This window comes from Pinus tabuliformis, chromosome 6, assembly GCF_031772625.1.
Source record: "Pinus tabuliformis cultivar Carrire ecotype Pingquan chromosome 6, CPIR1, whole genome shotgun sequence".
In the NCBI taxonomy this organism is placed as follows: domain Eukaryota; kingdom Viridiplantae; phylum Streptophyta; class Pinopsida; order Pinales; family Pinaceae; genus Pinus; species Pinus tabuliformis.
The window spans coordinates 1,911,550,541-1,911,694,719 of NC_142292.1; the positions used below are offsets into that span (position 1 = coordinate 1,911,550,541).

At 39.1% G+C, this 144,179-nt stretch overlaps 1 protein-coding gene across 2 annotated transcripts; it reads right to left on the bottom strand.

Moving 5' to 3' along the window:
• Positions 1-10,186: 10,186 nt before the first annotated feature.
• On the bottom strand, positions 10,187-113,503 carry LOC149266824 (Acyl transferase/acyl hydrolase/lysophospholipase superfamily protein). Of its 2 annotated transcripts, XM_089431044.1 has the most exons (7): positions 112,814-113,498; positions 111,472-111,615; positions 109,447-109,519; positions 106,362-106,467; positions 106,106-106,202; positions 11,075-11,170; positions 10,187-10,941 (listed from the first exon to the last, which is right to left on the bottom strand). In XM_089431044.1, exons 1-7 carry the CDS (start codon positions 113,333-113,335, stop codon positions 10,798-10,800), a joined length of 1,182 nt encoding a protein of 393 aa, XP_089287170.1. In that variant the 5' UTR covers positions 113,336-113,498; the 3' UTR covers positions 10,187-10,797. The 2 variants fall into 2 exon arrangements, with proteins under 2 accessions (XP_089287170.1, XP_089287176.1); XM_089431050.1 differs by lacking the exon at positions 10,187-10,941 and having other exon boundaries at positions 11,092-11,694; positions 112,814-113,503.
• Positions 113,504-144,179: the final 30,676 nt, after the last annotated feature.

Sequence of the window (144,179 nt, forward strand, 5' to 3'; positions counted from 1 at the left end):
ATGATAAGGCTGAATTGAGAAGCTAGAGAGAATGTGACACTTGTATGTTCGGATTAATCCCTCGAGCAATCACAAACCTTCCCATAACACGCTCAGAAATTTGACCTAGCCTGCACAGATCTGAATTAGTATCCATGCTTTTGATCGCATCTTGTTGAGAAGACAGCATCATGGGCTTAATCCTTAATCAAGGCAACATAGTAGACTCAAATTAGGGTCGAAGTTATGTGCTATATATGTGCAAGTATGACCTCCAAATCATCCTAACAATGACGCAAACATGCCATGCTTAAGGTTGCAGGTATATGCAAGGATAGCCACAGATATGGTCTTCAAAAGAGCCACATATATAATTCAAATAGCCATAAGTATGTTTAGAAGGGAGAGCCGCAAATATTCCCTTGAGATTCTCCTTAAATTCCACTACAATCTCGGGCTCTGAGACAAGAAATTGCACAAGGATGATCTCAGAAAAAACACCCCAAGTATGTTATCAAATTTGCACAATGTTTGCACAAGATAGGTTTTAGATCACGTCTAAATTTCTGCATCAAGTGCATTGTGTTACACGAAACCCTAAACCAAAATATGTAACCATAATTCCCAAAAACCTTCTAGATAGTCGACCTCACAAGTAGATTTTTGGGACTCCTCTTGGCCACAATGATATCAAAGATATTTTTTCACAAGATTAGTGTCCAAATACTTGCCTTTTAGAGGAGGAGCCTCCTTTTATAGTGTCTAGAGAGGCTTCTAGGAGGGGCTGACTAATTTGCCTTGGAGGGAAATTTGAATTTTGAAAATTCAAATTTTGGAGCCCAAAACCCTTTCTTCAATTTACACCGACTTGCATTTAGATTTTAATTTAAATTTCGATCCCTTCCACAATTTGCCAAAATAATATTTGATTTAATTTTTAACAGAAGTCCCTCTTGGCTTCATAATTTGTTGGCTAATGATAAATTGCTACATCATCTCCTTTTGGGGACATTGACCACAACAAGGTGGCTTTGACCTTTCGAAAGACATATCTTTCAAACCGCGAGGAGCTACGAGGCGTGCCATATATTGTTAGAATTAGCATGACAAGAACCATCCAATAAAGGTGATCTTAACCTTAGAAATCATAATTTTCCATGTCATCTTAGTCAACAAAAGCGGGTCTTCTTCTGACATTGTTTGGGTTGACATTAATTGCAACCACATTTCAACAATAATAACCATTTTCAATGGCTTTCAAATATGCAGATGTAGCAAAACAAAGCCAACACCCGTGTTATATGACAATCAAGGGGTGATGAAACTTGTCAAAAACCAATATTTCACAAGCATACCAAACATGTTGATGTACATTGCCACTTCCTCAGACAACTTGTAGAAGATGGATCTATTTAGTTGCAATACCATCCCACATCAGATCAAACTATAGGCCTTCTCACCAAGCCTTTGGGTCTTGAAAAATATGTAAAATTCAAAGATAAATTTGGTGTAGTTAGTAGATTGATCGTTAAGGAAGGGTGTTAAAGTAAATATTAGCTTAATAATGGTCAATTAGTTACTAGACCTAGCAATTAATAAAGTCAATTGGACTTTAATTTATTTTATGTTGTTTATATCTTATTTCACTTTAATGTGTATTTCAAGCAATCCCACATTCATAAAGTGGATTGACTCAACTCCATTGTAACCTATATAAGAAAGCTTTCGCTTTCTCACTATACACTAAAATACAAAGAACTCTTTCAAGTTTGTTTGGTTCCTTTATTTGCTCAGTTTACATAATATTTTATTCATCCAATTTGACACTTGGGTATGTCTTACCAATGTATTTAGGTCATGTTACTACTTAATGTCATCCTAAGTGTAGAATTTGAAAGCATCCAAATGATATATTGGCGTCACTAGGGGGTTAGTCATTGTCGCCTTACCAAACTCCTCTCTATTTAGGTCAGTTCTCCTTCGGCTTGAGGGAGGCTTCCCTTATTAGGATCGTTGGAATTCTAGAGCAATGGGGTGCAAAAGTTGTTTAGAAAATAAGTTCCATTGAAACAGGTTATAAAGATTGCAAAAAATAAAGTGGATGATAAGACTAGAGATTAGCGCCCAATCTATTTAGCAATTGTGGTCATAACAGGGCTCAAATGGCGGTTGTTATGAAGGTGTCAAGAGTTATGTTAATATGCATCATCCATGAATAGAGAAGTATAATCATATAAAACCAAAAAAAAAATTAATAATAAATAAATAAATCATTGATAACCTTGCATGAAAATGGAAGGAGTATACCAAGTTCTTACTCCTTAAGCACATATCGAAATCCATTCCAACAAACATGAAACAACTATAAAAATGCAAAAGAAAACCTCACCCACAAGATATCAACAAAGCCTCCAAACACATCCAAGGGACATGCCATTAAGCTCCAAACGAGATAATCTCCCAAATCCAACCTACAAATATTTGATTGATATAGTTGGAGCAATACCAAGGATCATATGCACAACCCTCCTGCAATATAGGTGGTAATAAGTCCATTCATTCTATTCTTTTGTTTGTCAGTATTTATTTCTTTGAAACACTAATTTGAAACTTGATGTAATTCTTTTTAATTTTGAAATTATATTTCTTTAAAAAAAGCCATCAATGAATAATATAATCATAAATGCAATGTTTTGTATATTTACTTATAAGGGCAACAATTCTATTATTATGCATCACCATAATACATACATGGTCTCTTGAACCCTTATTTTTATGTGCATGTTTTCAAATTTCAAATTGTTTTCTAATAAAACTTATTAAATAAGGTTTTCCTTTTCTCACAACATATTGGAAAATAAAATTGCAAACATTAAAGGAATGATGTAGGATAAAATAATGATTTATAATAATAAAACAACAATAATAATAATCTAATTTTAAGATCACTGACAAACCAAACACCAAATTGGTGTATGAGACCCCCTTGCTTGTAAGACAAGAGACCCCCCTCCACATAACAATTTGATTGTTAAAATCTATAGTGTACATACTCTACCCCCTTTCGATTTGAACTTGCGACCTATTAAAAAGAAACACATGTTCTTAATCATTGGGCTCACTAGAGAAAGAAAGGCATATCAAAATGTAGGCATGATAAAATTATCAGAAAGATTTAAAAATAACATTCAAATATTAAAAAAGAAACACTAAGAACAAGAAAACTATTTACATCAATGAAAATTGGGCCACAAAGATGTATTGTCAATAAAATAATAATAATAATAATAATGATGTAATTTAATTCTAAGGTCATAGCGAAGCCAAACACTAAATTAATGCATGAGATCCCCCATCAAGTTGATGCATGAGACTCCCTTATTTGTGGGGCAATGGACAATTTGACTGTTAAAATCTACATAGTTGTATACACTATACCTCTTTGGAATTGAGCCTATGACTTTTTGCGAGGTAACACGTGTTCTTAACCATTAGGCCCCACTCATCTTGTGCACATACTAACAACACATAGATATGAAGAAAAAAAAGAAAAAAAGCCAACAACATTTTTCACTAAAATGCCATGTCATGTAAACAAAATGATAATCTAATATAAATATAAACCAATAATAATAAAATTGAAAGGTTATAACAAAGATTAGTGATGAGAAATTATTTTCGAAAATAATGCAATTTGGTAACCTAACAATATTAGTATGTTTAAGTCGTCATAAAATGAAATGAAAATGAACAGTAAGGAGAATATATATATATGACGACATAACAATTAAAAACATAAAAACATGTATTTAGAAAATTTTGTCAATACCAACTAGAGCATTTCAAACTGTAAATCAAACAAATGTACCCTAACAAATTAGCGAGAGATCTAACATTTCGAATATTCTAAATAGAATCGTGATGTGCATTTGTAATTCCTTTAAAAAGGTATTGTCTTTGTGAAGACCATTCATATAATTGTGTTTATTTATTTATATATTTTTTGGAACTTGTTTTATTTGATCACGACTTTCAACTTAGAAGCTACGAATGTAGGTATCGATATTGTCAAAGTCCTTTTAATATTCACACCCAACATCGTATATCTATATTGTCAAAGTCCTTTTAATATTCACATCCAACCTCCATAGTTGTATGTTGCAACATGCATCCACAAACAAAAGCATTTCACTTGGTAGACTTGAACTTGGTGCAACTTTATTAACTATATTACCTATTGCTTTCACCAATTCAATTTTGACATTATCTAATTCATAGTTTTAAAACAAGGCCGGTCTGACTTGGATTTGGCCTGGTTGACCAAGCCAAACCCTTGCCCGAGCCGGCTCGGCCAATTAATGAAGTGTAAAAATTTCTGGATAACAGAAATATATATAGAAATATTTTATTAATAAATAAATAGACAGATGATGTCTTTTACAATGGGGTTTCCTGGCTGAAACACTGCCACGGGCACCCTTTGGGGAAAGGGCATGATCTTATGATCGTGCTCTTTCATCTAATTAAACCTAGAATTAAACAATAACTTAAAATAAACTAATTTTTTACATAACATTGCCTTCCTCTCGAAAGAATGCTTTGTCCTCAAAGCATGCGCAACGACGGATGTTGTTGACAAAATGCTTCATTCTTCCAAGAAACGTCTTCTTTGGGAAGTCCTTCCACTTGAGCAGATATTCCAAGATAATCAATGTCACACACTGTAAAAGGTTTTGGATTAATCTCTCAATTTCCGCTTTTGGAGATGTGGATATCGATATGGCTTGATGTTGACAAGGTCTGACTTTGTTTTAACATCTGTTCTACGCTCAATTTCCGTATTAGGCGGCATCTTCATAGGTAGGTCTTGAATCTCTAGTGATTCTTCTCTGGTCATATTTGCAGATAACATTTCTAATTGGTGACATTGTACTACATAAGTAGGTGCTCTTCTTCGACTCAGCTTCATCATCTGAAATGATGATACAACATGATTTTCTGGTGCTTGGAATCCATGTAGTTTGTACTTCTGACCTCCCCATTTGAATTTTATAAATTGTACTTGATGGTTGGCGGCATAAGTACCTAAAGTTCGTAGCCATTGGATACCTAAGACTACATCTACTCCTCCTAACGGTACTGTGAAAAACAGAGACTCTAAACTGAAGTCTTGAATCTGCAATTTAACCTTATGGCATTTTCCCACCTTTTCAAATTTTTTACCGTTAGCTATCATCACTTTCATGTTTGGTAAGGGAAATGAAAATATATTGAGTCTCTTTGCCACAGTTGTATCTAAAAAATTGTGTGTGCTTCCAGAGTCGACGAGAACCACTACGTTGTTCTTCTTTATGTGTCCTTTTAACTTTAAAGTCTGAGGTTGTGATATACCTGTCATAGCTGATAATGATACTTGTGGAATACTTCCATCATCTAGTTCTGGTGAAAATTCTGGAGCGTCTTCTGTGTCTTCTACGTCATAATCTTCACTGTTTGAATCATTGGTTGCTTCACAATTATATAGGTTCTTTGGTTCTTTTCCTTTAGCACATCTATGTTTGGGGTCCCACTTCTCACCACAGCGTTTACATTTACCCTCTTTTATCCTTTGCATTTCCACATTAGATTTTTCATCTTCACGACGATGTGGTGGAACATATCTTGTATTATTTGAGTCCACATACTGGGGTATCCTTCGTCTTGCATAAGCTTTTTCCACTGTTGACCAAAATATTGGTTCGGATTTCTTTTCCGCTGTTTTTGCTTTTCGTCTTGCTTCTTCTATAGATGTAATATCATGCATCTCAAGTTCTGCTTGTAAATGGGTTTTGAGTCCCGAGATGTATGACTGAATTAGACGAGATTCGGATAACCCAGGTACTCGTGTTACTAAGGTCTCCCATTCTTGAGTGTATTCATCGACACTTCCTTTTTGTCGTAGTTTGATGAGTTTTGAAAAGAACTCTTCTTCCTTTACAACTTGGAATCTTTTGAAAAATGCATCTTTAAATTTCCTCCAACTAATGACATGTGTTGTCTTTTTCCACCACATATACCAGTTATATGCTTCTCCCTCCATTTTCATGGATGCATGTCTGAGCTTTTCGTCATCGTCAGTGATGTCATATATCTCAAAGTATTCTTCTGCTTTATTTATCCATGCAACATTGTTTTTTTCGTTTCCATCGAATTTAGGCATCTCGACCTTTGCCCTTCGCTGGTATGTTGCTACTGGTTGAGCGAAAAAAGGGTGTTGATTGGTAAAGTTATCCCAGAGTTGCTTGTTTGTAAAGACTGTGTTACTTGCTTCTTGGTGGGGTGTCGCTGATTTTTTTGGGGATTCAACCTTGTCATGAGAGTCTGTGCACTTAGTTGAATCTGACGAGACGTGTTCTTGATTCTCTTCACCTTCTTTCAGTAGTTGTTCGGGCGTACAATTTGACCTTTTACACAGAACTTTTAGCATTGTTAAGACCTCTTTGAAGTTTACTTCTGTTTGGACATGTTGACTTTCCATTTTTATCTCTAATCGATTTGTCGTATCTTCAAGATTTTTGATTTTGTCCGCTTGCTCTCCCAGCGTGCTCTCGACTTCATTTAATCTTTTATTGACCTCGTCGTGGTTGTTATTTATCTTTTGCTCTACATCCAACAACCTTTTTTGGAAATCCGCCATTGTCATTGTCGACATTGAGCGGGTTTGCGGAGGCGTGTATTTATTTGCCATCTAAAATATTTTTCTTCCCCCTTTTTTGTTTATTAGCTAAAATAATTTTTATACATATAAATTTTTAATTAATTAAATTAATATATATATATAACTTTTAATTAATTAAAATAAATTTAATTAATTAAATTAACTTTTATATATATATATATAATTTTTAATTAATTAAAATAAATTTAATTAATTAAATTATTTGTATTGTATATAATATATAATATAACTATATATATATTATAAATATATATAACCACGGTTCACTAACTATATGTATATAAAATTATATATAATATATAATTTTTAATATAATATAGTTATATATATTATATAATATATAATTTTTAATATAATTTAATTATATATATTATGCATATATATAATAAAACTCCTATCGACTTTAACTTGGAGCGACACGACGGTTTTAACTTGGAGCTACACGACGGTTTGAAACAGACGTGGGCAGTAATAAAGAAACAGAGCGATGATGAATAGCGGACAGTGGCGGCTGTAACAATTTCGGAAGGCAGAAGCGTGTGGCAGACGACTTGCAGGGACCGGATTGCAGTGGACGGGGATATAACCGCACAGAATAATACCGCAGATAAAAAAAAGGGACGCCGGAACTTCAACGTTATCACCTCAAACAAAATACAGGGCTTTCTGAACCGTATCCCCTTATTGATTGATGGTTATACTATTAATAATTAAATTTCGTTAATACAAACCCTGACGTGTCACTAATCGTTGCACCGTATTGATGGTATCAGTTATTACGTCGTCACCTGGTCACAGCGTATCGGTCCTTCTTAGCGTGCGATCTTCGGTGTGCAGTAAAGACTCCGGTGGGATGGTTTCGAAAACGGTGCAGTCACAGTTTCATGCAGTGGAAGGACTGAGGCACGTCGGGTAATGGTTGTGCAGCACCGGGCAGCGGCAGTGGCGGAACGGTAATGACTATGTGGGATTTGCGAAACAAGCAGAGCGGAGGTCTGGGTTCGGCTGACGGCCAACAGGGCTATGGTAACAGCGAGAGATGAGGTCGATGATTGTTGGCGTCAATGAGAACCTGTGTTTTGAAGGCAGAGAATCGACCAGCTCCAATACCAGATGAAGTGTAAAAACTTCTGGATAACAGAAATATATATAGAAATATTTTATTAATAAATGAATAGACAGATGATGTCTTTTACAATGGGGTTTCCTGGCTTAAATACTGCCACGGGCACCCTTTGGGGAAAGGGCATGATCTTATGATCGTGCCCTTTCATCTAATTAAACCTAGAATTAAACAATAACTTAAAATAAACTAATTTTTTACATAACAATTAACTAGTCTGACACTCGGTCTGTTACCAAACCAGCCAAGTTGGTCACCGAATCAGCCTGTTCGGTAACAAACCAGCCGGCTCCGCTGAGCCCAACTTAAACCGGTCAGCTTAGGCTAAGGTAAAAGCGGCAAGGCAAACTTCAAACTCGTTTTTTTTCCTTAACGCCTCTACCCCTCTCCCAAGCCTATAAAAGTGACCCAACCCCCTCATATTTCCTCACAACTATCTCATTGCATTTGTATGAGTATTTGTGAGGAGTCAGAGTTAGTTTTTGGCGCAGTAGTGAGGAGGTTCTTGGGCAATCATTGGAGCAGCAATGAGGAAGTTCTTTGGCAATCATTGGAGCACCATTGAGGAGTTGGTGTTTAGAGCAGCATTTTCCATTGAGAAGTTGGTTTTTGGAGCAGCATTGAGGAGGCTACAAGAAATTTTTTTCACTTCACTTCTTATGATTCATATGTTGTCTTCTCTCTATTATTCTAAAGCTTTGAGTTTGGAAACATGAAAGAAAAATCTTTTAAAATATGTTTTTCAAAAAAAAAAAATGTATTTTTCACAAAGACAACATTCCATATGTTTTGGAAACATTGAAATCAACTAGGCCGAGTCGACACCAAGTCGAAGTCCGAGTCTGAGTCAAGCCTCGGCTGGTTCCGAGTCTTTGTCCGAGTTTTAAAACTATGATCTAATTGTATGTGATGTTACGATAAGTTTATAGAAAACTGTTGAGGAATTTCAAGCCTCGATATTCATTATTTTTCAAAACTCAACACGGAGGAAGATGCAAAACAACACCGAAGATCAATAGAGGGGTAACCCTGTGTGCAAGCTTACATGGCTTTTGTGCCAAAAAGGGTAACTTAATCTGGTAGAAAACAGATCCTCTTTTCAACAACGAATTTAGAAATTTCAGGTGTGAGCAGAGTTCTACCAGGATCCAAGGCACATGTATGGTGGGACAATGCCCACAAAGATTTTGTCGGATTCTGAATCAACCCAATTTGATCAATTTGGGACCAATGAGAACTCGGATTTTCTGTGTCATGAGATTCCAACCACTAGAGGTAGGCTTGCTACACATTAGACAGTTCCAAGTCACTACTTAAACGATTTGACTTTTTTACAAAATTGCTAGAGCAACTCAAACAACCTAAAGAAATCAATTCCATTACAACCACTTTCAATTAGCTTGATGATTTGATTTAATCAATCATCACTTGCAACTTCAAAAGACAACATCGAAGCTAAAATTACATTTTGCAGTACTAAGTCTACTGTAAGATCTAATTCTAAACATTTGTTATGAGAAATTTCCAAGTTAGCTGTATAGGCAAAGGCATCATATTCCAATCAATTATACTGGTTGACAACTCCTTATGCTTGACCTTTATGACCAGCCACAGAAATTACTTGTCAAAGTCTAAACAATACAATATAGATCTTGAGAATAATTCCATTGGAATTCTGACTGAACCTGCCTTAACAAAGGACATCTCTGACTGCTATAGACCAAAATTATGCTTAGAGACATCAAACTTTTATGTCAAATAGAAGTAAAACTAGGATCCATTAAAAATATCACATACTAGAAGGATAAAAGAAATTGTAAAGCTTGTGTTCTGACAAAAGCAATCAAACCCCATATTTGTGAAGGATAGCCGACTTACGTAAATTAGATGTAAAACTGGGATTCATTGAAAACAACAAACACTTGAAGTGGAAAGTAATTTGTAGGGTTTGAGTCTTGACAAAAGCCAATAGGGGTACAATGAGTGGCGATCAATAGGTGTACAATCATTTCTATGGGAATGTATATTCAACTTCCGCTGGAAAAGGAATTCATGATGGCTTAAGAGTCAAGATATATATTTGTAATGCTGTCAAACTTCATTTATATACAATGAGAGAGCCTTTATTTCTCATCCTTGCTCCACTGTGTTGAAGCGGACTTGGAAATAGAATTGTTATTTGGTTCCAACCAGCTTAACGCAAACCTCTTTTCTTTACATTCAAATTGGTTGTACATAGAATGAATGACTTTCTAAAGATTGCCATCTAGAAAGAACAAAAAAGGAATTAAATATTGCCACCTGCTGAGCGAGCATGAAAGGTCTTTCCCCCAACTTATTGAACTGAAATGAAATTCATACCACCATGAGATTTCAAAAGAAATTAAATAAAAATCTGTAAATAATGCTTCATAAAAGTGAGCGTTGACGTGAGGAAGATTTCAGTTTCAATTAGTTCAACCACCTCAGTTTGACCTAGCTCCTTGAATAATTGAAACCAAGATCAATGCATTCTAGAAATACAAGCCTCCAGACATCCTCGTGCCTGTACGTTGTAAAATAATTTCCCTATCTTGAATATTATACATATTGACAGTGTTATTACTCTACACTTATCAAGCCTCTGTACAAACAAGGCATCATTGTAATGGCTTATTAGGTTGTGTGTCGCGTATAAATCCTACCTGAAAATCATTTGTTTTAATTCCAGGTTTTGCACCTTTCTGGAATCTTACGATTTTGGCTTTCCAAATATCACTTGATTTTAAATCTCTTAATTTTTTTTGCCTGTCCAACTTGATATCCAAGGTGCAATGCTGCAAGTTGTAATGTTAGAGGCCTTGAATGAAATAAGCAAAGTTATTAGAAGCAACCTCTTGGAAACATGAGGGACGCCAAAAGCACATTAGAGGAAATCATTACATTCATATCCATGTACTGATGCTTGACGTCAATCTGTATCCAGCAAGCTGTTATGTTAAAGTACTTCAACCACCATATTTGGTTTCACTATATCTTCAACAGGATTTTGCTCAGTCCAAACACTTGCATCACGGTATCCCACATCAAAAAGTTCATCTAGAATATCATCATCAGCTGGTTCCAATGCCCAATTCAAAAGCTGCAACAATCTAATAGTTTCAGTACTTCACAGAGAACCTAGAAATATGTTATTTTTAAAAACTACAAACATTGTTTTTTGATTGGATTATCTAAAACAACCATTTCAAGCAAATTGGTAGAGTCTATCATACCTGCCTTGCTGATGCTCTATTCTCAGGATTGCAATCGGGGCTGATTCCAATGCCTTGCAATCCCAAACGGCTAAGGGAAAAAGCACAAACCCTGATCTGCACCTCACCAGTAGTAATTCTCAATAAATTGAACAGTGAGAAAAATAAGCTAGTTCAAAAAGAGCACATCATTCAGAAAACATGTGCTATATGTAATCAAAGTTTGTCCACATTTGAAGCACTCAAGGGACAATCCAGACAACCCTAACAATATCATATATTATCGTAATGAATGCTAGCCATGATTAAAAAAAAAATATATCCAGCAACATGTGTACGAAGATTCAATCCTTTTAGCAGATTGGCTTTTCAACAGACTTATTCTCTCTCTGAAAAATTTTGATTCTTAGAATACTAGCTTCTCTCCTCCAAAATCTATTGAAGAAACTCCTAGAGCTTGTTCCTTAAACAGAAATCTTGGATCTGAGCTCCCCAAGGATATTATCAGATTCGATGATCTTTTTAGGTAAATCTTCAACAAAAGTAGATAAATTATGGCCCTTCCCTGCTGCTTTTGACAAAGATAAAATCTTCAAAGTCCTCTTCCAGTCCTTACATTCTTGTGTCAGGTAACAGACGTCCTACAAAATCCCCAAGGGAGAAACCTCGTGATTGTGTATTTTGATTCTATGTTTACAATCTTGAGAAATTCTTCGTGCATTTCTTTCATAGAGTACTATGTTATTTTTCATTTTGATTATAACCCAGTTATTTCCATTTGTCAAAACTTAAAACTACTTGCAAAAGTTTCAATTCACATATTCCCCCCAGTCCAGAAAAGCTAAGTGAGTGCTTTCTTGGCCATGCTTTCTTTATCCATAATGTTACATTTTTTTCTAGTGTATTTATGTATCACAATCATAAGTGTCAGAAGTGTGGGACTGAGATAGTGCTTTTCATAAAACTCACCTTCTCTACTCAGCTCACAAGAAAAATGAGTCACTTGGGCAAAAAACTTGAAAAGGCTCAAACATGGTCAGACTAGGCATGGGTCTGTTTTGATGCTACAAAGGCCATTTTGATGCAGTTAGATACCATCTTAACCCAACTTTTCTCTGCAATACGCATCCCTGGCACCTTGGGACACATTTCTTTAAGGACACTGTACCAGGAATGGTAGGTACATCTCAGTTGTACCTGGTACTCAGTGTACAACTGCAGACACCATTTGGGGATATTCCCAACATCCTAAAATTGTATATCCCCAACAAAAGGGGACATACAAAGTACTCCGCCAATCAATGTAGCATCATTCTTAAGTTATAAAAGAAAAAAAACTCTGAAATTTTACATTTTTCCCACTCACAATTAGTGGGTCCTGTTGCCTCAAAATCTAGCAGGTCTTGGATGGTAGCTCACAAGACAAGAGCTAGACCAAGGGACAACAATATGAGGTGTGACCCACTATCACCACAGCCACTACTTCCTGCTCTTTTGTGAACTTTCACCACTAGGGAGGCTTCCCTATATCAAGGTCACCTAAAGGATTTATTCATTACAAGGAATAAAGGTGACAAGACAGACCTAGGAGGGCTGATCCTCTTAAGAACAAGGCTTAGCTTGAACAACAAGGCAATTTGCATCCTCCAAAGGCCTAATTAGAGCACACTAAGACAAGGGCTTGAGAATAAGGAGAGTAGGACAACCTGGGATCACAAGGCCAAGAAAAGACTTCCAACATATGTATACCTTCAATTTATGGATAAAGAAGCCTTCAACCAGCCCCATGTTGAAGCCTAGGGCAAACTAGGGCTTTTCTAGGGCAAAATCTACAGAGGACAAGTGACGTTTGCCCTATAGAGAAATTAGCCATAAGAATGACTTGATTTTGAGGCAAATACCTCACCCCCACGTGTTGAATCCTTCTACCAAGGAACGTTTCAAACCCTAGTTGAAAAAACTTCGCTAGCCATAGCTTGTGGCTTACCTTAAGAGGCTGAAATTCTAGGTTTAACGTAGAAGAAAGTGAATTTATGAAGTTTTCAAGGTGATCAACCATGTAACCAAGGCCAGTGCCTTGACCTTGGGTGATGGAGACTAAGGGATGGTTAAAAATGACTAAACCTTGGCAGAAGTGTAGGGGAATATGAAACCCTAGGTTTCAAACCCTAAGCATCACTATTGTGAGGCAACCAAATCAAAGGGGAGAGCTAGTTGAAAGATTCACCCATGGGATTGTCATTCACATTCTATAGGTTGATAATGCATGCAATACTATTATCAAGAGTCCATAGAATAATTCTCACATAAATTTGCACATAGAAACCCTAGATAGTCAACCATTTCATACAATAGTCACAAAATATAAAGTTTTATCAAATATATGGTACACTTACTGTTAAAATTGGCAACTAGGGCCAAACTCCACGTGGGTTATCTTATTAATGGCAGCGGATATTTTTTATGGATCCCTCTCATCGAGATGTGTAGGATTGATCTAAAGATCATCCGATTCCGATAAGTATTCATGGAGATATGAATTTATTTGTATTATGGAACAATTCGTCAAGGTCAGCCAGCAACCAAATAAACTCCTCTTGTGCTCAACGTTTTAGTATAAATAGAGGTGCCTTGAAAGTCATTTGTACACACATCCTCTTGGTGATCTCGTCCTCTCCACTTGTCTTTGGGTTTTGCTGGGAGGAGAAATCTAAAGAGGATACACTGCCCTACAGGATGCCCTAGATCCCAATGCTATCATGGAGGAGATTCTAACGCAGTGAAGAAAGGGTTCTACGCAGCTAGTCAAGATGCCTTCTACGCAGCCGTAAAGGACGAGCCTTGGAGGAGCCGTAGCCGCGGGTATACATGCCCTAGCCGCAGTCAAAGGGAGCTCCAATTCACAGCCAAAAGGAGCCCTAATCCACTGTCTAAAGGAGGCCTAAAACACAGTCTAGATAGACCTAATCTAAGGTCATCTATCCGCCGTCAAGAGGCCCTATTCGCTGTATAAAAGGAGACCATAATTCCGTAGCAAGGAAAGGCCACATCTGCCGCAAGAGGAAAGGTAGAAGAAGCCCTTAACTGCAGCTAAAGCAAGCCCTAGCTGCAGCAAGAAGTCTGGACAACGAGGTCATTTGAGGGCTATTTCAGGGGTCCGTTTAGAGGACAGAGTGACTGTTCTTGGAGGCAGAGGCAAGGAGGGTTTGTTGGAGGGTGCAACAACTATTTTAGGGCGACAAGTCCATACGTTGGGCTTGGAACTGCCCTCAAGGAGCAGTGTGGAGGGCAGCATCGTATTGAAGGACAGCCGCAGCAAGAGGAAGCAATTCTGAGTTAGCTTGCGGGTTGTTAAGGACTGTGGTTGGTTGCCCTAACCAGTCCAGAATTGCAACAGCTTAATTACCGTAGAACAGTGAGCTAGTGCACACATCTTGAAATGAATCTTGTATGTGTTGAGTCAGTTTGATGGCTGTAAAGTGCAGCGATAATCCGCAGCGAAGGGAGGGCTGATCAGCAATGGAATATAAGCTTTATATACAGTTTGAAGGCAGCCCCAATCTGTTGTTAAGAGATGTCCATTATGAGTCTTGTAAAGACTCTTATTCACTGCCCAAAGAAACCTAGTTGCAATCACTTTAACTGCTGTCATAATACCACATTGCTGTAGGTGACAACATGGCCTAATTGTAGACTCTATAACTCAGTGTTGTTGGACATATTATGGGACAGCAGCATAGTACATGGGACAACTGCAATTACACTAGGGCAGCTGCAAGCATGAAGAATCATGGACAGCAACAGCATGGTAAAGGATGGACAGCAACAATGACACTAGGACAGCTGCAACATGGGACAGCTGCAAGCATGAAGAATCATGGACAGCAGCAGCATGGTAAAGCATGGACAACAGCAAGTAAAGTGCAGCAAGTACAGTGGGACAGCAGCAGCATGAGGTCCAACATTGTGATGATGGGTGCAGCATGGTGCAACACGGTGAGGTGCAGCGTGATGACAAGATGCAGCACTATGATAGGTGAAAGAGTCACCTTGGAGAATAAGTTGAAGCAACATGTCTTCAACTGATCTCATGTATCATCATCCTAGGAGATGATCTATGCTCTTATCTAGATAAGTCAAAGTGTTGATTTTTGTTGTAAATGTACTATCTCTCTTTTTGTTGAACTATTGAAGAACATATAAGAAGAATTGGTCAATGGTTTCCCCACATTGGGGTTTGTCCCTGGTTAGCGCCACATCTTGTGTCCTCGTCTTGGCTTGTCTTCTGCGATTTATATTTATGCTCTATCCGCAGTTTATTTTAACGCTGATGTGATTGCTAATCTAGAAAACATATTGAGCTAACTGTGAAAATTGAAATAAATTGCTCTAACATAGAACATACCTAGTATTAACATGGTATCAGAGCTGAGGTGAAGACAATGCCCAAGCACGAGTGAAAGAGCAACCACCAAAGACAGTTGGGAAAGGACAAAAGGATCAATGGATTCCTCATCCCTCTTCAAATTCACCTAGGGTGAAATCAAAGCAAGAACATTATCAAAATAGCGTAGCGGAAGCTTATGATGGCCTACCTAATGATCACTTCATTGGGAAGCCCAGATCTAAGGGTGGAAAGAAAGGCAGATTACTTGTTTGGCCATTATGCGAAGGAGTGTCCGAATGGCAGGGACACATCACTTGATGATGATAACAATCATTCCAAGGACATCTTCAATGATCAGAGGAATTACAAGTAATGCAGGTCATCAAGGAAATGGCCAACTCTTCAAAGAAAGCAAGGAACCCTAGGTATGGAGAATCAAATGTTGTTTCTGATAAGATAAAGTTATCTTGTATTAGCTCTCTCCTTCAGATTCCCACAGAATCTGGCTTATTGATTATAATGCTTCAAGACACTTCATTGGATAGAAGGGTGCTCGCTCGATTTTGTAAGAGATGGAAACAATTGTGGGATTATACTTGGAGTCGATGCCACCTATCCCGAAAAGGGTGTAGGAAATGTTACCCCTCAACTGAATGAGGGTAACTCGATTCATTTACAAAATCTCTTTTATGTACCTAATCGCAAGAAAAACCAAGTGTCCATTTCGGCAATGGAAGTCAAAGGATTCAGGGTGGCATTCATCGATGGAAAGGTACGTATTTGAAAAAATAATTTTGAAAGATGTTTTTTGAGTTCAGGGGTGGTGTTTGTATCAAGTTGCAGGAAGGTCCATTGGGGACCATGTCAGTTGTCACATCTCATCTATAGCACCGGAGGTCTACTTATTATGGGGCGCTACCCGATGTGAGTTAGATGGTGACAGGGATGCTTGAATTCAAAAGGAGCATGAAGGTACATGTCTGAGATGTAACGAAGGAAAATCTTACAAGGGGACCATTCCCCTCATATAGCAAGTCCACAGGTTTGGAACAACCCGAGGGGTTTGAGATTCATGATCGGAAATCTCATGTATGCAGGTGGAAGAAAGCCCTTTATGGCTTGAAACAAAACACCCCGAGCATAGTATGAGAGGATTGATAGCTATCTGATGAAGCTAAGATTCACTACGAGTAAAGCCAATCCAAACCTTTGCTTGAAGGTTGTGGATGATAGACCTCTCATACCGGCACCTTCTAAGGACGACCTCTTTCTGACAGGTGCAGACCCTCTCATTTGCAGAAGTAAGAGGGAGTTGGGTTCCAGATTTGGAATGGTAAACTGCAAGCCCATGACTACCTCGAGGATCTTAAAATTTAGAAGTTATATGGTGATGATGCCGGACCAGATTTGGGAAATGCCTCTGAGTTTCATAAACTCATTCGAAATTGATGTTCTTAGTGAACTTCCGTTCGGACATATGTTTTGCAGTTAGCATGATGAGCTCATATATGGTTGAGCCTCACTGGATTGGTGCCAAGAATCTTCTAAGGTATCTTCGGGGCACAATCTCTCATGAATTGAGATACACTGCCAAAAATGTGAAGCTGCATGATTATTCGAATGATGACTAGGCAGGCAATGTGGAGAGTGGAGGATCGCAAGAGCACTTCTCAGTGTTGGTTCTCTTTGGGTTCTGCTTCGATATCATGGATGAGCAGGAAGCAGATGTCGGTTTCATAAACTCATTCGCATTGATGTTCTTAGTGAACTTCCGTTCGGACATATGTTTTGCAGTTAGCATGATGAGCTCATTTATGGTTGAGCCTCACTGGATTGGTGCCAAGAATCTTCTGAGGTATCTTCGGGGCACAATCTCTCATGAATTGACATACACTGCCAAAAATGTGAAGCTGCATGATTATTCGAATGATGACTAGGCAGGCAGTGTGGAGAGTGGAGGATCGCAAGAGCACTTCTCAGTGCTGGTTCTCTTTGGGTTCTGCTTCGATATCATGGATGAGCAGGAAGCAGATGTCGGTTACTATAAGCACCACCAAGACCGAATACATAGCTACGAGTATGATCTCATATGAAGCTACCTAGTTGTGGAAGCTCTTCAGTGAGCTGTTTGTACATATGATGAATACCATCGTGATCCTCTGTGACAATCAGGGGGGATTCGATTGTTGAGGAATCTCGTATTCGATGACTGCTCCAGTAGATAGACATCAGATATTACCTTATCTGGGATATGGTAAGTCGATGAGCGAGGAGGCTCCATCGCATTGAGACTAATGTACAGGTCGCAGACATTTTGTCAAAGCCCCGGGGAAAGGTCAACTTCTTGACTTTCCGAGAACGACTTGGTGTCGTTCAGAGACCTTCTTATGAGGATCATGTATGATGCACACATTGAGCTCTGGGAGCTCCAAGGGGGCGCAGGGTACTTCTTGGAGCGACATACGACCATAGGGCGAGTCACCCTCCCCTAGTAGTGCGCTATGTACAAAGTGGCAGGTTCAACCTTCCCTTGTGATACCCTGTGGCGACTGTGGAACAGGATGATTAGTTCTCCTATGGGCCAGGATGATTAGTTCTCCTGTGGGTCGAGATGATTAGTTCTCTTGTGGAGAAGATGATTAGTTCTCCTGTCAAGGCATCCTACCCATGCAGTTTGGGACTCATGGGAAGTACCAGGGAAATGGGGTTAGGGACCATAGTAGTATCGATGGACGCATCGTTGTATCTACCACAGTCCCTATGCTAGAATGACCTCCATTGATCTAGGATCAGTATGAGTGGTTTGAGACACTCTTGTGATATTGATCTGGGATCAATAAATTGACTTCGGGTCAATAAGAGTGGTATGACACACTCTCCTCATATGAAACTGACTTTGGATCAATAAAGAATGGTATGAGACATTCTCAATCAATTCTTTTTCTTCATGGTTCAGCAGAGCAAAGCAAAGTAGTGCAGGGCACTAATGGCAGAGATAGTACAGTCGGACAAATGGATCAGCGGATGGAGTTCTCCCTAGTTGAGAGGGAGTGTTAAAATTGGCAACTAGGGCCAAATTCCATGTGGGTCATCTTATCAATGGCAACCGATATTTTTTTTGGATCCCTCTCATCGAGAGGTGTAGGATTGATCTAAAGATCATCCGATTCTGATAAGTATTCATGGAGATATAAATTTATTTGTGTTATGGAACAATTCGTCAAGGTCAGCGAGCAACCAAATAAACCCCTCTTGTGCTCAACATTTTAGTATAAATAGAGGTGCCTTCAAAGTCATTTGTACACACATCCTCTTCGTGATCTCTTCCTCTCCACTTGTCTTTGGGTTTTGGTGGGAGGAAAAATCTAAAGAGGATACACTACCCTAGAGGATGCCCTAGATCCCAATGCTATCATGGAGGAGATTTTAATGCAGTGAAGAAAGGGTTCTACACAGCGAATCAAGATGCCTTCTACACAGACCTAAAGGAGGAGTCTTGGAGGAGCCCTAGCCACAGCCAAAAGGAGCTCCAATTCGCAGCCAAAAGGAGCTCCAATTCGCAGCCAAAAGGAGCCCTATTCCGTTGTCTAAAGGAGGCCTAAAACGCAGTCTAGAGAGACCTAATGTAAGGTCATCTATCCGCTATCAAGAGGCCCTATTCGCTGTCAAAAAGGAGGCCATAATTCCATAGCAAGGAAAGGCCACATCTGCCGCAAGAGGAAAGGTAGAAGAAGCCCTTAACTGCAACTAAATCAAGCCCTAGTCGCAGCAAGAAGAAGTCTGGACAACGAGGTCATTTAAGGGCTATTTAAGGGGTTCGTTTAGAAAACAGAGTCACTGTTCTTGGAGGCCAAGGCAAGGAGGTTTTGTTGGAGGGTGCAACAACTATTTTAGACGACAAGTCCATACGTTGGGCTTGGAACTGCCCTCAAGGAGTAGCGTGGAGGGAAACATCCTATTTAAGGACAGCTGCAGCAAGAGGAAGCAATTCTGGGTTAGCTTGCGGGTTGTTAAGGACTGTGGTTGGTTGCCCTAACCAGTCCAGAATTGCAGCAACCTAATTACCCTAGAACAGTGAGCTAGTGCACACATCTTGGAATGAATCTTGTATGTGTTGAGTCATTTTGATGGCTATAAAGTGCAGCCATAATCCGCAGCAAAGGGAGGGCTGATCAGCAGTGGAATATAAGCTTTATATACAATTTGAAGGCAACCCCAATCCGCTGTTAAGAGATGTCCATTATCAGTCTTGTAAAGACTCTTATTCACTGCCCAAAGAAACCTAGTTGCAGTCACTTTAACTGTTGTCATAATACCACATTGTTGTAGGTAACAACATGGCCTAATTGTAGACTATTTGGGCATGGTGGTGTAGACTCTATAACTCAGTGTTGGTGGACATATTATGGGACAGCAACATAGTACATGGGGCAGCTATAATGACATTAGGACAACTGCAACATGGGATAGTTGTAAGCATGAAGAATCATGTACAACAATAGCATGGTAAAGCATGGACAGCGACAAGTACATTGGGACAACAGTAAGCATGGTGCAGCAGTGGCACTATGTACAGTAGTGCTAAACACTGGGAGAACAACAACATGAGGTCCAGCATTGTGATGATGGGTGCAACATGGTGCAGCACGGTGAGGTGCAACATGATGACAAGATGCAGCACTATGATAGGTGAAGGAGTCACCCTGGAGAATTAGTGGAAGCAGCATGTCTTCCACTGATCTCATGTATCATCATTCTAGGAGATGATCTATGCTCTTATCTAGATAAGTCAAAGTGTTGACTTCTGTTGTAAATGTACTATCTCTCTCTCTGTTGAACTATTGAAGAACATATAAGAAGAATTGATCAAGGGTTTCCCCACATTGGGGTTTGTCCTTGGCTAGTGCCACATCTTGTGTCCTCTTGTCTGGCTTGTCTTCTGCGATTTATATTTATGTTCTATCTGCAGTTTATTTTAATGCTGATCTGATTGCTAATCTAGAAAAGGTATTGAGCTAACTATGAAAATTGAAATAAATTGCTCTATCATAGAACATACCTAAAATTAACACTTACAAAATAGAATGCATGAACAAGTCCTTTCTTACTCCAAAATGACATCTCCAAAGCTAAAGAATAGCTCCATTAGCAAAAATCCACCATATATCACATCTCCACAAGATACAAGTCACAATTCAGCAAGGGTGCATTCTCTAAAAGGGCCAAATTAGTCACAAGTGATGATAAGAAATGAAATCAGCCTATCCTCTATTTATATGAGGATTAGGACTCCTAATTGTGTCTGCAAAGCCCCTAAAAACAAGTTTGATTGTAAATGTACTTGGGTTACAAGCCAACCCATTAGCTAACAACAAATTATGTCTAATTTGCCCACATGTGTGAGTCATAGCCTCTAAATTAGTGACGTCATCCATCATAAATGCTCCAAATGCCATGCCCAAGGGTGAAGAGGTGTTAAAGAATGTTTAAATGCCTAAATCATCCAAGATTTGAGGGTTGGCCCAAAAATCCACCTCAACATCTCATGTGGGGTCCCAAGTGTTGAGAAATCAAATGTGAATAGATAATGATGATTTCTCTTAAATTGATAATTACTTGTGAATGTTTGTTGGCTTCTTATTAAATATTATGTTCTCTTCATCAAGCAATTATGAAAAACATAAAGATCACAAACAAACAAAGAACACCAGAAATTAGGCTCCCAGCCAAGGCAAAACCCCACAAAGGGGAAAACCCAAAAAACTTATTCTTATAAAATCGGATCAAAGTGAGATATCCAAGACCCAAGACCAAGACTGTCACAAGTTGAGAAATCAATGCAAGTAGATTATGGCTTGATTCCTCTTTCTTGATAATTACTTGTGAGTTATGTTGGCTTCGTTTACTTCTTTATTATCTTATCTTTCATATAAAGCAATTACCATATTAAATGTGTATGAAGATCACAAAACAAGAGACACAAGATGTAGGCACTATACCAGGGAAAACCCCCCTCAAGGGTAAAACCCAGTCAAAAATTCTCTTCTTTCAATAGTATTCTTTGGGACTCTTCAACCAAGACAAAGACCAAACCTTCCCTCCACGCCAAGTCAACCTTCCAGAACTTCGACCCCTTTACAGCAGCACTTCCTTCCCAGCAACTTCGACTATGCAGCAACCCACGACATCAAGCAGCAACTGGCAGCAACAATACTTGGAAGACTTCAATCTCCCAAACTACGGCACAAAACAGAGAGAGAGTAGCTCCAAAACTTCGATTTTCTTCTTCTCCTTAGACTTGACCCAACTCGCACTTCCTTTAGGCTTCTTCTTCCCACTTCGCACTTCCTTAGCTTCCTTAGAGATATTGAACTAGCTTGAGATGAGATGCTCCAAATGAATTCAACTTCCTTCTATTTATAGGCTCCAAGTGAGGTCGAATTGGTGTCTTTACGCTGACTTTATCTCTTCTAGACTGACTTGGTGTGGAGGTTACATGAATTATTTTTACTCAATACTAAATGTTTTTACATGATTCAAAAGCCTAAGAAGGGTCTATTTAAATGTACAATGACTCTATAGACTCAATATTAATCCTAGGAGTCCACAAAGGGGACTCTAACTAATATAATGGTGACCCAAGCATGAAACCCATGCTTTAATAAGTCATTGATACAATAATAAAAATTATTTTCTTTATTCTTTTGACAAGTACATTACATGATGATTAATGAAAACCGAACCTAGTTACATTTTCCAACACTCCCTCTTAACTAGGGAGGTATTCATAATATACAAAGGCAATGGAAGGTATCAAACTATATGAACACTAAACAGTGAAGAGTTTAGGCACCACAATGCCATGGACTAGATTCATGACCATGGCACAATGTTGCACGAAGCGGAGATGAAACGGGGACATTTTTTGGAAGCGGGGACGCGGAAGCGTCATTTTCCAAAAATCTAGGAAGCGAAGCGTCTGCTATATATATTTTTGCATTTATACTCAAAACAAACATCCCAAATACCAAATTAGTTGTAGAAGACATGAAAACATGCATATTTTTGCATAAATCAAGATAGATATAGCATCCATTATACACTAATGATTAATTAATCGAACATACCCCATCTAGAATCTAGATTCTTCTCCTATTGTCTAGCCTTTGCCTCGACCTCGATTGTCTAGGGATATTAGTCAACATTGCGCAATTTTGATCAAACTACTTAATTCAAGACTTTAAAATATGGTATAAAAATCTTAACATGCTTGATCGATGATTGACTTGATTGAAAGGTAATTTTTTGCTAAGGGCGTGACAAAGGAGTTCAACAATTAACGCCACCAACACTAGGGTACATAAAGGGCTTGGTGCTCTTGATTAAATGCTAATCGCATACCTTCATACTTGATATAATCTAATGAAATGCCACAATCCCATTGATCCTGAATTCCTGAAAACTGGTAAGTCTGCTGAATTTTGAATAGGATATGAAATTCTATTTTCTCCATATGAAGTCCAATGAGGCTGGAACCACTCTCAAACATCTTGAGTCATTTCATGGTAATGTTAAAAATTTAAGTAAAAGGATGAAAATGAAAAATAAAGGAGAATGTCACTTTTACTTTAAGAATTTAACATTACCATGAGGGAGCATCTGCTATATTTATATTTTTTATATTTTTTTTGCCTTCATTCCTCGCCCTAACCCAAGGTGGACCCACCCCCAATATGCAAACTCACCTAAAATTTAATAAACAACAAATAAAATATATAAACAAAAGAGAAATAATAATAATAATAATAATAAATAAATAAATAAAATTTGATATTCTAAACAACGCGGCGCACTTTCCGGAAGCGTGTACGGAACCGTACGATTCGCCCTCTAAAGCACTGCGCTTCGTACGGCTGAAACGTCGTACAAAACACGCTTCGAAGATTCTGAAATGCGTTTCGAAATTTTGGAACCACACTTCCGGGGACGCTTCCTGGACGCATCTGTACCGTACATTCGGGCATTAGATCCTGGGCGGGACGTTTCCTGCAACATTGCCATGGCAATCTATCCATTGGTCTCTCAACAATTTAGGCACCGTAATGCCACAGACTAGATTCCTGACCAAGGCAATCTATCCAAGTGGGAATAAGGTGGACTCAAGCTTTCAATCTTTCTAGCTACCGTCAGGCTTACTTGCTAACCACCAACCCAGGGACCTAGGTGTGTATCTGTGGTCAGAGCTCTACGACCCACACCACCCTCCCTACTTTAGGACCTAGACATCAACACAAAGTGCCAGCCCAATGTCCTCCCAGGCAATGCTTCACTTGCAAAACCTCAACAAATCTCTTCCAATCTCTTATCACCAATACAATCAGCAATATTTTATAAGCCAAGCATGCTTCTCAAATACTCAAACTTCTTATTAGGAAGAGCGTTTGTTAGTATGTCTGCTACCTATTCATCTGTCGATACATACTCCAACTTTATGATCCCACCTACACAAGGTTCCTAATAAAGTGGAACTTATTGTTGATATGCTTCGTTCTAGCATGAAACACGGGATCTCCAAACATCTTGATACAACTTTGATTGTCACAATTAATCACAGTAGGTACCAAAGACTTCTCAAACAAATTTGTCAAAAGCTTCCTCAACCAAACAACCTCCTTTCCTACTTCACATGCAACCACATATTCTGCCTCAGCACTACATAAAGCAACAGGATCTTGCTTCCTACATCCATGAAATCATAGCAGCCCCTAGACTGAAACATCCTCTGGTAGTGCTCCTTCCATCAATCTCACTGCCACCCCAATCAGAATCTGTATAACCAATCAGCTTATCTTCCTTACTATCATACTTTAGGCAGTGATATATAGTGCAACGAAGATACCTCAATATGTGTTTGGCAGCTATCCAGTGATCATGACGAGGTTCCAACTAAAACTGACTAAGAATGTTTACTACGAAACATATATTTGGCCTAGTATTTACCAGGTACATTAGGGAGCCCACCAACTGACGATAGGAGGTAGGATCCACGAGACTAAAGTTAGAGCCCCTCAACTTCTTGAGATTGGTGATCATTGGAGTAGTCATCGGCTTAGAATCCATCATCCTGAATTTTTGCAGCAACTTGATAATGTACTTTCCTTGCCCCAAATATATATCCCTAGGTTTCTGCCCTACTTCTAGACCCAGGTAATAGTGCATCAGTCATAGATCCTTCATTTCAAATTCAATTGTCAACGTCTTCTTGCATTCTTAAATTCTTCGCTCCACACCTGTAATGAATAGATCATCCACATATAGTAGAATAATGACGGGCTCATTATTCACGACCTTGATGTAGAGATTTGGATCAGCGGAACTCTTTACAAACCCAATTCTAAGTAGATATGCATCCATCCTTGCATACCATGCCCTAGGTGCTTGCTTCAAACCATATAGGGCCTTCTTAAGTTTGCAAACATGAGAGTCCCTGTTATTAACTTCAAAGCCTTCTGGTCGTTTCATATACACTTCTTCATCAATGGTCCCATTCAGAAACATATTCTTCACATCCATTTGATGGATATTCCAACCCATTGTAGCAGCCAATGAAACCATAGATCTAATGGTAGTGTACCTTGTTGTGGGTGCAAAGGTTTCTTCATAAGTAACACCTTCCTTTTGAGAGAAACCGCTTGCAACGAATCTAGATTTATACTTGTCTATACTTCCATCAACAACATGTTTGATCTTATAGATCCATTTGGAGGTGACAACTGATTTGTGATTAGGTCTAGGAACGATTTCCCAAACCCCATTCTTCATAATGGATTGATATTCTTCTTGCATCACCTTCTTCCAAACTTCTTGATGAGCAGCTTCCTTGAATGTAGATGGTTCGGCTTCAATCAACTTCGTCATATATGCAACATAACCAGAGTATCTTTTCGGTCTCTTACTTTCCCTGAAGGTTCCTTTCGCAGCTTCATGTCCTTCAGCATCTTCTAATGTAGCTTTTAACCAATTTGGCCTTATCCTAGTGGTTGGGATGACCACAGATTGAATAGGCTCACTTGGTCCTTCTTCTTCTTGATTTGTAGTAGGGTTTTCATGATGATCTTCTTCTTCTTCAAATATTGGAACTTCTTCGTCATCAGAATCAATAGGAATATCCTTTGATTTCTTGTAGGCTTGATTTTCATCGAATATGACATCCCTGCTTACTTCGACATGCCTTCCTTCCTTGATGTAGATTCTATATGCTTTTGAGGAGAGACTATATCCAATTTATATTCCTTTGATACTTGTAGAACCCAACTTCCTTTGCTTGTCCTTTGGAATATGGATGTCTATTAGACTTCCAAAGATTCGAAGGTGATCCACACTTGGCTTCTTTCCAGTGAATACTTCTTCGGGTGTTGTATTATTAAGACTTCTATGAGGACCTCTATTTTGAATGTATATGGCTGTCATTGTTGCTTCTCCCCTTAAGAATTTTGGTAGGTCTTGATCAAGAAGCCTTGCTCGAATGCCCTCTTCAATTGACCTATTCTTCCTTTCGTCCACTCCATTTTGTTTAGGGTAATAGGGAACAATGAGCTCCCTCTTAATTCCTACTTCCTTACAATATGCAATCAATTCCTTAGAAGTGTATTCCACACCATTGTCAGACCTTAGAGTTTTTATCTTTCTTTCGGTTAGGGTTTCCACTTTGGACCTAAACTCCTTGAACTTTTCAAAAACTTCATCTTTTGTTTTGAGAAGGTAGAGCCATGACTTTCTAGAATGGTCATCAATGAATGTTACATGGTAGAGATGACCTCCAAGTGATTTGTCAAACCTAGGCCCACACACATCAGAATGAATGAGGTCTAGTAGCTGTTTAGACCTAGTTTCACTATTCGGAAATGGCTTTCTTGTATGCTTTCCCAAAGAGCATTCCTTGCACACACCTTCATGATCTAACTTCATATTGGGGATGCCATGAACCGACTAAGAGAAGGGATGACCTTATAATGTAGGTGACCATATCTCCAATGCCATAATTCAATGGGATTGATTTCCATGTGAACCAACGCTTGAGGAGGTGGTGTAATAACTCTATAAAGGCTTCCCTCACGAACACCAATAACCCTAGCTTCATCAATGCTAGAATCTTTTCCCCAAACCAATACTTTTTTATCAACAAAAGCAACTCTTTCCCTTTTATCTTCTAAATAAGAAATATAAAGCATATTCTTTTTCAAACCTGGAACATATAGAATGTTGTTGAGGTGCAACTTCGATCCATTTTCCAACTTCAACGATGTTGATCCCAGGCCTCTAACAACATAGCTTTTGTTGTCACCCAATTCCACTGCATGAGAAGATGGCTCCTTTGATAGTGTATGGAGTTGTTTACTTTCTCCTGTCATGTGTCTTGATGCTCCACTATCAATGATCCATGCATTGTCATCATTAAGAGACCATGTAAGAGTAGCCAAGAATCCTTGACTTTTGACCTTGTTGAATAAGTAGTGGATGACCTTCTTGATCCAGATTCCAGCAATGTTGATACCCATCTTCATGTAGTTTATCAAAGAGGGAGAATCCATGCCAACAAAGTGATCTTCAACTTTTCTTGACCTTAGCTCTGATACCATGTTGAGAAATCAATGCAAGTAGATTAGGGTTTGATTTCTCTTTCTTGATAATTACTTGTGATTTATGTTGGCTTCATTTACTTCTTTATTATCTTATCTTTCATCAAGCAATAACCATATTATGTGTGCATGAAGATCACAAAACAAGAGACACAAGATGTGGCACTATGCTAGGGCAAAACCCCCCTCGAGGGGAAAACCCAGTCAAAAAATTATCTTCCTTCAATAGTATTCTTTGAGACTCTTCAACCAAGACAAAGACCAGACCTTCCCTCCACACCAAGTCAGCTTTCCAGAACTTCGACCCCATTGCAGTAGCACTTCCTTCCCAGCAGCTTCGATTATGGAGCTACGGCATCAGGCAGCAACTAGCAACAGCAATACTTGGAAGACTTCGATCTCCCAAACTAGGGCATGAAACAGAGAGAGAGTAGCTCCAAAACTTCGATTTTCTTCTTCTCCTTAGACTTGACCCAACTTGCACTTCCTTTAGGCTTCTTCTTCCCACTTCACACTTCTCCAACTTCCTTAGAGATATCGAACTAGCTTGAGATGAGATGCTCCAAATGAAGTAGACTTCCTTCTATTTATAGGCTCCAAGTGAGGTCGAATTGGTGTCTTTAGGCCGACTTGATATGGAGGTTACATAAATTATTTTTGAATCAATACTAAACCTTTTTACATTATTCAAAAGCCCAAGAAGGGTCTCTTTAAATGTACAATGACTCTATATACTCAATATTAATCTTGGGAGTCCACAATGGGGACTTTGACTAAATATAATGATGACCCAAGCATGAAACCCATGTTTATTAAGTCATTGATGCAATAATAAAAATTCTTTTCTTTATTCTTTTAACAAGTACATTACATGATGATTAATGAAGACCGAACCTAGTTACATTTTCCAGCATCACAGAGATCCAAGTTAGCCCTCCTCCAAATCTCCTCCAACCAAGTCAAAGTCAACGAAAGTCAACACTAGTCAAACCTTGTCCAATCCAATCAAATCTCATAATTTCGGACCTACAATTTGGACTTGTAATTTCCATAGAGTAACCCCAAAACCTTCGCACATGTGAGCAGAAATAAGCTAGAAACACCTAAATTTCTCTCTACTTTGACTTCGCTCCTTTTTCTTGTCTTTTTGCACAGAAACCGATGTGATGAGTGAGTGAATGAGGTCGAACTACCTTGTATTTATAGTTGTCCAAGAGGGTCGAATGGTTGCCACAAAAACTAACTTGTCCAAGGAGGGGTCAACTTGGTCTTGTGTTAACTTTTTGACTCTTTTACTCAATTCAAAAAAAAAATTCCTTTTTCTTACAGAAAGTCCAAATGGGACTTTGTCTCAATTACATTTCTTTGACTCATATAAAGTCCCTTTTGACTCAATTGACCCTATAAGCATGAAGAACATGCTTTGACTAGAAATAAAATAATAACGATGAATATAATAAATAAATATAGTCAATGATATATCTGTGTTACATTATGAAAACGACACTTGTTACATTTACAACACTCCCTCTTAACTAGGCAGGTATTCATAATGACACAATAGGATATTCTCAAATTGAAATATTTATATAAGAATGGTTCAGTTGATAAGCATCATCATAACTAGCATTGTCAAAAATAGCAAGGCCTTGACTAACAAGCTCTATCTCTCCACTATATCAAACCACAATGTTGGGAGGCATAAATTTGTTCGCCACCACCTCTCTAGGCACATACCCCATCCGGATGTTCACCATGTATGTCCTCACAAGACTATTTTTATCTTGGATACACATCCTCAAAGAATATCAATCCTCGAGACTATTCTTATCTTGGATACAAATCCTCAAAGAATATTGGTCCTAGATGCTAATCCAACTCACCATTCTCCTTCGTGCCTTTACTAGGTTTATGGTTGTTAGTCCTGGCCATAGTACATGACATCAAGAGAATATGGTGTCCACCCTCACTCCCTCTCAAACAGGGAGGAGATATCCACAAGCCCAATCTAGTCTCTCAAATACTCAAGCTTCTTGTTGCGGAGAGACTTTGTCAATATATCTGCTACCTGTTAGTCAGTGGAGATGTTTGTAGCTTCATGACCCCAACCTAGACTAAGCTTCGAATGTAACCATACTTGATATTAATGTGCTTTGTCCTTGCATGGAAAATTGAGTCTTCTGTCAACCTTATGCAGTTCTGGTTGTCACAGCATATGATGGTAGAATCCAAAGGTCCTTCAAATAAATCTGCAAGCAACTTCCAGATCCAAATTGCTTCACGACCAACTTCACCAACTGCTATTTATTCAGCTTTAGCACTACTTAATGAAACTGAGTCTTGTTTTCAGCTCATCCATTAAACCATAGAGGATCCCAAACAAAAACAACCACTTGTAGTACTTTTTCCATATGCATCACTGACTGCCCAATCTAAATTTGTGTAGCCCAATATAGTCCCACGAAGATATCTCAAAATATGGTTAGTTGCTATCTAATGATCATGCTTTGGCTCCATCTGAAATTGGCTAAGAGTGTTCACTGCAAGACATATATCTAGTCGGGTGTTCACAAGGTACATTTAGGAACAATCAATTGTCAATAGGATGTTGGATCAACAAAACTTGAGTATGAACTCTTTAACTTCTTCAAACTAGTGATCATAAGAGTTGTCATCGGTTTACATACCAAAATTCTGTAAAATCTTGATCACATATTTTCCTTGGCCAAGATAAATATTGCCAAGTTTCTGCCACAATTCGAGTCCCAAGTAATAGTGCATTAGTCCAAGATCTTTCATATCAAATTCAGCTGCTAGTTCCTTCTTGCATTCACGAAAACGATGTTCCACACCTGTTATTAGTAAGTCATCCACATAAAGTAATATGACCATGGGTTCATTCTTTACCACCTTGATGTAAATAGATGGATCTGCGGTACTTTTGACGAAACCAAGTCTTAATAGATAAGCATCCATTTTGGCATACCATGGTCTAGGAGCTTGTTTCAAGCCATATAGAGCCTTCTTTAACCTGCAAACATGTGTTTCCTTGCCATGTACTTTGAATCCTTGAGGTTGTTCAATGTAGACTTCTTCATCAATTGTCCCATTCAAAAGGTTTGTCTTTACGTCCATTTGATGAACGTTCCATCCCATAGTAGCTGCAATAGAAATGAGGGATCTAATGATTGTGTATCTGGTTGTTGGAGCAAAAGTTTCTTCAAAATCAATTCCTTCTTGTTGAGAGTATCCTCTTGCCACAAATCTTGCCTTGTATTTGACAATACTCCCATCAACTACATGCTTGATTTTGTACACCCACTTGCAAGTCACCACTGATTTGTCTTTTGGTCTAGGAATAATTTCCCAAACATCATTCTTCATTATAGATTTGTAATCTTCTAACATTGCATTTTTTCCATACTTGATGTTTAGTTACTTTTTTGTAAGATGTGGGTTCTGCGTCAATGAGTTTGGTCATATACTACATAGCCTGAATACCTCTTGGGTTTCTTTCTTTCTCTTAATGTCCCTTTTGTTGTTACATGTCCTTCGACTTCCTGTAGAGTTGATCCTAACCAAGTTGGTATTTTCTGAGTTTTTGGAATGATGACTCGTTGTACTGGCTCACTTGGTCCTTTTGGTTCTTAATGATGATTAGTTGTAGGTTCTGGAGGATTGTATTGCCTTGAATTCTCTTCATTGGAAAAGATAAGTTCTTTTCTTCATCGGAGTCAACGGACATATCCTTGGACTTCTTGTATGCAACGCTTTCATCAAATGTAAGTTGTAACATCTTTGCTTACTTCAATATGACGTTCTTCCTTGATGTAGACTCTATATGCTTTGGATGAGGTGCTATACCCAACAAAGATACCTTTAATACACGTCGGGTCCAACTTCCTCCTTTTGTTCCTGAGAATGTGAATGTAAACAGGACATCCAAAAATTCTGAGGTGATCAACATTCGACTTATTTCCTGTAAATGCTTCTTCCGGGGCCATGTTGTCAAGAATTTTGTGAGGAATTCTATTCTGTATGTAGATTGTTGTCACAAAAGCTTCTCCCCACAAAAATTTGGGAAGGTCTTGGTCATGTAGCATTACTCTTACACATTCTTCAAGGATCGGTTCTTCCTTTTGACCGCACCATTTTGTTGAGGATTGTAGGGAACTATTAGATCCCTCTTAATTCTTGCCTCTTTACAAAAGGCCACAAGTTCTTTAGAAGTATATTCCCTACCAATATCTAATCTTAGGGTTTTGATCTTCTTTACGGTCATATTTTCCACTTCTTCCTTAAAACCCTTGGAACTTCTTGAATACTTCATCTTTAGACTTTAATATATATCCAAGTCTTTCTGGAAGGATCACCAATAAATGTTACATAGTATTGATGACCACCAAGTGACTTCTCTGACATGGGTCCAAAAACATCGGAGTATGTTGTCCAAGATTTCCTTGGATCCTGTGTCATTGTTAGTGAATGGTTTCCTCACATTCTCACTGAGGGCACATCCCTTACAGACTCCTCCATTTGATTCAAAGGGCACATCCCCTTTGATTGGGGTCTACGAGTAACCATTTGATTCAAAGGTGTGTTAGAAACACTGAGAGGGGGGGTGAATCAATATTTCTTTTCAATTGTTATTTTTACCAATTCGATCACTTATAATTAGAACACAAAATGAACAATAAGACTAAATACTTTTATTAATCTCTTCTTTACAATAAATCCAATACAATAATGTGTAGGGCTACAACCCTAGATGAAGACACCAATCTTCAATCTCCCAAGGTCCAACCTGTATTTTTCCAAGCACCGACTTGGACTTCCCAAGGCTCCAACCTTGTCACTTTGAGGTGCCAACCTTATCTATGGTACAGGCTCCAACCTGGTGTCTTGAGGACTCCTATCCTCTAGGGCTCCAACCATATCTTCCAAGGCACCAACCTTGTCTCTCTGAGGCTCCAACCCTCAGCTTCAATTCATCAAGATGTGTTTAATTATTCTTCCTAGCACCCAATATCCTCTTCAACGAGCCATGTCAATCTCTTCAGCAATGCCTCCTCCAAATCACTTCATCAATGACAACCTTGTCTTCTGAGAAGGTGTCACCACTGCTCTTCATATTACCCAAACAACATCTCCAAGGTCACCTCATGATGACTTCAATGCATCATGGTCTCCAAGGGGTACCTTCAAAATGTCTTCAAGAAATCTTCAAAGTATCTTCAATATGTTGCCCTAAGAACTCTCCAAGGGTGTCTTCAAAATATCTTCATTAATCTACAATACATTGCTACAGGTGGCTTCCAGGACGCTTCAAGGCGTTGCTATAGGACTGCTTTCAAGTTGTTGCTCCAATGCCCAGTCCAAGATCAATATTCAAATTTCACTTCGAGGAGATCTTCAAGTGATGCTCAAAGATCTTCAAAAACAATGCTCCTTCAAGAATACTTCAACCTTGTTCAAACCCAAACTTATCACAGTTGTATACTGCCCACAGGTCTGTCCTCAAATACCACCCCATAGCCAAGTCTGAGCCTTCTACAAGAGAGTTGTAATGATGACCTCCAAAGTTGATTGTTCACTGCCTGTCACAAATTTGTTGTAGTCCAAGGTGAGGTATCTCACAGGCGGCTGCCACACACAGGTCTAAGTCACAATACAAGACTGCTTCCAGATCCGAGCCAATTTAGGTGTAACTATTCATGTGTTAGTTCACCATGTTGATTTGGGGTAGTATCGGATGTGCTCTAGCCATGAAAATTGGTGGAGAGGCTAAAGCACAAGAGATCTCCAAGACCCAAAAATGGTTTGGGCAGATCGTACATGATTTGGGAGATATTAAAACAATTAATATTTTTAATGGAGTTCCTAAGTCTAAACTTAGGAAAAATAAAATATTAATGGGTATTAATACAAAATTAGGTTAGAAGGTTCCAAAAGTCATGGATCAAGCCAAATCTAATCTTAGTCATTGATAGAGATGTAATCTCGGTCGTTGAAGGACCAGCAGGAAAAGTACAAGAAGAGGCTTGAGGGTCAGTTGGAGAATACACCAAAATGATCAGTGATTCGATTTACTAGAGAAGGCTTGCTAAGTAAATTTGAATTAGTGATCAGCAACGAGGGGCAATGAGTACTGGACAAAGAGGCAAATATAGTGCCGAGAGACCAACGCAGAGGCAAAGAGGGAGACACGGAAGCCAGAGCAGGCCATGCAGAGCCCAGTAGAGACAACATAGAGGGCAAAGGACCTACGTCATCCACGCAGAGGGCAGTAGGAGTGACGCGGAGGGTCCCAGAGGCTGCGCAGTGCCTCAAAGGGCTAACGCAAAGGGCTTTGAGGCTGACACAGTGCTTCTAAAGAGGGTTTCGCGGGGCAGGTTTTCTGAATACCTGCTTCCGAATAGAGAGGTATTACTGCCAGTTATTCTTCTTTGTCGGGCGAGCCAATTGTACTCAAGGATATATTGCATAATAATATAACCCTGAGAATTGTTGCAGTAGTTTTCCCGCATTGGGTTTTTCCGGGGACGAGTTGTCCAAAAATAACGTTGTCACTTGTGTGTTTGCTATTACTTTCAGTTGTTGATCTGTAGATGGTTAAGACTATATTGTGTTCATTTTGATGTTTATATGGTTAAATAACTTGTTGGTAATTAACAAGTAGGAGAAATAAACCAAAAGAATACAAATAAAATTTCTAATCGATAGACTTAGAAATTACAACACACCACAAATAGAGGTGTAAATGCCAGGTCTATCCAGGTGACTGTACACAAGTTTGTCCAACACAATGGTAAGTTCTAAGCAAACACTGATCCACGGATCTAAGATGTTTAGTGCCACAGGTAGCACATCAAGCTGCCACAAATCCAAACTGTTCCAAGCTTCCACAGTCGACTAGTCCACAAGTCTGAGGCACTTGGTGACTGTGTAAGGTTTCGGGGTTATCACTGTTATGCTCTTAACCTGCAAAAGATACCCAAATACAGAATATGCGAAGAAAGATACCTAGAACATAGAATAGTGAGAGACAACAGCAAATATTTTATTATTCAGAAAGCAATGTTCACTGGCCTCTTCGAGGGGGCAACCTCCAATAGAGCAGAGCTCAATACAAAAATAAGACACGATGCTCCTCGCAGGGAATCTCTATCCTTTATATATGACTCATACATGCAATACCATGGATCAATACCATGGGTTTTATTAATACCCTCTATCTAATACCATGGCCCATTTGCAACTAACTGTGGTCCCATCATTAATTGCGGGTTAACCACTTACAATTATTAATATGGGCTTTATCGACTCTTTACTATGACTCGATCCCAATACATAAATAAGGGGGTTAGGGTGGGACCCTAACATGCCCTCCCCCTTAAGAATAGCCTTGTCCTCAAGGCTGAAGCTGCGGAAACTGTTGAAGAATAGTGGCTGGTTCCCAAGTTGCATCTTCCGGCGAGGTGTCTTTCCACTTGACGAGAACTTCCCTAATCATGCGGCCACGCAAATGCCTTTCTCGTGTGTCTAGGACCTGTTCAGGTTGGAGCCAGATTGACCCTTCCTCGTCCAATTCAGGTAGACTGGTTTGAATTCTGCAATTGTTCCCAATCACTTTCTTGAGGCATGAGACATGGAAAACTGGATGGATTTTTGCAGTAGGCGACAAAGCCAGCTTGTAGGCGACTTCTCCAATGCACTGAAGTACTTGATATGGTCCGTAGAATTTTGGAGATAGTTTCTAACAACCCTTGTCTTTGAGTGATGTTTGCTTATATGGTTGCAGCCTCAAAAAGACCTGATCCCCTTCTTGAAATTGGCGCTCTGAGCGATGCTGGTCTACCTGTTGCTTCATGCGGTTTTGAGCTTGATGAAGATTCTCTCTAAGATGGGCGAGCATGGTTGCGCGGTTTTGTAGGAGTTGATCCACTGCTTGTACCTTTGAGCCCCCTTTGATATAAGAAGTAGGGGAAGGAGGGAGTTGACCATATACTGCTTCATAGGGAGTCATTTTGGTGGTGGCATGATAGTTGGTGTTATACCACCATTCAGCCAGAGGTAACCATTGTACCCAAAGATGTTGCTTTTCTGAAGTGAAACACCTAAGGTAGGTTTCCAGACATTTGTTGACAACTTCTGTTTGACCATCCATTTGTGGATGATAAGAAGTACTGAGTTTTAGCTGGGTGCCTTGTAGCCTGAAGAGTTCCTGCCAAAAATTACTGGTGAAGATCGGGTCGCGATCGGACACAATAGAAGTGGGCATGCCATGCAATTTGAAGATCTGATCCATGAAATATTGAGCGACCAAAGTCGGTGTAAACGGGTGGGGTAGGGTGCAGAAATGAGCATACTTCGAAAGTTTTTCCACAACCACCATGATGACTGACTTGTTTCCTGACTTTGGAAGACCTGTAATGAAATCCATAGAAACCTCCGTCCATATTGCTGTCGGGATGGGCAACGGTTGTAATGTGCCTGGTGCTTTGACAGTCTCCCCTTTGTGGCGTTGACAGACATCGCATTCTGCTACAAAAGTGAGGATGTCCTTTTTCATGCCTGTCCAAAAAAATGATCTTCTGGTGCGAGCATACGTCTTCTGAAAGCCTAAATGTCCTGCAATGGGGGATGAGTGCAATTCTGCCAAAATGCGACTTTTGAGGGTGGATGTTGGTGATATTACGACTCTGTCCCTGTAGCGAAGAATCTCATCCTGCCACGAGTAGCCCTTGGTGGAATTTGGATCCGCCTGCAATTGAGAAATGAGTTGGGAGAGCCCTGGATGTGAAAACCATTCCCTACGAGCTTCTTCAATCCATTCTGGAATGGGAAGGGTAATGCATCTGCTACACTATTTTCTTGCCCTTTCTTGTAAATGATCTCATAATCATATCCCAGCATTTTGGCGAGCCATTTATTTTGTTGTGGGGAGGATAGGCGTTGCTCCAAAAAATATTTAAGACTGTGGTGGTCTGTGCGGATTTGGAAACGTTGCCCCAATAAGTAAGGTCGCCAAGTCTCGCCTGCATGTAAAATGGCCATCATTTCCTTCTCATAGGCAGATTGGCCCAGATTCTTCCCACTTAGTTGTTGGCTTGTGAAGGCCAAAGGTCGCCCTTCCTGCATTAAGACCGCCCCAATACCCGTACCCGAAGCATCACATTCAATGACAAAAGATTTGGTGAAGTCAGGTAGTGCTAAAACTGGAGTGGAACACATGGCATTTTTTAGAGCTGTAAATGCCTGTTGTGCATCCTCATTCCAAAAGAATGAATTTTTCTTCAGGAGTTGAGTGAGGGGCTTCGCTATGCGACCATAATTGCGAACAAATTTGCGATAATAGCTTGTGAGACCCAAAAATCCTCTCAAGCTCTTCAAGGTCTTAGGTTGAGGCCAATCCTACATTGCCTGGATCTTTTTGGGGTCCACCTTGACACCTTCACGCCCCACAATGTGGCCCAAAGACTCAACTTCTTCCATGCCAAACGAACACTTGGACATCTTGACAAATAATTTATGCTTGCGGAGCAGTTGCAAGAGTAGATCTACATGCTGAAGATGTGCGGCCCAAGTGCAACTATAGATGAGGATGTCATCGAAGAAGACAAGGACAAATTTCCTGAAATATGGTTTGAGAAGGTGGTTCATAAGGCTCTGAAAAGTAGAGGGGGCATTACGAAGACCGAATGACATGACCAGGAACTCATAATGGCCTTCATGAGTTCTGAAAGCAGTCTTTGGAATGTCGACTTCCTTCATGCGAATTTGGTGGTAGCCCGAGCGAAGATCCAGCTTAGTGAAGAATTGAGCCCCATTGAGTTCATCCAGCAAATCGTCAACCACCGGGATGGGAAATTTATCTTCGACTATCAACTTATTGAGGGCCCTAAAGTCTGGACACATCCGCCACTCCCCATCTTTCTTGAGCACCATGACCACCGGTGATGAATAAGGACTAATGCTGGGACGAATGACACCTGCTTCCAAAAGTTCCTTGATTATTTTTTCGATTTCATTCTTTTGGGTGAACGGATATCTGTATGGGCGCACATTTGGGGGTTGGGCCCCTGGAACAAAGGTGATGTTATGATCATGTTCCCCTCTCGAGGGTGGAAGCTCATGAGGCTTGTCAAAGACTGGCAGATGGTTATTTAAAATCTGTTGCATCTCAGGATGAATCGGCAGAGACTTGGTTTCGACTGCCTGGATGGCATTAAATTGAGCTATAACTCCATGATGGCCCTTTTTTAGCAATTTTTCCATCCTATGCGACCTGATGATAGAGGGAGCTCCCGCCTTGAGTCCACAGAGGGTATGTGTGGAGTTGTTCTGCTTAAAACTCATATATAACTCCTGGAAATCCATTGTAATTGGCCCAAGAGTGCGAAGCCATTCAGCACCAAGGACAATGTCGCACCCTCCCATGTGTATGGCAAACATGTGGGTCTTCAACTGATAATCCCCCATTTGAAGTTTGACATTTTCACAGCGGCCTTCACATTTCATTGTGCCCCCATCCGCAATTTGGACTTGGAAGTTAGAAATTGCTCGTACAAAACAATGCACTGCTTCCGTGACTTTTTGATGGATGAAATTATGTGTACTTCCACTATCAATCAAGACTACTACTGGGCGATGTTTAATAAAACCTCTGATTTTGAGAGTTTGGGGTGAAGAAATCCCTGCCAAAGCATGCAGCGAAATAACTGGTCCGTCAGGGACATTGTCCTTTTGGTTGTCCTCTTCTACCGCCTCATGTTCCTCCAGTGGTGGATCTTCCTCCGATGAGCTGTAATTAGTGGCATCAATTTGAAAAAATTTGGGCTCCTTGCATTTATGACCTGGGGAGTATTTTTCATCACAGTAGTAACATAATCCTTGCTTTCTTCTTTCGGCCATTTCTGCAGGTGACACCTTTTGAACCTTAAGTGTTTGGGTCGTGCTGTGAGCCTGTGGGGGGCGACCCTTAGCTGTGAAATTTGGGCGACTGTACTGGGCTGCTAATGCACGTTCCACGTTACGAGCTACCTTACAAGCCTTCGTCCATGTGGGAGGGTGGTGCAGTAAGACGTGGGCTTTTATGGCTTCTTTAAGACCACTGATAAAACATTCCATGTAGAACACATCTGAGAGACCCCTAGTGCAGAAGGCTAAGGCTTCAAAGGCTGTAATATATTCATCCACTGTGCCAGTCTGTCGGAGCTTAGTAAGACAACCCAAAAAAGAAGATTCCTGGTCAAAGAGTTCTGTAAGAGCTTTTTTGAAGGAGGTCCAAGTCCTAAAAGGTCCATTGCAACGTTGATGCCATTCCCACCATTGCCACCTTTCATTGTCCAAGTACATGCTCCCCACCATAAGCTGAGTCTCATTATCTAAGATGTTATTCAGATTGCAATACTGCTCCATTTGTGCTATCCATGTTGCCGGGTGAGAACCATCAAATTTATGCATATCCAACTTGGGAGGTCGCGGATGGATTTGTTGGGGGGGGCCTCCGAGGTGAAGAGAGTGGCTAGACTCACCCTCACTGTGTCCTTTGCCAATATACACCTCCTCATGGGCTTCCTCGTTGCCCGTCGGGATCATGCTAGTTAGTCGGTCAAGCTGAATTTGGAGGGATTGCAAGGATTCTTCAAGTTTGTCCATCCTCTCATTGGCCATAGCTTGAGCTCTAGTTTCTACCATGCACCGACCTGATGTTCTTGAAAACTGGGACCGCCCAAAAAAAAATTCTTTTTTTTCACTAAGAATTGAATGGTACCACCGTGCTCAGCTCGTTGTCCTGATTCTGATGGGCTAGATCACCAATAAGCGCCCCGAGAGATCTCAGACTCCTTCCTTTTTTTTTTTCTTTTTTTTCCTGAAAACTCCTAACAGAATTTTACTCCTTCCTTAGGAATACTACAATAGCCGAATCCTCAAAATGTCAATGCTACCAAAAGTCCTGCGAAAATCATGCCCCGGTATAGGAACCCCACACAACTACTCAGATCAAGTGGATCTGAGAGATCTGAATGGCGGATCGGATAGCTCTGAGCAGCGGAACAGATTGCTGCTACAGATCTGATGGATCTAATAGATCGGAATGGCTGGTTGGCTAACTCGGAACTGCGGGATTGATGTCTGCTGCTGCTGCACCCCTTTGCACGAGCATATCTGGTAGAGATAATGCGTGATCCCCAGATAGAAAAGGGAACTATGGTCTCGAGGAGTGTCAGGTGCTACAGATCGCAATATACACAAGGATCTGGCAGTAGTACTCGGCCCAATGTTTCAGGGCTCTAACTAAGGAGGATCAATCGTACCCTTAGCCGTACAACCCGACTACCCTATCGTACAGGCGAGTAATCTCTCTGAGTGTTGTTCTCGGTGTACTGTAGCAGCAAGACAGCCGACGGTTTATCTATGGCGAGGTTGCAGAGGAGCTAAGGGGCTTCCGATATACCCAGAAGGTACTTGAAAGACAGTCCGTACGCAGTTATGTCTAATGCGCTACTACTCGAAGGGGTACCCACAAAGGTTACAAGGGAGTCCAACAAGCGTGACCACCTCTTGTATTTCCTGCGTGCATGCCTCCCCAAATCCGCAGGTTTATGCGCTCAACGATAGATCCCGTGGTTTAAAGACGTCGGAACACATCTCTAGCCAAAAAAAAATTTGCTAAGAAATGGCGATCCCACTGGACCTGGAAAGTGGTCTGATACCACTTGTTATGCTCTTCACCTGCAAAAGATACCCAAATACAGAATATGCGAAGAAAGATACCCAGAACATAGAATAGTGAGAGGCAACAGCAAATATTTTATTATTCAGAAAGCAATGTTCACTGGCCTCTTCGAGGGGGCAACCTCCAATAGAGCAGAGCTCGATACAAAAATAAGACACGATGCTCCTCGCAAGGAGTCTCTATCCTTTATATATGACTCATACATGCAATACCATGGGTTTTATTAATACCATCTATCTAATACCATGGCCCATTTGCAACTAACTGTGGTCCCATCATTAATTGCGGGTTAACCACTTACAATTATTAATATGGGCTTTATTGACTCCTTACTATGACTCGATCCCACTACATAAATAAGGGGGTTAGGGTGGGACCCTAACAATCAAAAAAGAGATGCCAATCAATTATGAGCTTCTATAGGTGACAGATCATTCTAATCCTGAGCCTCCAACAATTTTGTGATCCAAACCTCCAAGGTTAGTTAACAGTCCGAGATATACAACACAATTTCTAAACCCTTAATTATCTTGTTGTGTGCCTCTAATATGTGTTCTTCACCAAGCTACCACAGGTGTCACTGCCAGTCCGAGTCTTTACAATTTTTGTGCTTAACCACAGGTGTATCTACCCAAGGTTTGAGCTTCTTCAGGATTGTTATCTGGACATAGTCGAGTTCTACACCAACACAGAAAAATGTTCTCACACCTATCCACTGTTGTAATGGAGGAAGCCCAATCACAAAAAGTATTTGCCCAAACTGTATTCTATAACGTCCTCCTCGGCCTTTTGTGCTTCTGATCCAAATTTTGTGTTTTTCTTCACCAAAATTCTTGTGTTAGAATGAGGAGTTCGAACTCCTATATATACTTGTTTGACCTCCAACGAAGGGACATGTCTCTTAAGGGGACATGACAGCCTACACAAGTCGGCTCAAGTCGACTAAGAAAAAATAATAATTTCTCTAACTTATAAAATCAATTTCTCACAATCTAGGAGTTAGGAGGCATATAATAACTCGTTAGGAAGGGAAAAATATCATTTACATGATGATGACAATTTCATCCTTAGGTGAGGTCATCTTTCCATCAAGAGAATTATATTTGTGAAACTATCATTATTATTTTAAATGGCAGCCATTAGGATTTTGTTAGGGCTCCTTCTTCATAGACATAGGCCATCAACCATAATAGGATAAGAGCATCTTTAATAAGGCATTCGAGGTAGAGGCTCCTTCAAGGCTTGACAATAATGAATCTCTTAGGATTAGGGCTTCAAGTTTGGTCATCAATTCATGTCATCAAGTGTAATGAGCTCACATTTGGTCCTAGAGCAAGTGTTCTTCAATAGAGCTAGTCATGTCATCAAAATGTCTAGGACAGAGTTTAGGGCTTCTTTACATGAGTTCCCCATTAGGATAGGCATCCTTATTTCATTATGAGCATCAATCAAGGAGGGCTTGTCATCATATAGATAAGGGCTAGGGATTCATCAATGTATATTATTATGTTATGGCATACAAGGTAAAGAACATCATGAGGCTAGGGCGTGTTATCAAGGATCATTATAAATTTCCCTAGGGTTGACTTCATCAATGGATTAACCTCATATTGATTTAAGTGACATATGCATATAGGAATTTCTTCTAAAGTGAACATGAGGATAGGGCAACATCACACATCATAAGAATATTTGCCATCGCAATCAATGACATATTGACATCAATGACAACCTTGACCAACAGTCTCCCCCTTTGTCATTGATGGCAATATTCTTGCCCTTTAAACAATTTCTCCCTGTTGGACATCAATGGCAAATGGGGTGCCCAAGAACTCCCCCTATCAAGCTGCTTCTTGACATGATGCTCCATTGTATTTTCTTCATTGATTATAGTTCTCCATAGATATGTTGCTACTGATGTCACGGTGCTCTTGCTTCAATGAACTTGCTCCTCCTAAGCCTTTGCATGCCTTAATGGAAATGAATGAGGTAGATGATCAACCGACCCCCCTGCTTGCATAAACTCCTCTAGCTCTTCTTTTTGCTTTAGACAAGAAAGATTGTTGCCTTGTGATCAAGTGGAAGACATCTTCAAAATTTCATGATTTTCTTCAATGGAGTTACTCCTGAGAGATGATCCATCAAGATTGTCCATGTATGACTCATCAAGGGTTTCATAGGGCTCTTCTCGGATAGCTTCTGCAAGAATATTTAAGAATCATAAGCTCCCCTAACTGTATGCGTGGTCTCCTTTTTGGCAATCTCATCATCAAAACTTGGCATATCATATCTGCAAAAGATGTACTCATTAGATCAACAACATGAGTTGATGTCTTGAGTGTTCAAGAGGCTTTTTGATCCAATTTGCTTTCTTCTCCAAACTTGTGTGACATTCTTCTCTTGCTTGGTAGTCATGTTTTTAGCTTGGTTAGGAACCCAATTCAAGTTACAATTGCAAGCCATATGACCAATGTTATGACATTTGTAGCATTCAGTTTTGTACATAAGGAGGAAGCATAATTTCCCCCTGCAAAGTTGCTTTTGGGAAACTGATGGGGACCATTATATTTGTCCTTGTGGTATGCCCTACAATCCTTTGCCATGTGCCCAAAATTTGTACAAGAATAGCAATAACCAAAAAATATGCTTTGGTACCTGGAGAATGGAGATTGCCTTGATGTACTTCTAAATTTATTCTGCCTTGGGATCCTTTGATGATATCCATTGCCTCTTGTATCTTTGACACTATCTGCATATCTTCTTGGAGGAGGATTTCTTCCAATGTCATCTTGACTCTTCTCCTTGCTTTTGCTGGAATTTGGGGCATCAACATTTCTTCCAAGCTTCTCCACATCCTTGTTGTTTGAAGCATTAGGGTTTGCATCATTTCTGTATGAGGATTCACCTACATAACAGACTTGATTTATCAAGAGGAGACCTTTGAGAGCTCTTAAGACTCTTGTTTAGATGATCAACTTCTTTCTTTAGGAGATCAATTTCTTCTTTCATCATCTTGCATTCTTCATCCTTCTTTGCTAGATGGTTCTCCATTTCTTCCTTCATCTTGGTTGCTTCACATGATTGGGCCTTAAGTGAGGTGATATCTGATTTTAATTTGAAGATCTCTTCATCCTTTTCTTCTAGTTGACATGTCATTTGTTTCCTTTTCTGCTTCATCAACTTGTTCTTCCAGGAGGGTCAAAACTTCCATCACCCTTTTAGCTCCTTGTGCTTGTTTCTTTGCTTCTTCCAAATGAGATTTAAGAGAGGAAACCTCTTCCTTATATTGACCAAGTTTGTTCAAGTCTTCGTGTCTTTGTTCAAGATGGCTTGACAAAGTGTCTTCCTTCTTCTTCTTTTTTATCCAATTGATTTGTCATGGATATAACTTCTTCGTGATGGAAGGAGAGCGAAGGTTCACGGTTGGAGCTGACCTGATGGCGAGGGTATCTACAATCGCAGTACGGGCCGGATTCTCCTTCCATCATGCCTTCAGTGATCACTAATTCCCAGACTTCAATGCCTTGAGCCATTAAGAAATTCCTCATTCTCATCTTCCATATATCAAAGTTTCCATTGAACAATGGAACTTTCCCAATTTGATTGTCTTCAATTTTCACGGATGAAGAAGAGACATCTTTAGAAGGATTGGAGGCTTTCTTCCTTGGCTTTGCCATTTGTGTTCTAAGCATCAACCTTCAAGTTTCTAGGCATTGAGTGAAGGTATTGAATCAGTATTTCTTTTCAATTGTTATTTTTACCAGTTAGATCACTTATAATTAGAACACAAAATGAACAATAAGAATAAATACTTTTATTAATCTCTTCTTTACAAAAAATCCAATACAATAATGTGTGGGGCTCCAACCCTAGATGAAGACACCAATCTTCAATCTCCCAGGGTCCAACCTGTATTTTTCCAAGCACCGACTTGAACTTCCCAAGTCTCCAACCTTGTCACTTTGATGCACCAACCTCTAGGGCTCCAATCCTATCTTCCAAGGCACCAACCTTGTCTCTGTGAGGCTCCAATCTCTAAGGCTCCAACCCTCAACTTCAATTCATCAAGATGTGTTAAATTATTCTTCACAACTCCCAATATCCTCTTCAGCGAGCCCTGTCAATCTCTTCAACAATGCCTCCTCCAAATCACTTCATCAATGACAACCTTGTCTTCTTATAAGGTGTCACCACTACTCTTCATATTACCCTAACAACATCTCCAAGGTCACCTCATGATGACTTCAATGCATCATGGTCTCCAAGGGATACCTTCAAAATGTCTTCAAGAAATCTTCAAAGTATCTTCAATATGTTGCCCCAAGAACTCTCCAAGGGTGTCTTTAAAATATCTTCATTAATCTTCAATACATTGCTACAGGTGGCTTCCAGGACATTCAGGTGTTGCTATAGGACTGCTTTCAAGGTGTTGCTCCAATGCCCAGTCCAAGATCAATTTTCAAATTTCACTTCGAGGAGATCTTCAAGTGATGCTCCAAGATCTTCAAAAAAATGCTCCTTCAAGAATACTTCAATCTTGTTCAAACCCAAGCTTATCACAGTTGTATACTGCCCATAGGTCTATCCTCAAATACCTCTCCAGAACCAGGTCCAAGCCTTCTCCAAGAGAGTTGTAATAATGACCTCCAACGCTGATTGTTCACTACCTGTCACAAATTTCTTGTAGTCCAAGGTGAGGTATCTCACTGGTGGTTGCCACACACAGGTCTAAGTCACAATACAAGACTGCTTCCAAATCCGAGCCAATTTAGGTGTAATTGTTCATGTGTTAGTTCACCACAAATAGAGGTGTAAATGCCAGGTATTTCCAGGTGACTGTACACAAGTCTGTCCAGCACAATGGTAAGCTCTAAGCAACACTACCCCACAGATCTAATATGTTTAGTACCATGGGTAGCACATCAAGCTGCCACAAATCCGAACTGTTCTAAGCCTCCACAATCAACTAGTCCACAAGTCTGAGGCACTTGGTGACTATGTAAGGTTCTGGGGTTATCACAGCAGAGATACCAAACAATTCTAAGCTTCTATAGGTGACAAATCCTTGTAATTCCGAGCCTCTAACAATTTTGTGATCCAAGCCTCCAAGGTTGTTCAACAGTCCGATCTATACAACACAAATTCTGAACCCTTAATTATCTTGTTGTGTGCCTCTAATATGTGTTCTTCACCAAACTACCGTAGGTGTCACTGCCAGTGCGAGTCTTTACAATTTTTGTGCTTAACCACAGGTGTCTCTACCCAAGGTTTGAGCTTCCCTCAAGCTTGTTATCTAGACTGTAGTCGAGTTCTACACCAACACAAAAAATTGTTCTCACACTTGTCCACTATTGTAATGGAGGAAGCCCAATCACAGAAAGTATTTGCCCAAACTCTATTCTATAACGTCCTCCTCTGCCTTCTGTGCTTCTATCCGAATTATGTGTTTTTCTTCACCGAAATTCCTGTGTTAGAATGAGGAGTTTGAATTCCTATATATAATAGTTTGACCTCCAACGATGAGACATGTCGCTTGAGGGGACATGACAGCCTACACAAGTCGGCTCAAATCGGCTAGGCAAAAATAATAATTTTTCAAACTTGTAAAATCAATTTCTCACAATCTAGGAGTTAGGAGGCGTATAATAACTCGTTAGGAAGGGAAAAATGTCATTTACAAGATGATGTCAATTTCATCCTTAGGTGAGGTCATCTTTCCATCAAGAAAATTATATTTGTGAAATTGTCATTATTATTTTAAATGGCAGCCATTAGGATTTTGTTAGGGCTCCTTCTTCATAGACATAGGCCATCAACATTAATAGGATAAGAGCATATTTAATAAGGCATTTGAGGTAGAGGCTCCTTCAAGGCTTGACAATAATGAATCTCTTAGGATTAGGGCTTCAAGTGTGGTCATCAATTCATGTCATCAAGTGTAATGAGCTCACATTTGGTCCTAGAGCAAGTGTTCTTCAATAGAGCTAGTCATGTCATCAAAATGTCTAGGACAGAGTTTAGGGCTTCTTTACATGAGTTCTCCATTAGGATAGGCATCCTTATTTCATTATGAGCATCAAGCAAGGAGGGCTTGTCATCATATAGATAAGGGCTAGGGATTCATCAATGTATATTATTATGTTATCGCTTACAAGGTAAAGAACATCATGACGCTAGGGCATGTTATCAAGGATCATTATAAATTTCCCTAGGGTTGACTTCATCAATGGATTAACCTCATATTGATTTAAGTGACATATGCACATAGGAATTTCTTCTAGGGTGAACATGAGGATAGGGCAACATCACACATCATAAGAATATTTGCCATCACAATCAATGCCATATTGACATCAATGACAACCTTGACCAACAATCTCCCCCTTTGTCATTGATGGCAATATTCTTGCCCTTTAAACAATTTCTCCCCGTTGGACATCAATGGCAAATGGGGTGCCCAAGAACTCCCCCTATCAACCTGCTTCTTGAATTCTTATATATACTGGTTTGACCAACGATGAGACATGTCTCTTGAGGGGACATGACAGCCTACACAAGTCAACGCAAGTCGGCTCAAGTCGGCTAGGCAAAAATAATAATTTTTCTAACTTATAAAATCAATTTCTCACAATCTTGAAGGAGTTAGTAGGCGTACAATAGCTCATTAGAAAGGGAAAAAAATCCTTTACAAGATGATGTCAATGTCATCCTTAGGTGAGGTCATCTTTCCATCAAGAATATTATATTTGTGAAATTGTCATTATTATTTTTCACGATAGTCATTAGGATTTTGTTAGGGCTCCTTCTTCATAGACATAGGCCATCAACCTTAATAGGATAAGGACATCTTTAATAAGGCATTCAAGGTAAAAGCTCCTTCAAGGCTTTACAATAATGAACCTCTTAGGATTAGGGCTTCAATTGTGGTCATTAATTCATGTCATCAAGTGTAATGAGCTCACATTTGGTCCTAGAGCAAGTGTTCTTCAATAGAGCTAGTCATGTCATCAAAATGTCTAGGACAGAGGTTAGGGCTTCTTCACCTGAGTTCTCCATTAGGATAGGCATCCTTATTTCATTATGAGCATTAATCAACGAGGGCTTGCCATCATATAGATAAGGGCTACGGATTCATCAATGTATATTATTATGTTGTGGCATACAAGGTAAAGAACATCATGAGGCTAGAGCATGTTATCAAGGATCATTATATATTTCCCTAGGGTTGACGTCATCAATGGATTGACCTCATATTGATTTAAGTGACACATGCACATAGGAATTTCTTCTAGGGTCAACATGAGTATAGGGAAACATCACACATCACAAGAATATTTGCCATCACAATCAATGCCATATTGACATCAATGACAACCTTGACCAACAAGATGGCAATACTTTGTAATGGAGATGACCATACCTTTTGTGCCATAATTCACAAGAACAGATGTTTAAATGTACTAGAGTTTGAGGACTTAAATCTCTATAGAACCTCCCATCACGAATCCCAATAATCCCTTGCATTTTCTATACTAGATCCCTTTGCCCAAACAATAACTTTGCCATCAACAAATGCTACGTCGTCTCCTTTATCTTCTAAGCAAGAAATAGAAAGCAAATTGTTTTTCAAGCCTAGAACATTGAGGATGTTGTTGAGATAAATGTTCCCACTAGATTCCAGCTCTAAGGAGGTAGATCCAATCCTTTTGACTGAGTAGCTATTCTTGTCTCCAAGTTCAACTATGTGAGAAGAGCGTTGAGTTGACCACATTCCCCTGTCATATGTCTTGAAGCTGCACTATCGATTGCCCATGTATTATCATCTTCAAATGAACCTGTAAGAGCGAAGTAGAGACTTCCATCCTCGACTTCTTTAGATAGCTTGGAAATGAACTTGGTGATGCATCTTTTAATGGATTCCAAGAGACTTCTAAGAGTCTTGAGACCTTCCTTCATGCATCTTGCCATAGGAGAAAGAGAGAGAGGATAGTTGATACAAGAATGCCTTCAAACAAGAGTGCCAACAAGAGATGATCTTTAAGCTTCCTTCCTTCACCTTAGCTCTGAAACCATGTTGAGAAACCAAATGCAAGTAGATACTGATGATTTCTCTTAACTTGATAATTACTTGTGAACATTTGTTGGCTTCTTATTAAATATTATGTTCTCTTCATAAAGCAATTACCAAAAACATAAAGATCACAAAGAGACAAAGATCAATAGAAATTAGGCTCCAAGCCAGCGCAAAACCCCACAAAGAGGAAAACCCAAAAATCCTCTTATAAAATCAGATCAAAGTGAAATATCCAAGACCCAAGACCAAGACCAAGACTATCACAAAGATCCAAGTCAACCCTCCTCCAAAACTCCTCCAACCAAGTACAATTCAACAAAAGTCAACGCTAGTCAATTCTTGTCAAATTCAATCAAATCTCAGAATTTCAAACTTGCAATTCGGACCTAAGGTTTCAAACCTGTAATTTTCACAGAGTAACCCCAAAGCATTCGCACATGTGAGCATAAATAAGCTAGAAACACCCGAATTTCCCTCTCCTTTGACTTCTCTCTCACTCTTGACTTCTCTCCTTTTTCTTGTCTTTTTGCACAAAAATCGATGTGACGAGTGAATGAGTGAGTGAATGAGTGGGTTGAACTGCCTTGCATTTATAACTATCCAGGAGGGTCAAATGGTTGTCACACAAGCCAACTTGTCCAAGGAGGGGTCGACTTGGTCTTGTGTTGACTTTTTGACACTTTGACTCAAGAAAAAAAAAAAAAATATTCTTACAAAAAATCCGACTTGGCCTCAACTATATTTCTTTGACTCGTAAATTTTCTTTCGACTCAATTGACCATATAAGCATGAAGAATATGCTTTGACTAGAAATAAAATAATATTGATGAATATAAGAAATAAATATAATCAATGATATATTTGTATTACATTATGAAAATCGACACTAATTATATTTTCAACACCAGGATCCAGCTAGGGTGCGATCAAGTGGTCTCCATGGGTATCCAACTGCTATATGAGGCCTCCTCCTCTCTAGCATTAGGGCTTCCTCTTGTGCAACAAGCTCTCCCTAGTCTCTTGATGGGAGACCATCCTCGTCTGGGCTTTGAACCGGTTCCTACCCATCAGGTTGTGTCAAGGCCAACCTGGGGGCATACTGGGTCTAACGGTGTCATCATGAAGAATCCTCAAAACCAGGTCAAAGGTGACCAACGTCCTGGATCCTGGAGACACTCCGAGACATGTGTCATCTGCTAGTGTTGCTAGGAGGCTCTAGCCTCTCAACGCTACACCTGCTTTGGCCAATGTACTTCTCTGAAGGGCCTAGGTACTTATGGAGTGAGTGACCAAGGCCAAGGTTGTTAAACCACTTAATAACAACAACATGGATTCTAGTGAAAACAACCATCCATTAGGGACTATGTTCAATAATGCATCTAGGTGAACCAAATTTGAATGCAAAGGGCATATTAATACTTCAAACAAAGATCCCCTGCCAAAATCATAACCAAAATCTCGCAAAGGTGTTTTCTCCGTTGGTAGGTGTGGTTAATGGTAAACCCTATTCGGTGTTTCCAGCCCCTATGGGGAAGAAACAATTCCCTGGTCCACCATTCAATTGATAGGTGTTAGTGTATAATAATATGGTAATGGAGGGGAGAAGAATTCATGGTCAAAGGGACTAGTTGACGTGGGTGTTCACATCTCGAGTGTATAAATGTGAAGAGGGAGCTTTCGTAGATGCACGAGATACCAGCTCAACCTGATTTTTCCACCCCACTTGTGCGTCTTTTACTTCTTGATTATTCTTTTGCATTACCACTTATAGCTCAAGGGATTAAAGCTTGCTTTGAATGATGTAGCAATAATCTTAGCCCTTTGAGATGAGTCATTTTATCGCTCATCAAGGTTGGGACATGCAAAGGTTCTTTTTTGATGGAGGAACCGGATGATGGCCGTATGAGGTAGGTAGAGCTCATGCTAGGCTTTTGCCCACGTGCTAATCTTTATGTCCATACCATCTTTTGCATTTTGATTTTCTCTTGTTTTGTTGGGGGCATGATAATGCCTTTTCTTTTTCTTTTAGCTGCATCAACCTCCCATGGCCAAAATTTTGGGCCCTACTCAAGGTTTGTGAACATATGAGTGCCAAATCCTCAAGAGCCAATGACAAGTTGCACCCGAAGAATGGAGGTGGGATACAAGGCTTGTAATGTGGCATGGAAGGTGTAAAGTATGATAGATGGAAAATGGAACATGTTATATCAATCATGGTTTGCAAGTAGTGCCCCTCCTATAACCCAAAGGGCCTTAAGGGATGTCCACTGGACTAGGGTCAAGGATTAACCCCCTTGGCAAAAGGAGAGAACAAAACTACGATCAAGGTCTGTCAATCTTCCAGATCACCCATTATCCATACTAAATGCCCAAAACAAATAAGTATAAGCACCTGATTGCAAAATGATCAAGTACCTTTTGAAATTCAACCCACCTTCATCCAAGTGTTAATGCCAGATGGCGAGAGGCACATGGTTGATGCAAGTGGCGGATGCACACTGCATATCAATGCCTAATGGTGGTTGACAAGGGTTATTGGTTGTCTAACTGACCAGTGGGTTGTCAAATGTAAGAGAAAAATTTCCTTCTATGGGGTACCTATTTTGGTGTGTAACATCTCGCTGCAACTCAGGGACATGAGATCAAACATAGAGCGCATGATCCACATGCTCGAACAGAGAGTTCATGAGAACTCCAACAATCCCTGGGCTCGTAGGCCTTGTAACCTGCACATCCAATTCAACTTGTTTGGGAGCATGTGCACTAGGTGTAGGGTATCGCCCATGCTTTATATGATGATATAATGAGTACAAAAAATAAAATCTATTCTAAATGAAAGCAAATCTAAAATGAAACATAATATGAGAATGCAAGATCTTAGGATGTTGACACAATATGCAATGCAACTATCTCCTTTATGCTAGCACATATTGCATCACCTAAGTATAACCATACAACCGATGTAGCTAGCATATCATTAAATTTATATCACACCTCTTAGCCCTACGATTAATCATGGGATAAAACAAGAAAACATCACAATCATCCATATCATAGCACTCACATATTGAATCACACAGGTGGGACGTGGGACAATAAAATATCCATGGATCAATTTCACTACCATGAGAAGAGGTAGCGGATGAAAAAGAGGGATCCAAATTTTGCTTACTCCTATAATTGTCTCTTGCAACATGAATATGGAGTAGTCGATGATCAATTTTGGGAACTTTTTCCCAATAGCTACCTCATGTATACAACTCTCATGGATGTCCTTAGGGACATGCTGGGAGCGATAAGATGAGGAAGATTCCTGGAAAATAAAATTTTGGTTAGCAGGTCACTCATCACAACAATCAAATTCAAAAGGGTCAACCAACACTAGCTCATCATGCTCAAAATTTATGCAACCTGAATATGACTAAGGGACGATCACAGGAAGACATAAGGATGGCTCAAATACATCAACAATCACATATTCCCAATTAAATTAAGTGCATAGGACAAGGTTATCATCAACATCATCATAAGTATCATAAATCAGATCCTTGTCAAAATGATGGCTACTCATATCCCACTTCCCCTCTTTGATATGCATAAAATCACAAATGTTAATTTCTAGGGAATTCATGGGATCACCCTTTTCAAAGTCTTCAGAAAATGCTTCATCAAATTTAACATTCATGAAAAGGGTGGAATTTGCCTCAACTCCACTTGCTAAGGTATCATCTTCAGCAAGATTCTCACCATGCTCCCTTCCTGGGTCATCTTCAGACTTGCTTTCAATTTGCTCATATTGATGATCCAGAAAGGACTCTTCCTTATCCTCATGGTACTCTTCTTCACCACAACCCTAATTTATTTCATTAATAGGATGATCAAGATGATCAAAGGTGTTGTTTTCTTTTGTATGGCAACGATCTTCTTCAACTTCTTCAGCATAATTAAGGAGGCACTCCTCCTGCATAGCTATGGTCAAATATTGAAGGACAACTTCAAAATGACACATTGGTCCCCAATACTTACGAAATTATTCAATGAATACCTTAATGGAAGGGATGCCTTTAGGTCTACAAGAACATTTAAGCCAGTTTCTTTGATCAGCCCAAAGGAATTAATGAAAAAGCTCATGAGAGCATGCTCATGAACCATGTTCAAGTATACTTGATAAATTTGGCAACATGATCCATAGTTGAAGAAGGATCACCATCGAATTTTGGAACATTTGTCATAGAATTTGTATCCCATCAATTTGGATATCCAAGAATATCCTTGACATCCAAAGTGGGGTACATCTCATGTAGATCCTGTTCCCGCAAAATCTACCAAACCTTGGAAAGGGAAACCCTACAAGGTGTAAATTAAACCAAGAAACAACAATAGGGTAGTGTCCCACTGTCAACATAGCGAAAACCCCAAGCTCTTTACGAACTTTCATCGATGTGAGGAGTCTCGGTAAGAAATAAATCACTTATAATAGGTATTCTAGGGTTAATGAGTGAAATGATCTCACTAGGAAGTCTTCAAGAAAGACATAATTTAGGTTCAAGACTTCACAAGGACAAAATTTGCTTTCTATGAAGAGACCTAGAAATAAGGACACAAGACCTAGGGTTTGATAAATTTGACAAGTGTTGGAGCAACTCAAGGTCAAGGCTAGGAGAAAAGGCCTCTTACAAAGTATGTTAGTTATGCCAAGGCTCATGAAACCTTCAAGGAAGCCCTTAAATCGAAGGAAGGAAAACTAGGGTTTCCCTCTTAAGCAAACAACTGGGGCAAGGAAACTTATGGATGAAATTGAAGTGGATACCCACCAAAAAGATAGATTTTGTGGTAAATACTTCTCTCTTGATGTTTAGGCTCTCCAACCACCAAAATTCCTCTTGCCTAAGGATTCACACAAAGCCTTAGTTTCATAACTTAGCCTTTAAAGGGCCAAATTGAGAGAGAGAAATTATGGATAAAATTAAGATGTGATCACCAACCAAATGGACTAGTCCCTTGTTCCTTGGGAGTCTGGAGTCCTCAATGCATTAGATGAATCAAAGAGCTTCTAAGGAGGCCAAAATTTTGATGCCCTAGCAAGCAAAATTCAAACAATTACCTATGCAATGGAAGATGTATTTTTCATGGGAGAGCTACCAATAGTTCACAACTAAGGACATTCATTTAGACATTATTTATGATTAGTTCATGTAATAGATCATCTAGATTAGCATTCATAAATATTCAACAATGGCACAATTGCAATTGCTAGAATCAACAACATTCCATACGTTAGACATGTAAGAAATAAATTTTCAACACCTAGATAAACTTACAAGATAGCAAGCAAAGAATACATTCCATTCATCCAAAGAATAGCTCCAAAGATGGACAAATTAGCTCCAAATGTTAAAGTGCATCAAGATTACTCAAAATCCTCCACAAGAGGAAAGCGTGAATTGCTTAAGAGGGCCAAAATTCCAAGTGATGAGATGATGAGGGATCACAAATGAATGATCTTCGTTGTTGCACAAACTAGCAAGCCTAGTTAATAGGCTAATGCTAGAGGGCATAACAACAATTTGGGAGAAGGGCCCACTGTCACCACCAATGTTTTAAAACTCCGACTCCGGTTCGGAAACGGCCGAGGGTCGACTCCAACTCCGACTCCGACTCGGTATCGACTCGACTGGTTTGATTTCAATGATTCGGTCATTGTAAAATATACATTAAATATTTTTTTTTTAAAAACATTATTTTAAAGATTTTCATTCATGTTTCCAAACACAAAGCTTTAGAATATAGAGAGAAGACAACATATGATCAAAGTAGGCTCATGAATATATCTATTATATCAAAATGGCACCCAATGCACTGTCCAATACAAAGTTCATACTTAGCCACCAATGCCAGGATTCTTTTTTGCCTCAGCCTAAGGACAATCACTAGACTACAACAACAATAATACCAATTATCCGCCCCTAATGAAGTCTCAAAACCCTTGATTTAATTATGGTCAAGCTCCAGAACAATCAGAGGTAAATATGTATTTATTAGTCCACTGCCAAAACGTTTGCCTTGTTAAAAACATTGTATGGCTCAACGCATTGTTTCAGTTTTCTAATTCATGCCACTAGGATAAACATACGTCGGCCTTGTAATTTTCAAAACTTTCTCACAATGATAGATTACTTTAGAGCTATAAATATGCAATAAACAACAAACCAACCATTGATATGTAGGAGGCAGAACAACTTTTGACAAATGTGCTTCAGGATTTTTGTCAGAGCGCTGAGCAGGCTGAGTTGTTACCAGGTCGGCCAAGTCATTACCGAGTCGGCCAAGTTGTTACCGAGTCAACCGAGTCAATCACTGGCTCAGTAACAACCCGGCCAACTATTTTGTTTCAGCCATTGAGTCGACTCGGCAAAGCATTGGCTTGGTCTAACTCAACCAAGTCGGAGTCGACTCGGCCATTTTTTAAAACAATGGTCACCACAACCTATGTCCCCTTCTCCTCTCGAATTTTCATCGACAAGAGGAGTCCCAATAACCCTAACCTTTGAATATTGTGTCAAAACTAAGGTTTGAAGTGAGGCAAGGATGGCTCATTCAATGTGTTGTCGCACAAAGTGTTTAGGCCCCACGACAACGCTCAGAGTAAGGGTTGTCACTCTAATCCTTACTCACTTTGTTTAGACTCTCTCCTAGACAAGTCAAGGGGGTAGTCCCTAAGCTTAATGGATGGGGGTAGCCTGTGGAACACAGGGAGATTTTAAGGATGAACAACTTGATGAATTTAGAATAAGTCTCGGTCAATTGAAATAGATAGACACAATCACAAGACAAAAATGACTACAGACCAGTGCCTTTAATTTGAATTAACCAAAGACTAAATAAATGACAAGTCGCCCAGAGGAATTTATAATGTGGCAACGCGACGATCATGAACAATTAAATGTAAAATGCTCAAAACTTTAGCATGTAAGATAATCTAGAAAAATTAATCTTTCTCCAACAATCAATATGATTTAAAACATTTATTGCACCTTGACCATAGAAAAATCATGAAAAATTAAGATTTTGCACTTAGAACCAAAAAATACCAAGGAAATTTAAATTAGCATCTTAATTATTCCTTAGACAATTTTAATGTGCTAAACTTATGAAGCAAGCTTAAACGAAATTTTTTAATGTGACCCAAAAATGAAAATCAAAAGTACTTAGTTAAATTTAAATTTTTATAGGCAATGAGCCACATAAAAATTAAAATGTGAAAGTTTAAGTTCTTTGATTTAAATTACTGGTAGTTTCAAAATCACAAAAGTAAAAAAAATCTTTATAAATTTTTTTAGAAATGTTTTTTTTTAAATAAAAAACAAATAAAATGATAAAATGTAAATCAAATCAAAAAATAAAAATAAAATTCAAAAAACAATAACCAAAAGAATTTTAAACTACAAGGAATTTAACTAAACTAAAGTGAAATAATAAAAATCAAACATCATAAAAATACAAATGAAAAATCAAGAAAAGTTGAAAGCTAGCCCTAACCAAAACTTACAAAAGTAATAAATAAGACAATCGAAATGTTTTTTATTTGTTGTGTTTGTGTGCATTTGTAGGTCGGAGCAGTGGCGGCTAGCAGAGGGTACGCAACAAAGCGGACAGAGAAATGCGATAAGTTGTGGGCAACGGGTTGCAGGTTTGGAGTAGTGGCAAGGCAGCGAGGGATTGAGGCAGCACGCATACGATTTGCAGCGAAACAACGATTGAAGGGTCGACGGCATATGGATGCAATTGTAGGAGAGAGCAGCAATGAGGGAGCCGCGAAGGGAAGACGTAGTGAGTGGAAGCAGAGGCGAGCTGGACGAAGCAACGAAAGGATGAATGAAGGAGGGAGATGGGGCTTGCAGGTAGTAAACGAAGCTTGGGGAGATGAGGGCTTGGCAACTGTGATAAAAAAAAAGGTCACGGTTTTGGAATGACGCAGCGTAAGATGGCAAATCAGACGGCGAGGAGGAATGGAGGGATAAGGGAGCAGAAAACGAAACCCAAAATTTTTCAGATAAAACTCCAAAACGTAGCCAGTAAAAAGAAAAGTTTTCGAAATTTTATGGAGGGGAAAAATGCAGCAAACAGAAAGGAAAATGGTAGCCCAATAAAACCCTTAAAAAATTTCCCAAAAATCTTTGATTAAGTTGATATATTCTGCTTCAAATTTATCAGTGAAACCTCTGTAAATTATTTCCAAATTTAACAAAAAACAAAAAAAACCCTTAGACCACAAAAAGCTGGATAATATCCTTGCAAAAATGATTTTGATGCCAGATCTTACCATCCAAGCCCTAAATCTGGCTTCAAATCAAACTTCACCTTCAGATTTGCAACCTGTACCTGAAAACAAAAACACCCAGAACCCAAATCTACAAAAAATAAATAAAACCCAAAAACTTTACAGATCTATGCACAGAAATGGCAGATCTGTCAGATCTGAGGAGTGCGAGTCCAACTCCGCTCCCATATCTGATAATCTAAGGCTCTCAAGAACCAGATTTGTCAATTTCCCACACAAAAATTAAATTTTTTAATTTTAAAAGAGGTGCTTAACTCAAAACCATTCATGTATTACACAAAATCTTATGATAAGCCCGGGATCAAATTTAACTGGGCTCTTCAGAAAGCACAAATCGGAAGTTGGTTGGTCCAACAGAAAACTTCCTCAAACGCCCGATGATCTAAAAATCAAGATTTTCCTGTGAAACTCAATCCAGCCATCAAAATAGAGCGAGAAAATGATAACAAAATTCAGATAAATAGAGATGCCTGCTATTACATTCAAAATTTAAATTATCACTTAACCCCAGCGACTGAGCAAGATACCTGTACTCAAATCACTCTTCAAAAGCTATCATCAATGACTAAAAAAAAAATTACACATGAAAACGACACATATTACAATATTTCCATGAAGAGTAACACCGGCGAAAATTAACCCCAAAGTCTTTTTTTATTATTCAGAAAAAAGATTACACAAGACATTTTCGCTTAACACACGACTCAAAGATCGGATCGATCAACTGACAAATGACTTCCTATTTAAAGATAAATCTTCCAACGGCTAGCCCGAGTAATCCTCGTCAAAGCAATCTCGACCGTTGATGAGAATTAAAATTTCTTTTAATCTCATCTGTCGAAATATTAAATTCTTGAGGAAATTCGAATTTTTCAATTAAATGCATTTTAATTAACTCAAAAATTTAAATTTTGAGTTAATTTCCTCAAAAATTTGACTTTGACTTAACCCCTAGGGACCAAAGGCTTAAAATTTAGCAAAATAATTGATTTACCTTAGTCCCGAGAGCTTTGATTTTTAAGGACCCGCGAATTTTGCTTTTGGAGAATTTAAATTTACCTAGGACCTAGAATAAATTAAATTTCTGGCTCGGGATTTTAATTAATTTTTTGCCAGAAAATTTAATTAATTAACGTATGACAGGATAAATTATTTTTCCAACCCTCAAGACATTTTACATCATAATTTTCTTATCTTTTACATCATAAGGGGGAAAACCTATGGTGCATGAGTTTCTGGAACGTGGGAACATTCGGAACTTGGATACGGGTGTCGGGAAGTTGGAATGGCTAGAGGTTTCCCCAAAATTTACAAGAAAGGGCTAATCGGGAATGGTAATATTATATAATTAAAAAAATATATAATTATATAATAATCAAAATTAATATTAAATCAAAATATTCAAATATTAAAATCAATTTAAATATATAATCTCTCTTATATATAAATATATTCTCTGGGTGTCTCTCTTCTTAAGTCTCTCCCTTTTATATATATAAAATATTAAAATGTCAAGTTCATTATCAGTTCTCTAACACATGACCAATATTTGAAACAATCTGCCTTAAAAAACAAAGGAACAATTTTACCTATGTTTCTCTAGTTATTCTTATAAGAAAAAGTAAAGCGACTCTAATGGTTAAGCATTGACTGCCACATACAATATGCACACAATCTTCTGCCATACATATGCATAAACAAAAAAATAAATATTCATCAGCATGACATCCTAGATATCGCCCTTACCTTGAGGTGTCACACGCTTCCTTAACCCATCAAGAGATTGCTCCACTTTCTCAATTAAGGATATCGGTGTTAAGGATGTCTTTGGCCTTTCTTCCTGCGAAGGTTTCAATAAAGCCTCCTGTTTTGTGGGCAGTTCAACATATTTGTCTACATGCTTTGTATTCCCCAACCCCAGGGAACGCAAGAACTCCAAAAAAAAACAGTCTTCAAAGCTCCCGGAACTTTCCGAAGCTCCCATTGCAGCTCCCACAGAAAAGGGAACGTTCCGATACAGTTCCAAAGCTTCCGGGAACACGGGAACCACTGGAACGGGTTTCCCACCTCTAGGGAGCGGTTTCCGTGTAATAGAGGGGAAAACCCATCAGTAATAGACCTTCACAGACTACCCATTCCTGCGACACAAATATAATCCAGCAGACCAAGCAATTTGTAATAAAATAACCTAACCAAATAGTTAGGATTATTCCCAAATCACTTTTGCATAGACTCGATCTATAACACCAGGACTCGCCTAAGGTCCCAGTGACAAAATACATTCCGATTTTGGGGTGAAACTAAAGGAAAACTCTGCCGACCATTCGAGAATGGATCGGTGAGACAAAAAACTCCCAAAATGTAGATTGTCACCAGAAAAGTAGGTTTACTTAGGCCATTATATACATGACACGGTTCTGTTGAGATTATTTACATCATATATATGCAGAATGGGTTTACATTATAACATGATGATCGGGTTGATGATGATAGGTGAACGACACGGACACATCGATCAGGCACTATCCCTTTTGCGGAAAAAAGGGGGTGTACTGCTATGGGTCGTTGACACGTAGTGGTCAACACAATGGAAAGGCTTAATTGAGGTGTGAGCTTTGGGAGAAGCTAGAAAGGCTTTCCACAAAAACCCCTTAAGAGAGAGACTATACTAGACCTAGGGTTGATGTATGTGGTGAGATAGGAGTTCATCCAAGGTCAAAATAGTCAAAAGAAAAGGTTTTGAACGATATGCTTCTAAGCTACAAACCTTCAAGAAATCCCCAAGTCAAAAGCAGCTTCAAGGGATCCCACTTGGTACAATGGCTAGGGCATCAATTATCCCGAGATTCAATTGTGAGAACTGCAGTTTATTTGGAGGAGAGATAGAGAAAACACTAGTGCAGAAGCCTGTCCAATTGGTTTTGCAAGAGGTCACTCCAAATGGATTTCATACCAAGCCCTAGGGAGGTTACCTACTCTTGAAGGGACAAAGAAATTGGAGAGATAAGGTGAGGGAAATTGATTTTTCAATGAGGATATGATCACCAAGGATTCCTAGACCCAGCGGCTATAAATTGGATGAAATGGAGTCAAGAGTTACTTTGATTTAAGAACTTCGCTCTATCAAGGAGACCTATGCAGCTTCGCTAGCCCTAAAGGAGGCAGCTACACAACTACAATAGATTTATACTTCGTTTGACAAAGATTGATGGAGTTTCAAGGTTGCAATATGCAAAACGAGCCTCTAGGAATATTCATTCAACATTGTCTATGAGTAATGCATGCAATACATTCAATAATCCTGATGTTCTCATAAATTCACATTAAATTAAGTCACATTCAAGGTCATGATATGATATTCCATACGTTAGACATGTAACAATGTAAAATATAGCATCAAAAGACACTTACAAGACAATGAGAGTATATCCACCCATCAACATCTCAAACAGAAGCTCCAAGACATGATAGAGAAATTTCCATACATCAAAATGCATCCAAAACATCCAATTTCATCCAACAATTGAAGATCTAAATTATTTTACAAGAGATCGAAATCCAAGTGATGATGATCAAATACAAATAAGGATATCCTTTATTTATATGAGCCTTTACAAGTTTGATTTAGCCTAATTTGTCTAATTAAGCCCCCAATAATATTTTAATGTGCAAATAACATCCCTTTTGGTGACAAGCCCACCAAATAGCTCAATAAATAGAAAATAAGTCATCCAAAGCTAGACAAAATGATAGAATAATGGTCAAGAGGGACGTTGAAAGGACTGAATGAGTCCTCTTAGTGCCATGATGAAGAGGAGAGCTCCAAAAATTATGATCAAGGAGGTGGCCCCTTGATTTCCAAGCAAAACATCATGTGGTGCTCCCAAGTGGTTGTGGGGCACAATCAATGGTCTCATGGGTCTTCGGTGGCTCAATAATAAGTCGATGTTAAATCAATGAGGGCTAGAAAATGATGAATGTCTTCCCATGTCTCTCCAGATGAGACAAAACACCATCTGGGCCTTCAATCAGCTACCAAGTGTTGGGTGCAAGTGCGTGGTGCGCTGGGCAACGTGGTCCAAGTGCATCATCGCCTGTGTATGGTTGGGGCACGAACAAGTAATATGTGGTGTTGAAGAATTCCATGGTGTGGCAATCAATGCTTTATTGTGGTGCAGGTCCATGCATTAATTTTAGATAACAATAGTATGTTCTATTCTTTAGAGCAATTTACTTCATATTTTCTTATTAGCCCAATATCAATTTCTAGATTAGCAATCACATTAACATTGATAATAAATGCAGATAGAACATAAACAATAAGCAAAAGACAAGCCAAGACAAGAGAACATGATATTTGGCGGATGACAGGGAAAAACCCCAATGTGGGGAAAACCCTTTGATCAAATCTTCTTATTATTCTTCAAAAGTTCAGCAGAGAGAGTACATCATACAAATTTACTTGCCCAAACAATGTAAAACAGTGCAGTCAAACAGCAATCAACATGATGCCCTAACCAGAAAGTCAATGCTAGTCAAACCAGCAGAAAGTCTCCTCTGAATCAACTTGATCAAACCCAATCAACTCGGTCTTCAAACACAGTCTAAATCAATGCAAAGCAAGCCTGAAATTCTCAGTCAAATTCAGTCAACACTGTGGTCAAAGTTGTTGCAATCAACACTGGTCAACTTGCCCAAAAAATCTCAGTATTTGTGCCAGAATATGCGTCCTGCCGAAACAAATATTCTCCCACAAAAATCGCAGTGAAATGAAGCAAAACGATGCCCGGTCTAAGCTGGTCAAAGTTGACTGCAACTCAGTCAACGCAAAGAATAGAAATGCCCAGTCAAACCTTGGCACACGTGGAGAAGAACAGGCCCTGAGATTTGTACGACCCAAACATATGAAGAGAGAGAATGGAATGTTGAGTTGTGAATGTCCAAATGAGGAATAGGCCTCTTCTATTTATACACAACGTTGAGGATGAAGAGACACATCTGTTGGGCTTCATGAGCCTACATTAGACTTCTGGTCGTCCTTGACAATTTTTCCAATTCCATTTCTACTTGTCAGAATGAGATGATCTTTAGATCAATCCCGCACCTCTCGGAAAGAGGAATCCAATAAAAATATCATCTCCATCATATGAGTTTTCCAACGTGTAGTTTGGCCCTAGTTTCCAATTTTAACACCATGGATCTAAAACGCTCAACCTACAAGTGCCATTTGTAGAAAATTTATGATTTGCACCCTTAACCCAGTTTATAAGTTTGCATGTGTTTATTTAGGCCCAACGCACATGTTTTGTCATGCTAATATAAATTTCAGTATGCATTCATTGTAAACATTCAAAGAGTACTTCTACTATTTTTCACTTTCCTATTAGCTGAAAATTAACACATAATTTTAGCAAGCATTCACACATGTGAGACACTTGTTTTTGGTCAAGGTGACCCCGGAAAAACCCCACAGCCTCTTGGGGAAAACCGGTCTTCAAAGGAGGATTTTATTGCTTAGGAAATTACAAAACAAGTACAAAAATTCACTGTACTTATCTCCCTTTTCTGTTGTAGCATTAAATGCAAATTCTGGAAATTTGTGCCCACTGAAACTTTTAGATTTTCACAAAATACATGCCCAGAAATTTCTGCATTTTCTCACTACTCAGCTCCTTAGAATTTGTGCCCAGAATTAGCGTTGATTTTTGTTTCAACTGTTCACTGTACCTCCTCGAAATTTGTGACAAGATGCTACTAAAATATGCCTCGAAAAACACACTACCTTGCCTCAAAAAAAGCATTGTTAATAAGTGATAGTCTTGAAATATGTGCCTCAAATTTCGGGCCAAACTGTTGTTGTTTCTCCTCAAATTGTGTGTTGATCTGCTCCTTATTTTTCGAGCCTATGCCTCGATTCTATTCTTCCAATCTCCTCAAAATTCATGTAGCCCCGCTCCTAGAAAATTGTGTCATTGCTCCTTGATTTTAGTGTTGCTAGTACAGTCAATGCCTTGAAATTTGTGCTCCCTCCTTGGCTGCAATTTCTCCTTTGTAATTTCTCCTTCTCTCCTTGAAGTTTCTCCTCTCCTCTTCTCCTCGTGCTCTCTCAAGTGTGAAATGAAGAATGAGCTTCCATTTTCTCTGTCTCTTGAAAAGATTGAATCCCTAAACCTAGAATCCAATGGTTGAAATTTAATCTCCAAATCTCAATATGTGTGGCTGAGACCATTTCTCCCAAATGACCCCCCTCAAACATTGGCCCCATTACTTAAAAGCCTCCTAGTACCTTTTTCAAGTTGTGTACATTTTTCTATTTTTCTCATAAAGTGGTTTTTCACCTCACTTTAATATTAGAAAAATACACTTGGTACTTTACACATAAAGTCACTTTATAAAGTACAAGTGAATTTAATATTAGAAAAATACAAGGTACAACACTTTTAAGTACCTTTTCCACCCATGACATTAATATAACTCATAAATGTCACCAAGACAAAAGTCATTAATGTGTCTACTAGGATAAAAGGGATAAATGCCTAGTAACACCTCTCCTTGGTACTATTTCCAACACCATTATGACCCTCTGGAGGGCTTGGATCCCATATAGAGAGGCCAAGTCCAAGATGAAGACCCACCGACCAACCTATATAAGATCCAATGTGTCTCCTCGCCTTCCAGTACAACAATCCATTAGTGCAATTAGGTAAATAAGCTTGCTAATTAGGGGCAAAAGTGGACACTTCATAGTGGCATGCCCTCCCAAATGGGATTTAGAAAGTACAAGTGTTACCTTGCTCAACAAGAGAGGTTAATAAAGGACCCTTTAGGTGGTTTCAACCTCTAAGGAAGTGACAATTCCATGGTACACCCATCAAATGGCAGGTGGCATGTGAAATAATGATGGAACGGAGTGGGGGCAAGAGGGAAGACTTTAGGCCACATGCCATGGTACAAGGAGAGCTATGATGAAGGAAGCCCACACATTGGGTGTATGGTTGTAGGAGGGAGAAATCTTGGTACATACGTTACCCCGGCCTTTGTTTTTCCACCCTTCTTCATATGCCTTTTGCCTTTTATTGATTTTTCTTTCTTTTACTACTCGGGGCTCCAAAGGATGAGAGCATAATGTGTATGATGAAGCAGTGATTACCCCCTTAAGGTTGGGCAATTCATCGCCCACCAAGTGTTGGGACAATCACGGGCTCCTTATTGATGCAGTGGACACTCATATGGGTCCTAGGAACCAGGGTGATGGCCATAGTGAGAGGGGGTAGAGCTCATGTTTGGCTTTTGTCCACATGCTAATTTTTTATTGCCCGGCCATCTTTTGTATTTTGTGGTACATTTCCTGTTGTAAGTGGCCAAATTATGCTTTTAACTTTCTTTTTAGCTGCAACAACCTCTAGGGCATCGTTTTAGGCCCAACCCAACGTGTGGACAAGAGGGGGGAGGCTAACACCTTGTGGGACACAATGGAAAAATGTGGACCCGGATGTGAAAAATGTGAAAAGCGGTTTTAGTGAGCAGAGGGGAGTGAAATATATGGTATCAAGAAACAGGTCCATGCCACCAAAATCAAGGTTTCTCGTGTAATGCCACTCCTAAAGCTAGGAGCCCATAAAGGAGATCCCATGGGACTAGGATACAAGGCTAACCACCAAGTTGAGGCAAGGGAACAAAAGTACGATCCAACCCCATTCTTTCTGATGAATCCCACCTCTAATCCATGTCCAAATGTGCCCAAGAAAAGCAAGCATAAACACCCCATTACATAATGAAAAGTCATACCTTCGAGGTTGGAAGGCCCACCTTCAAACATACGATCATAACATATGGTTGAGAGCACACAATGGTTGCCTCAGGTGGCGAAGAATGATGGCACATCGAGTTATCTAGTGGTTGCAAGGGATTGTTAGCTGAAGACAAATATAGGAGAAAATTTCTCCTATAGGGGTCACCCACTAGTGGTGGGTAACATCTGGCTCCAACTAGGACATGAGCTCTCACTGGAGTGCACGAACCATGTACTCGAACAGGGAGGTCATGAGAACACCAACAATCTCTTGGGATCGTAGATCTGTAACTACACATCAAAGATGAAGCAAACGGGGCAACATGCTTTTTATGGAGTCCTCTGATCGCCCATGCTTTTGTTAGTCCATAAAATCAATAGGAAACAAAATTTAGTCTATATTTAATCTAAATGCACCTAATCTAGCGTGATAACATAATATTATGTTAAGTTCTAATGCAAAAATCAGTATGCAACGCATCCTACTATAATAACATGCATATGATGCAATGTCAAGTATCAAGGAAAGGGATGATGCGACTTAGTTTGACCGGCTCTGGCCAAAGTTCATCGTCAAGTCTCGCAATGTAATAATATGCTTCACTAACCTTACCGTGAAGCTCAATTGGGATAGGGTTTTCGTCCACCAACACAACATCCCAATCTTGAATTTATTCCTAGGTTTTTGCACCCATTTCTTGCTTTGTTTTTTATCAGGTCTTTTAAGGATGCGAACTTCCTAGGAGGGAAGAATGGGGCAAGGACCTTGGTCTCATGAATTTTGTAATAAGGGATAAGACCAAGTTTCACCACATGAGTGGTGATATAGAGGCTCCCTATAAAGGATAAATGGGGGTCCATCAAGCTGAGGGATAGTGGCGTAAGATAGGTCCATTTGGAGTTGACCTCCCACAGTAGCACTCCACTTTGTGGACAATAACATTCCCCACACGTCAGGTATATCGATAACTACGACATCCATGAGCAATGATATGTCCTTATTTAAGGCTAATGACACTTTAAGATCTTTGATGAGGCCTTCAACATTAATAAATCTAGAATCAAATCCACACACATTCTTGTATTTATGGTTGATATTTAGATTTTCTTCACGACTTTTAATGGCATGATATTCACCAAAGCCCCAAAATCTAACATACAATTATGTAGAAGGAAGTCATTAATGGCTAAGGTGAGCAAGAATGGCTCATGACCAGAATTGGAGTTAGAGAGGTGTATATTTTGCAACATGATAAGTGGGTCCTCCACATCCTCAATCCCTAAAGCTTGTTTTACACGCCATCTTTGGGATGGAAGCTTGGCTATCTCTTTGATAAGAACCCACATGGTCATCTTTCCTATAGCAGCCACTGCATCAATGTCGAGGTCAATTTCCTTGTCTTTGGCTTTGGGCTTGGGTTCCCCATTAGGAGGATCCTTTTTGGTGTTGTCTTTCTTGGGAGGATATTTCTTCGAGGTTCTTTCTTTTTCCATTCTTCAGAGCTTGTGGAGAGGTTCTTGTCATTTTTCCTTGAGCATTGGACCCCCTCTTCTTCATCGCCCAGCAAGGGTTGGGACAATCATGGGTTCCTTAATGATGCAAGGGGCACTCGTAGGGGCTTTAGGAACTAGGGTGATGGCCATATTGATAAGGGGTTGAGATCATGTTTAGCTTTTGCCCACGTGCTAGATTTTTATGTCCTGACCACATTTTGCATTTTGTGGTACATTTCCTGTTGTAAGTGGCCAAATTATGCTTTTAACTTTCTTTCTAGCTTACATCAACCTCTGAGGCATCGTTCAAGGCCCGACCCAAACTATGGACAAGGAGGTGGGAGGCTAAAATCTTGTGGACCCAATGGACAAATGTGGACCCGAATGGGAAAAATGTGAAAACAGGTCTTAATGAGCAGAGGGGAGTGAAATATATGTATCGGGAAGCGGAACCACGCCACCAAAATCAGGGTTTCCTATGTAATGTGACTCCTAAAGCTAGTAGCCCATAAAGGAGATCCCACAAGACTAGATACAAGACTAACCACCAAGTTGAGGGGAGGGAACAAAAATACAATCCAAGCCCATTCTTTCCGCTAAATCCCCCCACTAATCCATGTCCAAATGTACCCAAGAAAAATCAAACATAACATAATGAAAAGTCATAGCTTCAGGGTTCGAGGGCCCACCTTCAAACATACGATCATAATAGATGGGCAAGAGTGCACAATGGTTGGCTCAAGTGGTGGAGAATGGTGGCACATCAAGCTATCTGGTGGTTGCAAGGGGCTATTGGCTATCGGCTGAAGACAAATATAGGAGAAAATTTCTCCTATAGGGGTCACCCACTGGTGGTGGGTAACAATATCTAATATATATCTAAATATCTATATATATATATATATTATTTATTTATTTATGCTACTAATGTCTAATTATGCCTAGAAGCCCCTCAAACATTAAAATAATGGGCAAGAACTAATCAAGGTCACAAGCCGACCTTGTAGCCAATGTGAAACATAATAAATCTCCCAATAAGAAGGTCGAAATGCTGACGTCATGTTGTGTAAGCCCTTTTAGGGCTTGTGTTGAGCTCCCCTTATGCCATGACAAGTGTAAGGGGCTCCTAAAATCAAGGTCTAGGGGTTGGCCCCTAGATCTCACTGAAAATCATCCTGTAACCCCCAAATGTGGGTCTGGGGCACAAAACTGGGTCTCATGGGTCTCCAAGTGGTGAATAACCTTGATTTTGCTCCAACGTTAAGGACACCGAAGATGGTGCTAGCCCTCTTGTGTCTCAAGGCATAAGACACCCCATATGGGCCTTGGATCAGCGGCCACACCATGTGATCATTGTTCATACGGCTAGGGCATGTTGGTCCAGGTGCATCATCTCATGAATAATAAAGCAAATGCAGGAATATTGTGGGTGTTGAAGGTACCCATCGCTGTGAATGATGCTCTACCACTGCCAAGAGTCACATGGCTCTCAACGCATCACCTATGGGTGTCAATACATCCCTCTAAAGGACCTAAGTTGCCCAGGCCTATAGATGGAACCATTTGCCAATTACAAACAATATCTAGTGCTGCAACTTTCACCATCAGGTACATTAATCATTATTGCATCCAAGAGAACCAAGCTTGAAAGAAATGGGAAAAATAACACTTCATATAAGGCTTCTCTTCCAAAATTGGGGCCTTAGTCACGTAATGGTGTTATCTCCCTAGGTAGGAGTGATTAATAGACTACCCTATTAGGTGTTCCTAACCCCCAAAGGGAAGTGACATGTCCTTGGTCCACCCTTCAATCGATAGGTTCCATGTGAATAATGATGAAACGGAAGGAAAAAGACTTCGTGACCAAGTGTCATGGTTAAAGGGACCAACTATGGTGGAATACTTCATCCTCAGTGTATAGATGTGAGGAGGGAGAAATCGTGTATGCATGAGTCACCTTAGCCTTAGTTTTTCCACCCCTTTATATTGCCTTCTACTTTTTCTTGACTTTTCCTTGTACTATTGCTCGTAGCTCGAGGAATGAGAGCTTTCTTTGTATAATGTATAGCAATTATTACCCCTTTAGGATGGGGCAGTCCATTGCCCATCAAGGGTCGGAACATGCAAAGGTTCCCTGTCTTCTATGAGATAGGGCAACATTGGCCCAGGAACCAGATGATGGCCATATGATAAAGGTAGAGCTCATGCTTGGCTTTTGCCCACATGCTAATTTGTAAGTCACAACCATCTTTTGCATTTTGAATTTTCTTTTGTTCTTCTTATGGCCATCATATGCTCTTTCTTTTTCTTTTAGCTACATCAACCTCCCAGGGTGCATTTCCAAACCCAATCCAAGTATGAGGATGTGTGGATGCCAAATTCTGGAGAACCAATGGTCAGTTGAACCTGAGGAAGGGAGGTGGAATAGGGGCTCATAAGGTGAGATGAAAAGTGGTAAGTATGGAATAGGGAGAGATGGGGCTACACTATCTCAATCATGACTTCCAAAGTAGTGGCCCTTCCTAAATCCATGGGCCATTAGGGGAGGTCCCGCTAGACTAGGATTGAAAATTAACCCCCCATTTAAAGTGAGGGAACAAGACCCTTCTTTCTTCCAAGTTACCCCATAATCCATGTCAAAATACCCAAATTCAAACAAACATAAGCACCCAATTTCAAAATGAATAAAGTATCTTTTGATCAAAAGCCCACCTTCCAACATGTGCTTTTGAAAAATGGGCGAGGAGATATATAATTGATGCAAGTGGCAGAGATATGAATGGCCCGTCACGTCAACTACAAGGTAGTTGTCAAGGGCTGGTAGTTGTCGACCGAAAAAGATGAATAGGAGAAAAGTTTCTCCTAGGGATCACCCACTTTTGGTGGGTAACATATCCCAAGGAGCCATTGCCTTGAGTCTTGCATAGCAACCGAATGGGGAGTCGCTAGAGTGAATTTAAAATTCCATAGAATATGCATGCTTCAAAGTTCACCCTACAAGCATTGAAACATTGAAGCTCAGTGAAGAACTAGGGCTTCATTCTTCTAATGGAGTCGTCAGATGAGCAAATTTATCCTTCTCTACGGGATAAGCTCAACCAAGAAAAAAACTAATACTTTGAATTATGAGGAGGTTAACTCAAATCCTCCCCGACAACGACACCAAAATTGTTGACTCAAAATCTAGTAGGCTTTGGGATGGTAGCTCACAAGACAAGAGCAAGAACAAGAAACAACAATGAGGTGTGGCCCACTGTCACCACAACCACTACCTCCTGCTCTTTTCTGAACTTTCACCAGTAGAGAGGCTTCCCTATATCAAGGGCACCTAAAGGATTTTTATATTACTAGGGATAAAGGGGACAAGACAAACCTAGAAGGGTTGCTCCTCTTAAGAACAGGCATCGCTAGCACAATAAGGCAATTTGCATCCTCCAAAGGCCTAATTAGGGCACAACATGACCTAGGGCTTGAGAATAAGTAAGGTTAGTAGAATTACCTAGGATCACAAGGCCAAGAAAAGGCTTCCAACAAATGTATACCTTCAATTTATGGAACAAGAAGCCTTCAATAAGCCCCAAGTTGAAGCCTAGGGCAAACTAGGGCTTTTCTAGGGCAAAATCTACCTGGGACAAGGGACATTTTCCCTAAATTAGAGAAATTAACCACAAGAATGACTTGATTTTGAGGCAAATACCTCACTTCCATGTGTCTAATCCCTCTACCAAGGAAAGTTTCAAACCCTAGTTGAGAAAAGTGCCATAGCCCTAGCTAGCGGCTTACCTTAAGATATTGAAATTCTAGGTTTAGGGTAGAAGCGAATTTGTAAAGGTTTTCAAGGTGATCAACCATGTAACCAAGGCCAGTGCCTTGACCTGGGGTGATGGAGTCTAGTGGATGGTTAAAAATTACTAAACCTTGCCAAAAGAGTAAGGGAATATGAAACCCTAGGTTTCAAACCCTAGTTATCACTTTTGTGAGGGAGCAAAATCAAAGGGGAAAGCTAGTTGAAAGGTTCACCCATGGGATTGTCATTCACATTATATAAGTGGGTAACGCGTGCAATATTATCATCAAGAGTCCACAGAATAATTTTCAACAATAAATTTGCACATAGAAACCCTAGATAATCAACCATTCCATACAATAGCCACAAAATATAAATATTTATCAAATACAAGGTACACTTACAAAATAGAATATGTGAATTATTATTATCCAATTTTAAAGTCACAGCCAAGCCAGACACCAAATTGGTGTATGAGACCCCCTTGTTTGAGGGACAAGGGACCCACCTTCACGCAACGATTTGACTATTAAGTCTACAAAGGCATACATACTCTTCTACTTCACTCTGGTTTTGAACCTGTGACCTCTTAGGAGGAAACACATGCTCCTAACCATTAGGCCCACTCGAAAGTCCTTTATTGCTCCAAAATGACATCTCCAAAGCCAAAGAATATCTCCATTAGCAAAATCCATCATAGATCACATCTCCATAAGATACAAGTCACAATTCAACTAGGTTGAATTCTCTAAGAGGGTTGAATTAGTCACATGTGATGATGAGAAATGAAATCAGCCTGTCCTTTATTTATATAAGGATTAAGACCCCTAATTATGTCTACAAAGCCCCTAAAAACAAGTTTCACTGCTAAATGTACTTGGGTTATAAGTCAAACCATTAGCTAACAACAAATTATGTCTAATTATCCCACACATGTGAGCTATAGCCTCTAAATTGTTGACGTCATCCATCATAAATGGTCCAAATGCCATGTCTGAGGGTGGAGATGTCAAAGAATGTGTAGATGCCAAGATCATCCAAGATTTGAGGGTTGTCCATCAAATCCACCTCAATCGTTGCTATGGGGTCCCAAATCTAGCTGGGGTGACATCAAGTAGTCTCCATGGGTCTCCAACTACTACATGAGGCCTCCTTCTCTCCAGCATTACGGCTTTCTCTTGTGCAACAAGCCCTCCCTAGTCTCTCATTAGAGACTATCCTCATTTGGGCTCTAAATCAGCTCCTACCCATCAAGTTGTGGCAAGGCCATCCTAGGGCATATTGCGTCTAACGGTGTCATCATGAAGAATCCTCATAACCAGGTCAAAAGTGACCAACTTCCAAGGTCCAGGAGGTACTCTGAGACATGTGTCATCTACTAGTGTTTCTAGGAGACTCTAGTCTCTCAACATTGCACTTGCTCTGGCCAATGTACTTCTATGAAGGGCCTGGGCACATGTGGAGTGGGTGCCCAAGGCCTGGGTTACTGAACCACCTAACAAGAACAACATAGATTCTAATGAAAGCAACCATCCATCAGGGACTAAGATCAATAATGCATCTAAGTGAACCAAACTTGAATGTTAAGGGCATATTAATACTTCAAACAAATATCCCCTCCCTGTTGAGAAATCTAGGGCAGTGAGATGTAGGAGATTTCTCTATTAATGATAATTTCTTGTGAAGACTTTTTACTTTTCTTAGTTAAATTCTTCTTCAACTTAATTATTATTATGTGTTCTTCTTTATCAAACAACTATCAAACCATAAATAACAATGAGACAAAGGACACAAGATATAGGCGATCAGCCAGGGCCAAAACCTCTCCAATCTTGAGACGAAAACCCACAGAATTCTTCTTCTTATAGAATCTTCAATTGACGAATTCCAAGACCAAGAACCTTGACTTAAGAACCTCTCCAAGACCAAGTCACAATGTTTCCTTGAACATCTATTCTTCTCCTCTAAGTCAATGTTAGTCAGACTGACTTATGCACCTCTATTTTAGGGTTTTCTTGATTTTCGACATCTTGCTACAAGCCTGCAATTTTCTGCCTATCTACAGAAACCCTAGCCACACGTGTGAGCAAGATTATGGAGGAAATGTCCTTTCTTCTTCTCTTGGTGAGAGACTTCTTCTTTAGCAATTTGGCCTTCAAGATGACCCCTTTTCTACCCGAGTTTGGACTTCTTTGGTGACTAAAGTATTCGGTCTTCCTACAACAATGGGAATCCTAATATCCTCGCATGTGTGAACAAAATTAGCCCAAAACAAACCTGAAATTAATTTGCTCTTCCTTCGATCTTGATCTCCTTCTCTTCGCTTGGATATGAGGCCTTTTTTTTTCCCTTGATCGACCCTTCTTGTGCTTGAATGAATCTCTCCAAGTGAGGCTAAGTATTCCTGTATATAGTGATCTATCCATGCAAATAAGCTGACTTGACATCTTCCATAGGCCGACTTGTCCTTTTGATAAATCAACTTGCTTCTTTTGAGAACTGACTTGATTGTGCACTTGTGACAAGGTCTTGGAGGATCTTTTGACTCTTACAATGACTCAAATAAATATGTAACATGCCCAAGAAGGGTCTCTCATGCATGACAAAGACTTTGTTGACGGTGTTGGACCCACCAACATGTCAGGGGAGCTCCCCAGTAAGAAGTCCAAACAAGACCTTAAACTGTTTGGTGTAGGAGTCCCAGCAGTGGGTCATACAGTATCACCTTGACTGCGGTTGCACGCAAAGGTATGGAGGATATCCTTGTTGGTAGCAAGGGTGTGACCATCGCAACAAGCCAAGGAAGGCGCATGAAGGGTTTTAACACACAGAAAGGGGAATGAGTGCGCCCCTTAGAAACGTGTGGAAACACGCAACTTGAAAGGGAACACACGAGCAAAGATACATCACAAGCTAGAAGGCAGGGAAACCAACGATCCAAAGTGATGGTTAAACCAACAGCACATCTCAGTAAGATTCATACATACATATATAGAAAGAGTCCATACATACATGCGTAAGAAAACAGCTACATATATCATTAGAATAACCAAGATAGCTGAAATACAATAACAACATATGCATGAAACATGTTGGCTTTGTTATATTAAGAGTGAAAGATCCAATCATACAATACAACCATGTCCAACTACTAGTCCCGACAACAGAACACTACAGTCACTGTCGCTTGCTCCTCCAAAGAGATATACTAGCTCTGCAATGTGGAGAAGCCAAGGCTCGTTACTCCAAGCTTTCTCTAAGATACACCTATAGGAATCTTGGCTCCCAAAAAGCTCGTACAATGAGTTATGAGGTTCTATAAATAGCAAAGGGTGGGGTGACCCTTGACATTCCCCTTTGTGACTCTTCACCTACCCTCATGACTCTTCAACTACTACATGACTGTTACATCTACTATCGACACTTGTTCTTTCACTTTTACAAGATGTTACATTACAATCTACACATGTACACATGTGAGGCAAAATAGGCTTGAGCAAGCCATGCAAGCTATCACTAACACTCGGACAACTATGAGAAGACCAACTCTTCGATATCCTCACGATGATCGACAGTGGTGAACCGATGCCAAGCTTGGTAGTCCATGATGATGTCCATGTACTTTATGGTGACATCCTTCCAAGAACGAACTCTTACCTCCATTGCATTCAAGTACACTGATTTGGCTCATCTGTCCAACTCGTCTGATGGCATGCGCATCATAGCCTTGGGTGCAGCCGGACCAGCAACATACTGATGCACAGTGTCTACGCCGATCTCCAAGTGTGTGCTGGTGGCTATGCGCATCAACTCGTCAAAGTACATGTCCAGCTCCAGTCGAACTTGGTTCTTTGTCTTCGCCTTGGTGAGTGTACCAATGGGAGGGATCGCATGCATGCGCGCAATGACATCCATGCTCTTGAACACCCTTGCATGCAATCGACAACACTGCTCACCTTGTCTGCTTTGTGCTAGCTGCTGGGATCGGTTTATAACCTATATGGGTGCAGTTTCATCAGTCTGTGCATGTTGCGCCTCCTGCTGTACCTATTCGTGTTGCGCTTGGTTCTCTCTGTTCCACAGCTCCTATTTTACCCTGAGTTTCCACTTCAACTCCTTCTCTGTTTCTTCCATCCTCTTTGCACGATCCTCTAGTTGCGTTGTCGCCTCTTGGCCTCAATTTCTAAAGTTGCTTTCATCACAAGTGGATTTGCTTTGAACTTGCAACTTTGCTCTGCCTCTGTGTTGTCAACAACCTTCCTCCTGCCTTGGTCGTGTGCAGGTTTGCTACCCTCTGCTGCTGTTGATGGTGCTTCTTTCTGCGATGTTGTGGCCATTTCATATTGACATCCTTGTCTATGAACAGCTTGGTGTCTTCATAGATATGCAAGCTCATAGACACTCGCTCAAATGCATCTCCAGTTGCGCTCTCAACAGTGTCTTTCGACCCTGCTCCCTGGGAAGCCATGTACCTGTACTGCTGAGAGGCAGACAAACACCTGTGATATCTAGAGACATAAAAACACTCATGGCAAGCAATCCGTCAGTTGAAAACCAAAACAAAATATAGGACTGACATGCAACATACCTGTGTGACTATCTATGAAGATTGCGCAATTTTCACTGTGAGATTGGGAGACTCGCTGCCAAAACTGTGCAAGGCACAGTTCGGGCCGTCAAGAGGCTGACTGACTGTTGGAACTGCACAATGCACAGTTCAGCCTGCCCTGCTGAGGATTGAAACTGTGCAATGCGCAATTTCAATCAACAGTGACATGCAAACCAGCAAACTGCATTGCGCAATTTCTGGGGCCCTCAAGTCACTGCCTCCAAGAATTGCACAATGCAAGCCTGGAGGCCAATGCTGGGCCAGATTTGCGCAATTTTTGGAGGGAAGGCAGAGCCTTCACTTCCAGAAACGCGCAATTGCTAGCCGGGCAAGGCAAGGTTTGGGCCAAGGCGGCCTAGACCCGCCGACGGGCGACTGAAAACATGAGAAGTCGAAATGCTTGGCGAAGCTAAGAGTGCAAACAAGAGTGAATGATCATGCATGCAAACAGTGAGTGCAAGATTCAGAAAACAGGAAAGTGAGCATGTGTGTGAAGCGAGTCATCGCGACGGCAACCATCAGTGCAAAAACAGTGTCATGCGACAGCAATGAGATGCAAAGAAAAACTGAAACAGTGCTTCTACAAGCTAACATGCATCAAAACAACAGCAAGCGTTCATTGAAATCAAGCAGACAGCACTTACACAAAGCGAAATACAAAAAGCGACAGAAACACAGCACAAGACATGAGAAGCAAACTTACCCTGAAAAAGCTTAACTGAAGGTGTCAAAGACTCCTAGATGCAATGTGGGATGTCAGAGCTACAAGATCAATGTGAGGAATGAGCTCTGCAGCGTCCGGCAAATGAGTTTTGATAAGATCGAGGTTATGACACGCATGCCACAAATCTAGGAAAAAGCGACACTTGGCGAGAGGTTTCTAAAATGATCTTTGCATGTAACCTCCAGCTGCTAAAAATAGATCCCTAAAATCTAGGGATGATTTTCTTTTTGCTTTTTCGGGAAAAGTAGGCCATGCATGCAAATCAAGCTTGCTTAGTCCTGGAGGGAACCGGTCAACCTGACAACACATGCAACAGCCTGCAAGCTTGGGGATGAAATTTGCGCAGTTTCTAGGCTGAGCAAGGCTGGTTGTCCCTCAAGCATTGCGCAATTTCTGGGGTCAGCAGGTCACTGCCTCCCAGAATTGCACAATTTCTGGGCTGAAGCCCAGTGTTGGGCTGGATTGCAGAATTTCCTAAGGGAGGGCTGCCTAGCTGGATTGCGCAATTCTGGAGCTCAACAAGCAGCCCAGCAGAATTGCACTATTTCTAGAGGGGAGGTTGGTTCCCATCCAGAATTGCACAATTTTCAGGGGGAGCATCTCAGCCAAAAAAAATGTCCAAGTCTGGAATGACAGCCTGCGAGTGGGAGACAAACAAGTTTACATACACAGGCTGGCGGGCCACTAGAACTCAATTGAAGCCTCTGTACTTGTGTTCAAATTGGCAACTAGGGCCAAACTCCATGTAGATCACCTTATTTATGGCTTCTCATATTTTTCCTAAATTCCTCTCATCAAGAGGTGTAGGATTGATTTAAAGATCATCCGATTCCGATAAGTATTTATGGAGATATGAATTTATTTTGATTATGGACAAATTGTCAAGTTCGGCCAGCAAACTTATGTAGGCTCAAAAGCCCAACAGCCACATCTATTCACCCTCAAAGTTTGCATATAAATACAAGGAACCTCCTCCTCATTTGGACAATTCATTCACTCATCTTCTCTCTCTCTCTCTCTCTCTCCTACGCATAAAAGGAGCCTCTCTCTCTCTCACACGTGTGGCTGAAAGGAAGACGTCCTAGGGCAAGGAAGACGTAAAAAGAAGGACGCTAGGGTAGCAAGTCATCTCTTTGACCAGCGTTGACCTTCCAGAAGTGTGGATTGGGTGTGGTTGCCTCTCCTAGGCAGACCACAATTTTTGGCACGAAAACCGAGGTGATCTGACCTCTGGTTTGACCAGTGTTGACTGCCCTAGTTTAGGGCTGCAAGTTGACTTCAAAAATCTACAAATTGACTGTACTTTTGGGGTTGTTCAAGAGTTGTTTCTTCAAGCTATTTGAAGACAAGTTGACCAGAACTTGACCAAGCATTTTAGAGGTCAATTTCAGCTAGTTTGACCAAGTTTGACTTTGTTGATCTAGGGTTTGCTGCCGCTGATATAAAATTACAGACTTCATATTTTGTACTATTTCTCTTTGCTGAACTATTGAAGATAAAAGAAGATTTGATCAAAGAGTTTCCCCGCATTGGGGTTTATCCCTAGCTAGCCGCCACATCTTGTGTCTCTTGTCTTGGCTTGTTTTCTGTTGATCATTTAATGTTCTCTCTGCACTTTACTTAATGTATATGTGATTGCTAATCTGTGGGTAATAAGAAGAAAAATAAGTAAACTGCTCTAAGCATAGAACATACCATAATTTAACATGGTATCAGAGCTGAGGTGAAAACAAGCCCAAGCAAGAGCAAGAGCAAGAGCAATCACCGAAGAGAAGGCTGGCAAGACTACCTTAACGAAATCATGGGGTCCTTAACACACTTCCCTGCTGAAGACAAACTCCGTGAGAAATTTGACTATCACGGATGGAAGATGTCTCTCGATCTAACATTAGAAGAACAGAAAGTGTTGGACCATGTGAGAGGCGAAATTGTTGAGCCTCCATCAAATGCATCCATTGTTGCTAGGAACAAATGGACCAAGGGAGAAGTCAAAGCAAGGAAGATCATCCGGGACTCTATCGACAAGCGCTTGGTGGCCTATGTTTCCAAGCTAAACACCTCCAAGGAAATCTACGATAGACTGGTGAGTTTATTTAAAGTTAATGATGCAAATCAAGTCTTGTTTCTTAGAAATAAGCTGAAGGAAATTAAGAAGGGCAAAGATGAGAGTATGCAAGCATATTTCTTAAGAATCACCGAGATCAAGAACGATCTCCTATCTATTGGGGAAGTAATTCCTGACAGGGAAATGACACTCACAACTCTTGGAGGACTACCATCTGAATGGTATATATTCAGGACTACTCTTCTCAACAATAACGTAATTCCTAGATTTGAGGAATTAATGGCCAGATGCATTCAAGAAGAAACGAGGATGGAAGAGCAAGAAATGCCCATACTTAAAGGTCATCCCTCTGCCTTTTCTTCTCATACTAAAAGAAGAAACAATTTCAGGGCTAAATTCAAAGGAAAGGCTTGACCAAAGGGTGGAAGAAAAGGACGATGTTACAATTCCAATAAAACGGGTCAATATGCAAGGGAGTGCCATGATAAAAGGGACTCACACCGGGACAATGATCAAAATCCCTCTCAAGGCAATCAAAGGAATGGCAGGTCAAATGGAAGAAGTAAAAGAAGTGTCAGAAATCAAGGAAGAGGACAGCCATTCAAGAAGGCAAGAAATTCCAGGTATGAATCTAACACTGTTAACAATAAGCAAGATGAATATTATCTACCAGCAACTCTATCTACTACTGCTCCCCCGGACTCGCTGGGAAATTGGCTTATTGATAGTGGTGCCTCAAGGCACTTCACTGGTTACAAAGAAGCTCTCTATAATCTGATAGAGAAGGAAACCAACCTAGAAATTGTTCTTGGAGATAATTCAAAATATCCCGTGAAAGGCGTAGGAAATGTCACTCTTCAATTGAATCAGGGTAATACCATCCACTTACAAGATGTATTATATGTACCTGATCTCAAAAAGAACCTGGTGTCCATTTCGGCAATGGAAGACAAAGGCTACAAGGTGGCCTTTAGCGATGGCAAGGTACGTGTATGGAAAAAGAACTTTAAAGATGCTTTTACTCTTGGGTTTCGAGTTGATTCATTATATCAGGTCGGAGGAAGTCCACTGGGTGTCATGTCTTGTGATACATCTCTTCAGTCCGAACTATGGCATCAGAGGTTTGCTCACCTTCATTATAAAGCTCTACCTGATGTAAGAAAAATGGTGACCGGGATGCCCGAGTTCAGATTAGAGCAAGAAGGTGTATGTCCAGGATGTGCCGAAGGAAAGCTCAAAAGGGGACCATTCCCCTCAAGCCAAAGCAAGACCTCCGATATATTGCAGTTGGTTCACTCAGACATATCCGATATGATGCCTGTGAACTCCTTGGGAGGATATTTATATTACCTCACTTTTACAGATGATTATTCTCGCAAGACTTGGATATACTTCTTGAAAAAGAAGGATGAAGTGTTCACCTGGTTTCGGCACTTCAAAGCCTTGATCGAGAATCAAACCGAAAAGAAAATCAAGACCTTAAGGATTGATAATGGGACTGAATATGAATCCAACGAGTTTCATGACTTTTGCAAAGAGGCTAGCATTAAGAGGGAGACTACTACACCATATACTCTTGAGCAGAATGGTGTGGCCGAAAGGAAGAATCGTACAATTGTGGAAGTTGTCTGTGCTATGCTCCATGATCAAAGACTTCTGAAGTTCCTATGGGCCGAAGCTACAAATACCGTCGTATATGTACAAAACCGATGCCCTCATCAAGCATTGGGTTCCAAGACTCCCAAAGAAATGTTTACCGGTAAGAAACCTGACGTATCTCATTTTAGAATTTTTGGAAGCCCTGTATATTTTCATTTGCCTAAAGAGAAAAGAAATAAATTGTGTGCATCTAGAAAGAAAGGAATCTTCGTGGGCTATAGCGAAAATACTAAGGGCTATAGAATCTATGTAGTTGGTGAAAGGGAAGTCGAGATTAGTCATGATGTCACCTTTCAAGAAGATATGGCTCTTAGCAAAGTAGACAATCTTCCTACTTTAAGGGGATGTAAAGAAGCTGACACCGGGAACCGAAGGAAAAGGAAGATGAGACAATGCCTGGTGTGGAAGAACCTATGGATGCTATTGATCCTCCTCCGCAAGAGCCTTCCTCCTCTAGGAAGAGGCCTTCATGGCTTTAGGGGACACTTGATGATGCTGAAGGACACATTGCACCTAAAGGAACCTTCCGTGAAAGTAAGAAGCCGAACAGGTATCAGGGATACCCGACCATCATGAGCACGATCATCCAAAATGAGCTTCGTCATTCACAGATGCCGTCAAGCATCAAGTATGGAAGGATGCTATGACCAAGGAATATGAGTCCATTATGAAAAACGATGTTTTGGATGTGGTCCCCAGACCCCTTGTCACTTCAAAATGGCTTTACAAGATAAAGCATGCAGTTGATGGAAGTGCGGAAAAGTATAAGGCTCGTTTTTTCGCTCGTGGCTTCTCCCAGAAGGAAGGTATAGACTATGACGAGATATTTGCCCCTGTTGCCCAATATACCACCATCCGCTCGATCGTAGCCCTTGCTGCTTCGCAAGGATGGAACCTACATCAGATGGATGTCAAGACTGCGTTCTTACATGGTTGGATCAAAGAGGAGGTCTATGTGGAGCAACCCGAAGGATTTGAGATTTATGATCGAGAATGTCATGTGTGCAGGTTGAAAAAGGCCCTCTATGGGTTAAAGCAAGCACCCCGAGCATGGTATGAGAGGATCAATAGCTACTTGATGAAGCTGGGATTCACTAGGAGTGAAGCCGACCCTAACCTTTACTTTAAGGTCATAGATGACAAGCCTCTCATAATGGTGTTATATGTTGACGACCTCTTTCTAACAAGTGCAGACCCTCTCATTCACGAATGTAAGAGAGAGTTGGCTTCTGAGTTCGAGATGAAAGACCTAGGACTTATGCACTATTTCCTAGGATTGGAAGTCTGGCAGAAACCAGGGGAGATTTTCCTATCTCAAGGAAAATATGTGGTGAAGATATTGAAGAGATTCGGCATGGTGGACTGCAAGCCCGTAACTACCCCAATGGAGCTTGACTTCAAGAAGTTAAGCGGTAGTGCTGCTGGATCTGTTTTACAAAAAGCTACCGAGTATCGTCAACTCGCCGAAGCATTAATGTTCTTGGTGAACTCCTGTCCGGATATATGCTTTGCAGTCAACACATTGAGTCGACATATGGTTGAGCCTCACCACTCACATTGGATTGGTGCCAAGAATTTGTTGAGATATCTTTGTGGCACAATCACTCATGGGTTGAGATACATTGCCGGAGATGTGAGACTACTTGTGTATACTGATGCTAATTGGGCAGGCAGTGTAGTGGACCGAAAAAGCACTTCCGGGTGTTGTTTCTCTTTGGGATCTGCCTCGATATCCTGAACGAGCAGGAAGCAGAAGTCGGTGGCTTTGAGCACCGCCAAGGCAGAGTACATTGTTGCTAGCATGGCCTCCTGTAGGCTGTGAGGCAGTCTGGTTGCGAAAGCTCTTCAGTGAGCTATTTGGATTTACATTGGATACCATCGTGATCCAGTGTGACAACCAGAGCGGGATCCGTTTATCAGAGAATCATGTATTTCATGATCGCTCCAAGCATATCGATATCAGGTACCACTATATTCGAGAAATGGTGCAGCGAGGAGCAATAAGGCTCCAACATATCGATACAGATGAACAGGTCGCCGACATTTTGACAAAGCCCCTAGGAAAGGTCAAATTCTTGACTTTCAGAGAACGACTTGGTGTCGTTCAGAGACCCTCTTATGAGGGTCAAGTATGATGTATTGAGCTCTAGGAGCTCCAGGGGGGCGTGGGGTACTTCTTGGAGCGACATGTGACCACAGGGCGACTCACCATCCCCTGGTGTTGCACTATGTACAAGGTAAACGTTCAACCTTCCCCTGTGACACCTCGTGGCGACTATGGAATAGGATGATTAGTTCTCCGTGGCATCCACTGGACAGGATGATTCGTTCTCCCGTGGACAGGATGACTAGTTCTCCTATCAAGGCATCCTACCCATGCAGTCTAGGACTCATGGGAAGTACCTCTCATCTTATCAATGAGCAGGGAAATGAGGATAGGGACCATAGTAGTACTATCGATGGACGCATCGTTGTATCTACCGTACTCCCTATGATAGGATGACCTCCATTGATCTGGGATCAATGATACTGATTTGGGATCAGTGGGAGTGGTTCACACTCTGAGACTGACTTCGGGTCAGTGGAGGATGGTATGATACATCCTCGATCATTTCTTCTTCTTCATAGTTCGAGCAGAGCAAAGCAGAGCAGAGCAGAGTGGGGTCAAGTTGTACAGGACAGTGCATTTGATGGATGGATAGCAGCGACGATCTGACGGATTGCAGATGAAGTTCTCCCTAGTTGAGAGGGAGTGTTAAAATTGGCAACTAGGGCCAAACTCCATGTGGATCACCTTATTTATGGCTTCTAATATTTTTCCTAGATTCCTCTCATCGAGAGGTGTAGGATTGATCTAAAGATCATCTGATTCCGATAAGTATTTATGAAGATATGAATTTATTTTGATTATGGACAAATTGTCAAAGTCGGCCAGCAAACTTATGTACGCTCAGAAGCCCAACAGTCACATCTATTCACCCTCAACGTTTGCATATAAATACAAGGAGCCTCCTCTTCATTTGGACAATTCATTCACTCATCTTCTCTCTCTCTTCCCTACGCATAAAGGAGCCTCTCTCTCACACGTGTGGCTGAAAGGAAGACGTCATAGGGCAAGGAAGATGCAGAAAGAAGGACGTTATGGCACTAGGTCATCTCTTTTACCAGCATTGACCTTCCAAAAGTGCAGATTGGGTGTGGTTGCCTCTCCTAGGCAGGACGCAATTTTTGGCACGAAAACCGAGGTGATCTGACCTCTGGTTTGACTGATGTTGATTGCCCTAGTTTAGGGCTGCAAGTTGACTTCAGAAATCTGCAAAATGACTGTACTTTTGGGGTTGTTCAAGAGTTGTTCCTTCAAGCAGTTCGAAGACAAGTTGACCAAAAATTGACCAAGCATTTTAGAGGTTTGACCAAGTTTGACTTTGTTGATCTAGGGTTTGTTGCTACTGATATAAAATTACAGAATTCAGATTTTGTACTATTTCTCTTTGTTGAACTATTGAAGATAAAAGAAGATTTGATCAAAGGGTTTCCCGCATTGGGGTTTGTCCCTAGCTAGCCGCCACATCTTGTGTCTCTTGTCTTGGCTTGTTCTCTGTTGATCATTTAATGTTCTATCTGCACCTTACTTAATGTATATGTGATTGCTAATCCGTGCGTAATAAGAAGAAAAATAAGTAAACTACTCTAAGCATAGAACATATCATAATTTAACAACTTGACAGTGCAAGACATGCTGCTAAGGATGGTTGGTAGGGAGGCTCCAAAACGAAGCTAAGGCAAAATTTTGGAGGGTGGTTGTAGCGGCTACAACAGACTCTTTTGACTTGTAGACCACATGACAAGCCCTAAAAGCTCTCAATGAGAGCTTTATCTACAAAAATAAAATTCCTTGAGCATGAAACCCATATCTCAAGCATAAAAATAAATATATTTTTTATTCTTACACCAATTACATACAAATCATTATTACACGTCATTATGAAGACTGAACTTGGCTACATATTTCAACACTCCCTTTTAACTAAGGAGATATTCATAATTCATATCTGAAGAATTGTAATAAGAGTCAGATTGGTAACCCATATGTTTAGCATCATATCATCCAACATTGTCACATAGCAAGAACTTGACTAACGGCTCTATCTCTCCACAAGATCAAAGCACAATGTTGGCGAGACCAATGATTAATAGACACCATCATCATTGTCTCTCTCGAAACATACCCCACCCAAGTCCTCCGAGAGTATGTTCCACCAGGACTTTTCTTATCTTGGATTCCCAATCTTCAAAGAATATCGGTTCTCTACGACTACTCTTATCTTGGATGCCCTGCCACATCCTCAAAGAGTATCAGATGTCAGATGCTTACACAATCATCCATTTTTTCTTCCCAAGTGAAGACAAGAATGATGTTTCTATCTCTCCCTCTTAACCAGGGAGGATATACCCATTCCTATGAAGGAATGTACCCACTCTTATAAAAGGAATGTACCCAATCTCCCTCTTAACCAGGGACTTGACCAGGCTTCCCCTTAACCAGGGACTTGCTTCTAGCCGCTTTCGAGGTGGAGATCACGGGACAACCAGCTACTTGTAGGACTCCTCCTTTCGATGTCATGAATTTATTCTTTGCTGTGTTGCACGGGTGCCCACACCAAGGGGTGGGGTTCTCGAACCCGTACCGGGTTCCCGCACCCAAGTACCGGATTCGGGTACGGGTTCTTCCCAGATGAACCCAGAAGAACCGGGTTCTTCCATGTAGAACCGGGTTCTTCAAAAAAAAAATTTGGGTTCTTTTCCTTTAACTGGTTCTTGGGTTCTTGGGTTCTTCGGGTGCTTGGGTTCTTGGGTTCTTCAGGTGCTTGGGTTCTTGGGTTCTTCGGGTTCTTCGTGTGCTTGGGTTCTTGGGTTCTTCGGGTTCTTCAGGTTGGGTTCTTTGGGTTCTTCGGGTTCTTTGGGTTCTTCATAAAAAACTATATTAAAAATTTAATTTTCAAATATTTTTTTTATTGAAATTTAAAAAATGATATGCCATAAACGAATGATATGCCATAGAATATAGAATATATGCCATAAACGAATGATATCATTTTTGGAGTCATTGATGGTCATTGGTCTGGATTGTCCTTCAGAGATGGTTGTAAGGTCTTCTGAATGTTTCTCAAGGAAATTTTCTGCCATCATTTCCAAAGATTACAGTTTCCAAAGACTGTCTTTGTTCACATGCCTTAGCATTGCTCTGTGGGCATGACGTGCTGCTCAAGGGTAATGAATCATTGTAAAAATTTATCAACAGTGATAAGTTTTTCAAAACTTATGAGCGACACAGTGTTCTAAAATCATATATGATTATGATATCTCAATATTATAAAAGGAACATTATGGGTGTACAATCCCACAAGCAGAATATCATATCATATTGGCTGTAGCTTTGTGGAAATATTTAATAAGGTGATGACCATAGTTGGAAAAAAAAGGGTAGCTGTTTGCACATTCATGAGTCCCTTCCTACCGCAGGAGACTCTTATGATCAGTCTCTCCATTAGTCTTATGCTATAAATTTATAAAAACAATTTCAAAATTTATGCCCCAGGTTTGTTAGAGTCTCAATGTAAATTATGAATCTCCTGTATTTGTGGATCTTCAATGCCTTTAATATTATATGGCATCGAAACTAGAACTGGAAAAGAGACCTCTTACTCTGTAATTTGAGCCTGCAGATTCTTGTAAATCAATTTGGAATGAATTTATGAAACATTCATTCCCGAGCCAAATAAGTTAATAACCATCAAATTATAAACTGTAAATGCACACATACAGGTTCAGACATTTTCAGTCAAATAGAAAGTAGGATTGAGACCAGCCATAAGTTGTAATCAGCTGATGTTGTTAAATGGCGAAGGGCTATTTTGGAAAATGGCTAAATTAAGTATCAAAATCTGCCAATTTCTCACAGCATTCTGATAACATCATGTTAAGATTAAAACTAGGAAAATATGCCTAAATGAATAAGCGTGTTTTGTGGAAAGGTAAGGCTGCCACTGTTTTAACTTTTTGGAATTGCTTTACCACAGAGCACACCATGCATGGGGCAGGTGGATGATTAGACATCAAGAAAAGTCTAGACCACTATCAGGTTGAGAAGAATCTCCTATGAAAAAATTGTGTTTTTATATGGGAGAGACTAAACATGTTTAAATGATTATCATTAAAGTTTTCTTGTTTAAAGTTGAAAAAATATACAAATTCAAATTTCATATATATTATTAATTATAAATTTATAATTTATAAAATTTAATTATTAAAATTTAATATTATTATATTACCCGACGAACCCACGCACCCTGTTTCCAAAAATGTCGTCCCCTTCCCCGTCCCCGCACCCACGTTTCCTGGCAACATAGATTCTTTGTTATGGAGCCTACATCTTTTGGGACTTCTTCGTAGGGTATCAACCATCCATCACTTTCATTTATTAATCATGATTCATGTTAATCATGTCATCCTTCCTTTGATCGGAAAGTGATCCATTAGTCCATATCTGGCTTTCCTTCATACCTTGCTACCTTCTTCACATCATGTTTCCTTCAAAATCTTTCATCCTATCACATGAGTATCAGTTGTACATGACATCTACAGCTATTCCTTTGGTAGCCCTGCATTAGCCCATCTAGATATTGTTCAAAAATCTAAGATGAACATTAAATTACCTTTGTGATTGTCATACATCATGACATCTGCTTGTTGTCACATCACTATCCTACATACATATTGACACATCTCCAAAAAGATATTACATGTCAAGGCCATCTTCCTTTCCAGACTTCATTGGAGTCTTCATATCTTTTCCCTGGAGATGTCACGATCAATTCTTCTAGTTCATTAGATGTTGATTTCCTTTTCTTTGTGACCATAGTTTCACATTCCACAATCTCTCCTTAATTTCTTCACATATTGCATACTAGGAACTTCCATCCATAGTTCCTTTATTTTTGTCAACCACCTAATATTCCATATGAGGACTTATTATGTTGATTTCATCTTAGTCAACATGTGAACCATGCCTTCATGCATCCTTCCAAAGGAGGAGATCATTTTCTTTTGATCATGCTCATGAGTTGGAACATTTACCCATGCTATCTGCAACTATATGACATGACTCAATTTTATCAAATACAAGCATACATACCTCATCTCTTCCTTTTGGCCATCTAGACTTCATTCAACAGCTTCCTTGATTTGAAGAACTTAAATCACCTTGACCCGCTTCACTTCTTTTGACATCATTCCATGAATCCCATACAAGGTGGATTTCGGCGAGACGCTTCTTCCAGTAGGTGAACCTTCCGATGAAGATTCCAACAGAGGATCTTGATCATCCTCATTCTGCAAATGCTCCTTTTTGAATGATGTATGATGAGCTCTATACTAGATGACTTTCTTTTTCCCATAAGTACTACTTATGCTTCTAATGAGGTTACCAAGAGCTACATCCTTCTATAGGTGACAACCATAGACTTCTATTTCAGCTATCTTTCATGCTTCTTTATGATGATGTCACGAGCTCTTGCTTTCAATCGTATGCTTCTATAATGCGCTCTCTTAACATGATGCATCCTATCACGCTTTTGATGATTCCTACCATGATAGAAAACTTGAAAAGAACTAAGTGAGGAAGACTATCTCAATCATAGTAGAGATCTTTTACTTCTTCCTTGGATTTCTTCTTTTCAGCTTCTTCCATTTCTTTAGTTATATGGGCTTCTTCCCTTCCTCTTTTTTTGTTGTCCTTCTTGAGATTTGCATTGAGAAATCTAGGGCATTAGCATTAGGTGATTTCTCTTCTATTAGTGACTACTTGTGAATGCTTTTTACTTCTTTAGATTAGGATCTTCTTCTTGTTAGATTATTAGTGTTCTTCTTCATCAAACAGTAACCAATGCATGAACATAAATAGACAAGAGACACAACATGTAGGCTATGAGCCAAGGCCAAAACCTCTCACTCTTTGAGAGGAAAACCCGCACAAATTCTTCTTATAGAGATTCCAATTGATGAATACCAAGACCAAAACTCTTGACCTATTAGCCACTCCAAGACCAAGACACACGATCTCTAATCAATCCTCTTCTTGACTCCTCTTCCACCGAGATCTTCATTATTGCCTTGATACCGAGATCTTCATCATTGTCTTCATATCGAGATTCCCTTTTTGTGAGATCTTCTTGTTGCCATGGCATCGATCTCTTACCCATGAGATAGTATTGATATCCTTCCTTGCACTGAGACCTTAAACTGAGGTTTCACTGTAATATGTTGCAGCTCCTCCATGACATCGAACTGTACTTTGCATCACTGTAGTCTTCTGGTCACTGTGCTTTGGTTACACAAATTCAGAGGGATCTAAATTCCCTCAACTCTAATGGCATCTGAACTTTCTTATTGTATCTATCATCCACCCAAAACAGAAATCCGAAATTACTTGATCATTGTAATAGAGGTTCGAACTTATCACTGTTACATCCATCTGCAAATCTCAGAAGTATCTGAATTTATTTATGTTCCATCTATTCGAAATCTCAAAGAGAGAGACCTCTGAACTTCTTTACACTGCTACCCATCCGAGACCACAAAGAGATCTACAAAATTTTCATTATGCTAATGCGAGGACCCTTCACGCTTATTTATAGTTGTTGGTTCATATAAATAAGCCGACATATCATTTCGAATAGGTGTGTCTCCATCAGGTGATCTGGCATGAGTTTGTCACCTTATCTTGAAACCGACATGAAGAGAGGACTATGTGTGCTTGTCGTTGGAGGGCTACATAGACTTATAGACAATTTACACATGCTCAAGAAGAGCTCTTCATACATGACATTGACTCTTTGACAAATCCTAAGGCTCTCAGTGGGAGCCATCTATAATAAACCTCTTGCACATGAAACCTATGCAGCAAGGCATTATAAAGATAATTTTATTCTCTTCTTTTCATCATTTACAAAGATCATAATTACATGTCATTATGAAGACCGAACCTAGTTACATTTTACAACACTCCCTCTTAACTAGGGAGGTATTCATAATGATACTTGGTCCTTCTCAATCTGAAGAATTTCTCATAAGAAGAATCAGATTGATAATTCATCTGTCTAGCATCATATCAACCAGCATTGTCACATAGCAAGGCCTTGACTAACAGCTCTATCCACATGATGAGAGTACAATGTTGGCAAGACCAATGATTCATAGACACCATAATCATTGTCTCTCAAGGTACATACTCCACCTGGGTGTTCACAGAGTATGACCTACTTTGGATTATTCTTATCTTGGATAGTCAGTCCTCAAAGAATATCGGTCCATGACTACTTTTATCTTGGATGCCCTATCTCATCCTCAAAGAGTATCAAATGCCAAATGATTACCCCATCCTCCATTCTATCTTCCTAGGTGAAGACCAAAATGATGTGTCTATATCTCCCTCTCAATTAGGGAAGACATATCAATTAGCTAAGTAAGCTCCCTCTTGACTTAGGAATTTCTGAATTTCTTCCAAATAAGAAACTTGTTTTCAGGATCCCTCTTAATTAGGGACCTCCAGCAACTCTTCAACCAGCTGCTTAAAGATCTCCTTCCTCCGATGTCATGAATTTCTTTGTCAAAGAGTCTTCATCTTTTGGGGCTTCTTCATAGGGCACAGACCATCCATCACTTTCATCCAAGGGTCAGTCATGTCATTATTCCTTTCATCAGAAAGTTATCTATTAGTCTTCATCTGATCTTGCTTCATGTCATGTTGCCTTATTCATGCCATATTTTCCGGAAGGATCTTACATCCTTCAATCTGGTCCTCTTAGAAGTCATCCACAGTTCTTCCCTTTGGCAATTTTGCATAAGCCCATCCAAATATTTGCTCAAAATAAGATATGAACACTTAAATCCAAATTACCTTTGTGATGGTCTTTCATCACGACATCTTCTTGTAGGTATCAGGATCCTGCATACATGTTGACACATCTCCCAAAGATATCCATTGTCAAGGGTTTCCCTCTTTTCCAGACTTTAATCATTAGAGTCTTCATATCTTTCCAAGAGATTTCTTAGTCAAATCTTCTTGGTCTTTCGAATGTTGATTGCCTTTACCATGGTTGCATATCTCACGATCTCTTCCTTCCTTTCTTCACACCTTTCATTCCCAGGAGCTTCCATTCAAAGTTCCTCAATTGTAGTCAACTACCTCATACTTCATATGAAGACATATTATGTTGATTTCATCTAGTGTGAGCCATGCCTTCTGGCAAAACCTTTCATAGGAAGAGATTCCTTTCCTTTTATCATGCTTCTCAAGATCGAGCAGTGATCCATGTTACTTGCACCATATAACGTGACTTTATAATATTGAAAACAAGCATACATACCTCATTTACAATTAGGTCATATAGGCTTCTTTCGGCAGCTTCCTTGATTGAAAAGAGCTTCAACCCCTTGATCTCCTTCATCTCTTAGGTCATCATACCATCATCCCATGAATTCCACAAGTGTGAGTTTCTGATGAAACACTTGCTTCCACTCTAGATCAGTGAACCTTATGATGAAGATTCCATCGATGAGTCTTGAGGATCTTGCATATCCTTTTCCAGCAAATGTTACCTTTTGACTTGATGCCTGATGAGACTTGTCCTAGATGACTTCTTCCTTTTCAACGAGGTTCCCAAGAGCTATAACCTTCGCAGTTGTCTACCATAGATTTTGTTCCAGCTATCCTTCATGTTTTCCTATGGTGATATCACGGGTTCTTGCTTCTAATGCTTTTCCTCTTCCTTGGACTTCCTTCTTTCAGCTTTCTCCACTTCTTCGATGAAATGGACTTCTTCTCTATATTTCTTGTTATTGCCCTTCTTAAGCTTAGGACAATCTTTCCTGTAATGTTCATAGCATTGAATCTTAGTTATGTTCTTCTTTCCTTTCAACAAATGTCTGAATACGTTTTGCCCTCAACCTGTCTTCTTCTATTGCATAGAGATTACACGTTGTTGAATAGCTTTCTTATCCTCAAAGACATTTGTTAGCTTGTTCATCAATTAGTGCATTTAGAACAATGAAGATTATCTCTCATGGATCTTGCAATTGAGATCTTATGAAAACAACCCTTTATCCTTTAATACCTTCAATTTGTGTAGATCAGATCTAAGTGATGTGACCTTTCTTTATCGCAACTTCAGAGAATAGTTCTACCAGCTTATCATATACTATCTCTTCGATCTCTCTAATACTTCTATATGAGGGACCTTTCATAAGAATCCCTTTCCATGTATTCGGAGGAGACCTTTTCATTGATATATTCAATGACTTCACTTTCTTCGAGGACTATGTCTATCCTCCTTTTTCCATGCAAGGAATTTCGGTGACCCAACAAGCTTATAGATCTCCTTGCAAAACGAAGTCATTTTACCAAATTTGATTATAGAATGAAAGATACTTACTTGACAAGTGAAGATGAAATCTTCAACTTGATCACTTTGATGGTGGTTGAAGAACATGTATTAGTGCTCCTTTTGGATGATCTTCTTCCAAATGAAAAGCCCTTCTTCAATAAATGAGACTGCTCCTTTTATGATGTCAATGCCTTTAGATCTAGCTTCCTTTGTTGACGATGATTGATGAGGATGTTTTGATGCTTCCTCGGATGATCTTCTTCAGGGATAATGAGGAGATCCTTGCTGCAATGATAGGGGAGCTTGGCTTATAGCTTTTGAAGATGATGATAATGCCTTCTCGCCTTCAAGATACTTCGACTTCTTAGGTAGTGAATGAATGCAGATCAAAAATGCTTCTAGGGTTTCGACTTTCTCCAAGATGATGTGATCTTCTTCTTTCAAGTATTTCAAGCTACCTTGCTAACTTGATGAGGGTCTTTGTGGTCTTTTGATGATGACTATAGGATCCAACACTTTTGTTGATGTAGAATTCTAGCTACTTTGATTTGTAGATCTATTCGCCTTGAGTAGAAATAGTCTTTTGGCCTTGATTATTTGATGATCCCAAGACTTATTCTGAAGTAGACCTTCTTCTTTGATCTAGGGTTTGATTCTTCAATGTAGATCTTTGAACTTTTGCTTTGATGTCCTTCAACTTGTTTTGATGCCATTCTTGAAACTTGATCCTTGAGTGTCTCTTTGATTGCATGCCCTTTTCTTGACTTTGACACCTTAGCTCTGATACCATGTTGAGAAATCTAGGGCATTAGCATTAGGTGATTTCTCTTCTATTAGTGACTACTTGTGAATGCTTTTTACTTCTTTAGATTAGGATCTTCTTCTTGTTAGATTATTAGTGTTCTTCTTCATCAAACAATAACCAATGCATGAACATAAATAGACAAGAGACACAGCATGTAGGCTATGAGCCAGGGCCAAAACCTCTCACTCTTTGAGAGGAAAACCCGCACAAATTCTTCTTATAGAGATTCTAATTGACTCCTCTTCCACCGAGATCTTCATTATTGCCTTGATACCGAGATCTTCATCACTGTCTTCATATCGAGATTCCCTTTCTGCGAGACCTTCTTGTTGTCATGGCATCGATCTCTTTCCCTTGAGATAGTACTAATATCCTTCCTTAGCACCGAGACCTTAAACTGAGGTTTCACTGTAATATGTTGCAGCTCCTCCATGACATCGAACTATACTTCGCATTACTGTAGTCTTCTGGTCACTGTGCTTTGGTTACTCAAATTCAGAGGGATCTGAATTCCCTTGACTCTAATGGCATTTGAACTTTATTGTTGTATCTATCAACCCAAAACAAAGATCTGAAATTACTTGATGACTGTAATTGAGGTCCGAACTTATCACTGTTACATCCATCTGCAAAGCTCAGAAGTATCCGAATTTATTTCTGTTACATCTATCTGAAATCTCAGAGAGAGAGACATCTAAAATTCATTCTATTGCTACCCATCCGAGACAACAGAGAGATCTGCAAAATTCTCATTGTCCTAATGTGAGGACCCTTCATGCTCATTTGTAGTTGTTGGTTCATATAAATAAGCTGACATATCATTTTGAATAGGTGTGTCTCCATAGGGTGAGCCAACATGAGTTTTTCACCTTATTTTGAAGCCGACATAAAAAGAGCACTGTGTGCTTATCGTTGGAGGGCTACATAGACTTATATACAATTTACACATGCTCAAGAAGAGCTCTTCATACATGACATTGACTCTTTGACAAATCCTAAGGCTCTCAATGGGAGCCATCTAAAATAAACCTCTTACTCATGAAACCCATGAAGCAAGGCATTATAAAAATAATTTTATTCTCTTCTTTTCATCATTTACAAAGATCGTAATTACATGTCATTATAAAGACCGAACCTAGTTACATTTTACAACACTTTGGACAATCTCTCTTGTAATGCCCATATTCATGACACCCATATAGCATTGAACCTTCAACATGTTCTTCTTCTTTTTGTGAGGACCAAGCTTCCCAAACTTCCCTTTTCTTCTAGCCATGGTAGCAAATGCTTGAGCTTGCTCGCTTGATTCTACATCGATTTTTGCCTTCAACCTGGTTTCTTTGATTTTGCACAATGACCATATTTCATTGAACGGAGTGGCTTCCTTCTTCCCATAGATGCTTGATGTGAAGTTGCCCCATTCCTCCAGTAGTGCATTGAGCACTATGGTAGTCATTTCCTTGCCAAACATTATTTCTCCCAACTCTTGGAGTTGGTCTCTTATTTTTGACACCCTCATTAAAGTATGAGGCTATTCTTTCATCTTGTAGAGTTCTTTCCTTAATGAGATCACTTCTCCTGCAGTGCTTGCGGAGAACAATTCTACAACTTTGTCATATTTCTTTTGATGTTTCTAGTTTTGATACATAGGGAATGAGGGGATCCTTGATGGATTCTATGAGAATCCTTTGAGCCCTTCCCCTTTCATGTACTTTGCAAGAGCTTGAGCTTCTTGCTTCGAAGGTTTTTGTTATTGAGCCCTTAACATGTTCCACAACTTATTTTCTATGAGGATTAAATCAACCCTCTTCTTCCATGCAAGAAAGTTTGTAGACCCAACCAACTTATTGCTCTCCTTGCAAAAAGACATTTTGATAGATTCAGATGTGGACATAAAAATACTTACTTGTGAAGATACTCCTTGATGACAATATCTTCAATTTGTTGCCTTCTTGAGTTTGATGATGATATGGTAATAGAAGATTTCTTCTTGAAGAAGATGTCTTCCTTCAAATAGTGATCCTTGTCTTAGAGAGAGGGAGATCACCTTGACTTCTTGATGATGTTAACAACTCCTTTCTTGCTTCCTTTGGATGAGTAGACTTCAAGATGTTTCGATCTTCTATTTGAGTAGAGATAAGGGTCTTTTGAGATCTTCTTCCTTGAGATGATGATTTGAGTGAGGTTCCCAAGAATGCTTCTAGTGTGGGCTTCTTCTTTGATCGATCTAGGGTTTTCCTTCAAGATGATGATGAAATCCTTGTCTTCGAAATGCCTTGGAGATGAGAGGATCTTCTTGATGCTTTGAAGCCCTTGATATTCTTCTAGAACTTTGGTCCTTGAATGCTTGAGTGTCCTTTATTGAGTTGCCCTTCCTTGACTTGTTACCTTAGCTCTAATACCATGTTGAGAAATCTAGGGCAGTGAGATGTAGGAGATTTCTCTATTAATGATAACTGCTTGTGAAGACTTTTTACTTTTCGTAGTTAGATTCTTCTTCAACTTAATTATTATTATGTGTTCTTCTTCATCAAACAGCGATCAAACCATCAAGAACAATGAGATAAAGGACACAGCTATAAGCGATCAGCGAGGGCCATAACCTCTCCAATCTTGAGAGGAAAAACCCATAGAATTCTTCTTCTTCTAGAATATTCAATTAACGAATTCCAAGACCAAGACCCTTGACTTAAGAACCTCCCCAAGACCAAGTCACAATGCTTCCTTGAACATCTATTCTTCTTCTCCAAGTCAACGTTAGTCAGACTGACTTCTGCACCTCTATTTTAGGCTTTTCTTGATTTTCGAGCTCTTGCTATAGGCCTACAATTTTCGGCCTATCTACAGAAACCCTAGGCCACATGTGTGAGCAAGATTATGGAGGAAATGTCCTTTCTTCTTCACTTGTTGAGAGACTTCTTTAGCAATTCGGCCTTCAAGATGACCTCTTTTCTGCTCAAGTTTGGACTTCTTTGGTGGCTGAAGTATTCAGTCTTCTTGCAGCAATGGGAATCCTAATATCCTCACACGTCTGAACAAAATTAGCCCAAAATAGACCTGAAATTACTTCGTTTTTCCTTCGATCTTGATCTCCTCCTCTTCGCTTGGATATGAGGCTTCTTTTTGTCCCTTGATCGAACTTTCTTGTGCTTGAGTGAATCTCTCCAAGTGAGGCCGAGTATTCCTTTATATAGTGATCACGCCATGCAAATAAATTGACTTGACATCTTCCATAGGCCGACTTTACCTTTTGATAAATCAACTTGCTTCTTTTGAGGACCGACTCGATTGTGCACTTGTGACAAGGTCTTGGAGGGTCTTTTGACTCTTAAAATGACTCAAATACATATGTAACATGCCCAAGAAGGGTCTCCATACATGACAAAGACTCTTTTGACTTGCAAACCACATAACAAGCCCTAGAAGCTCTCAATGGGAGCTTTATCTATAAAAATAAAATTCCTAGAGCATAAAACCCATGTCTCAAGCATAAAAATAGTTTTATTTTTCTTCTTTACACCGATTACATACAAATCATGATTACACATGTCATTATGAAGATCGAACCTAGTTACATATTTCAACACTTCCAAAATCAAAAGTAAGATTTGGCAAAGGTGTTTTATCCCTTGCTACGGGTGGTTGATGATCAACCCCATTAGGTGTTTCCAACCCTTATGGGAAGTAATAGTTCCTTGGTCCACCCTTCAATTGATAGGTATTAGTGTACAATAATATGGTAATGAAGGGCAGAAGACTTCACGGTCATGTGCAATGGTCAAAAGGGAATAGCTGATGTGGGTGTCCAAATCCTGAGTGTATAGATGTGAAGAAGGAGCATTTCTGGATGTATAAATTACTAGCTCAGCCTGATTTTTCCACCCCTCTTGTGTGCCTTTTAATTCTTCTTGATTATACCTTGTATTATCACTTATAGCTCAAAGGTCAGAGCTTTCTTTGTATGATGAGTCATTTTATCACTCGTCGGGGTTGGGACATGCAAGAGTTCATTTTTGGTGTAATGGGGGATCATGTGATCAGGAACCAGGTGATGGCCATATGAAGTAGGTAGAGTTCAAGGCACTGTATAGATACGATGCTCCATCATTTGTTGATTTGGAATTTGGGGATAGCAAGACTCCAAAAGCCAAAGATTGGATACAAGAAAGCCAAGACATCCTTAAGATCCTTAAGGAGAATTTGCAAGTCGCCCAGAACCAGCAGAAGATGTATGCAGATAGGCACAGAGTAGAGGGCAACCTTGAAGTAAGAGATTTAGTTTTCCTAAGATTGTAGCCATATAAACAGTCTTCACTCAAGAAAAGTGGAGCAGAAAACCTAAAACCAAGATTTTATTGGTCTTACAAAATGATCAAAAAAATTGGTAAAGTAGCTTATGAGCTAGAGTTATTGGAGGGGAGCAAAATTCACAATGTCTTTCGTGCATCATGCCTCAAGAAGGTATTGGTCAATAGATTACTACTTCAACTAAGCTACCCTTTTTGGATGAGGAGGGGCAATTAGATTTGATTTTGAAAGCTATCATGGATGTCTAAGAGAGGAGATTGAGGGGCAGGATGATCTCAAAATATCTTATCAGGTGGAAGAATTTATCGGAGGAAGATGCCACGTGGAAAGGAGAACGGATCTTGCAGTTGTTTATTTTAGGACTAAATTGTTCTCTGTTGTAGATAATTTCAATTTAAAACTTATCAACATTTTCATTTTACATTCACCCTGTATCATCATATCATCATTAGGAATTATGTAGAGAGAACAATAAAAACAGTGAAACAATAAAGAATAGTAGAAGAAAAGCGTGCACAATAGAGACACCAAGATTTAGGTCAGAGACCAGAGCAAAAACCCCACAAGGGGGAAAACCCAACCAAATTCTTCTTCTTAGATATTCATCAAATGTTCGGTTGAGATAAAAAGCATGAGACACATCTTTCATCATCTAATACATTAGGCCTCCTAGGCCAAACCTGGCAGTAGACAAGTACACACAGGCCTCCATATCACTGTCACGAGTAGCACATGCATCTGTCATCATAGTCATAAGAGCATGGCACTTCACTGTCACTGTCATCTACCATGCAGGAATACAACCTCACATCTTAGTCATAAGGACATTGCTATTAAAGCAATTATTGTTATAGTTGTCATCAAGAGTATTCTAGACATATTGTTATCACCGCAATCTATATTATTGTTGTCACTATCATATCAAGGTTACTATCATGTCAAGGTCACTGCCATATTAAAGATCACTACCATGTTAAGGACAGTCATATCAAGATCACTTGCTATGCAACAAGGTTACTGTCAATCATAAATCACTATGATGTCTCATTGTCATTAGGTTATAGCCATATGCATATGCATCAAGGTCACTGTCATATACATATAGATCGCAGTCATGCATCACGGTCATTATTGTCAAGATTATTTTAGATATACTGTCATATAGATCATTGTCACATGTCAAGGGTCACTATATCACTATCATATAGATCATGTTGTAATGGGTATTTCAAAACAACACCCAAGCAACATAGGAATCATTGCTTAAATTAAGATGTGAGCCATAGAGATTTGTCAACAAACCATTATGGAAGGTGAGCCACGGAGATAAGAACCATTATAGAATGTGAGCCAAAGTGATATAGCCTTTGTCATCACTGTCAACAATACAAACATCGTAGCCATACAATACTATCAAGTGAATAGATAATCTGCCAAGTATCATGGCCATCCAACACTGTAAATGTCACTGAATTATGTCACACAAAGATTAGACATACGAGCTATAAAGATAAACTTGAGCCACAGAGAAAACTCGAGTGATAAATCCACTGAGATTCAATACGAGCTATAGAGATATAGTGAGCCATAGGTATATAGATGCAAGCCATAAGGAATGTGAACCATTACAAATTAGATGCGAGATATAAGAGATGTGAGCCACCAAGATATGATCTGAACCACAAAACAAAAGCGAGCTAGGATGAATGGGAGCGACTTCGCGCTGGTTTGGAAGAGCGGCGGTAGGGTTTCGGGAGCGAGGCGCCGCAGATCAGGGGTTCCTCCGTCGACGCCGCAGCACCGTCCGTGACCCACAGAACTTGGCAGCGACGCGGGTGTTTGGGTTCTGAACCTATTTTCCATTCTGGGCGGGGGCGAGGTGGCTCCCTTGCCGCCTCTGCCCCCGTTTCCTCGCCTCTGCACTGATCTTCCTATGCAGCGGCAGTGGGTTTTGGTTTGGTTTTCGCGGGCTATCCTGTTGGAGCGTTGAGGGAACAGGGATGTGGAGGATCTTTCTCTGCATTGTTTCATGCCGCATCAATGGCTGGTTTCGCTGGTTTTTTCGTTGGTTTGGTCTGCTCCTGGAGGAGAGTTTTTGAGGGGGTGGGGAAGGAGTGGCTACCTTGGCGGCTCTCTTCCTCATTTCGTGCCTCTCCTTCTTGTCTGGGCAGCCTGATCTAGAACTACTGTTTCTACTTCCTTCCACAGGAGCTTCTTTCTTTTTGCAGGGCTATGGTGCCGCTGGGTGTTGTACCTCTGCTGCTATTTGCTATTTTGTAATAGATTTGGGTATCCTGTCCGGGTCTGTTTTGTTGCAGATTTGCTGGGTTTCTCATTCCTATTGTTTGTTGCCCTTTCTAAGGGCTTTCTGGATACTTCTATGGGAGTATTGTTTTGTAGTGGCTCTGTCCACATTTCTGCATATGCTTCATGCATCTACAACATGTAATCTTCTAAATCTTCTGATTAATGAAAATTACGAATTTTCTCCTCAGAACGGAATATATAAAAAAAAAGCGAGCTAGGAATAATAATACGACCCACAGTGAAGTAATGCGAGCCATAATGAATATAAGCAAGCCACAAAAATACGTGCAAGCCTTCTTGATGAACATACGAACAACAGAGAAATAAATGTGAGCTTCAGAGGATAGATACAAGCCGCAGAAGATGAATATGAACCACAGAAGATAAATGTGATGCTTGTGTATTCAAATGAGGCACAGTGATTTGGTATTTATAGGAATTTTGGGACATGACTTTTCACCCATGGACGCTGACCTTGTAAAACATAAAATATAAATTTTCTCTTGTATATTTACCAAGTTCCCAAACAAATTTGACATGTCATTTAATAATAGGAGGAATGTCAAATACATCAACGATCATATTTCTCTTTTACCAATAAAAATTATCTTTGGGGCACGATGGGCTTTCCTTGGAGTAGTTGGGTTCCTATGGGGAAATTCATACCATAGTTGCCCCAATTTTCAACACCAGCACCCGAATCAGCATTTGCTTGAGGACAAGCAATGTCAAGAAGGGGTGGATGTAATGTCTTCTTCCAAAAAATTACCCAAGGGAGGACATAGTAGCCCATTTAACCCTATTGGTTATAGTCATTTAAAAATGGGAAAATATTATTTAATGTTACTTAGGTAACATTAAATAATAAAAGTTAAAACTGGGGCAAATGGTGTTGAGAAATCTAGGGGCAACTAGAGTAGATGATTTCTCTTACTTTGATAATTGCATGTGATGTATTTTTACTTAACTTGATTAGTTTCTTCTTTCACTTGATTATTATTGTATTCGCTTCATCAAACAGCTACCAAACCATAAAGAACAATAAGAATAAAGGACACAAGATATAAGCAATCAACCAGGGCCAAAACCTCTCCAACTAAGAGGAAAACCCACAAGAATTCTTCTCTTCTTATAGACCTTCAATTGACGAATTCCAAGACCTATGACCCTTGACCAAGACCCTCCAAGACCAAGTCAAATCTATCTTGCTTTCCAACAACTTCTGCAATTTTCGATCCCAACAAATTCTTTTGCAACTTCGACCTACCCAGCAAATTCTTCTGCAACTTCGACCTACCCAGCAAATTCTTCTGCAACTCTAAGCTGCCCAGGAAATCCTTCTGCAACTTCGATCTGCCCATCAAATCCTTCTGCAACTTCGATCTACCCAGTAACTTTCCAGCACTTTGACTTGCTCAACAACTTTCCAGCACTTCGACTTGCCCAACAACTATAGAAACCCTAACACGAGAGAGAGAGAGAGAGAGAGGCCCAAAACTTCAATCTTGCTTTTCTTCTTCTTCTTCGTCCTTTTCCAGCTTCTACCTTGAGGATATTGAACTTGCTTGAGTGATTGTCAAAATGAGGTTGAGTTCCTTCTAATTTATAGGCTTGTGAGGGGTACAAATTGCTATCTTTAGGCCGACTTGTCCCTTCATGTAGGCTTACTTGATCTTTGCACCATGACGAGGTCTTCGAGGGTCTTTTGACTCAAATAAATTCATTTTACAATATGTAACATTCCCAAAAGGGTCTTCCATACATGATAATGACTCAATTGACTTGTAGACTCAATGAAAAGCCCTAGAAGCTCCCAATGGGAGCTTGACCTAAAAATAAATTTCCCTTGAGTATGAAACCCATGCTTCAAGGATAACTATAATAGATTTCTTTTTCTCTTTTCATTAAATATATAAAATCATGATTACATATGTCATTATGAAGACCAAACCTAGTTACATATTTCAACACTCCCTCTTAACTAGGAAGGTATTCATAATCCATACAAGGTACTTGGACATTCTCAATCTAAAGAATTCTCATAAGAAGAGTCAGATTGGTAACCCATCTATTTAGCATCATATCATCCAACATTATCACATAGCAAGGCCTTGACTAAAAGCTCTATCTCTCCAAAAGACCAGAGCACAATGTTGGTGAGACCAATGACTTATAAACACCATCATCATTGTCTCTCAAGGTACATACCCCACCCAGGTGTTCACAGAGTATGTCCTTCCAGGACTATTCTTATCTTGGATTCTCAGTCCTTAAAGAATATCGGTCCTCTACGACTACTCTTATCTTGAATGCCCTACCTCATCCTCAAAGAGTATCGGATGATGCCATATGCTTACCCAATCCTCCATTCTTTCTTCCCGAAGTGAAGACAAGAATGATTTGTCTATCCCTCCCTCTCAATTAGGGAGGATATACTCATTCCTATAAAAGGAATGTATCCAAGCTCCCTCTTATTCAGGGACCTGTCCAAGCTCCCTCTTCACCAGGGACTTGCTTCCAGCAGCTTTCTGCTCTAGGTGGAGATCATGGGACTATCAGTTGCTTGTGGGGCTCCTTCTTTCGATGTCATGCAGTTTATCTTTATGGAGCCTTCATCTATCATACGGCATTGGCCATCCATCACTTTCACGAGCCATATCAGTCATGTCATCCTTCTCTTCATTGAAAGGTGATCTTCTAGTCCATATCTGGTTTTTCTTTATACTGCTACCTCTTCCAAGTCATGTTTCCTTCAGGATCTTTTCATCCAATCACATGAGTGCTAGTTCTAGGTGACATCTACAACTCTCTCTTGGTAGCCCTGTATCAACCCATCCAGATGTTGTTCAAAAATCAAAAATGAACATCAAATCAAAGTTACCTTTTTTGATGGCCTCACATCATGACATTTGCTTGCTTGTAACATCCCACACATTCATGACCATATCTCCAAGACTTTCAAGTGTCAAGGGTCTCCTTTCTTTATAGACTTCATCAGAGTCTTCATATCTTTTCCATGGAGATGTCATGCTAGTTCCTTCTAGTCATCGGATGTTGATTCCTTTTCTTATGTGACCATAGTTGCATATTTTCTCGATCTCTTCTTTCTTTCTTCACATATTGCTCCCTAGGGACTTTTATCCATAGTTCCTTCATTTTGGTTGTCAACCACCTCATATTCCATATGAGGACATATTATGTTGATTTCATCTTGTCAATATGTGAACCATGCTTTCATGCATCTTTCCAAAGAAAGAGATCCTTGATCATGCTCTCAAGGTAGAGCATTTAGCCATGTAATCTACAACTATATGATGACATGATTTAAACTATCAAATATATCCATACATACCTCTTCACTCCTTTTGGTCATCTAGACTTCCTTCAACAGCTTCCTTTTCTTGATTGAAAGTACTTCAACCATATTGACATGTTGCACTCCTTTGTCATCATACCATCATTCTTCTAAACAATGGATCCCACACAAGGTGGAATGATTAACAAGACATTTGCTTCTTCCAAGTAGAGGCGAACCTTCTAATGAAGATTCCATGTTAGGGTCCCACCCTAACCCCCTTATTTATGTCATGGGATCACGTCATAGTCAAGAGTCAATAAAGCCCATATTAATATTTGTAAGTGGTTAACCCGCAATTAATGACGGGACCACAGTTAGTTGCAAATGGGCCGTAGTATTAGATAGATGGTATTAATAAAACCCACGGTATTGGCCCGTGGTATTGCATGTATGAGTCATATATAAAGGATAGAGACTCCCTGCGAGGAGCATCGTGTCTTATTTTGTAGTCGAGCCCTGCTCTATTGGAGGTTGCCCCCTCGAAGAGGCAAGTGAACATTACTCTCTGAATAATAAAATCATTGCTATTCTGTGTTCTAGGTATCTTTTCTTCGCATGTTCTGTATTTGGGTATCATTTTGCAGGTTAAGAGCATAACATTCCAACAAAGGATCTAGATTATCCTCATCCGTCAGAAGCTCCTTTCTCATGATGATGATGTATGATGAATTCCTTTTATCATGCTAGATGACTTTCTTTCAACCCCATGTATTACGCATGTTTTCAATGAGGTTGCCACAAGCTACTTCAATTACGTGATGATGAGCCCTTGCTTCACTCGTATGCTTCTAACATGATGCCATCTCCTCACATGATGCATCCTATCATACTATCATACTTACAATGCTTCCTACCATGATAGCTATTATTTACAAAACTGAAAAGAACTTAGTGAAGGAGATTATCTCAGTCATAGTAGAGATCTCTCACTTCCTCCTTCGATTTCTTCTTCTCAGGTTCTTCCACTTCTTCAGTGATATGGACTTCTTCCCTTCCTTTTTTGTTGTTGTCCTTATTGAGTTTAGGACAATCTCTCTTGTAGTGCCCATATTCATGACAGCCATAGCATTGGATCTTTGACATATTCTTCTTGTTCTTTTTCTGAGGACCAAACTTTCCAAACTTTCCTTTCCTCCTAGCCATGGCAGCAAATGCTTGGACTTGCTTGTTTGATCCTACATCGCTTTTTGCCTTCGACCTAGTTTCTTCAATCTTGCATAGTTACAAAAGTTCATTGAGTTGGGTGGCTTCTTTCTTTCCAAAGATGCTAGATGTGAAGTTGCCCCATTCCTCTAGAAGTGCATTGAGCATTATGGTGGTCATTTCTTTGTCAGACATTATTTCTCCCAACTCTTGTAGTTGGTCTCTTATTTCTGATACCTTCATAAAGTATGAGGTTATTCCATCTTCCTTTGAGATCTTCATTTTGTATAGCTCGTTCCTTAAAGATATCACTTCTCCTGTAGTACTTATGGAGAACAATTCTATTAACTTGTCATATATTTCTTTTGATGTCTCCAACTTTGATACATAAGGTATGAGGGGATCCTTGATGGATTCTATGAGAATCCTTTGAGCCCTTACTTCCCCTTTCATATACTTTGCAAGAGCTTGAGCTTCTTCCTTTGGAGGTTTAGTGATTGTACCCTTAACATGTTCAACAACTTCATTCTCTATGAGGATCAAATCTGTCCTCTTTTTCCATGCAAGAAAGTTTGATGACCCAACCAATTTGTTGCTTTCCTTGCAAATGAAGTCATTTTGATAGAACAGATTCAGACATAAATATAGAGGTACTTACTTGTCAAGTGAAGATGCTTCCCGATGGTGATATCTTCAACTTGATGTCTTTCTTGATGATGTTGACAATAGAATATGTCTTCTTGATGAATATGTCTTCCTTCAAAAGTTATCCTTGACTCAAAGAGAGGGAGATCACCTTAATTCCTTGATGATGATGACAATGCTTCTTCTTGCTTCATCGGATGATAGTGTAGAGTGTGGTGGCCTTCCCAAGATACTTCAAATGTAGGGTCTTTCTTTGATTGAGTGGATGATGGGTCCTTCAAGTATTTTTTCCTTCGAAGATTGTAAACTTCCCTTCTGAGGTCTCCTTCTTGTTGTTGCTTCTAGATAGTGTGATCCTTGAGTAGTCCTTCTTAATGCTTCTTATGAATCCCTTCTTGATGATTCAGTGTCCTTGATGTTTCCTTAATGATCTTCTTGTGCTTCAGCCCTTGAGTATCCTTCTTTAAGTTTCCTTTCCTTGATGTAGTCACCTTAGCTCTGATACCATGTTGAGAAATCTAGGGGCAGCTAGAGTAGATGATTTCTCTTACTTTGATAACCGCTTGTGATGTATTTTTACTTGATTAGTTTTTTCTTTCACTTGATTATTATTAGTATTTGCTTCATCAAACAGCTACCAAACCATAAAGAACAATAAGACAAAGGATACAAGATATAGGCGATCAGCCAGGGCCAAAACATCTCCAACTGAGAGGAAAACCCACAAGAATTCTTCTCTTCTTATAGACCTTCAATTGACAAATTCCAAGACCTATGACCCTTGACCCTCCAAGACCAATTCAAATCTATCTTGCTTTCTAGCAACTTTTGCAATTTTCAATCCCAGCAAATTCTTTTGCAACTTCCACCTACCCAACAAATTCTTCTGCAACTTCGACCTGCCCAGCAAATCCTTCTACAACTTCAATCTGCCCAGCAAATCCTTCTGCAACTTCGATCTGCCCAGTAACTTTCCAACACTTCGACTTGCTCAGCAACTTTTCAGCACTTCGACTTGCCCAACAACTATAGAAACCCTAACACGAGAGAGAGAGAGAAAGAGGGGCCCAAAACTTCGATCTTGCTTTTCTTCTTCTTCTCTATCATTTTCCAGCTTCAAACTTGCTTGAGTGATTGTCCAAATGAGGTCAAGTTCCTTCTTATTTATAGGCTTGTGAAGGGTATGAATTTCCATCTTTAGGCCAACTTGTCCCTTCATGTAAGCCAACTTATTCTTTGCACCATGAAGAGGTCTTGGAGGGTCTTTTAACTCTATTTTGACTCAAATATATTATTTTTACAATATGTAACATGCCCAAAAGGGTCATCCATACATGACAATGACTCAATTGACTTGTAGACTCAATGACAAGCCCTAGAAGCTCTCAATGGGTGCTTGACCTAAAAATAAATTTCCCTTGAGCATGAAACCCATGCCTCATGAATAACTATAATAAATTTATTTTCTCTTTTCATTAAATACATAAAATCATGATTACATATGTCATTATGAAGACCAAACCTAGTTACATATTTCAACAAATGGAAGGAAACTTGCAATAAAAGTTAAATTTAAGGCAAATGAAGGGAAACTTGCTAGTCACTCAAAATTGAATTTTGCAGGCAAAGCCCCAAAGAGAATCTATAAAAGGAAGGGAGGAGAGTCATTATGATCATCATGTATTGTTCTTCTTTCTGATTTTGGGCTGAGGCTGAGGCTCTTGGAGGGTTTTAAGACCCCTTTTCTATGATTGGTTTCAGTGGTGAATGATTCCATCCTAGCCAATCCTCCTTTCTCTCTTGCTTCAGGGCCGAATTCTAGCTGAGCATAATTTTCTGAGGAAGCAAAGGAGCTGGGACTTATCTATCTCTGGCAGTGAATTACTTTCCGGGGCAGCAGAGTCTTCCTGTAGCTGCTGACTAGTTTTTCTAGGGAAGCAAAGGCCATCATGGAGACAGCGAATTGGCTTTCTGTGGCAGCAAAGATTTTCTGAGGCAGCGGCGGTTGGGTTCAACCACTCTGAGGCAGCGGATCGTCTTCACTGATGCTGGATCAAGCCCTCTACAACAGCGAATCAGCTTATCAATGAGGCTGGGATCAATCTCTTTGAGGAAGCAGACCATTTCTCTGAGGCAAACAAGGTGTGGAACCTGAATTTTGGCAGTGAAGATTGGAAGAAGGGCAGCAGCTGGTTGTCTGAAAGGGTGACTTGAATGCTAACCTACAGCAAGCTGTTATTGGGTCAGATTCAAGGCAGCAAGTGACCAAGGGGTTCCACAGAGAGGTGCTAAGGATAAATCAAGGTCAGAATAGCTGTATAGGAAAGCAGCAAAGTCTGCTGGTGTGATAGCTATAGTTGTGAGTCTACAAACAAAATTATGTAATTGGAAAAATTGTGGAATTGTGAGTCCGCGATATACTCTTGTTGAATTGGCCTTACTCACAGTGTTGCTGGGGAAATCAACTGTTCTTGTTTACACTATTTGTGCATTCTATAATCATCACTGTTTTAAAGATTGAACAAGTACTAAGCAGCAAAGTCTGCTGGTGTGATAGCTATAGTTGTGAGTCTAGAAACTACATTGTGTTACTGGTAAAATTGTGGAATTGTGTCTGTGATGTACCTTTGGAACAACTGTGGAATTGTGAGTCTGTGATGTACTTGTTGAATTGGCCATACTTACAGTGTTGCTGGTGAGATCAACTGTTATTGTTTACACTATTTGTGCATTCAATAATCATCACTTTTTTAAAGATTGAAGTACTGTAATACGGCTATAAATACAATTCTGTCATGTGCTCATTGAAACCCTAACCCAGGATTTCACCCCTAAGGGCAATTTTCCCAAGAGGGATGTCACATCTATCTCTCTTCCTCTTAAGAGAAAGTCTGTGTTAGAAATCTTCAGAAGAAGAAATAGAAGATGGTTCCATCTTCAACTCACATCCATAACACTTGTATAAAAAGAGAAAAAATTGGGAGAAATAAACAACACAAGAGCTTATGATTATAGTAGAAATAGAACCTCAAATTTTGTTAATACAAACTTCTTCAGGTGACTATTTTTATATAACTATTTACTGAAATTATCTTAAACTTCTTCAAAATGAGGTCTGACCTCTTAAATGATAGCATACAAGAAAGCATGAGCTGAAGTGCTCTCTCTTCTCAAGATGTTCACTATGTTAAAACTGTCCACCATTAATCTCATTTTGCAAGGGACATTTAAGCCAGATCCCTAGGAATAGTGGTGTTAGATGTAAATAGCAAACACAATAAGCAACACTTCCTGTTGTTTTGTACATCTATCTCTCTTACCTTTTCGGGAAAATCTGTGTTACAAATATTGAAGAAATAGTAGATAGTTCCATCTCCAACTCACTGCCGTAATGCTTGTAAGAACACATGCAAAATTGGGAGAAATGACAACAGAGCAGTTTATGATTATAGTAGAAACAGAACAATAAAGCTTTGGAAATAACGAGAAAGGACACAGGCCACTACAAAATTTTAGCAAATTACAGATTTTGTAAGGGAGAAACCTGAATGAAACAGAGAAAAGGATAACAGGATTAATGGGTCATATGAATAGTAAATATGGACAGTCTCAAATGGATAAATGGTTTGTAAAATACACTACAAATTATAGAATAAATTACTAAGAAGCATGCATTGGCACTTTAAAAAAAATGGCATCCAACATCTATCTCTATGCCAAAAACCATACCGTATTGTCAGCACAAGTTGGTGGCATGAAAAGTGTCAGACCTCCATCTATGCAGATACGATTTCTGAATATTGTGACAGGTCTTGGTGCAAGATATCTGTGGAAAAATATTGGTGTTCCTCTGTGTCAGAATCCACTACCAGCATTCTATAGTAAAAACACTTCTGTGCTGGAAAAAGCTGAAATTCTTGTCCTTGAAGAAAAAGAGGGAAAAAACAAAACACATATTTAGGAAGCATAAAGGTAAAGAATATACCCTGGTATAAAAGAAGAAGTGAAAACTGCATTAATCAAATCCTCCTTAGAGTCAAACTGGTCTACAAGTAAGGCTCTCGGTGATCTGAACACTTGCGTTATAGCAACTGTATCACAATAGTAACAGTAGATCAAATAAGCAGCAAACTGATATCAAATGTCAAGAATAAAAAATAAGTACCCAAAATCATTGACATTTAATGTCTTCTTACTACATCAAACATTCTGAATAAAGTCCAGAAAAGAACTTTGTGTATCCATGGGTAATGGATAAAGCATTAACATCCAGTTCTAAGACCTTTTTGATGCTAAGTATATTTCCTATGAATGATATGTGATCTAAAGTAGATATATCCACAGACAACTTGTGTAGTGTTCCTTTGTTGTTTTCTGCCATTTCACAATGGTCCGCCCCAGGTGTAAGAGGGTGTTGCGACTCAAACTCTCACCTAGGAGAAAAAGTACTAACCCCAATAGGAGAGCCTAGAGGCAACTCTCAGGTAAAACACCCACTGTCACCTCGATGGCCTTGCCTCTCAATTAAGGCTAAGGAAAAAAGGTCCCTAACCTAAGGAGGGTGTTCCCATGCGTCAAACTAAGTCAAAGTCACTGAGTATTGAAGGGGAGCTCTATGACTTTATTCGACTAAGACAACTCGAAACTACCCACACTCAAGGTAGAGGGAGGGCTTGGGAAGGTATGAAAAGTAGACCAAACTGCCAAATTTAAATTATGAACAAGGTTTAAAATGTTTTAACTTAGAGAAGCAATGTTTATTCAAAATGAGGTTGACCCTTGGAAACTAAAATGAAATCTTGCTCGATAGATCATGTAAAAGGTTAGGCTACAAGTGTTCAATACCATGACACAAATATCCAATAGCAAATGTATCACATATCATTTTTCACCGTTATAAGCAAAGTCACTACAGATTATGTGCCAAATACAACAAAGTAATACAATTCAACGTATGTGCCAATGTATTCATGAGATCACATTGCAATTCAAAGAAATGATGCTTTTGGTAGCCTTTGAACATATGTCATCCTTGAAATCTCCCCAAGTGTCAATTAGGAATTGGTTGTTAGCTACCAAATGTTGGGCGTGGATCTGCCAACATGTAAGATTGGTTCTCCATGTAAACTCTAGTGACCAGAATTTTGTTGGCTTCTGTCAAGTTTGATTTGGTTTTGAAATAAGAATTCAAGTTATGTATCCAATAATTGACCTTGTCATAGTTTAAAGCCTCATCAGATTTAGGCATTAAGAACCCCCTGCTGAATACTTGGCTGATGAGATTGTGGTTGTGCCTATCTTTGAAGGGTGATGAGCTGTTGGAAACAATGTTGATACATCGCTGATTTCTCAGCCATGTGCCTTAAAATTCAACCGATATTTCAGCCCAAAAAATCGTGATTTTTTCTTAGGCGATTGTTGCCAACTTCGAAAAAAGTGAGTATATTTTGTATATTTTAATGTTTGTCGTGGTTTGCCAATTTTTGCTGATCTGTTCGTTGATGTTTCTGAAAAGATGTTTTTCAAACCCTCGCTGATATTTTGCCAACGCCAATGTTATCGACACTGGTTGCAACATACTCATCATATCATGCATCATTTTACCTTGGAATAGTTTGGAACTCTTGCTGTTGATGAGCCTCCTGCTTTTGTTGAGGAAAGAGAGTTTGCACTAACAAGCATTCTTGCTCCTAAATTTGTTCTACCAAGATTAGGGCAATGTTGCAGTCCCACGAGTCTCTTAAGTCACTAGAGCTTCCACAACGATGCATTCTTAATCAAATATAGGATTCGTGAATACCATGCCTTCCATTTTTTTAATTTTTTCAAGGAGTGCCCTAAACCTCATCTTCTAATAGTGCAGCAAGGCTGCAAGGGGATTCTTCCCACACGACCCCCAAGATACTAGTCAAGCGTCAGCAATAGCATGCTTTTTAGTACTAAAGGACTTATCTAGGCACACTAAAACAATGAAGAACTTAGCAAGAATGCACCGAGAAGCTTGTGATACTCCTTGGTAAGAGGATGTGGTGTCAAAATTGAAGACTTAAACATTGGAAAGATTTCAAACCGAGTGAGAGAGGGTGTCAATTGTTTCAAATGCATAACTCCACAAATCTTAAGCTTGTTGAAGAGAATAGGTCTAGTGGAGGCTATGAGACAAAAACCCTCAAGGAGACTACATTTAGGTCCTAAGAAGCCTAATGGAATTAGATCTAGTAGGGGTAAATGACAAAAGCCCTTGAAGTGGCTACAGGTAGAAGACACTATTTTTAGGCTCTGGTCCCAAAAGTTATGAGCACAAAATCAATGATGCAAGAAGATACACACAAGTAAGTGCAAAGGAGAAAGTATGCAAGTAAGATAGGTGATTCACAACATTTTACACATTTTTGCACTCATTTGCATTATTATATATCGGGTACAAAATTGTGAGAAGACTCAGGAGAGTGATCAAATTTGACAAAGTCTCCAATAATATACAATAAAAAGGATGAGTAGACTAAGTCACCCAAAAGAATGCCAATAAAGTATGAAGTGTATTAAACTACAAAACAAAAAAGTACAAACATAATGTGTATGTTAATGCCTATTTTTGTGTGTAAGTTTATGTTTGTTGTTGTGTGTACATTTATGTCTATTTTGTGTGGCATTGACATGCACAGAAACTCACTAAACAAGGGAAGGAGAAGGAAATAGGATATAGGGGGATGTCGTTGTGCAAGTAAGGTTAAAGGATAAGAGGGATGGGGTCTGGGGGGTCTCATAGATGATGGTGGAGTCGGGGGACGAGTGAGAAGAATTGTGTTTATAATGGTTGTTGATAATTAAATGACAATAAAAGTGTCTCCAAAAAATAAAACCAAAGTTGGGACTGCCAAATAAATGGGGCATGAACACTGGATAAGTGCAGCAAACTGTGAAACAGTTTGTGCTATTAAATGGAGATGAATAAAAAAGGATTTCTTCGTGAGGATATCTTCAGTGAATGTGTGTTTATACAATGGAATGAATATCTCTTGTATGGCAAAAAGTTATGGTTACATGATATGAGAAAGTTTTAGATTGACCTCGAATTCTGCCACTTGCTTTGATGTGCACGTCATCTGGCAGGAACTTTTCAAGGACACCCCGAAGGACTGCCTGCAAATAAGAAGAGAAGAAAAGAAACATGAGATGCAAAAGACCAAAATCTTGTCGATAATATCTTGCTTTAAGTTTAACGTGCAAAATTCTACAAGTTGCAAAGCTACTAGACTTCTCTATAATTAATAAGGTTCATACACTCCTAGCCAATTTATATTTTCCAGTTTTTTTTCTCTTTAAGCTGAATCAAACGTTCATGTACAAGGCAAATTCTAGAATCATCTAACGTAATATGTCAGAATCCTCACTATTATTGATGAAAAAGATGAAATTGAATCCACTCCGGATATCGTCATAGATAGATAGTCGTATAATTTATCATGCAATGCAATCCTCGACAAGGAATATGCTAGTGTTCCATGGGGATGCATCCCCGGGGTGGGATACACGCTTCCTCGCTCCCCCACGCTCCCGGGGACAAAGAAAGTTTCCCCACATGCCTTTTTTGGGGAAACTCAAGGAAACCCCGGGATGCGTTCTTCTGGTGACAAAACGTGTCTCTTGTGAGGGGGATGCAAGAGGGATGCCTGGGGGCGCCTAGATGTCCCCTCAAATTTTTTCGCTAATAACAATTAAAAACATAGAAAATTTAAAAAATTACAAATTTAAATATGCCTTCATGCAGCAGATGGATGCAGAGGACCAGTCATTGGAGCATCAACACACTCCTGGATGCTTATTAGTTATTTGATCATGATGTTCATTTCTTTTAGATGCTTTTCATTGTTCTAGTTTTGAACGTTTGACTCCAGATACTGATGACTGAGTCCTTGACTCTTTTAGTATTTATTATTTAGTATTTTTTGAGAAATTTACTAGCATTTCACTATTTTCTATATTTACTTTTAGTTTAGTATTCTATGGCTGTTATAGGGTTCAGCATAATGTCATTGTCGTATGATGAATTTACTTTTCGATGTGCATTGCGTAATTTCAATTGTCAAATGATGAATTTAATTTAGATGTACCTTGCATAATATTAATCCCATTGCCAAATGATGAATTTAGATGGAACTTTGCATAATGTCAAATGCTGGATTCAATTTAGTAATTTACTTTTAGATTTACATTGATGATTGCATAAATGTCAAATGATAATTCTGATTCATAATAGTCTAATACAAAATGATGATCATATTTAGATGTATACTTCATAATTATTAAGATTTACTATTTACATTATTGACATATTGTTGGGATTTTTTTATATTAAATTTTTAATAATTTTATAATTTTTATGATTCTGACGTCCCATTCCCGAAAGTTTTCCTAAATTTTAAAGTTGCTTATATACCTCCCCCTTGTGCATATCCCCGCTCCCACATTTCCCTGTCCCGGAAACTCGGTGAAACATTGGAATATTCTCTTTTTTATTATTTTCGAAATATTACAGTTGAGAAGGCATCACAAAGATAAAAATCAAAAAGGGGACACACAATGCACGCAGGCACATCTAAGCAAATGTTAGTACCCAAATGAAGAAAGAATCTATCACATCAATGGGGGGACTTGCACATCCGGCCATTTTTGGGATTGGTACGGATATTTGTGCCCAAATCACCCTTGTTTCCCATATGAGATTAATACACACACATTTACCTTTTTTGTCTTTTTATTTAATTTAAAAGAGAATGTGGGTTGTCATATTATGGTGTAATGAAATCCTTATCGAGGGGCATGCCACTTTGATTTTTGACAAACTTGCGATTAAGAGGGAACAACAGAGAAAATAATTGCAAGGAAGAATTTGGGAATCAGGTCAAATTTAAGTATATTCAGCATTGGCAGCTATCATAAAAAACATGTGTAGTATAATCCATTAAAGTGAACTATCATAAAATATGTCAGCTTTAAGTATATTCAGCATTGGCGCCTACCTAAAATCTGTGTTGCATAATCCATTAGAGTGGCCTAACTTTGTAAAATTCAAGGAATGTTAAAATAATTACCCCAAGTCTAAAGGCAGTCCCTTTCGATCTGCAATCTTCCGCAAGCACCTTGGTTGCCCTGAGAGCCTCTTTCATGCTTTCTCCAGATGCAATCACAGCACAGACAATAGCGCCAGCAGATGAACCAGACAATGGTGTGTTCTCCTGGGAAGAGAAAGGAAACAGCATACTTCAATGAGTTCAATCTTATTTTTGAGTTCAATCTTTGTTTCTTGCAAATAAAGAGTCCCATCTTCAACTTCAAGCTCTTGTTTGACTTTTAACTTATCTTGAACCTTTCTACAAAATTATATTTCATATTACTGTTAAGCTGAGTTACACTGATAGCAAGAACAGCAATAGGAACCGAAAATTTTCAAAATCTGAAATAAACCTAGCAAGGCTTTTCAAAAATCAATTAAGCAGACTTGGAGCAGAGTTTGTGAGCAGTTTTGAACTTATCACGACTTCATCTTTAACCAAAATTTTTATATTAAAAATTAAGACACTTCAGGTATTCAATTTCTGGTCGAGAATTATTTTGGATTGTGAACTTCGATGGGAAAAATTATGAATGTAAATAAATTAATAAATTTTCCTTTCGAAACTAACTAAATAAAACAAGAAAAAACAGAATCATTTGGAAATTTGAACTTGCATTGCGACCTTTCAGGTCAATCATTTGAACTTTGAAATTTGAATAAATGAAGAAATTGATTAAATCAGAATGGTATTTAGTCTTCCAATTTAAAAGGCTTTAGAATTATAGATATAATAAGGCAAACCACGCACTATTTTCATTACTCGTTGCATAGCACAGTGGGGTGTTTTAAATAAATAAAGCAAGACGGAACAGAATCATTTGAAAACCTGAACCTGCATTGTGACCTTTAAGGTCGATTATATTAACTTTGAATCTTAAATGAACTTTTAAAACAAATTTATTTGTTCCGCGTGATTTTTGAAGTTGCAGTTTAGAAGACTTCAAATTATAAGTACTAAAATACATTATTTTCTTGCGTTGCACGGTAAATTGAGGTGTTTCATAACCCTGCCAATAATAAAATCCCCTTTCAAAACCTGCTAATATGCAAATCCCCTATTGACACGCTCCGTCAAATGAGAGCTATCCCGCCCCTGCAAGCAAGCCGTTTCATGAAGGTGGGCTCAAGTTCTGGGAGACTTATCAGCAACGTCTAAGCCGAAACGATTTTTTCGAGAATTAAAAACCGGCTACATTCCATGCTTATACTCCGCTCCCAGAATAGGGAAGGGCGCACTTGGCACAGTCACAGTCATAACCCGAAGCAGCTTGTAATAAACCAGGATTGCAGGATAAAATATAGAAAGAAAAGCTCCTTACGGTGATATAGCCTCTCTCGATAAGACACTGTGCGACGCCAAGATGATAAGGGAACAACAAGCCGGCTGCCGAGAAGCTGAAACCTGGGCTTGTGATGACGCGCCTTTCTCTCTCGGCATCCACGTCCTTTCTCCTCTGTTCCCATAATACCGAAGGATCGATTTCGTCCTTGGTAACCGAAGCTATATCTTCATCGTCCTTGATATTTTTCGGAGAGAAGACCCTGGAAAACCTATCTTTCCAATCATCCTCTAAGGGTCTTCGTTGGTCTTCCCGTGCAACTCGATATTTTAAGAACCGCGCAGCGATGCCGAGAAAGAATTCTCCGGTGGCAACCGCGAGCGACCGTTTCTCGGCCGGGTCTTCCTCGCTTTTCTTTGTTTCCTTCTCCTGCGTCTCCGTTGAGAATCGAACCGTGGACCTCTTGCTCGCCATTCGGTAGCATGTTTTGCTGGTGGTGCGGAGCTGGAGGAAATTGGGCTTCAGCGTTGCAGAGGAAGCCATAGCCATAGAGAGGGCCATCAGCTTTCCCGGGGTTTCTCATCTCCTGGACGCCATCAGCACGAGAAGACAGACAAAGTTGAAACAGAAACACAAACATGCAGTAGCCGATGATTTAATCTGGGCCTCAGATTTTGTGAGGGTTCCAGAGTTTTATGTCACGAGTTTTTACATCATGCACTAGCCTACAAGAAATGATATGTATGTTTTGGTAGGCTGCTTCTCTACTACTTATTGTTATATTTGGGTGTGCTTTCTTTATCACTCATCACTCAGGCTTACATGTTGTACTAGCTTACACAAAAACGATATGTTTTTGGCCTGGTGTGTTGGACGATATATATTTGGGATGATTTTGAGGGGGTATTCCAAAATATTTTTGGAAGAAATCATATTGATAGCTAGGTATATTTTACGATTTATATTTGAGATGATTTTTTATTAGATATTTGAAAATATTTTCGGAAGTATTTGGGATGATTTTTTATTAGATATTTGAAAATATTTTCGGAAGAAATCACATTGATAGATTGACATGTTTCGAACCATTATTTTTTTTTTATACCATGGAAAATTTATCATATTTTAATTGTTAAATTAGGTTATCACTAGAGAAGATGAACTCTTAGTCTAGCAAAGCAATTTTAGGGCATACTTTAGGCTTAAGCTTCTTTATTATTCATTACTCATGCTTTGTTACTTTAAATAATGAGAAAAAATCGTCATAATATAATTATTTTTAACTAATAGTGATATAGTTGGCCATAGCACTAGATGTTGTAGACAAATTAGGAGGACTAGATATATTATTGAATCTAAGCAAAGTGGAATTTATGGGTTGGATGGTTATCCCAAGGATACTCTTTGGTAGATTCCATTACTTATGATAGAAAGAAATGGGATGCATAACAATAGTTTAAGAGTCAAATATGGTGAACAAAAATGTAGGTTTTTTTAAAAACTTGGCTAGCATTAAAGCATTTCACCAAGATTAGTTGTGGATTCTAGGCAGAGACTTCAACATGGTGACATCACTAGAGAGAAAAAAAAAAAGGAGGTATTCACCGCTTGGACACATACTCCCAACAATTCAAATAGTTGATTCAACAAATGAAGTTGGGCAACATGGAAACAATTAATGGAGTATTCACCTAGAACAATCGTCACAGTGGTAAGAACCAAAGCCTCGCACTTGGATATACTTTGAGTCTCAGAATCTCTCTTAGAAGTGGATGTCTTCCTAGACACATCTATTATTTCTTGTACAAGTTTGGATCACTAGCCAATTTATTTAGAATAGATATCAAAGTTGACCCTAACAATAGGTCTTTCATATTTGAGAGTTTTTTACTGAGGGATCCATCCTTCCTTGAGAAGGAAAAGACCTGGTGAGAAAAGATTCAAGTCCATGTTCCCTCTAATACGGCTAAATTTCAACAAAAGCTCAAGATTCTTCAGCCAAAAATTAAATAAAAAATGGAATAAAGAGATTTTTGAAAATATTTTCCAAGCAAAAAAAGAGCTAGAAGTACATATGAAAGAGGTTCAACAACAAATAATTATGGATGCAAGAACTGAGGATCTTGCTACAAAAGAAGGAAATTGCTCACAAAAATAGAGGAAAGAAAGCAACAAGAGGGAATATTATGGAGGCAAATGTCAAGAATCCATTGGCTTCGAGAAGGTGAGAAGAACACACCAAAAATTTCATAAATTGATGATCAAACACCGACATCATAACAAGATCCTTTTTGCTCAAATATGAAGTAGGCTGAAAACTCATAGATAACAAAGAGATGGAGCAAGAATTGGTTTGATATTATGGATCATTTTTAGCTTAACCAAATCAAAGTCAATGGAGACAAATTTAGAAGGTCATGGAAAACATCCTAGCTATGGTTCAACCAAATAATAATGTTGCTTTAATGCAAGAGATATCATATGTCGAAGTCGAAGAGGCAATAATGTCCATGCCAAAAAACAAAGTGTAAAGTCCAGATGGGTTCACCACAATTTTTTTCCTATACTTGTGTGGCACATCGTTGGTAAAGAAATCCATGACCTGTTGGAAGAATCTCATAGTATGTGCTCTTTATTTCTAGCCCTGAATGCCACACTATTAACACTAGCACCCAAGTCTAATAAGGCACAAGTTCCCTGTAGCTCAAGACCAATAGCCTTACACAATGTGATATATAAGATTGTTTTGAAAGTCATTACAAATTGTTTATAGCCACTCCTACCAAATCTAATTTAAATGGAGCGATTGGTTATGTGGAGGGCAAACAGATCTTGGATGGAATAGTGTAGCCCATGAGGTCCTTCATTGGTTGACCAAATATAAAAAGGAAGGAATGCTAATTAAGCTTGACCTGTCTAAAGCCTACAACATACTTAGTTGGGTTCATCTCTTTAGTGTTCTCACAACCTTTGGCTTTTCAAGAGTTGGATTAATTGGGCAAAAGATTGAGTTGTAACCCCTTTCTTCTCGATGATGCTCAATGGATCTCCTTCCTCAACATTCAAGTCTTCACATGGAATTGGGCAAGGTGAACCTCTCTCGCCATTCTTATTTATTCTTACTTCATAAGGGTGGGGACATACCATAAAGGCAGTGATAGCACAAGGAAAGATAAAAGGATTAAGACTATATGGTGATGATCTTCCCATCTCCCATCAACAGTTTGTTAATGATTGATACAATGCTAATGGGAGTTCCTATAGTAAGAGAAGTTAAAGCTCTAAAATAGATCTTAGAGGACTTCATAGAGGGCTCAAGTACATCCATTAAAGCAGATACATCTAAAATTCATTTCTTTAATACTAACTTAGTAATGCAGGGGTAGCTAACCAAATTGTTGGGTTTTCAACATAGTTATCTCCCTACTAAATATTTAGGGGCACCTTTGGTAGAAAACCCCCTAAGTTAAAACTATTAACTGGAAGGAATTAGTCCATAAAATATCCAAAAAACTAGATTGTTGGACCTTCAGATCTCTAAATTTTGTTGGCAGATTAGTCTTGTTAAAATCGGCCTTGCAAGGCTTTTTCATATATCTTCTCTCTACATTGGTGGCACCCAAAGCAATCCTCAAATCCATCAATATTATATACAAATCCTTTCTTTGGGAAAGGGCTATCGACAGGAAAGAAAATGGACCCTTGTATTTGTAATATACCGAGGGGGGATGATATGGGGTACATAAGGAGGTACCCAAGGGAATAATGTAATCTAAGGATGATAAATAAATGGGCCATAGTTAATAAGTAAAGTGGTTAACTCACATAATGCAACAGACCACAAGCAGTTAGGAAATAATATGATAAGCCCATAATATTGGATATATGGTATTGACAGACACGTGGTTATTACCCATGGTATTGTATGTATGAAATATATATAGAGGCTAGAGACTCTCCATTGAGACATGTCAAATATCGTTTCGTATTAACAAGCATATGGCTTGTGGAGTGAAATATTGTATTATTTCTTGGGTACATTTTGCATTGTTATATATTTTCAAGTCCGATCTATTACAAGTGGTATCAAAGCTCTTTCTTGGGAAAAGAGGGGAGATTTATTTATTTATTTTTCTTTTTTTGTAGGAATTTTTTGGGCGACGAGTTTGCAGATCATATATGAAAATTTTGGTGAAAAATTTACAAAAAAAATGGCAAATCTAAATTCCTTGCAAAAAAATACCTAAAAAAAAAAAATCGGTCGAGTCCGGATGAGCGAGGTATTGTTGATTTAATATCAAATGTGTTGCAGAATTTTTCCTGACGACAATTCATGGACAATGGCTCTCCTGTCATTTTTTTACTGTTTTTGTGTAGAATTTCATAAAACTAATTGTTGAACTGAGCTCCTCTTGAAAAATCACCCAATTTAAAAAACAAATTCGGTCGAATCGAAGTCTGAATGAGGGAGATATAGTTGATTTAAAATCAACTCTCTCTTTTTTTCAGAATTGTTTGTGACGGCGGATAGTTGCAGCATGAATCTGAGTTTCCAAGGTGGCCAGATCAGGGTTTCAATCACGTGGTAAGATGCAAAATGACCATTACATTTTCGAAAATAGACAATAATAAGGATTCTAAGCCATATTGACCAAGTCGTGTTAATTTTAAACTAAAGTAAGTAATTTTATTCAAAACCCTCATTCTACTTCATGACTTCTACTAAGATGATTTTTACAAGACGTGATGATGGTCCCACTGTTGAAGAATTTATACAATCTCGCAAGCCTCAATGCCCACTACTTGGAAGCGCTTACATAAGGTATTATTTGGAAGATGAGGTAGCTATATGGTGGAAGTCACTTCATAATGATTTTTTGAAGATATGTCCTCCTAAAGAAATTGAAAAACTCTTTTTGGACAATAAGAAACATAAAGGGTTATTTTTTGTTGGTATCTCCTTATTACAGGTTCATGGATGTAATCAGAAGGAGAAGATCATTGTGTCTATCAATCCTAGTTGCAAACATAATTTTATCAATGTTAATGTGGCAAAAAAATTTGCAAGTTCCAACAAAACATATTGCAAAAACACACGTTGATAATGAGGATGTTCAAATTTATAAATATTTGAATATTTCTATGGATAAGTATGTGTTGCATTCTAATTTTTATATTTCATATATGGATAATGTAGATGTTGTTTTGGGATACCCTTGGATGGAATGTGTGGGTACTGTCAATATAATATGCAAAAGAAATTCATGAAACTCTAGTATAAAAAGAAAAAATTACATTGCAAGATATTAGGAACTAGGCAAAGACTGTGGAGACAGAACCACAAAGCTCTAATGACACTGACACATCAGATGATGAGCCTTTGATGGTCGAAAACCAAACACAGTCATCAAACCAAGTACCAATGAAAGCACCAGACACCACTCAGGCACCAATAGTGGAGGTACCAGAAATAGCACCAAACAACACTCAGGCACCAATAATGTAGGAATTAACGAAAGATATTCCATAAGTTAAAGCTTCAGCATATCACCACCTGCATCACCCAGCAAGACAATAACTAGCAAGGTGGCAATGAATTAGCAACAAGGATAACAACCCTTGGACGACACATAGAGAGGTGCAACAATCCACCCACAGAACATCAACACAAAGGAACCACTAGAACCAACTTCCATCTCAAGCGAGTGAGTCACTGTCTAGATTGAGTGTTCATCTTTCTCTAGGATGGCTAAATGCACATTCATGATACCCGTGGACTACTCTTTTGAGTATATCTTATTATTTGTGTTCTTCTCATGTTTCAAGGACGAAACGTGTTTAAGGGGGGTGAAATGTAGTATACCTGGGGGGATAATATGCGGTACATAGGGAGGTACCCAAGGGAATAATGTAATGTAAAGATGATAAAGAAATGGGACATAGTTAATTAATAAAGTGGTTAACTTGCATAATGCAAGGGACCACAAGTAGTTAGGAAATAATGTGATAATCCTGTAATATTGGATACATGGCATTGAGAGACCCATGGTTATTACTCATGGTATTGTATGTACGAAGTCTATATAGAGGCTAGAGACTCTCCATTGAGACATGTCAAGTATTGTTTCATATTGACAAGCGTATGGCTTGTAGAGTGATCTTCTTCCTTAAGGAGTAGTTGTATGGTGTTACCCTACCTCAAGGGTTTTTCTAAAAATATCAATAAAGAAGCATTTTCATTCTAGCAATCTCTTGTATTGGCTCTTGGGTTTATTTTATCAAAGAATTTATTATATTTTCAAGTCAGATCTATTACAGTGTCCTGGGATAAATTGTCTTCCCAAAATGGTGGGAGGTCTTAGTCTTCATGATCCATGGATTCTAAATAACATCTTGGGGGGCGGGAGGGAGGAGGAAAGGGGGGCAGATTGTGGTGGAGTTGTATCCAAGGTGGCCAAGAGTTATCGAGGCAACTTTGGAGCAAGAAATACAACCCCTTTTAACCATGGCAACAATAATTAAGAGCTCAAAACCTTGTTCAAGGATCTTCAATATGGAATTTGGCTAGAACTAATAAATTCATTGTACAACAATGCTATTTCCATAAAGTTTAGGAGGGAAAGGATGCCTTGTTTTGGACAAACTCGTGGCAAGAATATCCAAATCTTGGTGGTAGGGCGAATTTCTTGCTATACAAGAGCTTATGAAATCTAGAGGTATCTCCACAGTAGCAAAGTATTGGCACTAAACAATGAAACACACCTTGTGGAGAGAATGGAAAAATAAGGCAAGCTAACCTCAAACTCTTGATCAAGCCAATCTAGATATATTAATGGAAGAACTTGACAAACAAAAGATCCCACTCTTTGAGGGACAATATAAACTATGATGGGGCTATAACTATAAGGGTATGTTCACAATCAAAGAGGCATATCAACTAGCTACATGTCACACTAATCTTCCTCATCAATCGATCTGAAAACAAGTTTGGGCTTAGAACTTACGACCCAAAGTTGCCCATTTTTTTTGGTTGTTAATACATAAGATATCATTTCCATGGGATAAATTGTCCAAAGAGGATTCGAAGGCCTTTCCTTCTATTTTTTGTGTAGATCAAATGCAGAGGACATGGAGCACTTGCTTAATGCATGCACTGTTTCTGAAACTCTATGGCCTCAACACTTCAACTTATTTGGACAATTAGATAAGAATGTGAATGGAATCATAGAGATGATTGAAGGTTGGAGATCCTCTATGACAAAGGATCCCATTGTAAATTGCACTTGGGCCCTCATTCCATGGTTTTTTTCTATGGAACATATGGTAGGAGAGAAATGACCACATCTTTAATAAATGATCATTCGAAGGGGAGGTAATATGGGAAAAAGCATTACAAAGTGCCTGTGAAACAATAGTACTCCACCTTTGGTCATCGTCAGAATGGGAGTTGAACGTTTGGATACCACAATTTTTCATAATCTCCAGTTGTTTCTATCTCCTTCTATTGATCCTTTGCCTCCAAGAAGCCCATCTTCTATTCCTCCGGCCTCTTGGAGCCTTCCTCCCCTTGGAATCCTTAAACTTAATTTTTATTGGGCATCTAAAGGCAATCAAAGTTTTGTTGATCTTGGAGGAATCTTCCCTCACAACCATAAGGAGACAATGTTTCTATTCACAGATAATATGGGACATTCAAGTAACAACGCAACCAATTTGCAACTCTACAGACTAACCTTGTAATCACATCATCGCATATTAACCATTTGATCCATATGATTCCATTCATTATTCCCTCTCACATTAGTATAATAGACAATAAGGTAGCAGACCTTCTGGCCAACATGGGATGCATTGAAATTCACCTTCATCTTTCAACAAGCAGGAATAGTCACTTGTGGGAGGAATGGAGATCAGGACTTATCGAGATGATAAATAAAGATCAAGAGACCCCAATGGTGGTGGAAGAACATGAAGGTAGCTAGCATTGAGGAGCAAATTTGCAACAAACCAAATCTTGTAACTCCAATCAACCCAACCATTCCAGGAACTATTGATATTTCCACATCCTCTGGTTTCAGTTAACTTATGGCTTTTCTACTTCACTCAGAACTTACCAGTACCATGGCATAATGTATTGCATAATGAAGTATGGATTCAATTAGTATATGGATATTTGGAATAAAAGACATTGACTTTTGTTGTTGGTTTGGTTTCCAATCTGGTAGACCACGACAAAATATTTTGATATTATGTAATATGGTATCAATTTAATAGAAAAAACTTATTTACAAACAAAACAAAGAAAACTAGTAGTGGTATAATTGTTATATGTTATTATTTGTAAATTGCCCACCAGTGGGAAGCTCGGATTAGCTTAAACATCCCTTGGGATAATTTAATTTCCCCAAATGTGGCTTATATCCCCAACCCCTCCCTATAATGCTTGAACTCAAGTCTTGGTGGAGACTAAACACCTCATGGGTTGGTAGGTACGTGTATTTATCTAAATTGTTTAAATTATAGAAAATGAAATCACTTATAAAATTCAATGACAATACCTCATAAAATATGAACTAGAAACGCAATGGAACATAAAAAAACTTTAATTCAAACATCTTTCATGTTAAAAAGTATCTCCTCTTTTTAATAGTTTTCAATAATTTACAAAGAGCTTATTTATCATTGAACTATACATTTGAAAACCCTTTATGGCCAAAAGATGTTAGCTTGAGCGGTTTGGTGAACAAATTGTTTCCCTAGTTGTGTGGGTTCAAGTCTCCAAAAACATGTTGTAATTGGCCATTTGAGGCATTTATGAAATAGTTGTATTTGGTGTAATAGTGACAACCCATATTTCAAAGTTATTAATTCTCCAAAAAAAAAATTAATATATATATATATATATATATATTCTAATTTCCAAAACAAACAAACATTTATATAAATATTATAATAATCTTTACTTATTAATATTATCTTAGACCAAAATTTATAATATAACTTTGAACACTCCATCACGGATGTGTTAAAATTATAGAAAATTGTGCCACTAGCAAATTTAATTTTTTGAAGTGTACCTTCTATAGTTTATACTTTACATGTTGTGCTCAAACTGCATGTCATAAATTGAACAAGTGCTACATAGTAGCTAGTTCTGCTACTTAGTTTAAATATAGCTAAATTAAAGAAAAAATATTGAATTCAAGCTAACGTTAAGATTTAGAATTCAATTAATTTAGGTTTTACTGATTGGTAGAGTTGTGCAATTAAAAAGCAAGGTCCTTATTTCAATGCATGTGCAAATATAGCTTTAAAAAACTATAATATGTTCACCATAGTAAGAAGATTTTGTCTTGGTCTGTAAGAAAAATTTCCGTATACTTATTTCCACACCTTAGGATTATTTTTTTTTACCCTAGAGCCAAATAAAATGGAGACATGGATAGCAAAGCTCAATTGGGGATCAAGGTTCAAATTTCCAATATTACGTTTTCGATAAGCTCTCTACGTTCATGGTTTTCCATATTGCAACATATCATCGCTAAAGAAGCAGAGACAATAAGGACAAATAAATATTATCTATACATTAGTTGACTCGAAAACAATTGCATTATATAAAAGTTGTAAGTTTTTTGTGTGTGTTAATGTTATTATTATTTTTTTGATATGTCAAAAAATAATTTCAATGTAATTTTTATGAAATTTACTAAAAATATAAATGTTATATACATATCTATGGGAATGATTATTAATAAAATTAATGTCAAATTTAGAAATTGACTTAAATTAGAGAATTTATTTACTTTGTTGTTTAACCCACCAAACATCAACCTCATGGAGTACACCCATCATCCCAATAGAAAGTTAGTCCTTGGTGCATTTGCACTTGGAGTTGCTATTCATTCTCCAACTCAAATGTGCAATTAATATTGCATTGAATGTAATTATACTTGCATTTACATTTGAAGTACATTAGTCCTCAAGCGAATGCAAAGTCTATGGTTTGGTTGTACTAAGAAATCATTTGAGCAGTTTTCTTCAAACAATGTGAGGTTTGTTAAACGTGGCTAAAATGATTGGATGGTTGTTGTCTTATCAAATTTACTATAAATTCCCAACCCGTAACCTCAACCTCGGTAGTGGTATGACAATATTGATAGCAATGGTACATTGCATTAATAGAAGAAAAATGTTGTAAACTAAGATCATAGCTAATGAAAAAAAAGTAGAATAAAATACCTACCTAGGATAACAAGCAATGTAAAGTTAATAATATATATATTTCAATAATTAAAAAATAAAATAAAATAACTATATTTAATTAAGTTAAAACATTACAATAAGCACAAACCGATTTCCATAGTTTATATATATATATACTTAAATAATATAAAACATTATAATTATCACGGTAGGGAATCCAAAACTAACAATATATCCTGATTATTTTCCTTATCGGGGACAAATAATTATAATTACAACTCATGTTTCAAAGGTTGTTATCATAGGTGGTATGTTGGCTTTCCTAGCCTATAAACATATTTCAAAATTTAATATTCAACTTATGTGTATTGATATTTATTTAATTATCATGAGTAAAGCAAAATAAATGTTAGCAACAAAGCGGTGACAAACAAAATCTGTGAATTAGCAATCGGACATCGAGCTAAACAAAATCAATATTGGCAACTGGATATAGAGGTAAACAAAATCTGAATTTTCTGGGATGTCCTAGATTTACTACGTCAATTCCCTTACCATAAATCATTATTAACTTTCTAGGATGCCCTTTATTTACTGCACCGATTCCCTTATCAACAATCATTATTTTGTAATAAGTATGGAAGAGACTGACATCATGTTCTTGAAATGCACAAGTGGACAAAAATTTTGAAAATTTGTTAGAGCACTATTAAGAAATGGAAGCCAGGCATAAAAGGTATGAAATTTTGTGCATTTTTTTTTGTTGGGATTATGTCTATTTTGTATGACTATCCTACTTTTCAACATCTTGGTTTGAATAATGTGGAGATTGATCATTATTATCCAAGTGTGATCTCGAAAATTGACATTGTAACTGCTAGTATATAATGAGTGCGGGTGGAGTTTGAATCTGAGTAACGCTGAAAGACTAAAGATTAAACTGAGTTTGAAGTATTTTTTTGATGACTTGCGACAATATGAAATAATGAATATGGTCATCCTCCTCTGGCATGAGGTGTGTCCCCATGTACTGGTGAATTGTGTCGCTTGGTTGAAGTTTGGGTGGGGAATGAAATCATTTTGAATGCTTGTACATTATGATAATTACATCTTGGATGATCCTATACATAGAATGCCAACAGAAACACTGGTTTCTGTATTCAGGCTTCTGCGATCCATAATGAATTAAGCAAAATCCTTCGGTAGAAATCACATAAAAGAATTTTTTGGCCGATGCGTTTCGAACCAAAAGTATGGTTCATCATAAATACTGATGTTAGACTATAGCAATAATGACAGTTGTCTTATCAAATTTATAATAAATTCACAGTCTACAAACTTAATACTAAGATGAAAATAATAATACAAAAAATAAATCATTATAATAAGATCATAACTAATAAAATTAATATATATATATATATATTATTTAATTTTTAATCAAATAACAAACTAATTAATAACCAATATATTATCTAATGCATAATGCTTACCTGCCGCAGGATAATAAGTACCCTAAATAATATTTAAGATTCAATAATGAAAAGATAAATTGTTCCATGAATAATATGCATCTATATATTGTAACTAAGATTAATGGTTTTATCTATTCTGAACATTTATTTTAAGTGTGATTGGTTTTATCTATTTTGAACCTAAAGTAAAATTTACAATTTATAAATTTTAAATATTAAAAATTTGAAAAATGCAAGATAAATTGTTCCATGAATAATATGCATCTATATGTTATAGCTAAGATTAATGGTTTTATCTATTTTGAACATTTATTTTAAGTGTGATTGGTTTTATCTATTTTGAACATAAAGTAAAATTAACAATTTATAAATTTTACATATTAAAAATCTCGCAATCTCTTGTTTTCTCCTTCGATAGGTAACATGAAGCAAGTCTCACGTGTACTTTTACTTTTAATGTCTTCATGTTTTTCTTGTTTGTGATTTTCTCTCTTAGTCTTTACATATTAAAAAATTTACCTATCCGTTATTTTCTCCTTCCCTAGGTAACTTGAATCAAGTCACACATATACTTTACTTTTGAATGTCTTCATGATTTGCTGGTTTATGATTTTCTTTTCAAAAAGTTAAGAGTGTAATATTTGATTCATTGATTATCAATGAGTTAGCTTTTTATTTTTGGAGTTGTCTATAATGCGATTTTTTGGAGATTTCGGTGACGGAATCCGGCGGAAAAAATTGAGGTTAAATCTTAATTTGTATTATTTAAAATGGGTTTTTAACTGCATATTTGGATTCAACACCCTGAAAAACCCCTGGGACGCTTTGATTGTGCAGAAACTAGCTATCAAACTTGCGATTCCAATAAATTGTTGCCGGATTTTGACCGGAAAAACCCACCGGAAAAGCTTCCAAAAAGTTGCATTATAGACAACTGCTTTATGGAGTTGTCTATAATGCGATTTTTTGGAGATTCCAGTGACGGAATCCGACGGAAAAAAATTGAGGTTAAATCTTAATTTGTATTATTTAAAATGGTTTTTTAACTGCATATTTGGATTCAACACCCTGAAAAACCCTTGGGACGCTTTGATTGTGCAGAAACTAGCTATCAAACTTGCGATTCCAATAAATTGCTGCCGGATTTTGACCGAAAAAACCCACCGGAAAAGCTTCCAAAAAGTCGCATTATAGACAACTGCTTTATGGAGTTGTCTATAATGCGATTTTTTGGAGATTCCGGTGACGGAATCCGGCGGAAAAAATTGAGGTTAAATCTTAATTTGTATTATTTAAAATGGTTTTTTAAGTGCATATTTGGATTCAACACCCTGAAAAATCCCTGGGACGCTTTGATTGTGCAGAAACTAGCTATCAAACTTGTGATTCCAATAAATTGCTGCCGGATTTTGACCGGAAAAACCCACCGGAAAAGCTTCCAAAAAGTCGCATTATAGACAACTGCTTTATGGAGTTGTCTATAATACGATTTTTTGGAGATTCCGGTGACGGAATCCGGCGGAAAAAATTGAGGTTAAATCTTAATTTGTATTATTTAAAATGGTTTTTTAACTGCATATTTGGATTCAATACCCTGAAAAACCCCTGGGACGCTTTGATTAGGTAAATGTTAAATGAAATAATTTTTTTTAATTAATATAAATTTATGTTAATTTTTAATTAAGTGTATAGAGTTTAAATATTTTTAAATGTAAATTTTTTTAAAGTGAAAAGAGATTTGATCTTTTGGCTCGGTAGATTCTGGTTTAGGATGGATTTATGTTCATTTGGTAGATTCTAGTCTAGGATGGATCTAAGTTGGTTTAATTTCTTCTTTTAAATAGGTTATATTCCACATGAATACCATGAGACATTTTTATTTTACTTTTTGTAAGGTTATTTTTATTTTATTATTATTTATTTTATTTTATTTTGACCAAGTTAAAATGTTTACATTACATTATATTAATTAATTAATTTTTTTAATTTAATTTTACTTTATTTAATTTGACATAGTCAAAATGTTAATCACATATATCTCTACCATTTCCACAAATAATTAAATCAATTTTAAAAGACATGTTATTGACTAATAAGTTCAAAGTTTTTTGTTTTTTGTTTTTTTGTTTTGCTTATTAACAGAACCTAACCTGGAGGGTGTCCAGAAGAATTGACCTGTGACCTCCCATTAGCGTGTTGCTTTAGCAACTCGACCAATTGAGCTAACCCTGAGGCTCTTTATAATATCCAATGTTATACATATAACAAATGAAATTCATTAACCTTTGATTTAAAATATTTTTCATTATTTCATATTGTACATAAAGTAAATAAAATGATTTATTTTTATAATATTTAAATTAATTTGATAAAATATGCTCTTGGTTAATAAATTCAAAATATTTTGATTAAGCTCTTAAAATTGGTAGGATGTACAATGTTACACATAGAACAAATAAAATTATATACATCACTTACCATCAATTAGTTATCCTTTGATTGCAAATATTTATTTGTTTTCGAAAATTGTACATATAATGTTATTTTATATTATTAAATATTATCACATCAAATGCTATAGGTTACTCAATATTATGATTGTGTAAACCTTAAATTATTAATGATAAACTCATCAATAATCCAAAGATTATTAAGATTATTTTGTTATGGAATTAAGTTTTTTTTTGGTAGCTCGATATTACATTATTTCAAAATTTCATATTACATCAGCCTAAACATCACAGTTCATACATTATTGGTCTTAATCTGCCATGAGGGAAACCAAATCTGTTGACCGATAATTTAATAACAAATGTCAAAATAAAGTTTCTACTATTGGATACAACTAGAGCTAACTGATACTTAGTTCCATAAAGAAGCAAAAATCTAAAGCAAGTCATATTAAGTGATCAAGAATATAAGGAGATGTTGTGCTATTCAACAACCCCCCCCCCCCCCATTTGTTAACATAATAGCTAATATTCTATTAATGAATGGGGATCCTTAAAGAATCCTTCCAAAAAATAAATTTAGCATTTAGGCATTTTCTCGTTATTTTTGGAATAAAGCAAGATATCAAGATGAAACCCTTTGAAAAGCTAGCAAATGCTCTCCTTTTCGCATATCGCATGATCAAGCATGTCAAAAGCCTTGTTAACGATTGAAACTCCCAAAAAAGCGATCAAAAGGGATTACCGCGCTTAACCTTTAAACTATTAGAATTTTTCATTTGAACTAAGTCCTAAAATGTTTCTTATTAAAGTAAGGCCCGCATCGCATATCGCCACTTGCAAAGGGCGCACCCTCACAAAGTATCTTTAACCATGCGATATGCGATATTGCGATGACACATTCACCCTTATCGCATTGCATTGGAAACCCTTAAGAAAAATTCGAAACCTTATCAACCCTGCGATATTACGAAATGCGATGGGAGCCCAGACCCGATTGCCAACTATGTTACAAAAAACACTCAAGTCCATTGCGCAACAAAAAAGCTTTACAAAGAAAATCCTATCAAATAAGTTATGCTTTGAAAACTAATAAAGAACGCCTCGCATATCACATTTCGCAAAAACCAAAGGAATGGGAAAGAAAGAGCACACACGAAATGCAATAATGCGATCTACGATATTGCATTGCAAATCTCAAAATCAACATTTTCGCAGTTAAAAGGCTTGCCACCCTAATAAATTTCTTTCCCAACTTACGATGCAAAACATTAATGAGCAATAAAGCTAGGGATAAGGAACCATTAGTGGGCATTTAGTACGGGTTAATGGCATTTACGTTTGAAAAGCTGTTCGACGTGATACGATATCTTCTCACTTGTGTTTAATAAAAAATCCTTTCTTGTCACCTTTTCAAAGTCATTTGTATCATTCATTCTTATGTTCATTTTTACTTGTGTCTATCTGATAGCTTCTGCTTTGCTCCATTTTCAGGAACAATCCACAACAAGAGTCATTGGGAGCAATGGCAAAGAGGGGAAAGGCAGCCGCATCTGAAAAATCAGAAATGATCCCTCTGTTTTCTAACACTACATGCAGCAAAGACGGAGGAACCTCAACATGGGAGGCCATGTAGGACTTATTAGAAGAGGATAAACCAAGACCTCTGGTAACAAAGGCCATAGTCGATGGTCATGTTTCCTCCGACGCTTCCTTCTTTGAGACAACATGCTCATTTCTGCACCACATAGCCGCAAGGCCGAAGATAATTCCATATATAGATATGGTTAAATGGATAATTGAGCAGGTGGACGTCTCGGACAGAAAATTCAAGAATAGCAAGCAGGAGGTTACGTGATATTTTTCACCAGACAACTTGCGGCTTATGTATAATCTACCAAAGCCACATAATCTCTACAATAAACATTTCCTCGAGAAATTTTCTAAAGAGAATGAAGACCCAACAGACGTCACGTGGACGTGGACTGAAAACAAAGGCAAGATCAAAAAGGATAAAACGGGTATGTACTCTACAACATCTATCTCTCCCCCTCATAGTTTTGCAGCAACCATGCTATGTAGAATGTTCGGTAAGTCCGATAGTACCAAATTTTCCCCAGAATGGCTGCCATTAATAGATGCTGCCGTAATGCAACAATAATGAATTGGGCCCAAATTTTGTCTGATAATTTGGCGAAATCCATAATGGAGTATAGGAGAAAGAGGAGTATCTTTGCAAGGGTTTAACCTCCATTTTTCATGAGTGCCTATGTAATGGACACTATCTGTTTTGGTTCCAAATTTCCTATCATGGGATGGAAGTGGACTGTGCAAGACTCGTTTCCTATCCATATATATCATAAGAGTATGTGGGAATCTTAGTTTCGCCCCATTTTTACAAAATTTGTCAAGGAGTTATGCTGCGTATTCATAAACAAGTCTACAAGAGGAATGCCCCTAGATTTTCTAGGGAAGCTGAAGTAGATATCCTACCTGTAGCCAGATGGTTTGGGGAGGATACATTTACATATATCAAAGTATTTGGGAGCATTGCTTCACCGCATGTCCTCCCATACTATGTCCCCGACAAGTTAATGGCCAGGGAGATAGCCTACCAAACAGCAGGGGAATGTGGGTTGAGCACAGGATTGAAGGAACAAAAAAAGGCCATTTGGCCTACATTTTTGTTGTAATGTTGTGCATTTGTTCTACACGATTTCAGACATGCATGCGAAGAAGCAGAGATTATGAAATATCTGAAATTGACTACATTCCCAGGAAGACAGTATGACCCAAATGGCACCACCAAAGACTTCACTACTATGGTGAAAGTGAAACCATTCACCCACGAGGAAGATGCCTTCGATGACCTCTTCCTACAAAAAGAGATGTTTTCAGAAGTGACGCATATGGCATCACTACTTTTTTCCCCAGAAGATCTTGAAGCCTTTCGTGAATATAGGGAGAGGAGATTATTACAGGTCACATTGGACCTGCTACAGATTGAACCAATAAGGGAGCAAAATCCCAGTGTAAGCTTAGAGGAAAGCTCCAGAGAAAATTCCAAAGAAAATTCCAAAGAAAATTTTGAAGCAGAGTCCTAGAAGAAGTCTACTCGTGAGTCAAAGCACTCACAGCTACAGTGTCAAAATGGGGGCAATAAAAATAGAGTCTGAAAGGGACATATATGGAACCACAAAGAAAGCAGTCGAGCAAACCTCGGCAAAGAAACAGGCTGAAATTCACTCTAATTCCACTTAGTCAATGAAACCCCAAGTTGTTGATTTAGAAAAAGAATGGGAGCATTTTAATAAGAAGCTCCATACAGAGGAACAAACATATGAGATACATAATCCATAGCACAAATCAAATCAAGAAATTACAATGGGGAAAATTGTAGGTACTCAGGATGTGGAGCTCATTCCTGCCACCCCCACTTCTAAAATTATTTTGAGAATTGAGGAAATTCCTCCATTACATGTGTTTTATATCCCTACCAATAAAGTTGTCATCAAAATGCAGAGGAAGAAAAGAAAGTTAGATGTTGCAACTATTACCACTCCCGATAATGAACCAATGGACATTGTCTGGAAAGATTCACCCATGGACCCATCTGAGAACCTTACGAGACTGTCGCAATTTGCGGGAGCCTATGCTACAACAACTATTGATAAAGCGACAGAGGTTCAAATGCTGCTAAGAGAAAAGGAACAAAATATCCTGTTGTTGGAACAACAATTAGAGCAATAAAAATCTAACCAACAAGCAGAGTTACAAATAGCCAAGCTTTTACGGGAGTTTGAACAGATGCAAATACAACATCAAGCCAACATAGTAGAAAAGGATGTGTGGATTCAAGCTATGACAGAGAAGTATAAAGACAGTCCACAAATTGATCAGTTCGTAAAAGAAGCACTCAGCCTTAACTCCCAACTAATGCAACAAAAGGAAGTTTTGTGCCAGAAAATCTCGCAAATAAGTCCTTATTGCAAGATCAGTGATAAGCTAATAAGCCAAGTCGTCAACGTAAGACTTGAGTATGATGAAGTTCATCAAAGGATTTCTGACTTTATCACTTGGCAAGAATCAAAAGATGGGAGGAACGCTGATTTTCCAAAACTGGAGGAATCGCATAAGGAAATTCTATTTGCAGACTGGGATTCTCGGCTCAAGCAAGCAGAAAGGGCAATGGCGGTCACGACAACATCAACAAACAACATTATTGAAGCCATTAACGAAAATCTACATGGCGCCAACCTGGTTGTAGAATCTATACCAGGATTTCTTCCAAACGCCAATCAACTAGAGCAACAATGGAGACAAGCATCAAAGGAAATGGAGGAGGTAATCAGACAAACGAGCAAGTTGAACTGGGAAGCATATTGGCAATTCTTAGTCAAACCATACAACCAGTGGATGACCTTGCGATGTCTAACTACCTCCACACAAAAAATGGTGCCAGAACTAACGGACACTATATTTATTGGACAATTGAAATCTGTGATCGACCAACCAACACAACTCAAACCAATGACAGATATCTCCAATCTTAAGGATTGAATGCAAAGGAGTTAGTCACTTTGTTTTCTTTTTATTTTAGTTTTATTTAGCGTAATTTGAGGAAGGTAGTTTAAACCTCCTCAACTATTTTTGCAATAATCTATTTTAAGACCTATAGCTTTTGTATTTAAACCCCTCTCATTTATTTAGAGAGGTGTCCAAAATTTTTATCAGAAACATTCTTCAAAACATGCACTTTTGTACCTTTGAGGAAGTTCTAGTGGAATGAATGGAACATGATCTATTTTCTTTTGAATATCTGGCATGCTCTACTAAAATTGCACTTTTTCACTCTTAGATGATGTTGGATTGATTCGAATTAGGTCGATATTGCTAAAACACATGAGCAGAACTTATCATATATGGTACTTTTATCTTGTGATTCTATTTTATTTATGTATTAGACAATAACTTTTCTTCAATTGTTTTATGTATGAATGTTTGAATTTCAGTTAGCATTATTGCACTTTTGTATGATGGATTTAATTTTCTGCTGAATATATGAACGATTCTATATGCGATATATCTTTCACAATCATTTTGGCTAACTATTTATCCAAAACGATTATTGTTAAACGATTTCATTTCTTATTGCAGTTGAATGATCTTTATTACCAATTGTTATAGGACATTATTGTAGATCACATATTTTACTTGATTCCTAGGCATAGTTATAGTTTAATAGTGTTCAAACTAGGACATATGCATGTGTTTAAATAGTTTAGATTAGATTACAATTAGCTTAATCATCCCCCCGTTACATCATATATTACCCCATCAACACTATCAAAATCTATTTTGGGAAACTGGTCCCATTATCCCTAATCGGAGCCACTACACCAAACGGAAAAGGAGCTGCCAACCAAGGTCCGGACCGGGTGGTTTTCCCCCATGCTGTAGCAATGATTTTCGAGGCTTCAACATTTTGGCGCTAGAAGGAGGGCTTAACTATGAATGAAAAGTAAATTCAAACCAACATGCCATTCTAAGAGTAAAACTCCCTCACGATCACCTCCAACTTCTCGATCGCATTCTAGATCTCCAAATCCTAAGCGAGAAGTTGTAAAGACACCCTTAGAACCCACTACCAAAATTCCAAAGAAACCAAATCATTCTTCTTCTATAGAAACCCTTGAAGTCCAATATTTGATTCATAAGTTACAGGGGATCTCGATATCTCAAGAAGAATTTGAGTTATCCCAAGATAGTGTTACTTCTTAGTTTCCCTCATCTCAAAGATTAACTAGAGAACATAGTGAAAATTTTGGGATCCCCCCATTCGAATTCCCTATACCAAGCATAAGAGAGCTAAGAAGACACGATCTGAATCCCATAGTGAGGTTCTCTCATCATCACCTCAGTCATCCTCATTCATTCCATCCATCTCATCATAAGATCAATCACTCACCTCACAACTCCAAATTGTGATTTACACAGGTACTGGAGCACAAGCCTCCTCTACCTAATCACCTTCAACCACTGGAACATTTTCCTCTACGCAGACACCAACGATGGCTCAAAACCGTCCAAGGTCGTGGACAAATCCAGGAGCTAAACGGATGGTAGGGCCTTTACAACAATTGCCATCCCATCCCGAAAAATGGCTACCAAAGTTCAATCTTGACAATGGCCTACCAGCTGAGGAACACATAAACAAATTTATGTTGTCCATTAATATGAATGAGGTAGAAGAAGAAGATGTAGTTGTAATATTATTTCCTTATACCTTATAAGGATCAACAAGATCATGGTACTTTTCATTACCATTAGGTTCTATTAATAGTTGGGATGCTTTTCAAGAGCAATTCCTAAACAAATTTGGAGATGACAGATCCACGACTACCCGTCTCAATGATATCTCCAATTTGAAAGTTGAACCTAAAGAATCGATCAAAGACTTCAATTCTTATTTCAGCAAGTTATTGAATAAAATACCAACGACATCTAAGCCCAGCGATGAAGTCCAAAATGAATGGTACATTTTTGCTCTCCCTTCAAATGCAACTATTTTCGTCGATAGAGCTGCCAAACCAACTTTGGAAGAAAACATGAAAGAAGCAATAATTGTAGAAAAATGAATTTTAGTTAGAAGAACGAAAATCCAAGAAAGTGACTTTTAGGGATGAATCCAAGCAAAAACCACCTAAAGATCCTTTTGATCTTGAAGGTTTATGAAAAGTACTCAAAACCACATCTAATGAAATGGTTGATATCAAGAAACAAGTAGCAAAGACTTCCTCAAAGAAATCTTTGAGACCATATAAAAGAAATCCCTCCGCTGATCCTAAGCCTCCAAGCACTATATCAAATGCTAAATCAGATATGGAGGAATATGAGGTCTCAACAACTGAAGAACAAATAGATGATGAAGAAGTGGTCAAATTACAAGGAATGTGGGACTTTATCCTTCCCAATGAAGATACACAAGAAGCACTACCTGTTGTGACTCAGAGTAGAAGCCCTGTTGATTTACCACAAACAAATCCAAAGCAGAAGGTATCAACTCCAGCTCCCAAGGACAAAAAAACAGGTAAGAAATCTCCATCTAAATCTACCCAAACCGCTCCCCTTCAATCAAATTCTTCACCTCTAGCTAAGACCCTGATAGTATCCGATGAAATGGAATACAACATTGTGGATGATATGAAAAAGACTAGGGAAAACATTACTTTTCATGAGCTTAGCAAGTTGAAACATCAACAGAAGTTGCTACTCAAAGAACTCAAAGCAGTCCCCACTTCGCCTCTTCCTATTGCTATAGTCTCATAAGCTGCACAAGAAATGGGAAGGCCCCCTAACACTTCACTAGACAGAATCAATGCTACCGATATTGCTCTAATCAGAGGAAGATCTAAATCCCATACTCCTCCATTGCTATTGACTTCTGAAAATTTCAACAAAAATCTATACAAATGTTTAGTTGACTATGGAGCTTCATCTAATATTTTACCAAGAACGGTTTGTGAGAAATTGAATGTTCAGCCTCAAAAATCTGATGTGCGCATTGTGCAGTTAGACCGATCCCAAGTCAAAGTTATAGGGGAACTTAATCAAGTTACCATTAGAATTTCATCAAACCCTAAAGTGTGTCAAGTCATTGACATTCTTGTAGCTGATATTCCCGAGTTCTACAACTTAATCCTTAGTAGAGACTGGTCAGAAAAGCTCCACGGTTATTTTGCAACTTATTGGTCTCACATGTGGCTTCCCTAAAATAGAAAGCCAAATCAAATAAGGGTTGATCACGAAAACATCAAAATTATATTGTTACAGAACTAGGAGAGAATGAACTAGTCGCGTATAGCAGCAACATCATCAGAAACTACTCACTTTAATCATTTCTAGGAAATCTCAAATACCTCACCTTTCTTGGAAAATTTTGTTATATCACAAGTTGAACACTTTTCTCAAACAGATACTTCTAAGTGTATAAATTTTGTAGATAAACCTTTAGTTAGCTCTTTATTTTGGAAATCAATTTTTGACGGATCTAAATCCAACGATGGAGCAGGAGCAGGATGCATATTAGTTAGCCCAAAAGGGGGAAAAACTATGTTTTTTTTTCTAAGTAAGTCTAAATTCTATTACTGTAACATAATAATACATTGAGGCTTTAGCCTCTGTAGGTTAGTGCCAAGGTTCAAGGCATAAAGCATCAAAACAAGATTGAGACTACCCAGAAATGGGAAACCAGTCTAGTCCAAGAATTTGCAAAAATGAACTTGCTGCCCGCGCAGGGGAAACCAGCAAATGAAAAAAGTAGCTAGCATAATTTTTAAAAATGCACAAAATAATCCTATTGACGTGATTTCCGAAAACCTGAAACCCGAAGATGCGTGGTGAGTCATGTGTCATGCGGTGCTGACAAGTGTTCGTCAATGATGAAACACTTGTATGCGTCCATGTCGTCCTCTTCCTGCTGCAACGCACCTGTGTCGCCCTTCACCTGAGGATTGTGATTCTTCTCCTCCGCAGTAGTCTTGTCCTGAGGATTATCCATCTTCTCCTTTACGCAATGTGGGCGTCCATCGTCGCCGGCTGGCTCTTCGCAAGTTGGGCGTCCATCTTTGTTGGCTGGCTCCTCGTGGAAGGTAATTGATATGGTGGCTTTTATGAGTGGTTGGTTCAGGGAGCAGCGATAGATGAACTGGGCCAAGTGAAGGGGTTGCTGTGAGCTGGAGGGGATGTCAGAGGCTGGAGAGGAAATTTGCGAAGGTTAGGAGCAGAGAGCTCGTGAGCAGCCTCTGCCACTACGAGTGTCTGGATAGTGGTCTGAGACATAATGAGCCTAGGGGGAGGAGGAATTTGAGGCTGGTGATGGTGGAGAGCGAGGAAGCCTACCTCTGCTACTCCCTCTTATGCTCCGCATTCTATGGCGGTGCCGGGGCATGATGACGTGGGGACGAAGAGAATTTCTGCGAGAAGTCGGCACTGAGAATTGAGAGGGCTCAGCAGGTTCAGAGGTCAGCTCAGAGGTAGAAAGTTCAGCAGGCTCAGAATGGAGAATAAGGTTGTAGATAAAACTCTGCGAATAATGATTACCCAGACCAAATTTAATGCAGCATAGAATGCTCTAGCGCCTGCCCGTACCAGTGCATGAACTTGGTTCCACTGCAGTCAAGGGACAATGGCAGTTTAGAGGCATAGGATTAGAGACAGAGGAGGTGGAATGTAAATTACCTGAGGGCGCCATTATGCAGAGCCGAGGCTGGTAGACGCAGGTGAGTTGATTAGAGTGCCAACTTAAATGCCATTTACTGCTGCTGTAAATTAGTTTTATGGTTTTGTGTGCGGGTTTATGGATGGCCATATGGCAAAGCCACTTGCCGTCCCATTCCCCTGCCAACAATTCAATTTTGACATACACCTGCATCCGGGAGTTGTGCTTCTTTGTGCACTAGGTCAGTACATTCCTGTAATTGAGTTCTATCATTTAGGATGTTGAGGGATCCTGACTGGAGTACCTGATCATGGTCTACTCCTGTATTTGCCAAATGATCAACAACCTTGTTGCCCTCTCTCTTGACATGAATGAAAGTGATAGCTCTCCTGTTTTTCATCCATTGCTCTATTAGTTCAAGACGAGCCGCCAGTCTCCAACTAGTAGCTACTTTTGAAGCCAGGGTCCCCATTTGTATTTGGGTAGCCATGTTGATGAGGATTTGGGAGTCCCCTTCTATTATAACAGGGTAAAAATTATGTGGATGAGCCAAACGCATTCCTTGCCATATTCCTTCCAGTTCTATTGAATTATTTGTATCCCAACCAATTGATCCAAAGTATAGTAATAGAGGTTTGCCTTCGTGATTTTTTAATATGCCTCCATGTCCTGCTTTGCCTGGGTTGCCTTTTGAGGCCCCATCGAAGTTTAGTTTGATCACATTTGTTGGAGGGGGATTCCATTGTGGGTGGCCTAGTAGTGGTTGTGGATATGTTGTGATCATCTTGAACTTGCGGAATCCGTATATTCCAATTTTCCCAAATATTCTGTTCCTGTGCCTGAGTGGGGAGGTCCTCTGCTTGCCATTTCTGGAGAGCCAAGGTTTCTTGAATGTTCTGGCAGAGGTTGCTCCAAATGATTTCCAGGGGAGTGCTTTGGTTTTTAAAAATTCTCTTGTTTCTTTCCTTCCAAATTGTCCATAGAAGTAGACCCGTAGGATTGTCCATAGAGAATTTAGAAGCTTGTTGTTATAGGGAGCAGGGGCCCAATTGCAAATGGTACTTGTAATATCCCCCGAAATTCTGCAAGCTCTTTGACACCTGAAGGTGAGTTTTTCCCATAATTGGTTGGCTAGGTGGCAAGAATCCATGAGGTGCTGAATTGTTTCGCTTTGCTGCTTGCAATTAGGACAGTATGAGGGTCCCTGGAACCCTCTTTTTATGAGATTGTCCCACGTAAGAATTCTTTTATGATATAGCAGCCAAGTGAAGGTAGAAACTTTGGGCCATATTCCAGTGGTCCATAAGTGAGTCCAGACAGGGTCTAATAGTACCTGTGTTTGTAGCATCAATCCATATGCTTCCTTTGTTGTGAATATCCCCCTCGGGGTGTAGCCCCATCTTAAAATGTCTTTCTTATTTGTATATCTGATTTTCCTATTGGTGAGCTCCTTGTGCATTTCTTTATAGTAGTCTTCCGTTTCTTGATGAATTATCTGTTCAACTTTTTTCCATTGCCTGAATCCTTGATTGATGTGTTGAGTCCAGTGCTAAGAGACTTTGTCATTTTGGTTGATATTATTTCCTTCAAGGTTTTGAGGAGGGATGACATCTAAAATTTTGGGTCGTTGTTGCCATGAGTGTTACCGGGAAAAGTGTCTATTTCGAACTGCTCTATCCCACTAAGGTGTGACAGCTGCCTTAGAAACAAACAGAGAAAAACTACTTTTGTATTTCCTTTATGAACTATAAATAGAGAGGAATAGAAAGAACCAACCTGTGTCTTGCGCTAATCCTTTGATCCAATCCCTCTCTTCTTTGACAGCTACCTGCTCCCTTACTTGCCCAGCTTCACCAACTACCTGTAAGATCACAGAAGAAGAAAACTATACAAAGACATGGATCTATATTCATAAACAACTTAGGATCAGATTTAAGTTAACCATACAAATGTAACAAGCATCAATGATACAAAAGCATGGAGGAGAAACTCAAATAGTTTTTATTGATAAACAAGAAGATCCAGGAGGAGTTACAACCGATGGTTCCTGACCCAGCATCAACCTCCCAGCAAAGAAGCCCCTCTTCACCTCCAACAAAGCATAGATCACCCAATACTCTGATGTTTGTCTCAAAACCAACAGCAATTCCTTACAATGTGCAAAATTCCAGCCTCTGGATCTCTGGGATGAGAGATCCATATATAGATATGTGCAAGGAGGATGAGTCAGCTTGTGATTTGATTAGTGTCTTCTCTCTGTCAGTTCTTGCTTCCACTTGGATACTGAAGGTCTCTTACTCATCCTTGGTCGAATTCAGTGAGGCAAGTGTCATAAGAGAAGATTCTGGAAGCTTCCATTGTCTCTCCACCTCGCGGAATGACACTGCCATTTGTCATTTCTCGCCCAACGCACCCTCATAGTGCATTTAGGTGCGTTGCAACGCACCTAGCCAGTGTATTTAGGTGCTATGCAACGCACTTAGCCAGTGGAGCAGCTGAAATGATCCTGTTTTGACTTATTCTGAGCAGTTTTTGGTGGAGAACTTCTGGGAGAAGCTGTAATTTGTTGACCTTGTTCCTTTAGGGGTTAGAACAACACTTTTAGGGACTTAGGAGCCCTTGGTTTATGGACATTTCATGCTTGGAGTTGTAAGGCACAAAAATGTCTATAACAGTTGCCCCCTAAAGTATGAGGCCGTTAATCGGGTGAAATGCTTTATTATGAGGATCCAAAGTTCTTTCAATGCTGGGAGGAGACCTGTAATAAGATACAATACAATACATTATCTTCATACTATTTTCATGATCTAGCCGAGGCGGGCATTCCCATGCTCAGCTTTATAAATTCATTTTCATGTACATAGGACAGACAATCGTCTGATTGTAGACTGATGATTCTGATAGAGCCATCATCCTTTTGGTAGGATGATTATCTGTGCTGCAATGCTGTACATTTTAATGTCTTTATTTCCATGAATATATATCGCAGCCCGGATGGATGAAACTAGATCCGGGGTCTTCAATCTCGTCCGATCTTCACTCGAAGTACAAGTCGATCCATGTGAGAAATGTTCTGAAGTCGAACATGGAAAGACATCGCTTGATTACCAATCAATGATGTAAACTGTTAACAAGCGCGAGAGGAATCACCGATAATGATAATGATCCTCAAGGTACTGCAGTACAATTCACGAGGTGTGAATAAAGGACTTGGCGTCGAACACCACGCAAAATCTTTCGTTCGAAGGTCATTGATGTAAACCTGTCGCCGGAAGTGAGAAACTTGCCATTGAGGTATGCAAGCTTCAAAGTACTGGATGGGGTGTTCCTAGACCAACTTCTTGGATAATGAGCTGATGTCGACAAGAAGCGACCCGTCATAGGAGGGCCTTAATGAATCCCACATCAATGACACGGAACAGAGCAAATGATTTTGATGGAGGTGAAACGATCTGATGATATACGGTTCAGGGTGGCGGTCATGAAAGAATGGAGTATAATGTATGGTAGTGGGTGGGACACAGGTGGCCTCTCTGGATGACTTCTCTTGAACATGTCGGCGACACTGATGTGATGGATTGGTAGCATTAACCCCAAATGTGGATGGTATGGTGTGACCATTGCGATGTGACCGGTGAATGAAACAACCCAACCCGACTCGGACACGGAGTGGAAGTGTCATGTTCAAGAGCGACTTGCTACCAACAAAGATTCTTTAAGTTTTCTTCTCAATTTTTCCCCAGTCATTGTTGACCAGTACCTCTTTATTTTTGTCAAGCTTGAGGAGGATAACATATGCTTGTTCTATAATTTGCCCTTCGGGCAAACCCATCGCTATGTTTTAACGAGCCTAGCGATAGTGAAACTCGCTCTCGTCTAAAGACAAGTTTGTCGCTATTAATCTTTTTAACGAGTTTAACGACAAAGATAACTCGGTCCTTTTCATTTTTAGAGAGTCTGAAAAGGTACATAAAGGTAACTCCCAAAATTCCTTTTTTGTCATCTAATCCCTTAAGTCCGAAAAAGTATAAAACAATACAGAAGGGATGAATTTTTGATAGTTTTAACGAGCCGAACAAAACAAGCGCTCGATCTTTTTGTGCAATAATCCCTCAGGTCCAAAAAGATTAAAATTTAGATGAGGGATAGCACTTCCTGTCCCTTTAATGAGCTGGAAGGCCAAGGACTCGGTAATCTTTTCATATTTTAGGAGTCAGTTGAAAAGAGCTTAAAGAAGACTCGTCTTTTGAGGAACGAGTGATAAAATGGGTAGCAGCTGATTCCAGGCAAGGTTTGGAATTTTCCAATCACGGCAGTGTCACAAGGATGGCCAGTGAAATCACTCTTCCCAGCTGTTCCTCAAAATGTGTTAACAATCAAGTGGAGGTGAATGATCGGCCAATGAAAAAGTAGAGGTGATGGTGCAAAAATGACCAAGGCTTTAACGGCTGAAGTACTACATTCATGATGGTTATTTACCGGGGGAATAGTTCATTTTTTAATGAGCTTAAACGTGGGTGGAAACATTTGCTCATGTCTTATGTTTATTTTTTAACGAACTTGAACTATGTGCTAACACTGCTCGATTAATCCAGTCATATGATAAGAATGTCCCATATAAAAACGGCAACTTTTAGAGTTTTGCCTCACATCCTTTCTTTATGCAAGTTAGGAAACGACCAATCCTACGGGTTTAAAGGGTTAGAGGTCCTAGAAATTTAAAAAATAAATAGTCGCTCTTCGCTTGCATTCCGAAAGGTTTGCATGCCCCCAGGTATAAAACAGAGTTTCAAGGTTACCTCTACTTCTATCCGCCAAAACATTTGTTTTACCGAGAGAGGCCTACCTCTTACAGGTCACCCAAAGATTGTTCTATTCACAGCGCAAACAAAACACTTCTTTGGCAATGTCTACCGAAATAAACAAAGGTGAGTGGCGGCGCTCGCCAACTCACATAACTTTGACAAGAGAATCTTGTTCCAGAATAACCCCCTCTTCCAATCACGGACGGGGGTACAGACTAGTCATATTCTCCCGCGGAAACCTACCCTATACCCGAAGTTTTCCTGCCGAAGCAAACCAGGATGCATGCCCCCTGGGTTTCAGTCATATCCCTCCGAATTACTCGCGCTCATCGGGAGGACGGACTGGAGATTGAGACATTTCTTGCGTGAAAAGACCATTCAGGGATGGTATATGACTATTTGCTCTGTATGATCCAGGAAATGAAAGCTGGTCCATGAGCTTGACCACTCTTCCTTCGTGCGGAAAACACATTACTCTAAAGAGTGAGGAGACAATTGCCCCCATGCAATAAATATAGTCTCGTCCAAGGAGTAGATTGTAATCCAGGGGTCCTTGAACTACCATTACGTTCATGCAAACTGTTTTCCTTCTCAATGTTATGGACACATCGGGAAGGATCCCTAAAGGTCGAGTGGTTCCTTTATCAAAGCCCGTCAGATTTCTCATCTCAGGCAAAAGCGATGGCGAACCAAGCGCTTTCCAAGCAGTTGAGGAAAGGATACTCACAGAAGCCCCCTCATCTATGATGGTACCAGCCATAACCATTCTATATATTTGAACGATAATTCGGAATGGTATGCTTGCTGGTAAACGGGGTCTGCCTAGTTGATTCCAGTCGAAGGAGACAACTAGGTTGCTTGGAGGTGGGACCGAATAGATGGTTGGGTACGGCTCTGACGAACTTCCTTCCTGCGGTAAAGGAACGGGTAAATTGCCCCCATGTTCGTCGGAGTCTGTGTTTATGAAGAGAATTTGGACGGTGTCATCCTTGTTCTCTTCAGTGACTGTATCATCTGAAGATAAAACCTCTGAAGGCAAGACCGGGTCAACTGCCGCCTCGACCTTTTGACTTTCGTCTGGTATGGATCCAGATGGTTTATCTTCAATGATAGGTGCTTCAGCCGACCACCTGAGCGGGCCAGCCAGATTTTCAACTAATGACGGACTCGGCAAGAGTTTTTTATATCCAGGAGGAAGTCGTAACGGTGAAACCGGACGATCATCCAAAACTCTTTTAGCTTCGTCTAAGAAGGGACAACGGTGGATGGCATGATCGCCTTCGCACAGTTTACAAGGAAATCTACATTTCCCTTTTTGTCCTGGGGCTTCACTTTCACTAGTTGATGGTGTGCTTTCAACATGATCATCAGAGGTTGACGACACCGGGTTGTGCAAACGAGGAGACCAGTCCCTTAATATCCGAGGGATGCAAGGACAATCTCTGTGAAAGTGGTCTCCTTTGCAAATGACACATGGCGATTTAGGCCTGGTCGGTGCAGTGTGTGGATTTTCGTTAGACGACACTCGTTTTCCCCCATTCGCCTTTGGCTCCTTCTTCTTCTTCTCTTTCTTCTTCTTTTCCTTCTTCTCCTTAGGAACTTGACCTTTGGCTTTACCAGCCCCATCAAGCGAAGAGGAAGGAGGAGAGAAAGAATTAGAGGAAGTAGAAAGCTGGTGGGCAACTCTGGATTCGTCTAATTGTTGATTCGATTGTTCAGGAATAGTGGTGTTCTGAACGACAGAGGTTGAGAAGAGCCATACAGGCAAACCAATTGTCAACCCTGGAAGCGACAATGTGTCCATATGGGGCGCACCAACATCTCCCCAAGAGGAGAAGGGACTAGGATTTCCACCAAGGGGAATTCCTTGGTTGGTAGGCTCCATTTTCTCAACCCAAGATCAACGTAGGAAAGGGGTATGAATATTCCGTTTAAAATAAATTTTATACGCTTTGACACAACTTGTTTTTTCAGTTTTTAAGAGTCGAGAAAAAACAAAAGATGACTCTAGTCTCCTTCGATTTTTAATGAGCCTGAAGTGACAAGTGCTTAGATGGACCTTTTCCGTTAAGGAGTCTGAAAAGGAACGAAAGGGACTGCTCTGGAGGTCTAGGTAGAGGGAGTACCAAACCAATCGCAAAACTGCAGAATACTTTTTACGGTACGGCAGTCAATCTTCCCGAATGCTGTGTTCAGTGCATTGCGATCGATAGGGCAGCAGACATGGCTTCCTATGGATAAAGGATTTAAGCCTATAGGGGTCTCCCAAAATATACTCAATGGTACGTGGGAGCACAAGTCCGTACTGGCACTTATCGTCTCAAAGTGGAGGAATCACCCAACCATCAGTGAGGACAACAGTTACCAGGCTTTATGACGCCAGAATACGTCTCTAGCCTAGACCTCTAAATGTTGTGCGTTAAGTTCCAAAGCGTTGTTAGATTCATTGAATTTATTTTAAGTTGATCTTGCTTATGAAGTTTGCTTTTTGGGTTCACCACGAGATGTAGATGTAATTCCTAAAATGCAATCTAAAGATGATAAACAAACTTTTATCTCTTTTCTGCAATGAAAATCCTAGCTACTAGAGGAAAAGAAAGACACAATCTTTTCACAAAGAGCAAAGAGCACACTGTAAATGCACTTTCCTAAATCAAGCCAAACAGACTGTCTATATGCAAATGCACATGCATGTATTTGTTTTCGACTTTCTTAGTATTGATGCTAAAAAGAAAGTTGATGTACAAATCTGAATTTGCTTTCAAGCGACAAACACAAACAAGCTTCTTTTCGAAATCAAAAGATAGAGACGATTACGACACTTTACGATTTTGAAATGAATACTCGTTTTGACACTAGAAAATCACAAATTCAGACCAAAGGCAATAGTAAAAGTATAATCGACCATCAACAACAATCAAGCTTTCTCCTATGATCGAAATCGAAACTTGCGACAGATCTAAACCAAAGGACGACAGTACGACTATTCTACTTTTGCAATGGAAAACTGTAAACGACTCAACAAACACACAAAAACATCTACAGTTCTTTTGTACAAAGGAGGCGGAATAACAGCAACGAAAAGGGGTTTTAAACAGACATATACTGATCACAGGCAGCAAAATTCAGAGACAAAACTGGAAAGAATGAAGCACAAGAACCTCAGTTGCATAGGGCTAGTCTGATCAGCGCACCTGTAACACAGAGAAACTGCATTGCAGCGCAGGTTGCCCTTTCGGGAATTGCGTTGAA

Excerpts from the sequence above, each read along its gene's own strand:
- LOC149266824 (XM_089431044.1), bottom strand. The coding sequence starts at position 113,335 with ATGGCCCTCTCTATGGCTATGGCTTCCTCTGCAACGCTGAAGCCCAAT. Across the intron at positions 106,468-109,446 it reads AGCAAGTGGCAGAATTCGAG|TTGCTATAACGCAAGTGTTC; the intron begins GTCAATCTAAAA and ends ATTGTGATACAG. Across the intron at positions 10,942-11,074 it reads ATAGAGCATCAGCAAGGCAG|CTTTTGAATTGGGCATTGGA; the intron begins GTATGATAGACT and ends AGATTGTTGCAG.